At 45.2% G+C, this 106,249-nt stretch overlaps 3 protein-coding genes across 6 annotated transcripts; 1 reads left to right on the forward strand and 2 right to left on the reverse strand.

Annotated features, from left to right (window-relative positions):
- Positions 1 to 5,585: 5,585 nt before the first annotated feature.
- Positions 5,586 to 19,848, reverse strand: TMEM128 (transmembrane protein 128). Of its 4 annotated transcripts, XM_082389546.1 has the most exons (5): positions 19,706 to 19,847; positions 17,912 to 18,053; positions 14,552 to 14,710; positions 12,358 to 12,466; positions 10,437 to 11,088 (listed from the first exon to the last, which is right to left on the reverse strand). In XM_082389546.1, exons 1-4 carry the CDS (start codon positions 19,800 to 19,802, stop codon positions 12,367 to 12,369), a joined length of 498 nt encoding a protein of 165 aa, XP_082245672.1. In that variant the 5' UTR covers positions 19,803 to 19,847; the 3' UTR covers positions 10,437 to 11,088; positions 12,358 to 12,366. The 4 variants fall into 4 exon arrangements, with proteins under 4 accessions (XP_082245674.1, XP_082245672.1, XP_082245673.1 ...); XM_082389548.1 differs by lacking the exons at positions 10,437 to 11,088; positions 12,358 to 12,466 and adding an exon at positions 5,586 to 5,604 and having other exon boundaries at positions 19,706 to 19,848; XM_082389547.1 differs by lacking the exon at positions 12,358 to 12,466 and having other exon boundaries at positions 19,706 to 19,848.
- A 20,184-nt stretch (positions 19,849 to 40,032) lies between these two features.
- On the reverse strand, positions 40,033 to 58,908 carry LYAR (Ly1 antibody reactive). Its single transcript, XM_082389944.1, has 9 exons — positions 58,751 to 58,908; positions 53,438 to 53,612; positions 51,933 to 52,047; positions 48,754 to 48,861; positions 48,553 to 48,636; positions 44,956 to 45,355; positions 44,160 to 44,246; positions 40,847 to 40,932; positions 40,033 to 40,349 (listed from the first exon to the last, which is right to left on the reverse strand). Exons 2-9 carry the CDS (start codon positions 53,557 to 53,559, stop codon positions 40,215 to 40,217), a joined length of 1,137 nt encoding a protein of 378 aa, XP_082246070.1. The 5' UTR covers positions 53,560 to 53,612; positions 58,751 to 58,908; the 3' UTR covers positions 40,033 to 40,214.
- A 176-nt stretch (positions 58,909 to 59,084) lies between these two features.
- ZBTB49 (zinc finger and BTB domain containing 49) lies at positions 59,085 to 82,705 on the forward strand. Its single transcript, XM_082389943.1, is given in 9 exon segments — positions 59,085 to 59,214; positions 64,553 to 64,723; positions 66,633 to 66,636; positions 66,638 to 67,754; positions 70,706 to 70,752; positions 76,820 to 76,893; positions 78,370 to 78,452; positions 78,544 to 78,705; positions 81,637 to 82,705. Coding segments are annotated over 9 exon segments (2,364 nt in total). The 5' UTR covers positions 59,085 to 59,173; the 3' UTR covers positions 82,302 to 82,705.
- Positions 82,706 to 106,249: the final 23,544 nt, after the last annotated feature.

The following is a 106,249-nucleotide window of genomic DNA, read 5'->3' on the forward strand; positions in this document are numbered from 1 at the left end:
CGTTCACCTCTGGAGCACGTTACCCCACCCACATTCCACGGTGAGAGCTGGTCGCAGGGCTCACCTAGTTGTAAGGGGCTGGGAATGCCTTGACCAGGCAGCTGCTCTCCTGTGACAATTCGGCGCCTCTTGGATGATGCTGAGAAATGCTGCCCTGAAACAGGGGCTCCCCAATTTCAATGAGGATGACAGAATCCCCAGAGGGGCAGAGGCCAACCAGACGTGCTTAACTGCCACAGATAACACGGGCACAGTTACTCTGATAGGCAACAGGACCCGAGTGCCAATTAGCAGATTTTGCCCCACTTATGTTTGCCGGTGGCTACGTAATCCCAGAGTTCCTAAGAATAAGAGAGGTGAGCAGTGTATTAGCTTCCTAGGGCGCTGTAGCAAAGTACCACCAAGTGGGTTCCTTAACAGAAATTTCTTGGCTCACAGTTCTGGAGCCTGGAATTTGGAAATCAAGGTGTCGGCAGGGACAGGCTCTCTCTGAGGGTTCTAGGGAGGAGCCTTCCCTGCCTATTCTAGCTTCTGGTGGCTGCCGGCGATCCTCGGCGTTCCTTTGCCTACAGTTGCATAACTCCAATCTATTATCTCTGTCATCACATGGCCATCTTCCCTCTGTCTGCGTCTGCCTCTTCTCCTCTTTTATAAGGACACCAGTCATATTGGATTAAGGGCCAACCCTCCTCCAGTATGATCTCGTCTTAACTTACATGGTAATTACATCTGCAAAGACCTTATTTCCAAATAAGGTCACATTCAGAGATATCAGGGGTTAGGACTACAACATAACTTTCGGGAGGCATAATTCAACCTACAACAGGCAGCCTACTAAAGCATTATTGGATCTATATAACTGGAAAATCTCTAGAGAAGGTAAATAGAGACCTATCTTGAATCATTATGCAAGAGAGTCAAAAAAACTCTCAATTCCCACACCTGAGCCAGTTCACAGACCTGGAACCCTTGAATGAAGAGGGGGCTGGTCTCCTCGAGAAAAAGCTCTGGAACGCTGGCACAAATATACTGGGGATCTTCCTCCAAGGCTCCCCAAAAGGACATATAGCATTACACTAAGGTGATCATTCACTGGGGAGAGGTCCAAACCAGGTCTCCTTTTCTTAACCTTTTCTTTTGAAATAATATTAGATTTACAGAAGAGTTGCAAAGATAGTGTAGACTTTCCTATTTACCCTTCCCCCAGCTTCCCCTAATATCTTACACATCATGGTACCCTTGTCAAAATGAAGAAATTAACACTGATGTAAAACCATTAACGAAACTACAGGCTTTATTCGAACTTAGCTACTTTTCCCACTAATGTCATTTTTTCCTACACAGATCTTTTGGAAAACACTAGATATGGGCTCTGAGTGGATGCTAAGTCCTGAGGATTGGTGGAGTCCATGGTCATTTCTTTTGCTGGGAAATAAATTCCTTGATCAGAAGCCAAGAACACCCTGACAATTTTATATGAATCTCCCTGAGTGTACGGATGGGAAAGCTAGCAGAAGCACCATGGGAAGGAAAGGCAAATACATCTTCAGGATGTGTGTCTCATCCAGGAAGGACAAGTCTCCACCCCCTCCACGACGGAAGGGGCGCCATACAACTAAACACCCACCAGGCAGGTCTCCCCAGGGAAAGGGGCCACATCGGCAGCTCGGCATTGACCTCTGCTCCTGGCATCTGTTCCAATGTGACATACTAAACCACCCAACTTAGTAGTAAATAACCACCATCATTTTGTTGCATTTTGTGGGTCAGAATTTGCAGAGGACACACAGCAGGAATTGTTTTTTCTCTGGTCTACAATGTCTAGGTCCCTCCCTGGGAAGACCTGAACAGCTGGGGGTGACTCAATGGCCAGGGCTGGAATCATTTAAAGGTTTCCTCACTCACATTCTGGTGCTTGGAATAGGATAACCCGAAGGCTGGGCTCAGCTGGGACTCTCGACCAGAGCACCTCCACGTGGCTTCTTTATGTGTGGCTTGAACCTCTCACAGCGTTGCATCTGGGTTTTGAAAGGGAGCATACCAGGAGGGAACATCTGGCAAGCAAGCATTCCAAGAGAACTAGCAAAAGCTGTATGGCCTTTACGACCTAGCCTGAGAAGCCACATAGCATCATTTATGGCATCCTATGTTGGTGAAAGCTGTCATAAGCCCACCCAGATTCAAGGGAAGGGGATAAAGATTCCCCCTCTCAATGGAAGACGTTTCCAAAATTTTATTTTTTCAGATCATCACAGCAGGTTCTGCACTCAGCACTCTGTTAACCACATCAGCCTTGGAGAGGAGATTTCTGTGTTGCTGAGCACATGCACGGCCTCCATTCCTGCCACCGTGTACCTTGTACATGGGCCCGTAGAGCAAGCACTGGGGTGGCTAGGCAACGAGGCTGACGGACTCCCACAGAGCAGCCATTTCATCCCGCTGCTCTGTAGGGGACGCCGCTGGTGAGCATTCACATGAGATGCAAATCTTCATACCCTGAATCCATTCTGAGAGGTCCATCCACACACTTTTCCCCAAAACCTCCTCGTAACCAATCTTCAGATTTTATTTCCAAGTCACTGAATATCTAGACAAACCGGTAGCCTGTCAGCAACCATCCATGAGTTCATGTATATTTGTACTCTGGACGTCTCTCAATCCAGACAAAGTGAACAACCCTATGTACCACTCAACATTCTGCCCACTGGGAAGACTTTCCTTTACCACCCTTCCCTTCAGGGATCCCTTTGGGTGGGGCTGTAATGCTGCAGCTGTCCACGTGGTTGGACATCATATCATGATGGTTGGTGTTGTCATATCACATAGAGCCACCCGTAAGCTAAGCCTGAGCTTTTTCTCATCAGTCATGAAAAAAACCCCATGAGACCATAGGTGTGAATTAAAGGAAAGGAGACAATGCAGGAGGAGTGGTTTCAAAGGAACCTGAGCCACCTGTGCATGCAACTTATTCATGGTTTTCAACCCTGCTCAAGTTCAAGTCTTCTACATCATTCCTACTCAACAACATATCACTGCTGGGCATGCCCAACCTTGTGGTCAGACGACTCCAGTCCATGCCATAGATGGACGTTCAGTCTCTACCAGGGCTTAGTAGCAAGTGAGAAGTTATTTCTCAAAAGGGAGATAATAATCTACAGAAGAAGGTATGGATTTGCTCTAAAATCCTTGTGGTCTGTGCTGTGACCCTCCTAGTGGTTTGTGCTAGAGTCTCCAACATAAGATCACTATTTGCCACAAACACTTCAAGTGCCATTGGCTTTGTTGGGTTATAAGATCCAAGTGGGAGAACGTGTGCACTACAGCCTGGAGATGCTTCCGAGCCTTCTCTTGCTCCAACACCCACTCAAAATGGGCAGCCTCGTGAGTTCCTCAGTAAATAGGTCAAAGTAACACACTTAGATGTAGTCTATGTTGCCTCCAACGTCTAGAAATCCCCGTAAGTATTTGCCTCTTTTTTAATGGGAGGAAGAACAAGGAGCAGCATCTTGTCTTTCATCTTGGAGGTGATAGGCCAACACGTTCAAGATCACTGAACCCCCAGAGACTTCACCAAAGTTATAGCCTCCTGAATTTCAGTAGGTTTTCTCGTCCACCCTGTTTCAGATAAGACATCTAATGTACTGGCTGCTTCCTGCTCATCAGATCCGATGACTGTAGATCATCAGTGTAGTGGACCAGTACGATGCTGTGTAGAATGTCAGATAATCCAGTTCTGTATTATGGGAGATAACAAGAGTCAGGTAGCTCTGAGGCAAGGCTGTGAAGGTGCACTGTTAGACCTGCCTGGGAAAAGCAAAAATGGCGCAGCCTCCACTATTATGGGATCCTATCATTCCAACTGCTGCCAGGGAGACCAGTTCTATAACAGCATTCCTGCCTCAGCATGGCCTACAGAGGACAGTCACTGTTGACCAACTCAATGATGCCTGTCCCTTCTTACTGGCATATTTCTTATCTCCATGATAAATGGAGAGCCTTTGGGGTCCTCCAAAGATCAGCTGGTAGGTTTTCCAATCTTACGTGGTGGACCCATTTGAGCACGCCCACTTCCCTGAGTCCGTTGATCCCTTCCCCTACAATGTGTCATGGCGATCCTGGCATCTCTACTTTGTTTAATGTGGGCCATGACTTTTTCCAAGTCTCCAAGAACCATAACAGCAGTGGATTAGAACCACCTCTTCAAGCCCTTGCCAGGGTGTTAAATCCTGTTTCAAAAGGGAGCAACCACACTGACAAACTCTCCCTTAACCAATGTTATAGTCTGCTTTTAATAAAGCACCACCATGATTTACTCCCAGGCACAGGCTCCTGAAGTATTTGTCAGTATATGTCATTCAGGTCCTGAAGCACCTTTGCCATATGATCCCTCTCTCTACTTAGCAGGCCAGCACATCCCCAGTAAGGCTATGCAAGCATTTGATCCAGAATAATGGATGGGTGGCCAGGAGGGACATGGGGACAATTCTGGAGGTGACCAAGCATTGCTTTGTAAGGTTCCTACCGCCTCTGGGGCCTCAGCATGGTCTTCAAGCAAGGAGTGGCTCTATCACCCAGTAAGGGAGAGGTGGCCCTTCTGTAGGTCCAGAAGGTTCTGAGGAATCTAGGAGTGCAAGGTTCTCAAGTGCATTTCACCAGTTATCCCCTTCCCAATTCTCAAATTCCTGCTCCTTCCCTATCAGGGCTCTGACTCTGGTGGATGATATTTTCCTAGACTGAGAATTCAGCCTTCTCTGCTACTCTGCCACTCTCACAATTCAGTTCTGTGCTGATCCCTAGCTATGTCTACCCTCCAGCTGCAGGAGGTAAAGATTTCTTTAAATGCTACCAAGAAGCTCTTCTGGGACTTCCCTGGTGGTCCACTGGTTAAGAATCTGCCTTCTAATGCAGGGGATGCAGGTTCGATCCCTGGTCGGGGAACTAAGATCCCACACGTCATGGGGCAACTAAGCCCACACACCGCAACTACTGAGCCCGGGCGCTACAACTAGAGAGCCCATGCGCCTCAACAAAGAGCCCGCGTGCCGCAACGGAAGATCCCTCGTGCCACAACTAAGACCCGACACAGCCATAAATAAATAAATAAACAAAATATTTTTTTAAAAAAAGCAGCAGCAGCAGCAGCTCTTCTACTTCTCACTCTTTGAGACTTGTTCTAGTGGAAGAACCACCGGCTTCCACTAAAAAAAGGATGACACAGAGGGCAGAAGAGAGCCCAGAGGGTAGAGCCTAAAGCTCTGCACAGTCCTAGGAAGCAGCACTGGTCCCTAATCAAGAGAGGGAGACATACGCCCAGCTGGCTTTCAGAATTTTTAGGGAACAGAGGCCACGTGCCTTGTTACCCCTCTTTGAACGGGAATGTTATTGCGAGCACCCTATGTCTATCTCACCCCTGTATGTTTGGTGTGTAATTGGCAGGTAACTTACCTTTAAAGGTGTGCAGATTGAGAGGACCTTGCACCTGATGAGGCCCCTTTTATTGATTTAGACGATGAGATCCGGGAGCTCAAGCCTGAACCTGATGCTGTAATGGGATGAAACTTCAGTGATTCCTGAGGATAAATGACTTTTGCATGTGGAAGGAATCTAGAGAATTTATGAACAGAGATTAGACTGTGGCAATTTTCAGTTTTCTTTTTTTTTTTTATTGAAATATAGTTGACTTACAATGTGTTAGTTTCTGTTGTACAGCAAAGTGAATCTCATATATATATATAAAATTCTTTTTCATATTCTTTTCCATTATGGTTTATACAAGATATTGAATATAGTTCCTTGTGCTATACAATAGGACTTTGTTGTTTATCTATTTTACATATAGTAGTGTGTACCTGTTAATCCCAAACTCCTAATTTATTCCTCCCCCATCCCCATTCCCCTTTGGTAACCGTATGTTTCTTTTCTATGTCTGCGTCTGTTTCTGTTTTGTAAATAAGTTCATTTGTATCATATTTTAGATTCCACACATAAGTGATATCATATGACATTGATATTTGTCTTTTTCTGTCTGACTTACTTCACTTAGTATGATAATCTCTAGGTCCATCCATGTTGCTGCAAACAGCATTATCTCATTCTTTTTTTATGGCTGAGTAGTATTCCATTGTATTTATACACATCTTCTTCATCCATTCATCTGTTGATGGACATTTAGGTTGCTTCCATGACTTGGCTGTTGTGAATAGTGCTGCTATGAGCACTGGGGTGCATGTATCTTTTAGAATTCAAGTTTTCTCAGGATATACGCCCAGGAGTGGGATTGCTGGATCATATGGCAACTTTTTTTTAGTTTTTTAAGGAAATTCCCTACTGCTCTCCACAGTGGCTGCTAGACTATGGCAATTTTAAAACACGACCTCCAAATTTTTTGGTACTCCTCCTTGAGGATGGGGCAAAGCCATGTCCCCTCCCCTTAAATAGGGGATCTGTGACTGCTTGACCAGTAGCATAGGATGGAAGTGACACTCTCAGCTTCTGAGCCCACGCTTTAAGCAGTAGCTTCCATTTCCTGTCTCTAGGAACACCGTGGTAGGTGGAGTAATGGCCCCAAAGACGTCCACACCCTACTCCCTGGAACCTATAAATATGTTGTGTTACCTGGCAAAAGGAACACTGAAATGAAGTAAGGATTTTAAAACACGGAGATGATGTTGGGTGACCCAGGTGGGTGGGCCCAATGTATTCACACGGACCCTTAGGAGTGAAGGAGGCAGCAGAAGAGTGGGTCAGAGCAATGTGGCAATGGAAGAAGAGGCAGGAGCATTTCAAAGTATAAGAGGGATGTGTTGACCCACTGTCCTAGGCTTTGAAGATGGAGGAAGAAGGCTACACAAGCAAGAAATGCACGTGGCTGGTGTCTCCAAGCTGAGAACGGCCCTCAGCTGCCAGCCAGCTGGGAAATGGGGATCTCAGGCCTTCAGCTTCAAGGGACTGAATTCTGCCAACGGCCTGAAAGAACAAGGACGTGGACTCTCCCCTAAGAGCCTCCAGAAAGGGATGTAGCCCTGCCAAGACCCATATTAGACTTCTAACCAAGGAACCGTGAGATAATCCATTTCTGTCATTTTTAGCGCTATTGGTGGCAATCTGTTACAGCAGCAACAGAAAACTAACGTAAAAGCTCACCCTTGAATCCCAGCTACTATGCCATGAGGAAACCCAAGCGGCCCATGAAGAGGTCCAGGCGGAGTGAAATTGGCGGCCAGCACCATCTCGCCAACCACGAGGGAACCACCTTGGAAGTGGACCGTCCAGTCCCAGTTGAGTCACCCCATGCATAACAAGCTGTTCCTATCAATTCCTGCTCAAATTTCAGATTCCTGAGCAAAATAAAGGGTGGTGGTTGTCCTAAGGCACTTCGTTTTGGCGTGGTTTGTTATGCAGTGATAGGTGATAACCGGAACATACAGACAGATGCACGTGGAAGTCAGCCCAGGGTATGAGAAGGAATCCCAGGTTTTGTGGTGGCACCATGACAGGGGTGGAGGGATTACGAGGAGTCCTGCTGGTCCTGAGAGAGAGTGGGGATCAGGCTGAGGGCTGGGCGTGCGGGAGCAAGGGAAGCAGTGAGCTGAATGAACTCCAGGGTCCACTCCTATTCCTGAGTGTGGGCTGGGGAGGGGCCAAGTTCCTGACATCCTTTTGGACTCTATTTTTATACATAAAGGAACATTATACACACTCTTCTGCGTCCATACGTCATAATACAATTTTTTTTAATGAGGAACACAATTGGATATCATGAGCCTAGAGAATTCTTCGGTGGAGTTTTGCTGTAAAGGGGACCCAAAAAGTGGTTAATAACTGGAGAAGCATGAGGGAGCCCTATCTTGGGTGTTTGTTTGAAGATGGTAAATAGCACAACACATTTGTATGTGGATAGGAATGATGCATCTCAAGGCATCATGAATATACCCAAAGTGAGGTATAATAAGGTTTGCCAAAGCTACAGCTCTACTAAAAGCTAGGTGCTCACATTGCTTTAGAAATAAAATAGCTACACATTACATTTCTGCCGAATTGGGAAAATCCCATTCCTCAACTTCAGAATTGAATCTGAGAGACTTAGAAGAGATCTTTGTGGCCTTTTTAGGAATAATTCACTCTTCTGTTCAACTCCCAATCTTCCCTTGACCGAGCCTGCAATTTGGCTTCTTTCAAATTAGTCCTTAGTGTATGCGAAATATTCCTGATTGTTATTTATTTTTATGAATTCTATGTAAACATTTCTTAAAATCTACCAAGCTCTTTCCCACCTCAAGAAACACTGAGCTGAATCAAAGTCTTTAAAATATTTTTAAGTGAAGGGCAGTTATCCTAACTGTGGCCACAGAAGAGGGCATCTAATAACCCCTATTACCTAGGACCACCCCGCCCCACCTCCCCAAATGATTCTACTTACAAAGATTTGGCTCTTAGCTTTTCCCTCGATTCCTTTCCAATGTGTTTCTCTTTTGCTTAAGCATAGCCAGAGACCTTTTCTTGTTGTTGTTGTATAAAACCAAAGAACCCTGAGACAGCCAGCATGTTAAATGCTATTAAGTCTCCTAGAAAGACCATTGCCTCCCAAGCTAGGTCCCAGACACAGATTTGGAGGGAGCCTCAATCTGGTTTTTACCCTAGGGAGCTAAGTTCGATTCTGCTATCTCTGTGTTCCCTGACAATTCGAACATTCTAGCTTCTGCAGAGATGTCTCTGCCCAAAGTGATTGGAACAGGATAGTTCTGGAACAAGCCTGCACATCAGAATCACCTGGAGGACTCTTCACAAGACAGCCTTGTCACCAGCTGCAATGGGAACCTCTGAGCAGCAGGCCTGAGGCAACCAGTGTGCAACCCGGGTGGAAGACTCGGTCTTGACACTTGGGATTGTCAGTCAGGGACATTTTTAAGAGCACACACTTGCTTCTACCATATCCCTGACCTTCACGATAAACATTCACAACTGTTAATTCCGTTATTCATTACTATTCTGAGTGGATGCTCCTCCCACAGGCTTGTTTAGAAGCAGCAACAACACTGCTTGACACAGTTTTTATTTAATAATTATAACAAGGGCTTCCCTGGTGGCGCAATGGTTGAGAATCTGCCTGCCAATGCAGGGGACACGGGTTCGAGCCCTGGTCTGGGAAGATCCCACATGCCGCGGAGCAACTGGGCCCGTGAGCCACAACTACTGAGCCTGCGCATCTGGAGCCTGTGCTCCGCAACAAGAGAGGCCGCGACAGTGAGAGGCCCGCGCACCGCGATGAAGAGTGGCCCCCGCTCGCCGCAACTGGAGAAAGCCCTCGCACAGAAACGAAGACCCAACACAGCCAAAAATAAATAAATAAATTTTAAAAAATAATAATAATTATAACAATAGGAAAAGACCCACAAATAGTCTGCACAGCACTTATTTAATGGGCACAGGGACCAGGCATGGTCCTGTTTAAACAAATTTATTCAGATGTCTCTTTGTAACAGAATCATCTCCTTACCACCCTAGCTATACCACAGTATCAGCACTTGGCTAACTGGATTCTAATGACTGTATTACACAGAAAATCCCAGCCTTAGGTTTCTATCCAAGTATCAACAGTAAAACTACTTTTCAAGAAAAGAAAAATGGAAGGAAGGGAGGGAGGGAAGGAAGGATTTCTTGTAGAATCTGCCCAAAGACTCTGTGGGAGTTGTCACAGGGGTACGTCCCTTGGCCCCCCACAAGTTCCCTCCGGAGGGTCTGAATCAGTGCTCTAATCCTACTTCCTGGGTTTGCAACCTCAGCCTTGCACTGGATCCTCACGTCACTGACTGACTTGGCCACCTGATTCTGACCTTCGCCAGACTTTGCTCCTTACTTTAAATGACTCTCTCCACACACCCTCACATGCATATGTACACAAACTGGGCTTGATTCTGTTTACCGATCATGCCTGCCTCTTCCCATTCCTGCTCTTTGATCTACTTTGTCTTTCATTCCCTCTCCATAACCATTTATTGAGTGAGCACCTACTGTGTGCCAGGCACTGTAGTAGGTGTTTCATAAACATTATTCTTATCACCCGCAACCCAACAACACAGATATTGTTCCTGCCTCACAGCTGGAGAAAGATTAACTGCTACTCAAGGTCAAGATTAACTACTACTGCAGGGTGTGATCCCAGCCAGACACAAGTGCTGACTGAAACATATCGTCACCTGAAGCCCCTTGGGGGTGGGGAGCGCAGAAACCAACATAAGGTACTTAAAATGTCACAATGCTTACGATGTTTAGGTTTAATGTAAACATATTTGCATTTGAAAGTGCAAATACTGTCTTCCATTGGTCTTTGAAAAGCAGAGTAGCCTTCTCTAAAAAGAAGCCTTATTTCTATAGTGAAAGTGCTAATAGCTGAAGACAGAAACAATTCCAAAGTCTGTATTAACAAAACCCACAAGAAAGTTATAGAAATACTTTATTTAAATATTAAGAAAAAAATTACACGTACTTAAGATGATTAAAAGTTCGTATGTTAAACAAGTGCTAAAAACCCAGTAATTTACACAGTGATAAAATCTTAAGTGATGGGAAAACACAAAATCCTTTCAACTGGTCATCCTCCTAACAAAACTATTATAAAAATGGTATTATATAGGAATTGCTGAAGTTGGGTTAAAGGCACATGACACTATCATTCCTTATACACAGCCAGTCATCTCATACACTGAACTGCCCCCCCTTAAATGGAAGAGTGAACAACATCTCTACACTATCCGGAGTACATTATGCATCTCTAATGAAAATTCATTTAAATTTTTACACCAGCAGTTTCTCCAATGATCCAAACAGATTAACACTGCAAATTAGTTATTTCTGTCTTGAATAGAATATTTCTACTTTGAATCTGAAAAATTCGATAATGAGTTTAGGAATATGCAAATGAAATATAATTTATTCTGATTTCAACTACAGAGCTATAAAGTTACAATTCTTCCAAGGAAACCATTCACTTCATAGATGCAAAACACACTGTAGCTTTTCCATTATGTCTGCGGTGCTTTCAGCTAGCAGGATGTTAATCATTCACTTTAAACTGACATGCCCTTACACCTGAAAGAAAACCCAAGCGAGACATTCTATCTCAGGCTGTTGGATTTAATACTGAAAAGCACAGTTCAATCTCCCTGCCTACAACACTCTCTGGCTCTCTGTTAGCAATTATAAGTTGATGTCGGCAATAAGTCAAAAGCTCCTGAACATGTGGAAAAACTCAATACCGAACAGCCAGAAATTCAAAGGGGACAGGGTCAGATGAGGGAATGTTCTTGTGGCGACAGGTCAACAGGGACAGAGGACATACTGTGAGAGTCCAAACGGTCCTAGACACAGCACAATGTGTGGAGGGGCCTCTGCACATCAGCATGTGTGTGCTAGCAGCTATTTTCAGACTAGCAACAATGAGAGGACATCCATTTCTTCTTTAGCTGGTTATAGGGACTTTCCTTTAAAACTCCAAAGGGAGAACATGCTGTCTGCGAGCTGAAATGTCAGTTTTCTTTTGCACCCCAATAATTGAGTGCATTAACTTTTTCTTCTCTAGGCCTCAGTTTTCCAAGTTTACTTCTCTGGGTCTTAGTTTTCAAGTTTACTCCTCTGGGTCTCAGTTTTCAAGTTTACAGGTAAGTAAACTGACATATGGAGTAGATTTTCTCCAAGTTCTAACATAAGCAACATGAAGAGAGGGACCGTCTGTCTTTTTCACCATGTCCCTAAGCATATACAGTGAGTACTCTGAACACATACTTATTCAATAAATGAGTTATCTGACAATTAGCAAATAGACCCCATTGTGAAGGCAGCAGGCCCAGGGACACAGTGGTCTCTGGGGAAGCAGAAATTCTATAAATAACATGGAAGGAAAAGGCTGATGTGCCATCCATCAGATTTTTATGAGGCAGCCAGGACAGTTAGAAAACAGACTTTTCTTCTCAACTGGGTAAAATTGCCCATTCTTCCCATATTCCCATTAACTAAGAACGATCTAGCCAATAGTCATCTGTATAGAAGTAGATGGAAGTCTACTGCAATAGAAAATGGATCAATGTGTGAACTTATCCATATTGGAAGGTGCAAATACTCTCTTCATGAGATCTAGGAAGGTCAGGGTGCCTTCTCGAAAAAGTAGTCCCTTAGAACTAAATTATGCAAATGGGAAGGGATCACAGTCCCTTCTACCTCAGAGTTCAATGGATGAACAGCTCTCGTGTAAACATGACTGAAATAATTTACTAGTCTGCTATTGCTATGTCCACTGAAAATTATCATGAAAGACTTTTTCAAATGCATTCATTATTAGAAATACCATTCCAGAAATCTTACCTTTAGAAATCATCCAAGGAGTGAGATCAACATTACAACCCCCATAAACTGGGTAAACAACAGCAGTGGAGTGAAAAATGACCACACATGCCATAAAGCAACATTGAAGCTGAAAAGAAAAGGACAAAACAGCCACACAGTTCACAACTATAGCTATACTCTATACAACTATATTCTACTGTAGAATCTAGATTTAAAGGACTCACTTTTACCCGGTTTGGGAAAGTTCATTCAGCCAGTAACTTTCTATATATAAATCATGTTTCTCAGATATGTGATTTAGCCAATATTGGAAATATCACAATTTCTTCACAAAGTACTCAGAACTGGAATCACTAAAGCTCCTCTAACGAGAGCTGGCCTGGCTTAACAGAGACTTCAGTCTCTTAACATTAGTATCTGTAAAGGAACACGAAATAAAATGACTACAGCCTGCTTTTACGATCTCACACACTACCAAACTATAATGGTAAAAAAAAAAAAAAAAAAAAAAAAAAATAGACGGTTAAAGTATTTTTCTGTTAGAAACAGAATGAAAAAGTAATCATTTATAAGCTGCTATTAAACTTTCCATTGAGAAAAACACTATTCCTGTCACCAAGGTAAGAATAACACACTTTCTAAGTGCAATGATTTTTATGAACTGAATTTTTAAGAGCAGAATAAAGGAAAATTATAGTCAATCAAATAAATGTTTCAGATAGTTAATGACTAACATAATATTTTGAGAAGTAGAAATTTAAATAGCTATAATCCTACTGTTCTTAAAAATACAATAACATTTCTGGGGGTGACATTAGCCTTATAAGAAATTGTAAAATAAGACAACTGTCTACACTCATCACCAAAGGGTTAATAAAAAACCGCATCACAATGTAACATATGTCAAACACCCATAAACTTCAACTACAGAAAATATATAATAGAAAAAATACATTTAAACTGAATATGTACAAAGGTGTGTGGTTTTCCCCAAATTAAAATGCAATTAATATAAAGAGAGGAAAAAAACCTAAAAGGCCATACACAATATTCAGTGTAGTTTTCTCTCTGGTTGGCAGGATCATGGGATTTACTTCCTTTGTGTTTTTCTGTAATTTACAGATTTTTCTTTAATGAGCAAGTTATAAAATACTTTTAAAAACATAAAAAAAACTTTTCACTGAGAACCTCTTAGCTTATGAAAAATGATGTTAATTGTGGCATTATCTATAACAGCGAAAGAATAAAAAAAACAGGGAGCTGGTTAAATAAATCATGATATGTCCATGCAGTGATAATGATGTAACTGTTAAAAAGAATGAGACACATCTATATGTACTGGTATGGAAGAATTCCAAACTCAATTTAAAAAAAAAAAAAAAGATCACTCTGGAAAACAGTTTGGCACTATTTACTAGAGTTGGAGGTATGCATACCCGATGAGCCAACGATTTCCCTTCTAGAGATATGTATATATGTATGCATGTACATATACATCCAACAGAAACACACACAGGCACACAAGACATACACAAGAATGTTCTTAACAGCATCACTCATAATAACCCCAAACTGGAAACAATCCAAATGCTATCAACAGCAGAACAGATAAACTGGGACTTGGTTATAAGACGGAATGCTGAACAGCAATGAAAACGAGCACCTGTTATGCACAATATGGATGAATCATACATAATGTTGCATGTAAACAGTCAAATGTAAAAGAATACATACTATATGAACCCATTTCTATAAGAGATGCAAAAGAAAGCAATTACCATGAAGGTGGGGACAGTGTTTACCTGCGGGCAGGAATGAAGGTAGAGTGACTGGGAGGGGGCATGGAAGGGGTCAGAGGGGGCATGGAAGGGGTTAGAGGTGGCTAGAACAGATCTTTCTCTTGACCTCGTTAGGGTTTACACCAAGGCTCACTGCATGATAATTCAGCTGTACATCTTAGATTCTTCCACTTTTCTGTCTGTATTATACTTCACAATGAAAATGATTTAAAAAGCAAAATGCAATATACATATATAGCATGTCACCATTTGTATTTTAAATAACTAAATATATAAGTAAAGAAAGATACTACTGAAAAGGGAATCAAGGAGACTGTTTTCCCATTATTCCCTTTTTTTTTTTCCCCTCTTGAATTTTGTACCATGTACATCATTACCTGATCAAAAAAATTTTCATTCCAAAGGTAACTTACCAAACTCCTGCTACAATAAAAGTAGCAGTTGTAATAGGTATCAGCGTTGGATACTTGATATCATAATCTTCAATTCCACAATACCATTCCAGATAGACTATGCAGTAAAATGCAATCGATAAGCTAACAAGCAACAAGGCACCACCAAACAGAAACCAACTGTAGAGACAAAAATAATACCCTTCTATTATCCTCTTTTACATCCTCTGCAGCCTAATAGTAAATAATCTTTTTTGACACATCTTAAATGTGACATAGGCTCATATCGTTGCTGGCTTACCATATCAATAGCAGTGACCCCACTTTTGACAGTGCATGTATCTGACAAAAGTTTTGTAAGTTTACCCTTGAATACAGGTGATTTGAATTTTGAGTCCTGTCCCATAACACAGGGCCTACCAGCCAGGTATGACTCAGCCCTGCTACTAGAGAAAGGAAGCATCTTAACTTACTGAATCAGAATTTCTATGCCTATCTTTAGAAAGATGTTATTTGCAATTTTGCTACAGACTGTGTGCAGCATACCTTGGGTCTAGACAATATAAACTACTTATAAAGGCTCTTCAGATCCCTGAAGCTGACTAGAAATTCAGTGACTGTTAAGCAAACATGTACACAAAAATAAAGTGGTTTAAAAAAGAAGTGCTAATTGACAGCACTTAACAAATCAGATATCTTAAAAGTTTTCATTAATAGACTAAATATCTATTTCTAAGAAGAATATCAACTGGGGAAGGGGCAGAGGGACGCACAGTTACTCAATCCCAGCTTGCAGAAAGTCTAGATCTAATAGGAGATGGGTAGGTAAGGATGAGAGTGAGACACATGAAAGGATGAAAAAGTAAGACTTTAAACACACATGCGCGCGCGCGCACACACACACACACACACACACACACACACACACTTTCATAAACTAACCGACAAAAAAATGACGTTTTCTTTAAACATACAGGAAAGCTAGCAGCTTTCTGGTTGTTTCTGAAGTTTTGAGTGTGAGAGTAATAAAGATTTCAACAGATACCATCAACTCCTCCAAGTTCAGCAGGGTTTCTTGAAATACTGAAAATTAATTTGGAAGGAGTTAATTCATACTGCCTCTCGTAAAAGATTTCTAAATGACACCCTTCCGTTCCTAGAATATCTCCAGTCCTCCCCCAAGGGACAATGGCTTTTTGCTCCTTCCAACTCCACACAAGACCTGGCTCAGTGTGTGTGAGAAAAAGCTCATCAGTCCCTTCCTTCCAGCCCCTGCTGGTCATGGGAGGAGGCCAGATTTGGAAAATCAGAGGAATGAACCCTTTTCGAGAAAGCAGAAGGCAGCCTGCACGTACTGTCTGTGGGTAGCGCTCTCCCGCCACAGCCGCCCCAACTCCCCGCTGCTTAGCGAGGCCTCAGCAAGAATGCAACACTACTCTACTCAAAATCCTCAGCCTTCGACCATGCGTTTCTGTCTCGTTTCCTCTAAGCTGACACTTCTTTGAGGACAGGCCTATGACTCCCACTTTCTTTTCATGCCCCCCAGTCCTGGTCCAGAGGCTGAGTCCAGGCTCTGTCACACACCACCGGTGGGCTACTGGGTGCCACTACTCCTGTGGGCGCCCCCAAACACCTTACAGTGTAGTGAGCTATTCCTTACCTCACCATCTCCTTTAACTACTAAGAATACTTAGTATTCTCATATACAAGGATACATAGGACACAAATGGAAAAACCCTCTCATCTCTCCTGAAACCTCAGAAAGGCCTACCTCCTGAGGTTGGCTGGACTGGTGCCCCTTCTAGGTGCACCCACGGTATCCCGCACATACACTCGTACACGCAAACAGTACGCACCACATGACTTACTCATCTATCACAGCCTAAAATGAGCTGGTGGAGGGTGAGAAATGTGCCTTGTTCATCACTGTCACCATAACTGGGTACCTCTCAGGCTCTCATGAGATATTTCATGAACGAAGCAGCAGGTGCTACTGATGGTGCCTGAAACATCCATCCCTTCTTTTCCCAGCCCAAGTTCTAGACCAAGTGAAAGACACAAAGGAACCAGACTGATAAAGACCAACTGTCAGCTTTTTTACTGATGGAGCTACAAAAAGAAGACAGCTTTGGTGAATGGTGACAACGTTCTTCCTCACACTGAGACCCAGAAACAGACAGACTTACCCACTGGGTTTCAAGTCACAGTGAAAACCTAGAGACCTTCTCATGTCAGGGTCGCCCCATAAAACAACGGTGCAGAAAAACAGCCCAGAATCTGTGCTTCCCATGGGCAGCTGGCTCCCAAGAGGAAGAAGGTGCTGAGCTACACGTCTGGTTCTTCATCCCAAACCCTATCAGGAGGTCTAGCACCTCCCAGGGAAGGAGCCAGTGAGGGGAAGGGCCAGAAGATGGCAGTGTTTAGGGAAAGCTCCTGCTTGTGGAAGTAAGGAACGGAAACAAGCTCTCTCCCTCCCATAGTTTACATAACATCCCCACCCCCGTCCCCCACCTGCTTTCCCCGGACCACCTGCTCCCTTACTCTCCTCAGGCACCCCTCCAGCAGTCACTGCTCTTCCTGAGGGCCTCTGCGGGAGAGACTGTGTGTCCCCCAATCCCCAACGATATCACCGGATCAAACAGTCCCGTCTGCACCTTTCTAGCCCCGCTGGTACTTCCAAACAATTACACTTGCACTTTAAGCAAACCACCCCTCTCGATGCCAGCTCCAATGCTCACCAACACCTCTCCCTCTTTTTCTGTTACCTAGGGGCCTCCAGAACACTCTCCAATGTTCAGTGAGGACTCAGGAGTGTGATGAACAACCTTCCCCTCCATGTCAACTCCTGGATTATACTACAGAGATTTCAAGCCTCATGAACGAAGGACTATTTGACATCCTGCCTTAAAGCTCCTGACTCCTCCCACCAGTGACCTCAACTCTAATTCAATCACAGCCTGTACATGTAATTACCTTGTTGGCTGTAACTATTCTCTGAAAACGAGCTCTGAGACCCAATTCCCACCCACCACACAATTCTCATTCCCTCCTCCCAGTGCTCGTGTACTTGACCTTCTTAAAGACCTTCAGTCATTCTCTCTGCATGGTTTACAAATGGATTAGGTCCTTCTTAAATTCACTACCGTCCTCATCCAGAAAACACCTGTGCTGTAAAAGCCCAATGAAATAATTTCCAGCCTCACCCACTCTGCGGTATGTGCCCAGAATACACACTCTCTTTTTCAACTCTGCGTCACCAGCACCTCCAACACCATGCCCGGCAGAAAGTAGGTGCCTACTAAGCGTTTGAAGAATTCGGCTCACAAAATGTGAAAAATAAAACACACGTGTTTAACTTACGAAGCAATAAAGTTTTCTTACCTATTGGTGTGAAAGTTTTCTTTAACGGCTTGAAAGAAATCAACATAATAGGTCACAGCAATGGATGCCAAAATCCAGAATCCAGAATGGATATTAAGTCTTGGAAGAGGTTTCTCCTTTTTCTCAACAGGTGTAGAGGTTTCTGCAAATAACGGAGAGTTCAACTTATGAAGTAACCATTAACTTCACAGGAAAAATTATGCCTTTTTTTTTTTTTGGCCACGCCGTGCCGCTTACAGGATTTTAGTTCCCCAACCGGGGGCTGAACCTGCTCCCTCGGCAGTGAAAGCGCGGAGTCCTAACTACTGGACTGCCAGGGAATTCCCCCTTTTTTTCTTTTTTTTTAAATTACACCTATTTTAAGTCAAATAAAATAACTTCCTAGAGCTTTCTAAGAACCACATTCTCTCCCATTACAGTACCAATTTCTTCTGTAAAACCACCAAAATAGGTTTATATTTTTAGAAATAATTAATAGGAGCCTGCCATAAAACCTGTCCAATATAGTCAACTTTTTTGCCACTAAATGAGTTTTGCAACCAAATTTATTTACATAGTCTTTTGGAAAGAATAATGTCATCTGGTAGTATAGGAATTTTAATGCTATGCTTCATATATAGTCTAGGAAAGTGATTAGTCCTGTTAATTAAGAAAAATGCAAGTGGCAAACATTAGAACACAAAATGGACTTGATTTTCCAAAAACACTACTTAAACTACATATTTTAATTTTTTAAACAAACACAACCTTCTGGGGCAGCTCAAAAGTGGAAAGGGCACACTGGAGGTCCAGTCCCAACATGGTACTGTCTTAGACAGGTGATGGACAAGTCAAATTCCTTCCATTCGGGACCCAATCTGAAAGAATGGGTCAAATGGGGTCTAACAAGTTCCCCATGTGACTGACATGCCCTCTCTCTCAGTTCATGTGAGAACCACTAGTATGTAGCCAAGGTTCCCGAGCTTTTAGCTGACCATCAGAATTCCTGGGAAGCTTATTCATAATACAAATTCTGCGAGACACCCTCAAAATTTAGAAACCAGCATGCCTGCGCATGATGCTTTCTGCGTTTACTTTTTAAAAATAATAAATACACAAGATTTACAACATACAGGACAAAAAGATCTAAGGTGAAACCTCTCTCTTTATCCTTAACCCCAGTTCCCCAGCCCCAAAGCAGCTACCAGTAATAACGTCTACTGAATTCTTGCATATTCTATGCATCTACAGGTAAACACACACAGCATGTTATCTGGTTTGAACACAAATGGTGGCATACCATACGTTGTTCTGCGCCTCCCTCTGAAAAGCATCCACATTGGTACATAAAAGTCTGCCTGCTGTGTCACGTATAAACAGCCAAGTGTATTTAACCAGCTCCCTGCTGACGGACAATTAGATGTTTCCAGTCGTTCGCTATTACAAGCAAAGCTGAGATGAAAGACTTTGCACACACGCCCTTGTGTACTGCTACGAGTACGCTCCTCTGTTAGGTTCTTACAAATGCAATCTGTGGATATTTTTTATTTTAATGGATGTTCCCAAACAGGTGTTAAACCAGCTCTCCTAGGAATCCTGAAGACCAAGATGCGCAGGGCTACCTGATCTCTAAGGGTCTTTTACGATAGTAAATACCCGACTTGCAAAACTACTTGGTAAGCCTTGGAAAAACGAAACCCGGTCCCTCCTGACTGGGTAGGGCTGCGGGAGGCCCGCGGGGCCGGCCGTGTCCGGCGCCTCGGCTCCGGGAACCTCGGCGCGACTCGGAGCGCGCCAGGGCGGGGGGTGCCTCACCCGGCCCGGCGTAGCCCTCGCGGTCCAGCTGAACCTCCACGTCCCGCGGGAACAGGTATCTCCGCCGGAGTCGCTCCCGAGCCTGTAGAGCGTCCATCTTAGCACCTCCCAGAAACTGGGCGGTAGTGACGTCAAGCCCACCGGAACTTCCGGCATCGGTTCGCCGGCGGAGGGAGGGATTTCCTTTTGTGAAGGGGAGAGACTGTGTTGTCTTCGCTGTTTTAGTTCGTGAGAACGTACGGAGGGTTTGGCTTTGCTATCTCAGTGCTCAAATCCGCAAACATGATTTGAATTTCAAAATATTTATCCTTCCCCACCTAAAGATATCCAGTTTTGTTCCGAACTACGGAAGCCCAGAAGGATCAAGCTTACCGATGCCGGCGAATGGCGCGGGCGGGTGTGCGGGGCCCTAAGGGGGCACTTCGTTGCCTTTATGCTCTGCATCCTGAACCCCGTGGCTCCTGTATGCCCAAAGCATCTCAGCCCCCAGCTTCTTTCCTCCTCTTCCTCCTCCTCCTCCTCAGGAGTCGCCCAGCAAACTTGAAAGAGTTAGAGGCCACCCAGGAGGAGGAAAGGACCGCTGGGCCGGGCCCGGGAACCTGCGGTGGAGTCTGGGCCTGGCGCTGACCGCTCGGGTGGGCTCAGGCAAGAAATAAACCTTTCTGGGCCTGTTTCCTCTTCTGTACAACGGGGATTATACCTGCCTCATGGATTTGTTCTGGAGTTATAAATGTGAAGCACCCGTATGTGGTTCGTGTTAGCCCTTTTCTTACGGCTTGTGAGAAATTGCCCCCAGCCAGAAACGTGAAAGCTAAATTTGTACTTTCCCAGAAATCCGTCGGTTCCCATCACTCACGCTCATAAACTGAAAAAGACCGTGTCACTAATTCACAAGTTTTCCTCCATCAGTAATCCTGTTTGCTACTCTCCTGCCTCCTTCCTACCGTGTCATATGTTGAGAAATTTTGTGCTTAACCCTTCAAACTTTTGCTGAGCACCTACTGTCTGCTAGGAACTGTTAGGCACCATGCGAGGCAATGGAGATAAGATAAGACATGACGTTGCCCTTGAGGAGTTCCTGGGCCAAAAATGACCACAGAGACCTAGTACAGTAGAAAGCAGTATTTATAAATGTATGGAAGCGTTTCATTAATTCAGTCAACAAACAATTTCTGAGCAGCTACATCTGCTAAAATGCTGAGGACAGGGGTAAGTTAGAATCTAGTGGTGGAGACGATTTCCATCCAATGCCATAACAGAGATACTGCATATGGGGTTATGGGAACACCGAATAAAGGGCAGCCCTTCATTCTGCTGTGGTACGTGGGGACCAGGGAGAGTGGCTTGAGGTAGGTTGAATACAGGGATGGATAGTCCAGAAAGCCACCCAGGAAGTAAAATCTGAATTAGTAGGCACTCTTTAATATCTCTATGTGTTGTGAGTGTTTGCAGAAGAAATGCAATAAATATTCAAGAAAAGAATGTCAAGTTTCTACAGGTGTATTTCTATCATTTCTTCAGCCCTTGTAGCAAACCCTTTGGAGCAAAGGATTTAACAACTGGGTGGATCATATGGCCTTTGTACACAATACCTCCTTTTTCCCGTTTTGTTTTTTTCTTTTTCTTTTCAGACTCCTAAAGAACCAGGGTTTATCTCTTCAAAGCCAACTGGGGTCTTTGCCCTCCCTTCTCCTTTTGCTTGTACAGGGTTAGAAGCCTTGTTAACAGGAAGTGAATTCCTCTTATCAAATACAGTCTTCTGTTGATTGTCTCCTTGTAAAAAGGTCAGTGCTGGGTCTCCCTTGTAATTGAATATTCCCGAGAGCATCGTAACCATTCCAGGGTTTCCATATGTAGTATGTTCGGGTCAGATCAGTTTCCCCTTTGGTGGTTTCAGGGCCTTTGTATTTGGATCCGAATGCCTTTCAGCTTTTTTTTCCCCCCTGATATTTTAAATGCACTTCTTGCAGACCGTATTGATGATACTTAAAAGCAGGTTGGAAAATATCCGGTATTTAATGACCACATCTTCATTGCTAGGGCCCATTAAATAAGTTCTTCAATGTGTGTGTTGTGCACCGAAATGATAGATGTATGATATCAGATTGCTACCAACCAAGAAATTTCATTTTGACTGTGGATTACTTTTGGGGAAAAAATAAATTTGACTGTGACCTTTGCTGGCCTTCCCTTAGCAATGTGGTTAAATCCATGGTGTTTATAGACTATTGAATCCTGGCTCCATCAATCTGGATTCCTTGGGCAAGTTATTTCATTGTTCTAAGTATCAGTTTCCTCATATGTGACACAGTGGGTACCAGAGTGAAGATAAGTGTATACCAGTTGTTTAGGCTAGTGCCTCGCACATTCAAGCAGTGGTAGTTATTAATTGGCCTTGCCAGGCTTTCTGGATTTGGTTCCTGCTTACCTCCTCATCAATTATTCCCTTCTCCTTGGGCTCCAGTTACTCTGTGTTACAATTTTCCTTTTGCCTGTGCTCTCCCAGTTGACGGGGGGCTACAACCATGTCATAGTTGCTCCCCAATGCCTTGCAAACACCTGGCACATAGCAGGTGATAAAAGAAATTTTTACATATTGAGATATAGGGAAATCATTCTGGCTTCTACATGAGTTAACTTGAATTTTATGCTAACTAAAATAGCCTGTTTGTGGCCTATCAAACCTACTTTGTACATCTGTTTTATTTTTTTTAATTAAATTATTTATTTATTTATTTTTGGCTGCATTGGGTCTTCGTTGCTGCGCGCGGGCATTCTTTAGTTGCGCCGAGCGGGGGCTTCTCTTCGTTGTGGTGTGTGGGCTTCTCATTGCGGTGCCTTCTCGTTGCGGAACACAGGCTCTAGGTGCGGGGGCTTCAGTAGTTGTGGCACGCAGGCTCAGTAGTTGTGGCTCGTGGGCCCTAGAGCGCAGGCTCAGTAGCTGTAGCGCACAGGCTTTGTTGCTCCGCGGCATGTGGAATCTTCCCGGACCAGGGCTTGAACCCGTGTCCCCTGCATTGGCAGACGGATTCTTAACCACTGTGCCACCAGGGAAACCCTGTACATCTGCTTTAATTATTAAAGAAAAGGGCACATTGACCAGATGTAAAGAATGTCCATTTTAAAAATAAAGATTAAATGCCCCTCTTCCTGGAACGCCAATGCTGGTCCTCCTTTGATGATAAGACTCCCTTCCCAGGTGCCAAGGCCATTACTGTATGTGCTGTATGTGTATGCATTGGTGTTTTTTTGAAACCTTGAAGAAATGTATCCCTGACTTGTTTAATGTTCTTTGTTCTGACAAGATATAAAACTGTGCTGAAAACCTGCTTCTCCAGAGCAGTTTCTTAGAGTAATCTGGGAACCAGGCTTCCGGGCTAGTCCTCAGTTTGGCGCAATTAAAACTCTTTTCTAATTATTGATTGTTTGTTGATTATTTTCGTCGACATAGGAATTCCATTACCCGGTTTTAACTTTGACCCTTGGTCACAATTAACTCTGGTCTTTGGTGTAGACATCCCTTCCTCTGAGAAAACACTTTTCTCCCTTCTGTAGTACTCCTGCAGTGTTCTCAAGAGGCTGACCCTGCCCTAGGAGAGGGCACATGACCCAGACCAGACCTGTCAGTCCCCAGGACTTAGGCTAGAGCTGTTGGGAAGACCTCTCTGAGGTCAGTGTGGGCTTGTCACCATGGAGACACACAGAGGAGCCCACCTTAGGAAGGAAGCTCTGAGATGCAGGCCAAGCCAAGCAGTCTCATAGCACTGTTTCAACCCCTGAATCCAGCCAAACCCTACTTAAGCTAGTTAAGAACATGAACTCTGGAGCCAGCTGCCTGGCCAGCTGTCATTACTGGTTCTGTCATTACTGGCTGTTTCAACCTTGGGCAAGACACAGATCCTCTCTTTTGTCTACAAGATTGGGTAAAGATTAAAACTACTAATACATGCAGGGGTTGGTTCAAGATGGCAGAATAGAAGGACGTGCACTCACTTCTTCTTGCGAGAGCACCAGAATGACAACTAACTGCTGAATAATCATCGACAGGAAGACACTGGAACTCACCAAAAAAGATACCCCACATCCAAGGACAAAGGAGAAGCTGCAGTGAGACAGTAGGAGGGGCGCCATCACAATAAAATCAAATCCCATAACCACTGGGTGGGTGACTCACAAACTGGAGAACAGTTATACCACTGAAGTCCGCCCACTGGAGTAAAGGTTCTGAGCCCCATGTCAGGCTTCCCAACCTGGCGGTCCAGCGATGGGAGGAGGAATTCCCAGAGAATCAGACTTTGAAGGCTAACAGGATTTGATTGCAGGACTTCGACAGGACTAGGGGAAACGGAGACTCCACTCATGGAGGGCACACACAAAGTAGTGTGTGCATTAGGACCCGGGGAAAGGAGTAGTGACCCCATAGGAGACTGAACTAGACCTACCTGCTAGTGTTGGAGGGTCTCCTACAGAGGCAGGGGGCGGCTGTGACTCACTGCAGGAACAAGGACACTGGCAGCAGAAGTTCTGGGAAGTACTCCTTGGCATGAGCCCTCCTGGAGTCCGCTGTTAGTGCAACCAAAAAGCCTGTAGCCTCCAGTGCTGGGTCCCCTCAGGCCAACCAACAGGGAGGGAACTCAACCCCACCCATCAGCAGACAAGCAGATTAAAGTTTTACTGAGCTCTACCCACCAGAGCAACACCCAGCTTACCCACGACCAGTCCCTCCCATCAGGAAGCTTGCACAAGGCTCTTAGATAACCTCATCCACCAGAGGGCAGACAGCAGAAGCAAGAAGAACTACAATCCTGCAGCCTGTGGAACAAAAACCACATTCACAGAAAGGTAGACAAGATGAAAAGGCAGAGGAATATGTACCAGATGAACGAATAAGATAAAACCTCAGAAAAACAATTAAATGAAGTGGAGGTAGGCAACCTTCCAGAAAAAGAATTGAGAATAATGTTAGTGAAGATGGTCCAGGACTTGGGAAAAAAAATGGAGACAAAGATCGAGAAGAGGCAAGAAATGTTTAAAAAAGACCTTGAAGAATTAAAGAACAAACACCTAGAAGAATTAAAGAACAAACAAACAGATGAACAATACAATAAATGAAATGAAAAATACACTAGAAGGAATCAATAGCAGAATAACTGAGGCAGAAGAACGGATAAGTGACCTGGAAGACAGAATGGTGGAATTCATTGCCACAGAACAGAATAAAGAAGAAAGAATGAAAAGAAATGAAGACAGCATAAGAGACCTCTGGGACAACATTAACACACCAACATTCACATTATAGGGGTCCCAGAAGGAGAAGAGAGAGAGAAAGGACCTGAGAAGATATTTGAAGAGATTATATTCAAAAACTTCCCTAACATGGAAAAGGAAATAGCCACCCAAGTCCAGGAAGCACAGAGAGTCCCACACAGGATAAACCCAAGGAGAGACACGCTGAGACATATAGTAATCAAACTCACAAGAATTAAAGACAAAGAAAAATTATTAAAAGCAACAGGGGAAAAACAACAAATAAAATATAAGGGAACTCCCATGAGGTAGGCAGCTGATTTCTCAGCAGAAACTCTACAAGCCAGAAGGGAGTGGCACAATATATTTAAAGTGATGAAAGAGAAGAACCAAGATTACCTGGCAAGGATCTCATTCAGATTCAACGGAGAAATCAAAAGCTTTAGAGACAAGCAAAAGCTAAGAGAATTCAGCACCACCAAACCAGCTCTACAACAATGCTAAAAGAACTCCTCTAGGCGGGAAACACAATAGAAAAAATGACCTACAAAAACAAACCCAAAGCAATTAAGAAAATGGTAATAGGAACATACATATCGATAATTACCTTAAATGTGAATGGATTAAATGCTCCAACCAAAAGACACAGGCTTGCTGAGTGGATACAGAAACAAGACCCATATATATGCTGTCTACAAGAGACCCACTTCAGACCTAGGGACACATACAGACTGAAAGTGAGGGAATGGAAAAAGATATTCCATGCAAATGGATATCTAAAGAAAGCTGGAGTATCAATACTCATATCAGACAAAATAAACTTTAAAATAAAGGATGTTACAAGAGACAAGCAAGGACACTACATAATGATCAAGGGATCAATCCAAGAGGAAGATATAAAAATTCTAAATAAATATGCACCCAACATAGGAGCACCTCAATACACAAGGCAAATGCCAACAGCTATAAAAGAGGAAATTGACAATAACACAATAATAGTGGGGGACTTTAACAATTCATTTACACCAATGGACAGATCATCCAAACAGAAAATTAATAACGAAACACAAGCTTTAAATGACACAATAGACCAGACAGACTTAATTGATATTTATAGGACACTCCATCCAAAAACAACAGATTACACTTTCTTCTCAAGTGCACATGGAACATTCTCCACGATAGATAACATCTTGGGTCAACAAATCAAGCCTCAGTAAATTTAAGAAAATTGAAATCACATCAAGCATCTTTTCCGACCACAATGCTATGAGATTAGAAATCAATTACAGGGAAAAAAAAACACAAACACATGGAGGCTAAACAAAACGTTACTAAATAACCAAGAGATCACTGAAGAAATCAAAGAGGAAATCAAAAAATACCTAGAGACAAATGACAATGAAAACACGATGATCCAAAACCTATGGGATGCAGCAAAAACAGTTCTAAGAGGGCAGTTTATAGCAATACAAGCCTACCTCAAGAAACAAGAAAAATCTCAAATAGACAATCTAACCTTACAGCTAAAGGAACTACAGAAAGAAGAACAAACAAAACCCAAAGTTAGTAGAAGGAAAGAAATCATAAAGATCCGAGTAGAAATAAATGAAATAGAAACAAAGAAAACAATAGCAAAGATCAATAAAACTAAAAGCTGGTTCTTTGAGGAAAACAATAGCAAAGATAAATAAAACGAAAAGCTAGTTCTTTGAGAAGATAAACAAAATTTATAAACTTTTAGCCAGACTCATCAAGAAAAAGAGGAAGAGGACTCAAATCAATAAAATTAGAAATGAAAAAGGAGAAGTTACAATGGACACCGCAGAAATACAAAGCATCATAAGAGACTACTACAAGCAACTCTATGCCAACAAAATGGACAACCTGGAAGAAATGGAGAAGTTCTTAGAAAGGTATAACCTTCCAAGACTGAACCAGGAAGAAATAGAAAATATGAACAGACCAATCACAAGTAATGAAATTGAAACTGTGATTAAAAATCTTCCAACAAACAAAGTCAAGGACCAGATGGCTTCACAGGTGATTTCTATCAAACATTTAGAGAAGAGCTAACATCCATCCTTCTCAAACTCTTCCAAAAATTGCAGAGGAAGGATCACTCCCAAACTCATTCTATGAGGCCACCATCACCCTGATACCAAAACCAGACAAAGATACTACAAAAAAAGAAAATTACAGACCAATATCACTGATGAATATAGATGCAAAAATCCTCAACAAAATACTAGCAAACAGAATCCAACAACACATTAAAAGGATCATACACCATGATCAAGTGGGATTTATCCCAGGGATGCAAGGATTCTTCAATATACGCAAATCAATCAATGTGATACACCATATTAACAAATTGAAGAATGAAAACCATACGATCAACTCAATAGATGCAGAAAAAGCTTTTGACAAAATTCAACACGCATATGATAAAAACTCTCCAGAAAGTGGGCATAGAGGGAACCTACCTCAACATAATAAAGGCCATATATGGCAACCCCACAGCAAACATCATTCTCAATGGTGAAAAACTGAAAGCATTTCCTCTAAGATCAGGAACAAGACAAGGATGTCCACTCTCTCCACTGTTATTCAATATAGTTTTGGAAGTCCTAGCAATGGCAACCAGAGAAGAAAAAGAAATAAAAGGAATCCAAATGGAAAAGACGAAGTAAAACTGGCACCGTTTGCAGATGACATGATACGATACAAAGATAATCCTAAAGATGCCACCAGAAAACTACTAGAGCTCATCAATGAATTTGGTAAAGTTGCAGGATACAAAATTAATGCACAGAAATCTCTTGCATTCCTGTACACTAACAATGAAAAATCAGAAAGAGAAATTAAGGAAACAATTCCATTCACCATTACAACAAAAAGAATAAAATACCTAGGAATAAACCTACCTAAGGAGACAAAAGACCTGTATGCAGAAAACTATAAGACACTGATGAAAGAAATCAAAGATGACACAAACAGATGGAGAGATATACCATGTTCTTGGATTGGAAGAATCAATATTGTGAAAATGACTATACTACCCAAAGCAATCTACAGAGTCAATGCAATCACTATATAATTACCAATGGCATTTTTACAGAACTGGAGCAAAAAATCTTAAAATTTGTATGGAGACACAAAAGCCCCCGAATAGCCAAAGCAATCTTGAGGGAAAAGAAAAAACCAGAGGAATCAGACTCCCTGACTTCAGAGCATACTAAAAAGCTACAGTAATCAAGACAATATGGTACTGGCACAGAAACAGAAATATAGATCAATGGAACAGGATAGAAAGCCCAGAGATAAACCCATGCACCTGTGGTCAACTAATCTATGACAAAGGAGGCAAGTATATAAAATGGAGAAAAGACAGTCTCTTCCATAAGTGGTGCTGGGAAAACTGGACAGCTACATGTAAAAGAATGAAATTAGAACACTCCCTAACACCATACACAAAAATAAACTCAAAATCGATCAAAAAGACCTAAATGTAAGAACAGACACTATAAAACTCATAGAGGAAAACATAGGAAGAACACTCTATGACATAAATCACAGCAAGGTCCTTTTTGACCCACCTCCTAGAGAAATGGAAATAAAAACAAAAATAAAGAAATGGGACCTAATGAAACTTCAAAGCTTTTGCACAGGAAAGGAAACTATAAACAAGACGAAAAGACAACCCTCAGAATGGGAGAAAATATTTGCAAATGAATCAATGGACAAAGGATTAATCTCCAAAATATATAAACAGCTCATGCAGCTCAATATTAAAAAAACAAACAACCCAATCCAAAAATGGGCAGAAGACCTAAATAGACATTTCTCCAAAGAAGACATACAGATGGCCAAGAGGCACATGAAAAGCTGCTCAACATCACTAATTATTAGAGAAATGCAAATCAAAACTACAGTGAGGTATTACCTCACACTGGTTAGAATGGGCATCATCAGAAAATCTGCAAACAACAAATGCTGGAGAGGGTGTGGAGAAAACGGAACCCTCTTGCACTGTTGGTGGGAATGTAAAGTGATACACCCACTCTGCAGAACAGTATGGAGGTTCCTTAAAAAACTAAAAATAGGACTACCATATGACCCAGCAACCCCACTACTGGGCATATACCCAGAGAAAACCATAATTCAAAAAGACACATGCACCCCAATGTTCATTGTAGCACTATTTACAATAGCCAGGTCATGGAAGCAACCTAAACGCCCATCGACAGACGAATGGATAAAGAAGATGTGGTACATATATACAATGGAATATTACTCAGCCATAAAAAGGAACAAAATTGGGTCATTTGTAGAGATGTGGATGGATCTAGAGACTGTCATACAGAGTGAAGTAAGTCAGAAAGAGGAAAACAAATATCATATGTTAACGCATATATGTGGGATCTAGAAAAATGGTACAGATGAACCAGTTTGCAAGGCAGAAATAGAGACACAGATGTAGAGAATGAACATATGGACATCAAGGGGGGAAAGCGGGGGGGTAGGGTGGTGGTGGTGGGATGAATTGGGAGATTGGGATTGACATATATACACTAATATGTATAAAATAGATAACTAATAAGAACCTGCTGTATAAAAAATAAATTTAATTTAATTTAAAAATACATGCAAAGCGCTTAGTACAGTGCCTGGCCCATAGAAAGCTCTCAATAAGTCTTTTTAAGTGAAGTATAGTTGATTTACAATGTTGTGTGTGTTTCTGGTGTACAGCAAAGTGATTCAGTTATACATATATATATTGTGTGTATATATACATATATTCTTTTTCAAATTCTCATCCATTATGGTTTATTACAGAATATTGAATATAGTTTCCCCAATAAGTCTTAGCTGTTGTGCTTATCCATCACTGAGACTTCACAGATTTCTGAGCCAAAAAAAAAGGATTTTTTTTTTCAAACGAATGCTAATTTGAGTGGGTTTCTGTTACTCGCAACACTGAGGCCCGACCAATACCACCCTATTCTCCCGCTGTACCATGTACCTGCCCCCATTAGTCCCTAGCTGGACTGCAAGTGCCTCCAAGAGTGACTTCACACATGTGAAGCCCTTAGAAAAGCGCCTGACATGTGAAAAATGCTCAGTAGATGTTAATATATATCACTTGGGATACTGTAACCAAAAGTGGGGTCCAGCGGCTCGCTGCTCAAAAGCCAATAAAGAGGCAAGGTTGGTGGAAAGGAAAGCTTGCTTTATGTCAGATGCCGGCAACCGGGGGAGGGGATGGGGCAGACGGCTGTCCACAGGCCGACTGCCCCCCACGCACACAGTCAGGGGGCAAGAACTTTTATAGGTGGAGGGAGGGGGCTACGTGCAGAAACGGCACAGTCAGCTCCGACAGTCATCTGGAAACTGGTCACGCAGTGGTCTGATCAGCGTCATCTTGATTGTTTTAAGTACAGTTGATCTTCAGTTCCAGGGTCGGTTTGTTCCCATTTATTGGAGGCCAATTCTTGGAACTATAGGCAGGCTGAGGACATGGGGCAGCTTATGTCATGGCTACAGTCTGGTCATCATGTAGTTAACGTCTACCTGGTAGGGGTTTCAGGATCTACAAAACAGCTCGCAGGATATGGCTCAGAATATTATCCATAGCCCTTGAGGAGGAACTAAATGTCCTCAATAAAGCAAGTCTTCCGGGGAGCAGTTCAGTGTTCAGCCTCTCAACACCGGCCAGGATGCACGAGATAGGTCAACATCAAGAAGCGTTTATTCAGCATGTATTGGTATGTGGTGCTAGGTTCCGTTCAGATCAAAGAGAACAATCTAGACATGGCCCTTTCCTAGCAGTACCTTGCAACACACACAGAATGATAATGATCCCCGTCAGTGCTATGGGCCTCTTTGGTTTACAAAGACCTTTCAGCAACTCAGTGAATTAGGTAGGGAAGGTATGAAAATTATTTCCATTTTAGAGGTGAAGGAACCTCAGAGAGGTTAAGTGTCTTGCCCAAGGTCACACAGCTCGTAAGGGTCAAAGATCCATTTCAGAGCAGGAATCGCACACTCAAAGGGGTAAATGAAGAAGGTTCAATGAAAGGATTCTTTAACAAGCTAGGGGCAGGGCTAAGGGAACTGACAGTGGACTAGGAAGCAACCCTGAGTGTTATGGGTTGAACTGTGTCCCTCAAAGATGCTTTGTTGAAGCCCTAGCCACCAGTACCTCAGAATGTGACCTTATTTGGAAATAGGGTCATTGCAGATGTAATTAGCAAAGATGAGATTATCCTGGAGAAGGGTGGGCTTAATCCAAAGTGACTGTTGTCGTTATATGAAGAAGAAAGACACAGAGAGGCAAGGGGACAATGCCCTGTGACCAGGAAGGCAGAGACTGAAGTGCTGCATACACTGTGAGCTGAGGAGTGCAGAGGAGCTCGGAGGAGCGCCAGGATTGCCAACCAGCCGCCAGAAGCCAGGAGGGAAGAATGGATTCTCCTCCACAGGCTTCAGAGGGAGCTCCGCCCTGCCATCACTTTAATTTTGAACTTCTAGCCTCCAGAACTGTGGGAGAATGCATCTCTATTGTTTTAAAAAATAAATAAATAAAGCGAGTCACATGAATTCTCTGGTTTCCTGGTGCATCTAAAAGTTATGTTTACACTATGCTGTAGTCTATTAAGTGTGCAATAGCATTATGTCTAAAAAAAGCAATGTATATACCTGAATTTTAAAATGCAAGACAAAAAATTACAATAGTAACATGAAAGATCACCAATCACAATAACAAATATAATAATAATGAAAAAGTTTGAACTATGGCGAGAATTACCAAAATGTGACACAGTGACACAAAGTGAGCAAATGCTCTTGGAAGAATGGCACCGATAGACTTGCTTGATGCAGGGTTGCCACAAACCTTCAATTTGTAAAAAATGAAAGTGTCTGCAAATTACAATCAAACGAGGTTTGAGTGTAAGTGACTGAACTACCCGTTTGGCAGTTTAATTGTAATTGCTGAGTAAATACCTAGTTTCCTAGAGTGTAAAGGTCTCTGCCAAGGCTCACAGCTAGCAAAGTGGAGCTGGGATTTGAACCCACGGAGGTTTAGGCTCTCAGCCTAAGCGCTGAGCTGCCGTGCTAATGACTCAGAGCTTCTCAGAACAGAAGGTGTGGAAAAGTCAGAGTGCCGGAGGGCTCATTCTTGCCGAATGCTGGCTCCCTGGTGCCAGACTCCCTCATCCTGTTAGAAACCCAGAAGGCAACCTGTGGTGACCTGGTTGCCCCTTTCCTACCCAACCCATGGCAGGCATTGCTAATAGAAAAAAGCATTTCTTCCCCTTCCTAAGAGAGGGATAAGGCCTCAAAATCCTCAAGAACACCAGAAAACCACCACCAATTAACTGGAGTTGATAGGTCAGATACAATCTATTTGCTGTTATTAGCTTGAGGGCTTGGGACATGCCAGACAACAGTACAGAATGCTAGCTGGAGACTGCTTTTATATCAGTAAGAATCTTCATGTCATTCCCTAAAAGACCCACTTCACTCATCTAGATGAACTGAAAATCACTAAAGTAAATATGCAAACATACATATATTAAACAGAATCCATAGGGAGACCCCTCTGCCAACCTTAGGAAAATCAAGGTGTTTCAAGGTCGTATTGGTGGGAAAATCCTGATCACAGAGGGTCAGCTGGGCTCTGTGACCTCCCCTTGGGCATCACCTCCACCAGCACGGCCACAACTCCTGAGGAACCTGCAGGCCCTCAGGTTAAGGAAACTGAACAAGGGGGAGAAAACACCAGCCTGGCAACGGAGAGGGGGGTGGGGGAGGGATAAATTAGGAGATTGGGATTAACATATACACACTACTAGATATAAAATAGATAACCAACAAGAACCTACTGTATAGCACACGGAACTATACTCAATATTTTGTAATAACCTATATATACAGGTTATTAACATATATATACATATAAAACTGAATCACTGTGCTGTACACCTGAAACTAACACGATATTGTAAATCAACTTAAAAAAAAAAAAAAAAAAGAAGACTGGCAACGGAGAGCAGAACCGGCTGCAAGGGAAGGGTGGCCACACCATGAAACCCAGCATCAGGCTGGATGAAACTGGAAGACGGATATTAGGGACCTACACGCAGTACCTGCCACCACGACAATGCTTTGGAACCACCGCCTCTCCTTCCAGACCCACTATTCTCAAACATCCTCAAACAGTAGAGCACCAAACACTTTTGGGGTGCTATAAAAGTTTATGCCAGCTTTCACAGCATCTAAACTAGAATCAAGTGGTGACAAGGGCCAAGAAGCTTAAGAAATTTTATGCAGGGACACCTTAAAATTGAGAAAATGCTATTACCTTAAACTTTTTCTAAAACTGAGAGATTGCCGTTTCAATTTTAGCTGTAAAATACCTCTCTGTTCAGGATAAAATTGGTTGGAGCAGAGCCATCATATTGCGTTACTATTAGTATCCCGATGTAAACTTGACGCCAGATCCCAAGAGCAACGCTGTTCTAACTACCCAGTAGGACTGAGTCTTTTACCTACCTTTGATCTACAATGGAGAAATCTAATACATGGACAACCACAGGCCTCCAACAGAAGTTGGACTGAGGTCACCAGAAGGCACAGCAGCACAGGTCATATTTCAGCAGCTCACAATACTGGCTCTGTGGCCAAACAATGGCCTGACCTTCCCAGCGATGTCTGACCTTTCAACTCTGACAAACACATGTATTTACTCAGCAATTACAATTTAAGCTACTAAAAGGGCAGTTTAATCACTTATATCAAAGGGAATAAATTAAAGCTTCCCTGGATCCCAGAAGAAAAAAAAGCTACATTAGCCTTTGACCTCTAAAACAAAGAAACTTCTCTTTTTCACCAGGGCATACAGTGGTTTCTCCGAAATCCTCATTGTCTGTAACCAAGACAGACAGAAGGAAGGTTCAGCCCCAAATTGCAAGTTGAAAAATCTAAAATCTAAAAGCACAGTCGTAGAGTATCTAAGTGGTTGTCATTTTTTAAGCTGAGGGAAATTGCTATTCTGATCTATTTTTAACATCATGCGAGACTGAAATCTGAAAACTTGGAGATGACATTTTCCAGTTTTATAATCTAGTGGTAACCCCCAGGGATTATACTTGACAGCACTGAATTTAACAGCTATTTAGAGGAGTTGGATACAGAGATAGAAGTTTGAGAAATATTCAATTTCAGCGCATTTTGGGGCAAAATAAACACATATCCCCTCACATACTGAGGGTGGCAATGTAAACTGGGAAAAGCAGCCTGGAAAACAACTTGGCTCTTATCTATTACAGCTGAAATCCACCTGATGACTCAGCAATTCCACTCCAAGGCAGGTCCTCAGCAGAAATGAGAAAGTGTATGTACCAGTATATGTGTAGATGTTGACTTCCTTAGACATTCAGCTGCCCTCCCCCACCCCCACCCCACAGGAAAAGCTGAACATCTCATTGACAGTAGAATGGAGAAATACTGTACAGCAATAAAGACAGCATAAACTCCTGTTACAAAGCAACATGGATGAATCTCATGGAATCTTTTTTTTTTTTAAATATATTTATTTATTTATTTATTGGCCGTGTTGGGTCTTCCTTGCTGCGCGTGGGCTTTCTCTAGTTGCGGCGAGCGGGGGCTGCTCTTTGTTGTGGTGTGCGGGTTTCTCATTGTCGTGGCTTGTCTTGTGCACAGCACAGGCTCTAGGCACGCGGGCTCAGTAGCTGTGGCTTGCGGGCTCTAGAGCGCAGGCTCAGTAGTTGCGGCGCACGGGCTTAGTTGCTCCGTGGCAGGTGGGATCTTCCCGGGCCAGGGCTCGAACCCGTGTCCCCTGCATTAGCAGGTGGATTCTTAACCACTGCGTCACCAGGGAAGCCCTCTCATGGAATCTTAAGTGAAAGAAGCCAGACACCAAAGGGTACATGCCCTATGATTCCATTTACATAAAATTCAAAACCGGGCTAAATCAATCCATGCTGACAGAAGTAAGGATATGCTCACCCTTCGGCTAAATAGTCTATTTCTTTGATTTGGGTAGTAACGGCATTTAAGTGTGTGCACTCTGTGAAATTCTTTGAGCTGTCCATGTGCAGGTTTTTATGTTTCTGTATGTATAGACTTCAATAGAAAGCTTTTATCAAAAATACAGGTTTGTGTGACAGTCTTATGGCTGTATCTGTATCTTGAAAAATGATTATATATAACTGTAAACTAGAGTATTACTTCAGAATTAAAGTGGATTTCTACATTAAAACATGCTGCCTTACTGCCCGGTTTGGCCACTGTGGTTCTTTTTGCTTTAACAGTCCAGTCACTTGGAAAGCCATGTGCTGGAAAAAAGCAAGGTATCTAGAGGATGTGGCCTCTCCCTGGGGCCAGTGCCTCAGACAATCCATGGTAGACAGTGCAGTTTGGGCAGACTTCACACACTGGAAGATGAAATATTATCAGATACTTGCTATGTGCCGGACACCTCGTGTACAATATTCTAACTTCACTCTGTCTACCCTAGGAAGGCAGTATAATAGACAAAACCCCTGAGGTTCAGGGAGGCTGCGTAACCTGCCCTTGGCGAATAAGATGAAGTCAGATTCAATGTCAAGTCTCATTCTGGCACATGGAGCCCTGTTTAGCGTTTACCACCTCCCACTGCCTCCCTTGTGGGTGGGAATGAGAGTCAGGGTGAAAGTAGGTGATGCTGCCGAAATTCGGCCTCTGTTCACCAGTGACAAATAGAAACGCAGCCACGGTTTTGGGTGAAGTAGAAAAGAATAGCTTTATTGCTTTGCCAGGCAAAGGGGGCCACGGCAGGCTAACACCCTCAAAACTGTGTGTTCCCCACTGGAGGGTGTAGTAAGGAGTCTTACACTGTTCAAGGAGCAGGGCATGATCAGCTCATGGACATTCTTCTGATTGGTTGGTGGTGAAGTAATCAGGAATCAGCATCATCAACTTTCAGGTTCCAACAGGTTTGGGGCCTACGTGGCTTGTGGGCAGCATACAGTTAATTTCTTCCACCTGGTGAGAGTTTTAGTCTGCAAAACAGCTCAAAGGACATGGCTCAGAATATTATCTACAGTCCTTGACGAAGAACTTGACTTTGTTTAAAGGTCCTTGACTTTGTTTAATGGCTAAAGTATGATTATTTTGTCCTGCCTGTTTTCCTTTATTTCTGCATTTTCTCACTTCTCTGATTAAATTGATTCTTTGACTAAAGTTTTTCTAAAACAAAAGGCAGGTGGAGGACGTGGGTGGGGATCTCTTCCAGGAAGGCCTCACAGGGTCCTCCTTACAGTGAGGTGGCAGGAGTAAGAGAAAGATGACCCGAGACCGCAAGGAGTTAGTAAATACCTGTCAGTCAATCCAGAGGACCAGTAATAACCTAACGGCCTCCACCCCCACCCTAGGCGGAATGACTCCCTCCCCCACTGGGTGTACCTTACAACTGGTTCATCCCCAGGACTTCTTACTGTGCTTGCCTTGAGGTTGTCTGTTTCCCTCTCCCTGAAGACAGGGCAGAGCCTGGCCCAGGGTGGGCACTCTGGAATTATCTCATTAGTCCCTGTGATTTAGAATGGTTTCAACAACAAGAGGGCTTAGAGCAGAACTGCAGGCTCTAAGGGTACTAGAGGATTCAGGTCCAAACATATGTTTGTGAGGAAAGGCAAAAATCAGTGCACACAACTTCCCAACAGAATCTCCTTCATTGTGAAATCCCACTGCATGCTTATGATCAATGATTCCTCTTCCGAACCTGAAAGGGGCGAGGTTCTCACGTGTACCAATTCTTCTGCCAAAATCCAGCTTACTTGAGAGAGAATGAGGATTAACTACACAACCCACCTCCTGCCCATGTGTCATTTAGGAATCAACATAAAGTAACACTGCTGTACCTAGGAAATGAGAAATACAATACACTCTCCTTGGCCAAGGAGAAAAGAAACTTAGAAGGCCTATTCTAGCCATCTTGAAAGCTTAATTAGAAGAAGGGATAAAGGCTGAATGTACGCTGAGTTCCAGTAACCACAAAATACTGGTAAGTACATATAAAATGCCTTTTCTCTTATCTGAGTAAAATTGATCTCTAATTTCCTTCCACAAGGAAGGAGTTATAATCTTAAGAGTGCTATGGTGTCATGGTTCTATATCCAGGTACAAGTCAACAATATACAATTATCTACTTTATGCTGGAGTCCAGTTTCATCACCGAGACAGGGCAGGGGGCACCACACACACACACACACACACACACACACACACACACACACACACACACAAAACAAACAAAAAAACACCTAGGAGGATCAGTTTTCAGTGGTGGAATAAAGAACTATACATGTTTTCACCAATGGAGTTGAACTGAATAAAACTACTGATTTCTTAAAACTTTCCTTATTCAACTGCAAAAGTGCTATCTAAAAGAAAACAATCTATACCAAAGATTGCTTCTTCTCTTTCTTTTTCTCTCCAACTCCTAGAAATCTATTTCGGAAAAGAGAGGAAATTCAGGCTGCTTTGATACTGGTTTGGCCAACAAGTCTGTTCAGGGTAAGATGTTATGGAAAGACCCAAACGAACTTTTTGGCCAACCCAATACTATCAAAGTAAATTGCTTTAATAGGACCTAGTCAGCTCAAGGTTTAACCCTGAAAGAAAAATGACATGTTTAGAAGGATAATACAATAACTTTTTAAGGATATTCATAAAAATTTGCAGACCTGTTACAATGCGATTAACCTTGACTTTTATTAGTTTATTCTTATAACCACCCTGTAAGGTGGGTTTAAACAGAGAACTAAGAACAGGGTCTTTGAAAGCCTCTTTTTTCTTACTTCACACTGAGGTAACAAACCACTCGTACCTGCCTGGAGCAAGATTAACCTGGGGGAACTTGAGTGGTTTTGCAATTTTTAAACTCTCTCCACCTAAATGCCCCCTGCCTTCAGCTGCTTGAATATTTAGACTTCTGCATCAGCACAAGTCTGGCTGTCACAGCCAATCAGAAGAAAGGGCAGCCCTGGGTTCACTCCTGCTTGGCCTCCCTTTCACTGTTCTGAGCCTCAGTTTCCTCATCAGACTGCAAAATGCCTTGTGTGTCTGACATAAAGGAGGACCCCAGCCGGCAATACATCTTAATCTTTTGGTGGGCAGAATACAGCCCATCTTCTCCCAAATCCTATTTGTAAACAGCATCACAGAAAATGGCCAGTGCACACAGTTGACAAATACCAGGAATGCCAGAAAGGAAGGTGTCCAAAAAAAAATTTTTTTAAGTGTGTCAAAACGCATGCCTGGCAGGTTTGGGGAAACCCAAGTGCCAGACCCATCAGACCAGCATAGGGACAAGCGGAACATGGTAGAATTCAATCTTACACTCAACTTAGACAAAATGAAGCTGTAAAGCCCAAAACAAATGTCATTAGATTGGTTCCAAAGTCCCCAGAGTTCCAGTATCATCTGTGTTTGAGTTCAAGTCAGGCAGGCAATTGCCAAAACCAAAGGGTGGTCTCTGTGCTAAGACCTTGGGAAGGATCTGTAGATTGTGCTTTGCAGCCAGAGCCATGGGACAACTACAGGCATGGCGAGCCGTTCCTGCCACCAACTGCAGTTTCCAAAGAAGGGACCTGCCCATGACACTGACCATCAGAATCGCCACCTGCTGGCCTTGCTTCGTCCTCGCAGAGCTCAAGGGAGCTGAGTGGCTACCTCCTCCAGCCCAATGTTCTGCTAGCATTCTGGAACAGCCTTAAACGCATGACAGTAAAACTGACGGAAAAATAAAAACCAACACAAATCCTGAAATACTGTGGTGCTTGTAGCACCCACAGGGAGTGGTGCTGTAGCCCCACCCCCATCCCCGGAGGATGACGGTGCTTGCTTCAGCTCCCTGGAGAGCTGCGACAGGGACATCCTGGACTGGACTCAGGGCTCGGCTTTGTCCCGAACTATGTGTTCTGAGTCAAGCTTCACTTTCCCACTTTTTCCCCCTTGCTTCCAAAACGTCTAAAGCCTCTCGTGGCTCAGAAACTGTTCCTGCTAACAGTAGTCATGGCAATCACTGAATGGGTGTCTCTGGGCTTAGGTATGGTGTTGTGAGCTTTACACAAATTAGTCCCTTCACTCACAAGCCAAGAGGGACCTTTACTGTTCCACTGTCCAGATGAAAAGAGTGAGGTTCAGAGCAGTTACCTATGAAGGGACCAAGCCAGGGCCTGACTCCAGGCCTGATTCTAAAGCCCGGGTCCTCACTGCTCCTGACACAGTGCCACTGAGTCCCACCATGACACAGCAGCACATCCCCAAATCAGAACAGAACACAGTGCAAGTCCGGGAGGAAAGCTGGCTCATCTGGGACTCAGAGGCTCACAGCATATCTCTGTCTGCCCTGTTGCCTCCCTGCTCCTGTTAATCCCCAACCCCCCCATCCTTTTAACACTTGTTCCATGCCCCATTCGTGCTTTCACCTGTAGTAAGAGGTATTAACGATGATAGTTAACACTGGTTAAAGGAGTGAGTCTTACCACACACACCAGTTGTGAAGGGACTTGTGGGCAAAACCTACTCAAATATCAAAGAGTGGCCTGGCTCTCCTCCTGCACAATAAACTAAGATTTAGATGACCAGTTCTGAAAGCATGTCAATCCAACTGGAGCACCGAATAATGGATTCAGTTTCAAACGAGCTGGTTCCCTATACCTGGTCACAGGCCACACCCCAAAATCTAGTCACCGACAAATCTGCCATCTTTGGCCGAAGATGGACTGGGCCAGAGCGGATGGGCCAAACTGTTACAGAGAAACCCCCTCTAAAGAGCAGAACTTCTGGCTGGGCAAGGATTATGACACACAAAAGACTGTTTCGACTGTTCCTGGATGAAATACTACAATTCACATGTACATTTAAACCACGCAAAAAACTAACCCACAAAACCCTCTAATTGAAAATGTGTAGAAGTGATGTAGTTAAAACAACTGCTTCCTAGTCTGACCAAGTTATTTTTTGACCTGTCACATTTAAAAATATTTTCACTACCACAAATTTAGAACTTGGGACAAGAATATATTTTATTTTCTCATATAAGTTCTACCAAAAATATATTTTTTTCTTAACTTAAAAATACAGCTTTGGAAAGCAAAATTTGAGTTGTTATAATTCATTACATGTTTTACAAACAGTTGTGAAAGGAAGAGATCAATGGAATGGATTCGATTTTTAAATATAAAAATGTTCATTTTAAAAGCTTGACCTTGTCCTTTAATAACTTCAAGGTGGGGTTCTTGCTGATTTTCTTGTTAAAGATGACCAGGAGTTCCTCTTCAGATTTGTGATGTTCATTTGTCACTGCATAATACTGAGCTAAAACCTTCACAAAGAAAAACAACTGTCAAATGGGTGTATTTGTCCTGAAAATTGACCTACAATGTTCTTCCTCTGACCCGCAATAAGGCCGACAGTGACAAATGAAAGAACCCAGGTGCTGGTTACACAAGGGTGTCCTGCTCGTGACAATTCATGTGGCTGTACACGTGTGAGCACTTGGCTGCATGTTTCAGACACTGATAAAAAGTTACAATGAGAAAAAAACATTGTTCTGCAATAATCAAAAGATAGTAACATATCTAGAGCAGTAATTTTCATATTTAATGTAGGCACTGTTCTGGCTGAGGAAGTGTGGATGGGGTTTGGCTCCATCCCTTCCCCACAAGCCCTGAGGGGCTAAAAGGAGCAACTTGAAAGTCACTGAGACACACACATACACACTACAGTATTTCAGATTTAGAAAAACAGAACAAAACTGTACATTTTAAAATAAAGAACTGATTCTCCCCAGTTTATATATACCTGGTTCATACTTCATACCTTTTTCCTTAGCTTTTTGATTGTTATTTCGTTGTCTGGGGCCTGTTTCAGAACTGCTTTAATAGTTCCCTTCCAGTTGAATTTACCTACAATATAGAGAATTACATGTAAAACACTGTATTTTGTTGTCCTACCAAAAGGGTTAAGAAACCATTTCTGCACCATCTATTTGCTGCTACCCAGGAATGAAGAAGCCCAGAACGGACAGGATGCCACAGTACCGTGCTGCAGACACCTGACCCGTCCAATCACAGTGGCCGAGAAGTGCTGACTACCATCCACAGATCTCATTCTTAGAGTGAGCAGGTTAACTAAGTATCATTAAGTACCACCATCCTATAAATTCCTATAAAAAGATAGGACTTGTATCTAATGAACTTAAGGTTTACTAAGGATCCACTAAGATCAAGGGGCTGTCTAAGCACAGTAAGCAAGGCAAAGATGAGCAAAAGGAGCTGAACCTTGAACCAGAGAGGACAGCCACAAATAATTCCTGTCAGCAGGTTAGGACTCATCTAGGGAACCTCTGCTTCTGGGAAGATGAAGACATGTAGGCTGAAGATACATAATGCTAATGAAAGAATTCAAAGATTTAAATACACAGAAAGACATGCTATGTTCATGGCGTAGAAGACTCAACACAGTAAAGTGATCAATCCTCCCCAGATTGATATACAGGTATAATGCAATTCCTACATAAATCACAGCAAGATTTTTTGCAGATATAGGTAAGATTATTCTAAATCTTCTAATTTTGAAAAAGAATTTTGAAAAGCGAGAGGAATAAGCCTACCCAATTTAAAAACTTTGGATATAACTACTCTAGTCAAGAATGTGTGGTGGGGCTCCCCTGGTGGCGCAGTGGTTAAGAATCCACCTGCCAATGCAGGGGATACAGGTTCAATCCCTGGTCCAGGAAGATCCCACATGCCGCGGAGCAACTAAGCCCGTGCACCGTAACTACTGAGCCTGCACTCTAGAGCCCGTGATCCACAACTACTGAGCCCACGTGCCACAACTACTGAAGCCCGCGCGCCTAGAGCCCGTGCTCTGCAACAAGAGAAGCCACACAATGAGAAGCCCGCGCACCGCAACGAAGAGTAGCCCCCGCTTGCCGCAACTAGAGAAAGTCCACACACAGCAACGAAGACCCAACACAGCCAAAAATATATAAATAAATAAATATTAAAAAAAAAAAAAGAATGTGTGGTGGAGGGACGGATACACAAACCAATGAAACAGAACCCAGAACAGAACTACACAAATATGCCCAATGGATATTTGACAAAGGTGCAAAAGCAATTCACTGAGGGAAAAGACAGCCTTTTCAACAAATGGTGTGGACCAACTGGACACTGATGAGCAAAGAAATGAACCTTGAACCAAGTCTCATACCTCATAAAAATTAACTCAAAATTGACCACGGACTTGGGTGTAAAATCTAAAACTGTAAGACATTTTGGAAAAAACAGAAAAAAAGTCTTTGGCATTTAGGGCTGGCAAAGAGAGTTCTTAGATGACATCAAAAGTATCATCTCTTAAAGGAAAAACGGATAAATGAGGCTTCATCAAAATAAAAAACTTTTGCTCTACAAAAAGATACTGTTAAGAGGATAAAAAGACAAGCTACAGACTGAAAAAAACTTGCAAACCACATATCTCACAAAGGACTAGTATTTAGAATATATAAAGACCTCTCAAATCTCAACAGTTAAAAAAAAAAAATCAAACAATCCAATTAGAAAATGGGCAAAGAACAAGAACAGACAATTTAATGAAGAGATAGACAAATGGCAAATAAATACATGAAAAGATATTCAACGTCATTAGGGATATACAAATTAAAACCACTGTGAGCTATTACTACATACCCATTAAAATGGCTAAAATAAAAAATAGTAACACCAAATGTTGGCCAGGGTGTGGGGAAACTGGACCCCTCACACATTGCTGGTGGGAATATTAAATGGTACAGCCACTCTTGAGGAAGCTGGCAGTTTCTTAAAAAACTAAACATGCAACTACCGTACTAGACAGCCACTGCACTCCTGAACATTTATTCCAGAAAACATGACACATGTCCACAGGAAAAACTGTACATGAACTTTATTCATAATAACCCTGAACTGGAAATAACCTAGATGTCTGTCAACAGATGAACGGATAACCAAATTGTGGTACATTCACACCAGACCACTGCTCACAATGAAGAGGAATGGATTATTGAGATGTGCGGCAACCTGGATGAATCTCCTGAGAATAATGCTGAGTGGAAAGAGCCAGTCTCAAAAGGTTACATACTAAATGATGCCATTTATGTCACATTCTGAAACTATAAAATTATAGAAATGGAGAGGTAAACAGAGAGGTAAATGGAGGTAAACGGACAGTGTTGACCTCTGGGGTAAAGGAGGGGGTGGGGAGAGAGGAAAGTGGGTGTGGCTATAAGAGGACAGCAGGAGGGTCCTTGTGGGGATGCGAACGTTTGTCTCTTGACTGTACGAGGTCAACAGCCCAGTGGAGTTTTGTCCTACAGTTGTGTGAGGTATCAGCCTCAGAGGAAATGGGGTAAAGGCTACAGAAGGATCCGTAAGTCTGTATTATTTCTTACAACTGGACGTGAATCTACAATTATATCAAAACTGAAAATTTAACTTAAAAAAAAAAAAAAAAGAAAAGCTTCACATAATCAAAGTTACAAGCTAAGAAATCTAACCCAACTTGGGCAGTTACTGAAGTTCTGTGAATAAAGTCTCGATTCCCATCGGGTCCTCGGGCCTGTCCTTGACTGGCAGGACCCTAGGGAGTGCTCTAGGCCTGAGCAGTGGGAACAGCTCTGCGGAGGGGGCAGCATTTAAGAGGAACCTTGGAGCTGACAACTGCGCACTCTGGCTGAGGGACGGGGTGGCCGTGGGGCTCCGAGCGCAGGGACAGCAGGGACAGACCCAGAGACGGGAGGAGGAACAGCCAAGGCCGGCTGGACCTCAGGGTACTTCTCAGAGAGGATGAGAGGCAGGGACAAGGAAGCAGGGAGAGCGAACAGGGCCTTAGAACCAGGGTTTATTTTAAGCTCCAAAGATAACACATGCTTCCAATCCAGACAGCTTTACATTCTATCCTTAAAGCTGGACAGACCCTGTAAGACCAACTCACACAGCTCTCCCTCATTACTTAGCAGTCACACCCTAGAGAGCGGATTTTGCTTCAGGTTCTTCCACATGCCTCCGGAGGGCATGACCATCAGACGGGCCCAGCTCTCCTCCTCCTCCCCCAGCCTAAAGAGGGCGGAGCTTCCAAATGATGGCAGCCATACCTTTTGCAGGAGCCTCATGGTTTTCCGGTTCTCCGTTCTCAGAATGTCCCGGGAGCTTAATCTTTTTCTTCTTAGAATCTGCTTCAACTAAGTAATTAGAAAGATATAAAAAAATATTTCGCATTTATACTAGCGGCTACCATTTAATGAGAGGCCTACATGGCCAGGCCCCTCACATCCATCATCCTGCTCATTCCCCAAGCACCCCAGACCCATGGGGTTTCTCCTCCAAGGCAGATGACAAAACGGGCAGTTGCGAGGTGATGGCACCTGCCCAGACTAAGCCCAGGACGGCCTGATCCCAAACCTTATGCTCTCTGCCTTATGTGGTTCAAAAGGCAAGGTCTAACAGATTTTAGACATCCCAAACTCACAGCTTAAAAAGTATTTAACAAACCCTGGGGGGCTTCCCTGGTGGCGCAGTGATTAAGAATCCGCCTGCCAAAGCAGGGGACACGGGTTCGAGCCCTGGTCCGGGAAGATCCCACATGCCGCGGAGCAACTAAGCCCGTGCGCCACAACTACTGAGCCTGCGCTCTAGAGCCTGTGAGCCACAACTGCTGAAGCCCGAGCACCTAGAGCCCGTGCTCCGCAACAAGGGAAGCCACCACAATGAGAAGCTCGTGCACCACAACGAAGAGGAGCCCCCGCTCGCCGCAACTAGAGAAAGCCGGCGCGCAGCAACGAAGACCCAACGCAGCCAAAGATGAACAAAAATAAATAAATAAATTTATAAAAAAAACAAAAAACAAAACAAAACAAAAAACAAACCCTGGAGTATAAGCTAGCCACAAACCTTCCGAATGCTTCCGCTTTCTTTTCCCTAGACTGGTTTCTGTCTCCCCTTCCCGCTCCGCGCCTCCGTCCACCGCCCCGTCCTGGGTGCGCTCAGCCTTGCTCCTCTTCCTCTGGCTCTTCTTCCCTGCAGCCTCCTGCTCGGCCTCCTGTCCTGCTTTGCGCTTCTTAGGCTTCTGACTCTTTGAATCCTCTTGGTGGTTTTCTAATTTTTGTTCTTTCTTTTCCTTTTTTCTCTTCTTCTGCCGTTCTTCCTTCCTTTCTCTCTTATTCTTCTTCGTCTCTGCTGGCTCTTCCATGCTGTCATTTGCTTTGGAGGACGCGACCTTGGCGTTGGTCTCTGCACATGGTTTGGCCACTTGCTCCAGCGGCTGCTGATCTTGCCCCTTACTGACTGGTTCCTTATTATTAAGCAAAACCAAGAAACACATAAATACTCATTCCAGACACATATCGTCTCATGTATCTACTGAATAAATTCTTCTAAGGAAATTGTTATTATTTACCATTTTATAACTGTGACCCCCCCCAAAAAAAAAACAGTTAACATGTAGCAGTAAATATACAAAAATGGAAAAAACTACCCCCAGCCCACATTCCTCTTTGCACTTAACATTTTCATTCCACTGGAAAAGTGAAGAATCCGTATGTCACGTAAAAGCCAGACCTTTAATTCTGGCTCGCTATTTGCCTTTTAGGTAGAAGACGAGCAGGTAGGTGTGGCAGAAACCACCAGATTTATGCATCTGCAGACCTGGGTTCAAGTTCCAGCTCTGTTCATTACTAACCAGGTAACTCAGGGCAAGTTATTTATCTGCTCCAAACCTATTTCCTCATCTGTGAAAAGAAAGCTAGTGATATCTACCTGATACAGTTCATGTACGAATAAAATGAGAAAAGCGATGCTCAATAAAGCAGCCAGATGTACGGGAAGAGTTTTGTAAACTACTGAGTACTAGGCAGAGGTGCTGTTATCATCACCAGTGTTTAGATTGATGGTTACCCTTAGCGGACAGTCAGGGACACCTGGACAGAGTATAAAGTGGCGAGTAAGGAGCCATGGAAATGTGAGCTGGAATAAGATAAACTTCCCATTTACTGCACCACCTTATTCAAACCAGCACACAGATTGTTTTTAAAAATGACTTCAGCAAAGCCAGTCCCACTGCCTGCTGTCCTCTGACTATAAATATGCTGCAGTCTCTAGGCCTGCCCTTTCTCAAGAGAGGATGTGGAGCAATTCACTGAACTGCTCGGGGAGCCCTGATGCATCTGGAGGGGCAGGGCCAAGGTCAGTGCTGGCGGCTCTGGGGCTGCTGCAGGTGTGGTGGACAGTCCGAGGCCAGGGCCCACGTTCCATCCCTGTTAGTTACCGGCCAGGTGACTGGCACAAGTCACCGCAGTCCTCCTCCTTTGAGAGGCGAGGTCACAAGGGGGGAATGCTGCTCCCAAGCTGGACCAAATGAAGGCCTGGCTTTCACTGACAGACGAGAACTCTAGTGAGCTCCCGCCTCAGGCAACCCTTAATGCCCAGCCCCCGGCTCAGAGTAGCATTTAAGATATTTATACTAAAGATTAAACTAAATAGTTGGAGTTTTCTCAGCAGCAGTTCAGAGAAGTCAAGTCGTCCATGTACATGCGGGGGAGGCAGGGGATGAGTTCAGAAAGGATCTCAGGAGGAAGAGGGACACCCTGTCCTACAAGCTCCCTCCCAGGGTACAGTGTGTAGCGAGCATGATCACACCAGGGTCTGAGCGCCGCAGCCCCGAGACTGACCCGTTCAGCTAAGTCTCCAGCTGCTGCCTCGCCTCCACTTCCAAACCAATCCCCCAGCTGCTGGGAGAAGGTGGAGAGAGGGAGGGGAGAGAGCGAGGAAAGGAAGGAGGGAGGGAAACACACATTCATCCGCCCAGCAGCCACTCAATAAATGAGTGAACAAATTCACTCCCCATCTACTTCCTACTTCATTCCAGGCTCTCCTCCAACGTGGTCACCTCAGGGACGACTTCACCGACTCTCTCCTGACAGAGCGCCCTCCTTTACTCTCTGCCCCGTCTCCTGCCTCCCATTGCTTCCTGGCCCAAAGCACCATCTGACACCATAGCATCAACCCTTATACTCAGCTGTCTGTCTCCCCCACTAGAATACAGCTCTGGAGGGCAGGACTTGGGCCTGAGGATGGCTGCGTCCACAGTGACCAGGTGCGATGCGCACCAGGGTACAGAGAGTGTTGCAGCTGAGAAGAATATAAAGCCTCCAGCCCAACACCTCCGGGGCCTCTGAACTGTTTGCACCACAATCTCTAGGCACGTGCTGGGACATTTACTGTACAAAGGCAGTGCAATAACAAGCCTCATTTTACAGAGCTCAGAGTTTACCACGAGCTGCTTGCTGGTTATTTTATTTAATTCTTAGTATGTTCACGGCTTTAAAAAGGAAAGTGGAAAACACTTTTTTTTTTGAGCTCTGTAGTTAAACTAAGTAATTTTAAACTTTTGATTCTTAGTTAAAATGTAAATAACCTTTAAAAAGCAGGTGCCACATAAATGCCAATTAAATGATTGGTATTAAGGTTTCAAAGGCCTAGTTTGTATGTTTAGAGACAAACGCTAGATATACTGCCAAGAGAAAGTTTCATTTTTATCCCAATTTGTGGCCAAAACTATTCTCTCTACATAAAAAAGCAAATCAATTGCTGACAAGGTGACTAGAATAAAAGACCAGACAGATGCCACTGTTTTTTTGAAACACTAACAATGTGTCTCCAGATGGGACTTAAGCCCCAAGTAGGAGCTAAGTGCAACTGAATTAATGAGAAAAATGTTTAACAATGTAACCAAGAATGTGCCTACAAGATATCAAAGTAAGACTCTGCATGTATATTCCACATCTGGGGCCTCTCTGATCAAACCATTTTGACTGAAGGTGGTTGACTCATTCACTCCAACGACTTCTCCGTCCAGCAGAAGGAAGGAGACCAGCACTTACCAAGTGCCCCCTACCTGCTGGGCATGAGCTGGGATGCCTGTATACCCTCATTTGCCTTTTGTGACCCCTCACCCCACACCTAAAAGAACACCTAGTCACCCTCTCTGTCCTCACCCCGTTTATTTTTCTTGGTGGCATTATCACACCTGAGATATTTTCTATTTTTTGTTTGGGGCCTGACACACATCAGGTACCCAGTAAGTACTGAGTATAAATACCCACTTTTATTTAAGATAAGGAAACTTAGGCTCAGAGAGGTTAAATAACATGCTCAAGATCAAACGCTTGGCAAACAGCACAGCAGGGATTCAAACCAGATCTGTCAGAAACCCGAAGGTCCCGTTCTTTCTAACACTTCCCGCTGCCTGATTTCTAAGCGGATCAATTCATGTTAACTGGTACCATTATCAAACATTGGGATTAAATACCTTTCTCTGCACAATAAGGAAATCTTCTCTGCAGTGCACTGTTTATTCCTTCCCATTAATGAAGGCACAGAGAGGCTCTCTGAAAAAGAAGGCTGTCCTGACCTCCAAAAATAAGACATTCCCATTTCATTATTACCAATCATTTTTGCCACACTACAAGTCTAGAGTGAGATCTGACTTACATTGCTGGAAGCTTCAGAAAAGATATTCCACACCTGTTCCAGGATGGATTCATTATGAACTTTTAAACTGTTCTTCATCCAATTCTGTATGGAAAAAAAAAAGAAAAAAACCCACTTATCCCATATTTTGACAGGTATACATAAGCTGTCACCAATAGGCCCATAGCCCTTCCATTCAAGGAAGTCATATCAAATACATACCTGAAATTTCGCCCTTTTCCTGGGAACGTTGTCAAAACCACTAATTTGCCCTAAAAGTTCCCTCACTTTGGGGCCGACACTGGGTCTTTTTATTAATTCATTAATTTTCTACAAAAAAGGAAGATAAAACAAAAACAGTAAATAATTGACCAATGAGTTTCATGAAAGTCAAACTAGAGGGTTCACACTTCATGTACAGATTTTGTATTAATGTCTATGGTTACAAATTCAACATAGTACTGAAAGTCCAGAGCGATTAGGCAAGAAATAAAAAGCATCTACATTGGAAAGGAAGAAGTAAAATAATCTCTGTTCGCAGATAACATAGTCTTATATGGTGCAAACACAAAAGATTCCACAAAAAGAATCTTCAGGACCAATTAACAAGTTCAGCAGTTACAGGATACAAAATCAACACTCAGAAATCAAGTTGCATTTATATACACTAACAGTAAACAAATTGAAAAAGAAATTAAGAAAACAATTCCATTTATAATACCATCAAAAAGAATAAAATACTTAGGAACAAACTTAACCAACCAAGGGGGTGAAAGACATATACTGAAAACTATAAAACACTGCTGAGAGAAATTAAAGATACAAATAAATGGAAAGATATCCCATGTCCATGAATTGAAGACAATATTATTAAGATGTCAGTACTACCCAAAGAGAGCTACAGATTCAAATGCAATCCCTATCAAAAAATGAAAAAGTTCTGGAGATAGATGGTGGTGATGGTTGCACAACATTGTGGATGTACTTAGTTGTATATACTTTAAAATGGTAAACTATATGTCATGTATAATCTATCACAATTTTTAAAAACAAAGAAAAAAATATAAACAAACCAAAAGTGATCAAAAGAATAAGACAAAAATTGATATTCTAGGGACTAGGGAATAAATCTAACAAACAAACATGACATAGCAAGAACAGAGATGAAAAATAAATAAGTGATCTAGAGAAAGGGCTTATGGCAATCACCGTGAAGGCAGAGGAAAAAGGTAATTATTAAAGTTAGGGAGATGGCAATACATAAGAAAGATGGTCACTTATGAACCAACAAATAAAGACAAATAATGCAGCTAAACAAATATAGTGCAGGAAAGGGTCCCTGCATTAGGGAAGAACTGCAGCTACATATAAACAGACCAGAAAAAAACTGACATAGGATACAAAGAGGATAAGGCACCCAGGCAGAAAAACAAATCAAGAAAGCATGAACAAGGAAGAAGTCAGGCTAGCTCAGCACTGGCCAGAGCCGCGTGCGGAACCAGACGAGAAGCGCACCGGAGACCAAGTTTGGAGGAAAACACTGTGATCCATGCCAAATAGGGTATTTCTCCCTGACCCACTATCCACTCTCCGTGTGTAAGCACAGAGACATCTGGAAGGATGCTCGGTGAACATTAACACTGATGGGATTCCAAAATTCAATCTTTAAAAATGGAGAGTTTAAGGATTTAAGGAAAAGAATAAATACTCAAATCCATGTCTGTTGGACAGGTCGCAGCAGGACCCGTGCACTCTCCGAGCAGACCACATTCGGTCTTAGGTGTCTGCTAACAATGCCAGCTAGGGAGCTAGAGAGGGCTCAGATGGGGAGCGGACCGGTGCACCAGGACAGAATCCGGAACAAAGTCCTCAGATCTCTAATACAGTGGCACGGCTGCTGAAGCCTGACAGTTTAGAACAAGGGTGGGCAAACCTTTTTTGAAAAGATTTGAGGCTTTGCAGACCATTCAGTTTCTGTCCTAACTACTCAGTGCAGTCCTTGGAGCACTAAAGCAACCATGGACAATGTGTAAACAAATGGGTATGGCTGGGTGCCAATAAAACTTTACAAAGAGGCGGTGGGCCGGATCTGACCTGTGGGCTGTAGTTTGCTGACCTCTGCTTTAGAGGATTTCATTCAAGATGTGATGTCAACAGACACAGAACTCACACACCAGGCACCTCCAGCGCAGGGGCCTAGGAATGTCATCTGGTGCTCAGGGAGAGCAGACATAGGGCCCCAAAGTGTGGCTGATGGCCGCCAGCCCAAATACCTCAGTTAAGACAAGGGGTCTCACTAGCTTCTCAACCTGCACTGGCAGACTTTGTTAGTCCTTTGTGAACCGATTTTCCCTCCCAGGAGTTTTCTAACTCAGTAAGCTAGTCAATATCAGAAAATTCACATTTAAACTCTGTCATCAAAGAGAGTAACTATTTATTTGATTTCCAGGAAAATACAGAGTTTCCACACAGATGACATTTGTCTTTTCATTCTCCTACCTTCCTTTCTGAATCTTTCCTCCTGCTACTATTCTGTAAATGTGAATAACATACTGGAAGTTATACCTCAGTAAATTACGGATTTCGTTGCTTTTGTCACTTTTATAATGTATGTTTTCATTTTATTTTAGAAGTAGAAAATTCCTCACATTTATGAAAATGTCTCTGTTTTGCCCGACTCTGATGACAGACAACACAGCTTAACATAGTTTGAGTTATAAAAGTTGCATCATCACTAGATGCAGATACAGATTAGAAAGCTTCCGTTCGGTTTCGTAGCCAAGGGAAAGTCAGTGAGAATTAGGAAATATTTTTGCAAGAAATCTGTAAAACGTGTAAAGACAAAATACACTGCCGTTGTACTGAAAGAGAAATAAAGAGCTCTATCCTAAGACGTGATGTTTCGGGGTCTTGCCTGCACGGATGATACATTTATTCTTGGTTTCCTAGGTGTCCCAAGAAAGTAGAAGATGTCAGATGAAGCTTCTTGATGAATTAGAAAGATCTTACAGGGCTTCCCTGGTGGCGCAGTGGTTAAGAATCCGCCTGCCACGGCAGGGGACACGGGTTCGAGCCCTGGTCCGGGAAGATCCCACATGCCGCAGAGCAACTAAGCCCATGCGCCACAACTACTGAGTCCGCACGCCTAGAGCCCATGCTCTGCAACAAGAGAAGCCACCGCAATGAGAAGCCTGCACACCGCAATGAAGAGTAGCCCCCACTCTCCGCAACTAGAGAAAGCCCGCGTGCAGCAACAAAGACCCAATGCAGCCAAAAATAAATAAAAATAAAAATAAATTAAAAAACAGAACAGTTGAAGTCGTAAAAAAAAAAAAAGAGAAATAGTCCAAGTAAAATACTAATAAAAAAAAAAAAAAAAAAAAAAAAAAGAAAGACCTTACCTGAATCCATGCCTGTTGTTTAACATCACCTTTGTGGGTTTTACCTTCATACCCTTTGCCACCATACTTCTGATCTTCGCTTATGCATTTCACATGGTTTTTATAGTCATCACCCCTTAAAGTGAGAAAGTTCCACCATTAGATTGATTCTCAAATTGGAGTCTCTGTCTAAAGCTAGCACGCTGCCCCAGCCTTCTGCCAGCCACACTTACATTCACATCTGTGTTCTGCACGGCCACCCCACCTCTTTCATTTACTATGCTGGTAACCTCCTGGTCACATCACATTTTCCTTCTTCCCAACTGTTCAAAACCCACCACCAAACTTTCCACCCATTTTTATATACAAATGTCTTAAAATCAAATTGATAGGCAGCATTTTTTTTTTAAGTCATATGTGAATATATACTAAATAAAAAAGAAAAGAATTCTCTGCAACAGGGTGGCTTTATCTTAAATTACAAAACCTGTAGGACTTCCTGGTAATATAGTAGGCAATCAATAATCAGTTGTAGACTAAGTTAAAAGGTGGTGTAAAATGGTGGTATCAGGTCACAAAAAAGATCTCAGAGCCTTGGAAAAAAAGGAAACTCGATTCTGTCTCAAACGATCTTTCTGAAGCTCTATGGGGTCCTCAGGGAAACGTTGGGACAAGGTTGAGGGCAAAGTCCCCTAAGGAGAAACCACCCAATTTTCACCTGTTCTATATATCCCTCCTCCTAGGATTAGGTATGAACGAAGACTTTAGCAGTTTCCAAACTTTTTTTTTTTCTTGTTTTAAATATCACTGCTTTAGAAAGAAATTAAAAGGGACTGTCAGCAAATATCCCCCAAATGCCATAGAGGCCATTAGGGCAGATGCACCAAAAATGACCTTTTTACCTGAACCCTCTGAAGCTGAAGGGAATCAGTACGAGGCTGAGGTTGGCCAACTGCAAATGACCCTCCCGAAGAAACAGTGGACGAGCAAGATCCATCCTGCCCCCTCCCCTCAGTCCTCCCCTTTCCAGAGACCCCCCTCAGTGGAAGCACCTGACACACGGGGGGCCAGGAGCTTCACTGCCACCATCTCCGCCGATTTTCTAGGGAGGGCCGAGCCTCTTCTCCCAGATAGCTCCTCCACTGTGAATTAATAAATTCATTTCCCGGTCTATAAATCCATTTCTTCACTGTGATCAGCACACCACACCCCTGAAACCCTACTCTATGTGGTCACCTCCCTGGGTCTGGTAACGGTGCCAAGGACACAACAGCAAGTGTCACCGACTAATCAGATTATGACCGAACCCATAATTCCCTTTCCCTGAGTCTTCTCTTTAAATCACCCTTAAAAGGCAAACAGTCTTGTAAGGCACTTTTAATTTTTGTTCTTAATTTCTTTCCTCAAATTTACCTCTTGCTTATTCTTTTTTTTTTTTTTTTTTTTTTTACTGCTTTGTGGGACCAGGGGTTCCATAACTGGTCTGGACCTTTACTATGGATCTACCTGAATTCTGTGGAACTTACCAGAAGTCTTTACCGCAGTCAATGCAGGAAAGACATTCACAGTTTCTGCAAAGAGCCACATGCTTTTCTACTTGTACTTTCTTCACTGATTCACCACATGCATTGCATGTAAAAAATACCATTTTTAGCTAAATGATTAAATATTTTTTATCCAAGACAGGTTTTAAGTCTTATCCTAAAAAAAATCAAAAAGGAAAAAAAGATAATTATCATTGTAGTCTGAAACTTCTTTTCCAAATATATGATTCAGACAGCTAGCTTTTCACATGAAAACAACAACACAACAGAATCAAAGCTGATTAGCAATCTACATAAACCTCTACCACCACATAAGTAAACTTATAATCAACAATAATAATATGGCTAACATTTGTTGAGTGCTTACCATGTGCTGGGCTCTATTCTAAGAGCTTTATGCTAATGAACTTATTTAATCCTCACAGCAACCCTATGAGGTAAGGACTATTACTGTTCACAATTTACATGAGGTATTGGGACTCAGAGAGATTAAGTAATTTGCCCAAGGTCACACAGTAGCAGAACCAGGATTTAAGCTTCGCAGGCTGTCTCTAGAGATGGAGAGTTTTGGGGGCGTTAAATGAAATATCCTACCTTTCCCAATAACTTAAAGTGCATGCACGAGTTCTCTTTCTCTCTAATGCCTCTAGGTATGCGCTGCAAATTATTTCAAGTCCCCAAATACAATACGAACACAGCAAAAGGGGAACTGAGAAAGGTTTAGAAAGTGGAGAAGAGGCCTAAAAATAATTTCTGTAAGCACAGAAAGCACTCATATAGGCACAACTATGTACCCACCAGATGTTAAAAATGAGGATGTGCCTCTCAGTTTTAATGGACAGGAGTAGGTGTGGCTCCCTGTCAGATCAATAAGAAAGAAATGGGACCATATTCAGGCGTCCCAATGCTGGGTGCCGCATTACTGGAGGGTGTTCCCAAACCCAGGTGTCCCGAGCACTGCCCCATGATTAAGTGGGCCCACACCTACACATAACTACCATTTTAAAAGTTCACGGAGATGCTATTGTGCTCAAGAAAACACGAATTCACCTAAAAGTGTGACAGAAGTCATAGTAACTTTCCAGGGTTATATAATTTTTTATCACTATATTCTAAGAGTATTGTCATTTTACATTATAAGTAAGTTTCACAGCAAAAATATTGAGAACAATTGTTTAACCCAGCACTTTCTTCCTCATGGTGAAGGTAAGGATCAAGTAAAATGATACAATTTGTTTCAGGATAAGACTTCATTTGAGAATCCTTCAGCACAAATGAGTGACTCCTGGGTCGTGGAAAATTCTCATGCATGAAGTCACTGTCTCTCCTCCACTCCCACGTTCTGAGTCACTGCTGGAGAGGACATACCTAAGCAAGGATCAGGGCTATTCCCATCCATTCAACCCTGAATGGAAATGTACATCCTGGCTGCAACTCCAGGGTTTACAGAGGCCCAGCTGGTCTCTCTTGGGGGTCTCTTGCCCCGCGGAGCACTGTCCGATGTCAGTTTGCCTGATGTGCTACACACAAAACGCGGGTCCCTGACCCCAGGACCCCTTCCTCAGCTCACCACCAGGGTTACATGTGGTCAGCTACAGCCTAGCAGAGAATCCAGAGGAAAACAAACCTGACTGTTCTGGGATGCGCACCAACCAAGACCATCTTCTCATCTGATTATGGTAAAGACATGTGAAACAGTCACAAGTCCTGGGGGGCTGGCATCACTTGGACTATGACCCATTCCCCCGAAGCCAGCATTCTGCACCCAGCAGAAGGATGACGGATTACTGGCAGGCAACGGAGCAGTCACCCTGCCTCACGAGGAGAGAACAAGGCCAGAACAAAAGCCAACACCACACTGACAAATAAATAGTCTCTAGCGGCACTCTGGTCTAAGAATGAGAGTAAACCATTAATTAATCACCAAGAAACGGACTGTCATCGTACACACAAGGTAGAAGCAGCTGCGATGAGCCAAATTATCTGCTGGAAAATTTAAAAGTACTTTCATAATGAGATTCAACAATGAAAAAAATACCCCCTCAAACTGAAGCTCTGGACTGGAGCTTTCCAACCTTCATTTTTGAGGTCTATTCTGTATCTTAATCAAGGGGGAGAGGGGAGGGGAGGAGGCTCAGGCAGGCTTTGAGATCCAGCTGGGAGGTGCCGACTGCAGTGGAAGGTCAGGAATTAAAGGCCTGAAGGAGGACCGCCGGAGACAAAATTTATCAGCTCAAAGAAGCCAGTGATGTTGACAAAAAAGATGCTCGGAGTATCTGTGTAAAACATGTTTTACCTCTGGGGATTAACCATACACAGTGTAAACATCAATTTAGGAGAGGATCAGAATTTGGTCACATGTCCATCGGAAAAATACCCCTCCAAACGTTTTCATTTGGTCTTCTGTGGCATATGTTCACATTTAGAAATTTGTTGCGATTCTTTAAAAGGTAGAATGCGGGGCTTCCCTGGTGGCGCAGTGGTTGAGAATCTGCCTGCCAATGCAGGGGACACGAGTTCGAGCCCTGGTCTGGGAAGATCCCACATGCCGCGGAGCAACTAGGCTCGTGAGCCACAACTACTGAGCCTGCGCGACTGGAGCCTGTGCTCCGCAACAAGAGAGGCCGCGAAAGTGAGAGGCCCGCGCACCGCCATGAAGAGTGGCCCCCGCTTGCCACAACTAGAGAAAGCCCTCGCACAGAAACGAAGACCCAACACAGCCAAAAATAAATAAATAAATAAATAAAAATTAAAAAAAAAAAAAAGGTAGAATGCGTAGCTTGCACAGAAAGCCAGAACTCAGTCTCACAGTACCTCTGGATTTTTAGAGCCATCACTGCATTTTTATAGTTGATGAGCAATGGGGGCAGTGTGGCCACCTGCTTGCTAAGGAGATAAGGTCTGTAAGGAGCTTACCCCTTTCTTTTATGCAGTAAACACTTGCCTGTGTGCCTGTGTGGGGAGAGGAGGGAGGGGCTGCAAAACAGCAAGCTCAAAACCACCCTAACTGCACAGCCTGCCTGGCAAGTCTGAGTGCAGGGCTGACAATTTCGGAAGTGCAAACGCTACAAACTTACAAAAAGACACCCTGTGAAAATTCAGCTCCTCTAATTGAAGATAGCACTGCACTTCCTGAAACAAAAGACTCAACTCATTCAAACTTCACAAGACTAAATAAATGTGGAAGAAATTTAAATAATTCAACTTTCAAATGATGTTTTTGGTAAATTTGTCACATTTGTAGCTCAGAGGTGAGAAAGGCTAAAAACATGCTGCATTAAGACTTTCAGGACACCTGTCTACTGGGTTCAGGTGCCATATATGTCATGACCGTCCATTTAAAGGAAACCTAAGTCTTTAGCCTAAAGCCAGGCCACACTGGGCAAGGGGACCACCCTTGTCACAGCAGAGTATGATGGGTATTGGACAGTAGCGCTGAGTTGATGGGCAACAGACAGCATCAGTACGGGGCCGGGAACTTGTGAAGCAACCCAGGCACCTCAGTCTCCTCTTAGCAAGACGGTGGCCGAGTTCTGTTGACCTGGGCCTGGAGTCAGGGCCAGAGGATCTGAGCTGGAGCCCGCATCTGCCAAGTGAAAACTAAATGACCTTGAGGTACCTAAACTTCGCAGATTCTGTTTATCTGTTAAATGGGTCTATTATCTATAGTAGAGCACTGTGTGGAAAGTTAAATAACCAGATGTCAATGATGGATCCTTACCCAATGGTATAATTTCTTGTGATCTATTAATCTGCACATCAATGACATGGCTCCCAGTCCCCTCCAAACACATGCTTCTTTAAATGTAACCCTCAGTCTACCCATCCATCTTCATAAACTCTCTCTAGTCTCCTATAGCTCCCCACCCCATGGGTGTCCACGCTACTACCCTGTTCCCTGATGACATGAACTCAGGTTTGTTCTGGGATTGTATTTGGAATGATTTTTTACCTTCTTCCCTACACATTTTTGTATTGTTTATTAAAAAAAAAAAACTATTCTTAAAACATTCCTTCGCATACACACACAGACCCAAACCCCACTGCCACCATCACACACCGAAACAGCCCACCTGAGTGGCCAAGCTGTCAACAGCTCCCAGTGAGCACTGCGACCTTGAGCACTCAACCCTCAGAACTTAAATTCTCCCATCTGTGAAACAATGCATCAGGTCAACTAGGCCAGTCCTGAGCCCCCTGGGGGGTGGCAGGGAGAAGGGAGAATTCCAAGAAACGAAGGGTATGGTGAAAAGGAAGGACAGACAAGTACAAACTGTCCACCATCACACCTAAACCTCTGAATGTGGGGTGATGAGGGTCTGGATGTGCACTCAGGGAGGACCTCTCCCTTGCTCTGCAAAAACTCTAGGAGGCAGTTACACCCATCTCCACTGGACAGATGAGCCAGCTGAGGCTGGGAGAAGCTGAGCCGTGTCTCTCTGCCTCCCAGTTGCAGTCTCACACCCTCCCCACACACTACATCACCAGCACGGGTTTAAACACTGGTGTAATAACTATCTGTGCAAGCCTATCTGTTAGGCACTATGCTAGGCACTGGTGGGGAAGGCTGGGGGAGCTCTTTGAGTAAGTCCCAGATGGGCCCTCTGCAGGAAAGGCAGCCTTGCACTCACTCACACCCCACCTCATGCCCCTAATCTCTCCTCAGAGGCAGGAGTTGCAGAAGATCCTGACATTTATTGAGCATCTACTATGTGCCAAGCCCTATCATAGGCGGTTAACACGTTTGGGCTCATGTAATCCTCACAAGAATCCTCTGAGTTAGATTCTATATTATTCCCTTTTGACAGACCAGGCACGAAGTGGTTCAGGAACCTGCAGCAGGTCACACATCCAGTTAGTGGCAAACCTGTTTTCACACGCAGCTATTCTGGCCCTAAGTCCCGGGCTCTCAAACACTATGCCCTAAGGCCTCCTCCTTTGGGACCCAGCTCCCCAAGACTCAGAGAAGGCAAGCGCCTCATCCCCAACATGCCGCAAGCCTTGCAGCCCAGTCCAGCGGTGACCAACCATCCTGGATGCAACCCCCTCTGTGGGTTCCCGGCACGAGGACCTTTCCATTTTAAAACCGGGAGGAATTGGTCATCCCAAATCCGGGACTCCTTCCACTTCCCCAGAGTACGAATGGGACCTGAATGCATTTCCTCCTTCCATGCGTATAAGCCAAAGGAGAGGCTCTCTAACGGTGGAAATGCAGGCATCGGCCACAGCGCGTCCCCCTCCCCACTCTCTGAGCCCCAGCCTCCTAGGTCGGACCTCTGGGCCACCGCCCCTCACCTCTCAGCCAGCGCCCGCCAACGGTTTCAACCGGCCGCGAGGAGCACGTGGAATCGCCACCGCCCGCCCAGCAGAGCCGCCACCTCCCTCCAGAGCTTCCCACAGCAAAACTCGCTTCTGCGCCTCCCCGCGCGCCTGCGCGCCGCGGCCACACCTCCTGGCGGAAGTGACGCAACCGGAAGCCGGAGGCGGATCCTGCTGGCTGAGGGGGCGTTGTCGGGGCGGTTCGGCTGCCGGCGGAGCCCGGCGAACGGCGCTGAGGGCGGTGGCGGCGGCAGGAGAAGAGGAGGCGGCGGGGCGGGGAGCGGCCTCCGAGGGGAAGGTGGGCGCTGGGCCAGGAGGCCGGCCTCGCGAGGGCGTGCGGGTCCGGCGCGGTGGGAGCACCCCGGAACCCCGGCTGGCCTCCCGAGGGCCGGGCAGGGCATGGAACCACCGCCGCGCTCGCATCCCCGGGCACCGCGAGGGTCAGTGGAGCTGCCGGGGTCAGGCGTGTTAACCCACGGCCGCGCGGTGCTCTGGCTCAGAGATGAAGACCGGGTCCGGGGCCTCGAGCGGGGCCTTCCCCTTCGTGCAGCTCCCCCGGCATGGAAACCCCACCCGCGTCCCCTCCCGGCCTCCTCCGGCTCGTCGCTGCCGGCCGCCCGGGCACCGCCCGCGAGAAGAAGCGGGTCCCTCCCCGCCGCGGCTCGCTGCATCACGCTGTAGTTGATAATAGTGCTTAAGACTACAGAGCTCCTAGCCCCCCCAGCCCCACTGGCGTTAAGACCTCTCTGTGCCTCGGTTCCGCGTCTGTAAAACGGGTGTAATAACGGTTCCTACGTGGTGGGGTTCTTGGAGGATTTCATGAGTTGGTGAATGTAAAGCACTCAGCAGAGTGCCTGCGGCTTAATCGCTTGGCTGCTCTTCTCAGCCCTTAAGACAGGTCTCGCACACAGCGGTGGAGACTAAGTGTGTGTTGCTTCAATGAGTGAATGAAGGTTGAACGGGGTTTGAACAGAGAATTGTGAGAAGCATTAGGCCTAGGGTGGGGCTGTGTGGGTGATAAGGAGGCTTTCATTCTGGAGGTGAGCAGGGTTGGGAATGGAACAGAGGGTGTATGTGAGGGCTGCTATAACAAAATACCGCAACCTGGTGGGGGCCTTGAACAGTAGACGTTTATTTTCTCACAGTTCTGGGAACTAGAAGTCCAAGATCAAGGTGTCAGCAAGATAGTAATCTATACTATCTTGGTATAGATTTGTAGCATTTAGAACAGGAGGATACCTTAGAGATTATCGGACCCAATGGACCCCTCCACTTTCACAGATGAAAAAACTGAGGCCCAGAGTCTCCATCCATCCCGAAACCATGTACTGAGCACCTGCTGTGTCCAAGGCACTCTTCTAGGTACCAGAGATACGCTGATCAACAAGACAGAAGATTATTTTACCTTGTGACAAAGTGACTTAGCTGCAAAGATATGAGAGCCCCGTGCTCCTTGTATCACAACACAGCGCCTGTGTTGCACGTGTTCATCCTCATGTGTGCTGTGCTTTACTTTGGTGCTTATCTCTGGGGTCACCTGGACAGTCAGGTATAGGTAGTAGACTGAAGAAGGCTACTGACTTATTCCAAGGAAGGCCTTTGAGCTATTGCATGGAACTTGGAGTAGTGGTTAAGCATGTGGACTTTGGAGTCAGATTCCCTGGGTTTAAATCCCAATTCTGGGTCTTATTGATTACCTATTACTTATTAGCTGTGTTTGTCCTCTGTAACTCTGGTCAGGTTATCTATTGCTGTGTGACAAACTATCCCAAAACTTGGTGACTTAAAAACTGTTTTATTTTACCTCACGGTTTTGTGGGGCAGGAATTCAGGCAGGGCTGTGCTGGGTGGTTCTTCAGCTCCACATGGTATGGACTGGGAGTGGTGATCAGCTGGAGGGGCTGGTGTGGAGCATTCACTGTGGCTTTGCTCCCATATCTGGTACCTGGGAGGGAATGGCTGGAAGGCTGGGCTCAGCTGAGCCCTGCTCCTGCCCCATGCGCTCTCTCCAGCTGGGTGTCTTACAGTCCTGCTGTTGACGCAGGCCTTCCAGAGCCAGTGTCCAAAACATGGAAGGTGGAAGCTGTCTGCTTGTGGGGCTTGGGCCCAGAAATGGGCACAGCTTTACACCCTTCCTTTTACCTGTTCTGTTGATTAAGGTAGAGGCTGTTCAGATTCAAGGAGAGGAGACCTAGATCCCACCTCCCCTTGGGAAGAGGGTCAGAGAAGTTATGGACCTCTTTTATCCACCAAATGCCTCATCGTCCTCATCTGTATCTATTTTACAGTTATTCTGAGGATTAAATGAGTTAATATGTGTAAAGAGCTTCAAATACTGCCTGGCATAGAGGAAGCATTTGATAAATATTTGTTGTTATTATTATTGTTACTAGGTACATGATACATTATTATTCATAGCTGTTATTCATAGGGCACATAAGAAATACAAGATGCAAATTCTTTTTCTGGAGTTTTTTATAATCTTATTGGGGAGGCACAGGATTGACATCATGAAGCAATTAGAGAACTATACTAAGTAATATAGAATCGTTACAATTTTTATAGTCAAAGTAAACTGTGGAATGGTTCATAACTTTGCATGTCACTTCTCTATAGCTAGAGAATGTCTAATATAGATTCAGAATATTTGCTGTATTTTAACATTTAAGTCTTTGGAGGAAGGTTCTATGTTGTGTTTTTAATGTTCTTTTTCTCATGGGCATAAGAGCATGGGCTTCAGCGTTTAGGAACCAGGAGGTGAGATGATGGGAGGTGAGATTTGGAGATTCTGAGTTGAAGGGTCATACAGTTGGAGATGTTCAGCAGAAAGTTGGACATTTGGAACTGGTGGCTGAAGCTAGAGTTTCAAATTTAGGAATTGTCTGCTTAGAACAGGTGAAAGCTACAATAGATGTGATGGTGACGGGAAAGAGAAGGGGGCCCAGGTGCTGAATCTTAAGGGACATTAACGTGTGGGGGGCTCACAGGGGAAGAAGTGCAGCCTGGAGATGGGACAGATCAGGGACATAGAGAACCGGGAGCCTTCTGGGCAGGAGGAGTTCCACAGTGGAGGTGGGCAGGCTGCACCACCACCTGTCGTGGGAAAGCTTGGGGGGAAGGGACTGAGGGCAGGCCACTGTGGGCAGTCTTTCAGCACAGTGAGAAGGGCGGCAGGTTGTAAGGTGGAAAAAGGAGTGGTGAGAAAGTAAAGTAAGATGTGTAGATTGCTCTTTCAAACGTGTGAGAGGGGGGCCTGTGATGACTAGGTATACCCGGGGGAAAGGTTTGTTGTCCTGTTTTGTTTTGCTTTTTTCAACACGGGGCCATCTTGGTGTGTTTATAGGGACTGGTGAGCCAGTGGAGGACAGAGTGGAGCACTGAAAGGGGTGATGAAGCAGAGTCCTGGGGGGGAGGAGAAGGGAAGTTAGCTTTGGAAGGAGAAGGCGCACTTTATCCTTTGAGGTGAAGGGATTGAGGGGGGTGAGGGGGAAATTTGGAATCACAAAAAGAATTTAAAGGCACTCAGGCTATAGTAAGTTATTCATGGAATCAACCTTAGTGAAGTCAGGGTCACAGTCATTTTTATGGAAGAGGGAGACAGACGTGGTGGGAATGAAGAGAATGGAAAGGATTCAGAAGCACTACTGTAGGGAATGTAGACGGAGTTGAAAAGAAACAAATAGAAAACGTTGCTAACCATCATTAACCAGCAGCAGAGATCAGCTAGCGTGCATTTTAGTGGTTGAGTATCTGCGGTGTGCCAGGTGAAGGTGGATAAGATGGTACCTTCAGAACTCACGGCAGAGTTGGAGACACAGGTGATAGGACATAATGACAGGTTATCTTACTGAAGTATTTATGCGGTAAGATCGCACAGATGTGACCCCAAAGTCAGACTTGAGGAGGGAAAGGTGGGGAAGAAGAAACGTGGCCGGAAAGACTTCAGGAACAGATGACAGCTCAGCCAAACCCTGTTCAGAGAGTGGGCGTTACCTGGAAGGTGGGAGAGTCATTTGTAAATAAAGTACTCCCAGGACAGGAAGTATCAGAACCAGAGACTTTTGAGGAGAGAGCAAGGCAGAGGTCTGCAATCCACCTGCTTCAGAATCACCTGGATGTGTACACTGCAGATGCCTCGGCCCCAGGGCTCTGCATTTTAACTGGCTCTCTACGTGTTCCTTCTAGATAACATGAGTTGAATACTTAATACATGCCAGGGGCTATTTTAAATGTTCATGTGGGTTCTCACAATTATCTCAATAACTGTGAGATAGGATGAGGAAAGTAGGACACAGAGAAGTCATTTGCCCAGTCATATAGCTAGTGAGTAGTGGGCTAGGGGTCCAAAACTGGCCAGGAACACAGCTTGTTTGGGGGAGCTGCAGGTAGTTTATTTTGGAGGGCATACCTGGGATTAATAGGAAGTAAGCCTAATAATGATAATAATAATAACAATAATAGAAGTAGAGGCCATGTTAAAAAGATTTTGCCTTCATGGTTTAGTGACTTTTTCAGTAATGCTTATGTATTGAGAATGAAAGCAAATAAAGCAGGTAATGGCTTTTTAGTTTTTACTACCAAACTGCCATTTTAACTTCCACAGTCTCCTCTCAGTCTGACTCCATCTCTCCCCACTTTTCCTCTTCCAAAAATCATCTCTTACTAGACTGAGCTCCTCATCGTCAGAGCCCGTGTCTTAACTCATGAAGTTTCTAGCTCAGACTGTTTGGCTTCACTGTCATGTACTTTTGTGTGTGTTTCCTCCCCTAGAATGTAAGGTTCAGGAGGGTGGGGACCTGGGGTGTTTTGCTTACCGTTGTAGCCCTTGAGCCTGGCACAGAGGAGTCAGTAAGTAGATGTTGAGTGATGAAATTTTTTGTATCCATATAATGGCTTCCGTCTCATTCAGAGTCAAAGTCAAGGTTCTTAAAAGGCCCTGCAAGGCTCTACCGGGTCTGGCCCTCTGCTTGTCCTTCCCCTTCCTGCCTCTCCCCTCCCCCGGGTGTCAGGTCCTCCCTCTCCCTTGGCTTCAGCTGCCTACTCAGCTCCGGCTCAGACTTCATGATTGCCAGTGTTTCTGTTCCAGGACCCCCGGCTCATTCCCGTTCCTTCCTCAGGTCTCTGCTAAAGTAGCGCCTTGTCAGAGAGGCTGGAGGGACGAATGGATGGAGGTGCTGCTTTGCGGTACCTCTCTTATTGCCATCTTATGGTGTGTGTTCATTTATTTTGGCTTGTGTCTTATCTCCCCAAACAGGCTTGTAATTTTCCTCAACTTCTAATTCAATGCCCCGTATACACCTGCTCAATAAGTATTGATTTCATCTTATCCAGTTGGCCATTTCCCAACCTCATAAGTGTTTATATATGTGTATTTTTTCATTGAAGTAATCTAAGTAGAAATGAGAGACGTGCATGTAGTATTAGCATGGTCATATTCTAGGTTTGCACTGCCAAATATGGTGACTATTTAAGTATAAATTACATTACCCGTTCAGTTCCTCGGTCGTACTCACCACATTTCCAGTGTTCAGCGGCCATGTGTGGCTCACGGCTGCTGTATTGAGCAGTGCAGATAAGGAACACGTCCATCATTGCTGATGGTTCTGTTGGACAGCATTGGTCTAGATGCTTCAGAAGCTATGTTTTTCGCTCATTTTTTTAAACTGTTGTGACAGGGAATCATGACAGTGAAGCACAGATCAGCCACTGGGTTTGGGTGCCATTTGATTTCTGGTGATGGCATCAGGAATCACAACTTATCCATGTCCTTTGTCCTAGGTCTCCTGGATGGTGGAGCATGGACCCAGTTGCTACTCACAGCTGCCATCTCCTCCAGCAGCTGCACGAGCAGCGTATTCAAGGCCTGCTTTGTGACTGTATGTTGGTGGTGAAAGGAGTCTGCTTTAAAGCACATAAGAATGTTCTAGCAGCTTTCAGCCAGTACTTTAGGTACATATTTTAGACTTTGTTCTTCCAGTCGTACGGAGAGAAAGCTCTTCTAGAATAGAACTATTTTGACTAAATTTTTTTTCTCCTTGGATTTCACTCTCCTTATCTTTTGTAGCACATTGTGGGTTTTTTGCTTTTGTATTGAATATTTAGAGTAACCTGAGAGGGAAAGAGCCTTTGAACTAAAATATATTTGGGGCACTTGAAACTATTTTGGCACTTTGTCTTTGATTTTAATAGTTCCAATTAATGTCCGTCTTCTGTATACATTTCTTATCCTTTCAGGATAAAAAGATTGAGGAATAGAATTTCTGGTAAGAACATTTCTGTGATAAGAAATCAGAGAGCATTCTATACGCTATTTTTTTTTAATTAGAACATTTTAGTTTTTCTCATTTGACTATTCTAAGAAAACAGGTTTGAACTCAATTTACTTACCCCTGTAATCATTTTTGCCTCAGTGAAAGATTTACTTATAAATAGTAATATCAAGCAATAGTATTTCATTTATTTTTAACATTAGATTAAGTATTCTACATACATTTTCTGATTAACTAGATTTATCTCTCTTTAAGCACTAAAGCTTCTTTTTCAGTACCTTTTTTCCCCTAAAATTCATACTATTTTACTGCTCTAGTAAACAACATATGGAACAGGATTTACTCATTCCTTGATAATCCCGAATCATCAAATTAAATCCCAGCTGTCATATATGCTACAAGTTGTATTATAGTGGATTGGCTCACTGAGGTAGGCAGCACTTTTTGCCCGTGTGCAAAATGGTCCCCTACTTGGGCTTTGCCTCTTCTGTTTTCATAGAAAAGTTAGGTTTAGATGTTGTGATACATTGGCTATTTTGAGTTTTCCCCACTCTACTTCTGATATGTACTTTCCTTAAGTACATATTAGAACAGAACTGAAGGCTGTTTGGGGGATGCAGGTGATTGCATTTGATAAAACGTCTTTAACAAACTTGCAAGACCATTTACCTGACTCAACTTGGTAGTTTTACATGCGACAAATTCATTCACCTGTGAACTTGACTTGTGCCCAGAACAAAGTGCCTGGGCTTTATGGTGCCTTTTCCCCCCATTAACTTATAGGGCTCTCTCACTGCTGGTTTATGGACCATTGGGTTGCTGAGAAACATCTGACAGCCAGATAAATTACCGCTTAAAAAATGAGTATCTATCAAGTACCTAGAGTAGTCAGACTCCTAGAGACAGAAAGCAGAATGGTAGTTTCCAGGGGCTGAGGGGATGGGGATAATGGGAGTTATTGTTTCACGGGTATAGAGTTTCTGTTTGGGATGTTGAAAAGGTGCTGGAAATGGTTAGTAGTGATGGTTGTACAACAATGTGAATGTACTTAATGCCACTGAATTTATCATATGAACCATACTCAAGTGTTTGATATTATGTGTGTTTTGCCACAATTAACAAATTGAAATTTTAAAAGATGAGTGTATATCTAGGGTTGGTTTATTATAGCTATTTTTATTTTCAGATGTTTTTAAGACAGATATGGAAATATTTTTGTATGTGTTTTATGGTCTGAGATATGTACTTTGTCAGACTAAACACAAAATATTGAAAAATGTGTGTTCTTTAGTTTTCTATACTCTGCAATTAGTAATACATTTGGATAATTACATTTTGAAAAAAAGAACAATGAGTATATTTCAACATTTTATGTTGAAATTTCCTTGGAAGTTTGGATATTCAACACACTAATTCAGTGCATCCGAATTGCTTTATTGGCTGGCTTGCCAAAGCCTTTTAAAGGATTAAAGCATACTTAATTTTAAAATCTTGGCATTTATAGAAGGATAGTAATTTTGAATATTAACATGAATATTATTTATTAAAAAAAGCTATCAGAATGTATGAACTGTTAACACTGTAAGCAGATATCCTTTCTTTTATCAGGAGCCTCTTTCAGAATTCTTCAGGTCAGAAGAATGATGTTTTTCACTTGGATATTAAAAATGTAAGCGGCATCGGGCAGATCCTGGACTTCATGTACACATCGCATCTGGATCTTAACCAGGACAATATACAAGTCATGCTGGACACGGCACAGTGTTTGCAAGTTCAGAATGTTCTGAATCTGTGTCACACATTCTTAAAGTCAGCCGGTGTAGACCAGCCACCCGGTCTGTCTTGTCACAGTACATTCTCCCTGCAAAGTGCTTTGACTCCTGACGCTAATTGTGTTATCAGTGAAAACTACGCCCCTCATTTGCTGCAGGAGTGCTCAGCAGGTGTTCAGCAGAGTAGAGTTGTGGATGAATCACATTCACATGCCCCACCCTCAGTTGGTCTTCATACTTCCACAGCTGAAACCTCAAAACAAGCCCCTGATACATTAGATGGCAGCTGCACAGAACTGCCTTTCAAACAGCCAAACTATTACTACAAGCTCAGAAACTTGTACAGTAAGCAGTACTATAAACAAGCCACCTGTCCCAGTCATGAGAGAATAATCGAGCAGCCTTTCACTTTCAGCACATCCTCAGACCTTCATGCCGCGGAACACCAGCCCTGTGCTGTTGGTCCCGCCGAGTGTGTCCTGGAGTCCTCCGAGCACTTGCCTTCCAACTTCCTGGCCCAGCCTTTGAGTGAACCTACCCCAGACCCTGAGCCAGACAACGCAAGCCAACAACCTACCAGACAGATGAGGCTCAAGAAGGCCATTCACCTTAAGAAGCTAAATTTCCTAAAGTCACAGAAATCTGCAGAGCAGACATCTGAACCCAAATCAGATGACAGGTTAACCAAGAGGATAGAATCTGCCAGTGAACATAGTATAGAGAAAGTTAACAGCCAAAGTGCTGAAGAAAAAGAAAGTGAAGAACTCATCAGTTCTGAGAATTTTAATTGCATGAATGAGATGGAGAGGTCCGAAGACACTGCGGCCCTGGAAGACCAATCCCAGACACTTCAATCTCAGAGACAGTATGCGTGTGAATTGTGTGGAAAACCTTTTAAACATCCCAGCAATTTGGAGCTTCACAAACGGTCTCATACAGGTACACTGATTCGGTCCCCGCAGGCAAAAGGAAAGGAGATAATGCAGACGATCAGACACCACTGCCTGCTCCTGTTTTTGTAAGAAGTTTTGCTGTTGCTTGATGACGTCATTGATATTTACCCGAAGAAATCATTTTTTTATTTTATATTTTTGGTGATGCCTTTTAAAGAATAATCTTCAGTTCTGTAAATGCTTTCATAGAGCCAGTTTAAAAGGATGGTACACTTTTCATTTTAATTTTAATTGCGGTTGTATATGGGAAACTTTCCATCTCTAAAGTATGGCAAATTATTTTGATACACTCAGATTTTCAAATTAATTCTAAAACAGATAAGCAATATTTAGTTCTCTCTTTAGAATTAGATTGTTTATTTTTTAAAAGCATAATGTAGGTTAATTCAGACTGAAGTAATTTAGTTTGAGTAATCCTGAAAGCTTTGGAAGGTCATTTGAATATCAGATTTAAAAAATTGTGATTTGGGAGGCAGGAGGCAAACTTTTTAATAAGGATCAGCTTTAACCATTTGATATTTTCAAATGAAAATCCTTCCATCTGAACATTGGATTTTCAAAGTTTTGTTACCTTAATTCATACCTTAGTTCATGTAATTCATACCTCCCCTTTCCAAAATGTTTATTTTTTTCAAAAGCTTTAAAAAGAAGTGTTATACAGTATATATACATTATGTAATATAATACATATATATTACTTTCCTTCTTGCATTTAAGCATGATGACTCTAGTACACATTACAAATTAATGGCAATTATCTTAGGGGCATGAGAAGGAATATGTTATAGGATGCTTCTAAAGTAACTGCTTTTCAAGGTGCTTGTGTAATTGTGACCATTGATGTGATGTTCTGTTATCACTTTTGATTCCCTGTTTGCTTAGGTGTTTACTACCTCATTGCACTGTTGAGACTGAATTAATATTTATGAAAGCCCTTTATAAATTTTGGTGTATTTGAATATAAAATACTATCATTATTATTACTCCATATGAAGGCAGTATCATTGACTCAGTTTTGCCCTGTAAAAACTTAATTTAGGTCATTCTGTAATTTTCTGGAGCCTAATGATCACTATAATTTTTATTTGAGAAACTTACCTATTTAGCTTTAAAGGAAACAAGAATTGTTTATTCTGCAAGAACATCTTTGGATAATAGTAGTCATACAGTTATATGGCACAGCTGCTTCCTGGGACATAAATATATTGAGAAGGGCAGCAGTTCTCAAAGTATGATCTGGGGAACCCTTTCAGGGGGTCATTGAGGCCAAAACTCTTTGTATCATAATGTAGGATGCTCCTTGCCTTTTCCTTCTCCTTCTCCCACAAGTGTACAATGGAGTCGGCTAAAGGCTGCAGGATCTGTGATGAGGCCTTCACTCTGGTGGCCAGTGAAAAATGTCTAGTCGTGTGTTTCAAAAATCACTCCGTTTTGATTTCTGATATGGTCTGTACTGCCAAATACAGCCCATATGGGCAAGAGCTCTTTAGGGTCCTCAGTTGTTAAGAGCGTAAAGTGGTCCTGAGAACACAAAGTGTGAGAACCACTGGAGTAGGGTTGTTAACCCTGGTCACTTGAGAGTCTTAGGAACTAGTGATCTCTTTTTTTCAGACTCTCATATCTCATAGGGCGGACTTTAACGTAACATCTATTATCCCCATAACTTCAGACATAAATGTAGTCCAAAATACAGCATCTATATGATTATAATTACAGTTGACCCTTGAACAACGCAGGGCTGAGGGGCGCTGACCCTCTGAGCAGTCGAAAATCCTAGTATAACTTAGTTGGTCCTCCATGTACTGGTTCTGCCACATCTGCAGACTCAGCCAACTTCCATCATGTAGTACTGTAATATTTACTATTGAAAAAACCCATGTATGAGTGGACCTGTATAGTTAAAACCCTGTTGTTCAAGGGTCAACTGTACTTGGGGTCAAAAGCTCCCCCCTTATCCTTGAGGAAGCCATTAAACAGTTTTTAGGAAAAGATCAAAATAAAAGTACCTTAGCAGAAGCCCATAAAGCTGGCACACCCCAGCAATACAGTAGGAAGGGAAACATTTGTGTTATTTTTTTTAAAAGGCTCTTAATGAAAGCACTTGATTTGAGGGGAGTGGAAAAAATGGAAGGTTCTTGGTCTTCACAGTCTGTTTATTAGGGTTCTAGAGGTGTTAAAGGCAGTACCTGAAGTATGTTTTTAAACAGATCATTTTCTAGAGACTGTCTTCAGAACTGCTGTGGTTTATTTGTAGTAGAGTCCATTCTCTCCATCTATTCTGTACCAAAGTATAATTATTCAGAGTTGCTGAAATCAGAGGGGGCCAAGCAGTCAGCAGGGGAACATGTCTCATAATGGAATCTTCTTTTCCCCTGTCAGCATATTTCAACCAAAGCTGAAAGGCAGTGGGGAGGGGATTTTTCCCATCACACTTTCAGGAGATCCCACTCTGCTTTGGGCTTTCCCAGGTTCATACCTTGTGTGGTGTGAATGAGTCACCCTGGTTCTGTTAGGAATCGGTGGTCATTGCAGGAGTCAGGCTGAGGACGGGTGACCAGGGTCATGCTGTTCAGCCAGAAAACTCACATTTGATTTTCAACTGAAGGAGAAGTCTGTGTCCAAAGCCTAAATATGGTTTGAGTGCAGATAAATACGTTTGATTTCAACACAGGTGTAAATTTGGAGAACAATTTAATTTTTTAGAGAAAAGTAAATATAGATTTCACTTTTATCATCTCTGCCTATCATCTAAGGGCGAGAGAGATGATGAGGATGAGGATAGAGGCTCCCCATTTTCATTCTCTGATGATGAAGTATGTAATGCTGTGGTTTGAAAGGTGGGACAAAGGAGACACTTTAAACATTTTGAACAGAAAACTACCCTGCAGATGTTACTCATGGTTTTACAAGTTGTTGTTTTGTTTTGTTTTGTTTTAGGTGAGAAACCTTTTGAATGTAACATTTGTGGGAAACATTTCTCTCAGGTGGGAATACTTTTATTTATTGTTGATAATTGGAAACCTGAAACCCAGTGTTTATTTTTATTACAGATAAGACATACTTTTTGACTTGGGAGAGAAGCCTCTGATGATATCTGTAACTTAAAAGACTTCAGACTAAATCAAGAAAAAATAATTTTCAAGAAAAGAAATTTCTAGTTCATTGGGCGGAAAATACCATTTTTTATAAGTGTGTGAACTCTCACAATACCTTTTTCCCCCATTAAGGATGGGTCCATTTCTAGTATATTTCTTTTCTTCCCCAAGTGATGTAAACCATATTGAGCACCACTTGGGGGCTGCAGATTGTGCTGGGCTGGATCCAAGACAAATGTCCTTATTCCTACTGAGACACTAGATGTTAGGATGTTGGAGAAAAGACCAAACACATTCCATTCCCTGCTTTCACTACCATTACACATGTATTCTCTCACTCAGCCGGCATGTGTTGTGTCCTCCTATGGGCTCTGTACTGATCTGGGCACTAGACATAGAGAAACCTAGAGATTGAATGTTCTAGAGAAAATTTTGAACATGATAGAATGGCTGTAGGATCCTGCTTTTCCTTCTGAAATGGAAGGTAACTCTTCCCCTGCCACGTGCCGGGCATTGGCATTCCAGAAGCTTCTCGCAGGGGCCCAGTGCACAGTCCTGCAGAGGAAGCAGTCACCCCACAACTGTTTTACATACGCGTGCTAATCCTGGAGCAACAGCATGTGCAAATGCTGTCTTACTGGGGAAAGACCTTGGGGCTGGGCCTCAATGGAGGACTCGAGCCCTCGAGTCTGGAGAGGGTGGCCCCGCGGAGCACGGGAACGGCAGGAGCGCGGCCCCTGCTTTTGTCACATCCCCCACGGAGCCGCCTCTTCCAGTTTACCCTTCATCAGTCTCCCACACACCCAGACCTGCCATCTAATTACTTCTCACTCTTCCTACTGGCTGCAAGCAGTGATTCACCTCATCCTAACGTGTTCCTGTGTATTACTAGTCCAGGCAGGGTCCGTGCACCCACTGAGTGTTCAGTAAGCTTCTGCTGAACTGAGTGGAGGGGTCGTTGCTCTACCTGCCTCTCTAGTTGAGGCCTGTGCTTCTTCCTACCAGCCTCACCTGGGGGTCGGAGCTTGGCCTCTAGAGCCAGACAGTATGGATTTGGATCCAGCCTCTGGTTTACTGCTCTGACCTTGGACAAACTACCTAACCATTTGGCACTCAGCTTTCTTATCTATAGAGCAAGGGTGTGAGACCCCTGACCCCCATAGTGTGTGAGGAGTCAGTGATATCATAAGATGATTAGCATCATACCTGGCTCATAGTGAGTCCTCAGGACACGTCACTAGTCCCTCTCCTGTTGCCATCACCTCCCTTCTCTCCTCTCTCTGTCCTTTCTGCTCTTGTAGACCAGTCTTCCTAAGGTGCACTTTCTCCACCCCACATCCCACCATTTTAACCTTTCTAGTTTTGGTGTAGTGGGAAAGCGTAAAACCTGGATTAATGACCATTAATAATTAGCAATCTCTACTCTGGGCCTCATTTTTCTAATTCTTAAAAATAGGGATAATACCACCTCATGGGACTATTAGAATTAAATGAAAAAATGGACATGAAAGTCCTTTATACGTTTACATTGTGATAACATTTAGGTTCTGTCCTTTTCTTGCTTGGAACCCTTCCTTGACCTAACCAAATAAAGTGTATCCAGACATTCAATCATCGAGTCTGCCTTCAGCCTTCTCTCCTGGCGTTAATGCCGGGGCTCACCCTCAGAGATTCTGACTCTGTTGGTTGGGGCTGGGGCTTTAGTGTTGGTACTTTTTAATACAGTGGTTTGGATGGCAGCCCTGTCCACTGCTTCAGACCTTGTCCTACACTTTCCTTCTGGAGTCCCACCAAGGGCGGCCCTGTCTGATAGACGCTACAGAAATCCTCCTCTTCTGTGTTGGTGTCTGTATGTTTATCAGATTTTTATGACTGTAAAGTTATGTATAGTTATAGTTTACAGATGTATATTGCTGTTTTATTTCATAATGAAATAATGAAATTTTTGTGAATAAGCTCTGCCATGTGCTAGGGTACAAAAACAAGTAAGGCTTCAAGGAGCTTTGTGTTTAGAGGAAGAAACAGTTGTATAAACTGATAAAGCACAATGAAACGCTGCAAGTGCCGTGACACTTGTATAGGCAACAGTATGAAGAGGAGAGTAGTCATTTCTACCTGAAAGCTGGCGGGGGGCGGGGTGGGCACTGAAGACAGGGAGTCATTGATCAGCCTGGAGTCTCTGGCATTCCAGGTGGAGAGAGCAGTGGTGGTGTTTACACACGGATACTCAGTAACCTGTCCTTCATTTCCCATACGAACTGGAATACGTGTGGTTACAGTGGACTGGAAATATTTTCCTTTCTGGAAGATTTAGAAAACAGACCTACCAATAAGAATTAATCTTTTATGCTGTGTAGTATTTCGTAGTGTTAGTCTTTTTTTAAAAAAAAGGTCAGCCACAACCTTAATAATGAGTCAGCAAGCAGTTTGAGACCTCAGCTTTAAAAAGCTGTGATAAGCCTAGATTGTGACAACAAACTATGCACGTATTAATATAATTCTGGACACTGTACGGGCCTGGATCTCAGCAAGTAAGAGTCACGCAGTACTTCAGAGTATGAATGAGGCTCCATTTGGAGCCACGTGTCTCCCGTGTGGAGGAGAACCTGGGCCATTTGATGCATCCACGGGAGAAAACTAAGATAGTGACAGGTCTGGAGTGCCTGTCACATGAGAAGCAGGAAAAGGGAAACAGTGTATTTAGTTGTCTTTGGGGGAGAGGAATGGAGACAAAGCATTGTCTCTCCAAGGAGGCAGAATAGAAACACTGAGCAGCTGTTGCAGAAGGACAGGTTCTGAGAGGCTCGGTGCCCTCCCAGCAGCTCCTGTGTTGTGTCCAGGGCATGACTGACGGGATACAGCATCCCGTGGGAGGCTGCTTAGACACATTCCAGGGCACTGATGTGGCCCGATGCCAGGGGTGGCAAAGTTTCATACCATCCATGGTGAAAATGCAAAAAATAAGAATATTTTAATGACCTTTTTAAAAATTTTTAAATTTTCAACTCTGAGGCGATATTTCCCACATTTTCAGTGTTAAATGTCCTTTTATCAAGGTAATGATCATTGTTCTTTAGGTGATATCTGTATGTTAGTCTCCACATTTTTTTGGTTTTGTTTCAAAGTCTTAAAACTTCTAAACTAGATTACTTTTAAGATCTGAGTTCTCTTTCTCTATAAAGTTTTACAGTTCTCTATTTTTTATATAAACAATCAGCAGCCACTAGAAGAGTACTCTGACAGAGAGTCTCTGCTTGGTTTGATCATGTTTAAATACTGAGGTTCAGGTACCTATTAGAAGGAGTTTATTTTTTAAATTGCTCAACAAATCAGGTGTTAACTTCTTTTCTACAACAGAGTTTTTCACTTCAAAATTCTGACAGCTCCATCCTAATTTAAAATGGTATCCACTTAGAAAGGGTGGAACTTCCTTTTGTGCTAATATTTTTCAGCCCAACAGCAGCACAAGCTTTTGAGTCCACAGACAAAGCTGAATCAGAATATTCCATCCCAGCTATAGGGGCTGAGGCTGCTTCCCTCCCAGAGCCTCTGTTTATTTCCTGTAATGTGTGAATTATACTTTATGAGGACATTGTGACGACTCACTGAAACACTATTTGCAACTGCTTAGCAAAGTGTTCCATTCATAGTAAACTCTTAATAAATGAGGGCTACTAGTATTAGCACTTACTGGAGTTTTTATGGATCCAACTATAGATGATTTCTAAGATGTGTAACTAGTAATAAAGCATAGCAAAGTTTACCAAAAATAAAGACTCTTGACTAAAGGGCAAATAATCTGGGCCCCACTGTGCTGTGTAATTTGGTGTAAATTATCTGAATGCATTATTGGATTTTTTTGCCTGAATCTTTCCATTATTTAATCTACTTTTATACCATTTATCAGACTAATTTGTGCTCCTTTATTTGGGGGAATGATAATTACTTTCATTAGACATGTCCAGTATTAAATAGCTAAGGAAACATCTTAAAGTTTGTTTTACTGTACTATAATATTTACTGTACTATAATATTAAGTGGAAGATTATTCAGTTTGAAAACAAGTAATTGTTTACTTGTTTGCTTTGAAAACAAAAGTAATTGTTTACTTGTTTACTTTGAAAACAAGTAATTGTTATGCTATATTTAAAAAAGAAAGATGCAGCATTGCTAAGAATCAAATCAGAATGCATTTCAATCATAATACATAGTTTACAAAATAGCTTAAAACAAGAGGGATCTAATTTAACTGTTGAGCAGATGGTGCTATTCAAATTGTTATTTAAATGACAAGCTTTTCTGAAATTTGGAAATGACTGATTTAAAGCCCTCAGTGGTGCATTATGTCAACTCCAGTGAACTGGTTCCTGGACGGCAAAGTGACTGCTTGTCATACTGAGAATTCAGCACAAGCTAGTTTATTCACAGAAACTTGCACGCCCTCATGTAAGACAAGAGTTTAAACTCAGACAAACTAATATAAATTTCTGGCCTACCATGAGCAACTAATTTATTTATCTGAATCTCAGTTTTACACCTAGAAAATAGAGATAATAATACCAATTTCTAAGAGTAATTTAGTTATACTGTACTTGTAAAGGCCTGAGTAGACCAAATATCTATTGCTGTTGACATTTGCTGTTTTATTACTGTTATTAATAGTCATTCAGTTAAAAGCTGGGTATTTCCCAGTGTTTTGCCAAACTCTTTCTCTTTGGTTATCCAAAATAAACAAGTTTTTTTCTAAGCTATATTTTTCATATTCTGAAATGTAGTATCTAACTTAGTGTTTCCCAGAGTCTGATAGACATAAAGAATCTTCTATGTTATATAACATAAAAGCTACAGACAACATTCTTTATACCTGTCCATAGGTTCAGAACCATCTTCAAACCTATAACCATGAACTATCTTTGCATTTTGTTTAAAATATACATAGCAAATTTGCAAATTTACATTGCCAAGTTTATGAGTTGGGTATTACTGTTCATTCTCTTTTTTTGGCTAATTTTGTGCATAAGGCCTGCAACATTATTACCCTTGGATACAGTCATCCTATTCAGTGTTTTTTGTAACAAAACACTGTAAAAAATTAAGTTGGGAAATGACAGATTGAGAGTATTAAATTACAACAGTGGAAGATTGTGTTTCCAAATCCTAATTTGAAACATTTGCCAGTAGCTTTTGTAATATCTGAGGCATTTGCAGGTTTAATTTCACTGTACTTAGGCAATTTAATATTGATTTCCTATTGATTAGTACATGGAAATCTATTTTGTGATCTCCATTTAAATCAGTTATTCTTCGTAAAGCCCCGCTAGTTTCAGAGATTAGAAATGTAAAAGGCCTGTAGCTGAAGGACTATTGTGAATCTCCTGATTCGCTTTTTTGCACAAAGGTGAAAATGACCAACCTGTCAGGCAGAACAACTGTACTGCCAAGAAGAAATACTTTTTGGAAATGTCTTTCTTTATAAACAAAAGCTGTTTTTCAGGAAGAAACAATGAATACTGAAATAACCAAGTAAAGTGCTACCTTTTTTTCAAATGATGTTGCATATAGGTGGTCCAGATTTTAAAAAAATATGAAATAAAATACATCAAGAGCTGTTTACAACACAAGCTTAGCGAACCCTAAAGCAGCCTCCACAGTGTGTCGGGCCCATTTTAGAGGGGTGCGACACCGTGCACACCTGAGGTGGGCGGACCAGGGGCTGGCGTGGAGCCGAGCTGAGAGGCTCCCCTGTTCAGCTCACTGCTGGGCGGGGCTGCTGCTGACTCAGAACCAGCCCGGGCCTTGATCTCCTTGCATGTGGCTGCTTCTGAGTCGTGCATCCGGAGTCTTCGTTTGGAAGTTGGACTGGAACCTGGCTAAATCTGCCAGTTTCCCTTTTGAATTTATGTGCTCTTAAAATATTTTTCTCACTATTGGCGTTTTTTCTTTTCCTTTTTTACAGGCGGGTAACTTGCAGACTCACTTACGTCGGCATTCTGGGGAGAAACCATACATCTGCGAGATCTGCGGGAAGAGGTCAGTGCTGGGCTTGTTCATTCGCATGTCAGGAGCAGTCTCGGCATCTCTGAGCCACGTAGGGGCTCACTGTCACTCAGGAACACAGTAAAGCCAAAGCCTCTGGATTTTCTTGTGACACACATGAGAATAGCAAAAAGAAATGTTAATTAAAGGAAAGAGAATCTAGGACACAAGTCTTAGGAAATGGGATTTTACATGAAACAAAATTATCTTATGCTAAAATTTCCATTCATTCCAAAAATGTCTGTTAAAATAGATGACTGGCCCCCACGGAGGTGCCTGTCTGGTAGGGGTAATGAGACTTGCAGCCTGAATGGCTGGAATCAGGAGAGGAGGTGGTAGGAGGCACCCCAGCTGTGCACCCAGACCTGTGAAGGGCCGAGAGTTCAGCCACAGGAAGGCCTGGCAAGCCTGAGGGCTGGGGAGGCCTTGGACTTGGAAAGTGAGACTTGACTTGGTGACAGTCTCCCGCTGGAGGTGGAGAGCAGTGTGAGGAGATGGTCCCTCCTCTGGGCACACCGGCCTGCAGCGTGGACTCCCCGCCCCTCACTGGGGGTGTTTGTCGGGAGTCCACATACTCTGTGATCTATTGGTTGGTCATTCTAGGACAGCAGGCAACAACCAGGACAATACTAGTCCCACAGTGTTTTCTTCATTCGTTTAACCAGTCATTCATTCAGCATTTATTAGTCACCTACTGTGTGCTAAATGCTGTGTTGGGAACATACAAATTCTCGGCCCCTGATAAGTTTGTACTCAGGAGTTGGGGGCGGGGTGGGATGGGCATAGGACAGCTATAGTACAGTCCTCTGCTGGGATGGGACAGCACTCTTGATTCGGTTCCAGGAAGACAGTTGTCTTTGCAGATGGTAGAAAACAAAGAAGTAAAAGCTACCTAGCCTGACATGTCTCCCTTTCTGCCATAGCTGCCTGAACACTGAAGGCCAGGTTTAGTGCCCAGGTCACGTGTACTGCCTGTTTGAGGCGCCTCTTAGCATAAGCCCCCTGCTGCTTCGCTTGGGGTCCCTGTTTTGCAGGGTGTTTTAAATGTGAGCCTTCTGAGCTCCATGCATTTAAAATCATGTCTCTATGCAACACCTTCCCCCAAATGCAACCTCTTATCCTGCTATCGAGTGTGGTGGGAAGGAAAGAGCATAGAGCTTCATACTGGAGGTTGGGTTGGAATTACTCCCCAACTTAGTGATCACCTCTGAGGAAGAAATGTTAGTGAAAGTAGGTAAGAAAAAATGTTTTAGAAACAAAACACTTGGATCATTTTCTCCTTTCCTTTAAAAAGAGAAAAAAAGTAAACTTTTTTTTTTTTTTAAACCCCTCAAATGAAGTCAGGCCACTCCTCATCACACTCCGAAGTAACAGAGGGAGCAGCCCACCTCCGCCCTCAGCGACTTGCAATTAGGAAGATCTGCAGTGATGTAGAAAGGCTCTTAATTGAATTTCCAAATTGCGTTACAGGTTTGCAGCCTCTGGTGATGTCCAGCGTCACATCATTATTCACTCAGGAGAAAAACCACACTTGTGTGACATCTGTGGTCGAGGTATAGCTGAGGGTTTCCCTTTTCTTCCTTGAAGATTTCTGATTAAAATGTTCTCAGTCCTTCAATTTAACCCCTGTTGTGGTCTCTCTAGGGTTCAGTAACTTCAGTAATTTGAAGGAGCACAAAAAGACACACACGGCTGATAAAGTCTTCACCTGTGATGAGTGTGGAAAGTCTTTTAACATGCAGAGGAAGTTGGTAAAGCACAGAGTTCGGCACACGGGTGAGCGGCCTTACAGCTGCTCTGCCTGTGGTAAGTTCCCGCCCGCCGCAGACCCACGGTCACCTGGTCATCCCTGTGGGGAGGGCACAGGGGTCTGTGCCCACTCCGTCCTGGGCTGTTAGGGGTCTCAGATAAGTCGTCCCTTTTTTCATGGGTAAAACGGAAGTGATGCTGTTTCTTAACCACCTTGGTCCTCTGATTCGTCTGCATTTGTGTAGCAGACATTTACTGAGTGTCTTCAAGGTATCAGGAACTGTCCTGGGTGCTCCAGTTACACAGATGACTGATACTGAGTCCCAGGTGCCCTGTGCTCCTGGTCTGGGCCCGTGGAGGGTTGGCAGTTGGGAAAGCGGGGGAGAGCGTGGGGTGCAGCAGCAGGGGCTAGAGCACGGTGGCCTGCTGGGGCCTCGGGGGCACACGGTGGGCTCAAGAGGGAGGGCTTCTGGAGATCATATTGTGTATCATGAAGCAAAGGTCATTTCTACGGCATTTGATGCCTCAGGAAAGTCATCAGGACGGAAAGGGAAGGCTGGCAGCTCTCAGTTTCCAGGCACATCACTGCACAGATGAGGAAACTGGGATTGCAAGTTAGGTCGCCTGGTACCTGTGATAACAGAGTGTTGGAACCTCTGAAGAACTGGGAGGGCCTGTATGCATGTGTGGTGCAGGTGTGCACATGTCCACACATGTGCCCCTGACAATGTGGATTGAATTGCGGGCAGATGAGTGACTGACCATTTTTACGATTACCTGTTTAGAACAAATAGGAAAAATGCTCAGTCAGGCTGTGGGGAGCCTGGAATTGGGGCATCCTCGGAGTGGCTTGTTCTAGTTGTGGTTGGTATCTAAATTAGGGCAGGACGCGTGGGATGTAACCAAAGGGAGGCAGCTTTGTTTGTATCTCCCACTTACACTGTGTACAGATCTCCTGGACACCAATGTCGGCAGCTCCATTACTATTAAAGGATAAAACTGCATCACTTTAAATCACAATTGCAGTCTCAAATCACTAGTTTAAAATGTCAGTTCTAAATTATTATTACAGCTGTGAACTTGATTTCAGGTTCACTGTTCTCTTCCTTCCCCAGCCAGGCCTGCTGCTGGCTAAGACCCTGTAGACAAAGCAGTGCAGCAGGACCCTCTCTTCCCCCCACTTCGTTTCCACCCCTCCAGCCACTCACTGACTATGGTATCTGACCGTAACAAGGTCAGCTTTCAGGGAAAGGGGGAGAGAGAAAGGGAGCAGGAATGGCCTTACATGACAGGTTCAAAGCTTTATAACACCTTTACTGACATAAATCCCGTGCTATAAAATCTAGCCATTTAAAGTGAATGATTCAGCGGTTTGGGTGTATTCAGTGTTGTGCTACCCTCACCACCATCAATCTTTGAACCTTTTCCTCACCCTAAAAAAGAAACCCCACACCCATTAGCAGTCACTCCCCCATCCCCTCCCCCCAACCCGAGGTAACCCTTAATCTACTCTCGGTCCCTATAGATTTGCCTGTTGCAGGCATTTCATATAAATGGAATCATGTAATACGCCGTCTTTTGTAACTGACTTCATTTCACTTAGCAAATCTGCTCTGAGCATTCATGTACAAGTTTATGTGTGGATGTATGTTTTCATTTTCTTGGATTCAAAAGACAGTTTCCGTTTTAAGGTGGCTTCCCATTCTGAGCTTTGCTGAGTTTAAAGCTTGGTCCTCTCTCTGCCTCTTCCTTCCCTCCCTCCGCCGTCCCTGTCCCTCTCTCTCCAGCATTTCATGCTTCTTCTAAAGACAGCCTTCCCTTCCACTCTGTTCTCCTTCCCCAGCACTCAGCTGTACTTTTCCAAGATGGAAAGGTGCATTTTCTTTCAGCCGGACTTTTTCCTTTAGCGCTTGGTTTTGTAAAAGCAGTTTCCTCCGAGGAGACTTTCTCTGTTGGCGCCCCGTCGCCTCTCTAGGCAGTCCTCTTAGGCTCCAGGCTGGCTCACTTCCCATCTGGGGACATACTCACATTCCTTGCTCTGGGGGATTGCAGGCCCACACCTGGAGGCAAGTGCTGCCCCACCGTGACCTCCCGATGGACACACGTCGAGGCTGCCTGCCCTGTCTTGACTTGAGGGCAGAGGGGAGACACCTCCCATATCCCCTCTCTCGCTGGGAACTCTACTGTGGCTGAAGTTTATACACGCTAAGGACCCTGAAAATAGTTAACACCTTTTGCCAACTAATTCCACTACTGAGAATTTATCTTAAGGAAACAATGAAAAGAAAGATGTTAGTTGAACCTCAGGTATAGTAGCAAATAGTTGGAAGCAGCCCAGATAGCCCACTGTTGCTTGACCAGGGCTGGATAGCTGAGAATTCAAATATAATGACATAGGAATACGTGAAAAGTTCTAAAATATGTGTCCATGTAAATTGTGTAGTTTGTTTCAGTCCTTGGTAAATGTGTTATGACTTCTATAAGGTTATTTATTGGTTTTTCTCTTCCGATCTTCTAACTGACTCTCATGACGGGACTAGATCCCCTGCCTCTAGCTTATACCCAGAGAAAGGAGATAGGACCTGGAGAAGGATGTGTAAAATTATGTTAAGAGCTGAATACATAAGTACCTTCAGAAAAGATGCTTCTAAACTATAGATTGGCTGTGTTAGATTTATGAAAATCTGAACAAAACTCATGCGGTTTCCCAGTGTGGGCGTTCGGGGCAGGCGCTCAGGCCCACCCAGCGGGCGCTCCTGTGCAGGGAGACAGGGCTCCAGATCCCTCGCACGAGACGCCCAGACCAAGGCTGCAGGTTGGAGGGGCTACAGCCGGAGAAGAGTGGAAGAGTCTGGAATCAGAGTGAGCAGGTGACAGCAGGGCTCAGCTGAGTTCACGTGAAAGCAGAGTCCTTTGGGGTTTAGCAGGGGTGGAGGGGACTCCTTCCAGAATGTTCTCCTCTGAAAAGATCCCTTTTTCTTCTTCCAGGAAAATGTTTTGGAGGATCCGGCGACCTCCGCAGGCACGTCCGCACTCACACAGGGGAGAAGCCGTACACGTGTGACATCTGCAGCAAGTGCTTCACCCGCTCTGCCGTGCTGCGGCGGCACAAGAAGATGCACTGCAGGGCCGATGACCAGGGGCAGGACGCTCTGGAGGAGCTCACGCAGGCCATCGAGACCTCGGACCTGGAGAAATCTCAGAGCTCGGATTCTTTTTCTCAGGACGTGTCCTTGACTTTGATGCCCGTGTCTGTTAAAATCCCCGTCCACCCAGTGGAAGAAGACTCAGTGGCAGAATTTGACGGCCACTGTAAGTTCCGGTCCCTAGTTCAGTCTCACGGAGCGAGTGAGCAGGAGAAGCTCAGCTTGGGTCCCCTCAAGCTCGCCAAGCCTCACGTGCCGCAGGCGCAGCACCAGGCCTACAGCTACTCAGACGTGGAGGCCTCGGCTGGCACGGAGCCGCTGCAAGCCGACGGTATGGCCGCGATCCGCTCGTCCCTGGCTGCCCTGGACCACCACTGCGCCGACCCCTTGGGCAGCCGCGCGTCCGCCCCTGCGTACAGGAACTCGGAGGGACAGTTCTTCTCCAGCATGACCCTCTGGGGGCTGGCGATGAAGACGCTGCAGAATGAAAGCGAGCTGGACCAGTGAGGTCCTCTGTCAGCAGCTCAGCATCAGAGGCGGCTCTAGCCCGAGAGGCTAGACTCTGTCCCTCCCGATAGGCGATGGTCGTCGGAAGTGCCTTGAACTCAGCGTGTGGGAAGCAAGGCCTCCTGGCACATCGTGCAAGTGGACGAGGGACTGAACAAGCCTTGCGCCCCAGAAGGCTTGAGAGACCGTCTCCCAGACGTGGTGTGAACTGCGTGTAACTACTGTACATTTTGGTCGTGGTAAAGGGAAAATATATGTATATAATAATACAGATACTATTTTTGCATTTTTACATGATTGAAATTTGTAGCATTTTGTATTTTTATTTACAAAAAGATTTTATTTGTATAGGAAACTCATACTATAATTTAATTTGAATAAATAAAAGTTGCCTTTCTGTATAATATTGTGTTTCCACAAATATTTTTATTAACCCAAAGACCATAGTGGTATGAAAAGAGACATCAACAAGGGCTCTTGTTGTGCCAGGTTCAGTTCTTGTGCCGTCTTGGACAGTGGGCTTTGGGAGCCCTCAGAACAGAGCCTGAGTCCTGGCTGCCACTTCCTGGTCAGGTCATGGGCAAGCTCCTCAACCTCCCAGATTCTTCTCTGGGTTCGCTTTTCTGCAGCGTGAGATGAATAACTTTCAGCATTCTTACAAGGCTCAAATGATCTCATCCACTTGAAGATACCTGCTCAGGGTCTGGTTGCTGACAGAGCTTCTAAACGCGTCCAGTCTCTCAGCCGCCCAGCAGACCTGCCGGCCTCTGCGGGACAATGAGTCGCGTCTGTAGCGCTGTCGCGGGAAGGTCAAAGTGAGAGCAAGTGCATTGAAAGTGCAGTTACAGGTGTGGGCCGCGTAAGTCACTGGCCTATAGAACTGCTTGCACAAAGGACTAGGCTGCTTGAGGGTGCCTCCAAATACCGTCGTCATCAGCTCTGGCCCGGAAATAAAATACAACAAATGAGAGAAACACGGGTAGGTGAGGATTTTCGTGGAAAACCCGTGGTTGCACAATAGGATGTCAGCTCTGAAGTCAGATTCAGGTTCAGCTCCTGATGTTCCCAACCGTTAAGGGCGCCGCAGTCCCACAAGGCTGCCCTGAAGATGGAAGAGCCTGAGGTCGCGGGGGGTTGCAACCTGCACGAGGACATGTGGCTGGTAAAGCTGAGGCCCACGGTCTCCTTGGGGCCGTGCCTGGCTCTGAACTTGATGCCTGGTAGTCGCATATGGAAAGTCATCGCCCTCTGCCTTCCCACTTGTCCTCTTTCTCATCCCCGCCGCCTCTTTCCAGCTCCTCCCTCTAGTACTCCAGCCCCAGCAGCCCTGCATCCCCACCAGGACCTGGAGCCCATTGGTCAGCTCATCTTCTCACTGCCCCTCACCCCTCGTGTCCCTGTCTACCTCTTTCCCAGGCTGCACCCCATGGGCCAACGTGCTGTGATCCACCCGCCGGCCTCTTTATCAAGCTTCCCTGGTAAAGCCTTGCCCTCTGCCCCTGCACGTGGGGAGCTGAGCCAGGCTGGTGAGAAGCAGCCATCCTCTGGTTTCTACCACAACTCATTCCTGGTGAGCCCGGGGTCCGTGTGGCCTCCTTCCTCATTGATTGAGGGCCTGTGCCGTCCTGGACAACTCCTTCTCAGTCTTCTCGGTGTTCTCCAACCTCCCCGCTCCATCTTCCCGCCCATGAACTTGCTTCCTGTTTCTCTGAGGACTTAGAAGCAAATAGGAAGGCCTCCTCATCCTCCCCCCACACCTACCAAATCACTGTGCCTGTAGATTGTAGCCTCACCTAACTGCTGCCTCCCCCCACCCCGCCTCTCTATACCCCGGCACCCGGCTTTGTTTTTCTCATTAGGACTTTCCACTTTCTAACCTACTATAGATTTCTCTTGTTTCCCCACCAGGAAGTAAGCACCTGAGATTTTTGTCTCTTGTTCTCTGCTCTATCCCCAGTGCCCGGACAGTGCCTGGCATTTAATAGATGCTCAGTAAATAATTGTCAAAGGAATGTTCTTGGAATTCCTTTTAGTCACAATATTGGCCCGCCTGGATTGGTCCTCTAATTTCCTTTCCTCTCTGGCAGCCTGTTCAATCAGTTGACCTTTGTCCCCACTACTCCATTGGAAGGAACCCTTTCTGCCCAGGTCTCCATTGCTCACCCAGTGATCAGTTCTCAATCCCCATCTCAGTTGACTCTTGGGCAGTACTGACAGCTCAGCAGTGAATTGATCCTTCCTCCATGAGACAAGAACCAGGACTTCCTGGAGGACCAGTCGCTCTAGGTTTCCCCTTCCCTCACTGACTGCTCAGTCTCGGGCTCCTGTTCCCCTCCTCACTGGCCCACATGTAAAAGTTGGGGTGCCCCAGAGCACAGGCCTGGACCATTCCTGTCCTTCATCTCACTAGACCTTCTCCTCATGTCTAATGACCCCAAGTGCTATCCGTTTGCTCATCTCTCCCAAACTTGTGTCTGTCCTGGGCCTCTCCCCAAAACTCTAGAATCCTGTACCCAAGTGCCTACCCGTCATCTTTCTCTGAATGTCCAGTAGACATCTCAGAAAATTTTCAAAACTAAGCTCCTCATCCTCTCCCCTTCTCTTGCCCACCTCATTAAATGGCAACCCCATTCTTCCAGTGGCTCAGACTAAAAACCCGAAGAGTTACCCCACTTCCATCAGTAACATTTATGGAGCGCCTCCTATACACCTGGGTTTTGCCCAAGGCACAAAGAATAAGATTGCCTAGGCTGAGGTAAACCTTAAATAAATCTGCTTGGCAAGGACAATAATTTGTTCTTGTACAATAAAAGTATAGAAAAAAATTAAAACCAAAGCTTTAAAATTCATATTTCCTGCATCTTTCCTTTTCTCCCCTTATTACTCTGCCCAAAAGACTTAACCTAAGTAAGGAAAAACTTAGGATTAGTGAAAAGGCTTGGAAGTGTGCTAATGTGTTCTTGGACGGAAGATTATCTTGCAGTAGGCCAGGCCTTTGTGTTGTGCACATAGCATGGACCATCCTCAGCAAGAATAAGAGTGTGTGTGTGTGTGTGTGTGTGTGTGTGTGTGTGTGTGTACATGTGTACGTGTGCACACGCACATCATTGACCCCAGAGTCAGGAGACCTGGATTGTGTTCTCAGCTCCATCACCAACTGTGTGACAAATGCCCTCCTCTCTCAGGACTTCAGTATCCAGACAGTGGAATGAGGTTTTCTCAGTTTTATCGTTCTGTGAACATTCTCTAAGGACAGCCCGTGACTAGGTTCCTATAGAACCTTCCTGGGCCAAGAACTGCCTTTCATTACAGAAGTGGGGTTCAGAGGCCAAGAGATTGGGCAGGTCTCCAGAAGAACCCCAGCATCTTAGAATGTCTGAGCTGGAAGAGACCTTAGGAATTACATCCTGTTTCCATGGGTCTCCACTTTCTGTGAGCTCAAATGGAAGCCTTGTTAACAATGCAGATCTTTGGAAATTTTGATTCTGTAGGTCAGGGCCAAGGTCTAGGAGCTGCACTTTAGCAAGTTTCCCAGATGATTCTCAGGCAGGTGGTGTAAGGACAGTAGTTGAAGAAACTCTGCTCTAGTCTGAGTCCCTCATGGGGTAGATGCCCTGAGTTGGGAGGCGACTTACCCAGTCATGATAGCAGCATCGTGTTTGTCTTGTGCCAGGCACGATGGAAACACTTTACCAGTGTCAACTCGTTTAAACTCCATGACCCCCTGCAAGGTAGATCCTGTGATCGTCCCCATCTACAGATGAGGAAAGTGACCCCCGGGAGGTCATGGAACTTGCCCAGTTCCGCCCAGCCAGGAGTTTGGGTCCCAAGGTCCCTGGGTGAGTTGGTGGCCCCAAAGCCAGGATCAGATCCAGCCCAGCTTGCCTGCCCGGGTGGGTGATGCGTTTTCAGAGAACAACCTGCTGCTGTGATATTCATGAAACATGACCTCGCCTCTGCGGGAGCTTATCACACCCTCTTCTTTTTAATTTCTTTTTTCTAAGTAACATGAACAAAAGAGAAAAATCAGAAAATACAACAAGTAAAAAGGAAAAATATTTCCATCACCCAGAGGTGATGTTGATGACAAATGTGATTCTAGTCCTGACGCCAGCTTGACGCCTGCTGGGACACCCCAGCCTGGGACACCCCAGCCTCCGCACTTCCCATGCATCTTCTCATTAAGCCCCTTCAACAGCCAGGGATGTAGAACACTGTTTACATCTTGGTTTGTTTCCTCTGCAATCAGATACAAATAAATTTAGACACTTCACCTTTTTTTAAATCAGCTCGTACCATACACACATCTTGTTGCTTTTTCACAAAGCCAATTGTCATAAATATCTCTCCTTGTCAAAGAATGTGTTGACCTCACTGCTCTGATTCCCCATCTCATATCCCATCACGACCCCTGCAGTTTGAGGCTGTTTGTGAAGGTTCCAGAACAGTTCTAGGCAGATGGCAGGTGCTCCACAAAAAAAGCCCTCTTTTCCTTGAAGTTCCAAGGAAATCTACAGGCCACTCCAGCTGTTTCATGTTGTGTTTTCTTCTCGCCACCAGATGGCACTATAGCCCCTCACAGTAAGCAGAGACCATGACCGGAGGACCTCAAATGCCAAGGCTGGCCCCAGAGGCTGCTGGGGCCACTTGCGCTCACCTGAGCCCCCCACCCCACATAGAAGCCTGTTGGCAACATAACCTTCTCCTCCCTGGTTGGAAGGATGTGTCACTAGGAAGGGAAGTCACTTGCTCATTTATTTTTCAACCTTGCTGAGCGCCAACAAGTCTGAGTCCCAGACTCCTGGGTTCAAGTGGCTCTAAGAGCAGATGCCACAAAACAGCTGTGTGAACTCGCCATGGTTCTCTGGGTTCTCATGTCTCCTCTGTACGAATGGGCTTTAAAAATAGCTCCAACTCACGGTGGCCGTGAAAACCCGATGCTAAGTAAAGGAAGCCAGACATAGAAGATCACATGTGATGCATGATTCCATTTATATGAAATGCCCAGAATAGGTAAATCCATAGAGAAAGAAAGCAGATGAGCAGTTGCCAGGGGCTGGGGGAGGGCGGGATGGGAAGTGACCGCTCATGAGTTTGGGGTTCCCACTTGGGTTGATGAAAAGATGCTAGAACTAGATAGTGGTTGTTAAGGACTGAATTGTGTCTCCCTCCCCAAAAAGTGAGGCCGTAAGGCTGGGACCTGATCCCATACAACCATGTCCTTATAAGAAGGGACCCCAGAGGTGATCAGGAAGAGGGGACCGGGGCTTCCCTGGCTCCTAAGGGGTGACCTCAGTGAGTTCACCCACAGGATGCCTGGAGGGGTGAATCAGGATGGGTCTGCTCTCCTCCCTCTGGCTTCAGGACAAAAGTATCCTGTGTCCTGCGCCCAGAGCTGGTCTCACCATCTCCTGAGAACCCTCTAAACCAGCTGGGCCTGGCCCATGATGTGCTGACAGACGAGAGAAAGGAATTGTGAAAACCCTGTCTCTCTCACAGAACCCTGGCTTTCCAATCTGTTGTCTTGCTGCGGTATTTGTTCTGCATGCCAAAATCAGAATAGTACCTGGAGCTTTCTCTTTGCTTCCTCTGTGATCTTCCTGACCCCACCTCCACCCAAGGCAGATAGAAGTTTTTGGTCATCATGGGGGAAGTTCTCAGAAGCAAAAGAGAAACAAACTGAATAATTTTCCAAGCAGTACCCTTTAGAGTTAAACATACATAATGCAAAAGCATAAACGTGATTCAGCCTGGGGCCAATAGCAATGCAAAATAATTCTTGTCTACGGACAGGCAGACCCTGTCCTGTCCAGCAGAGGTTCAGCTGGCTTCTCCCCTGATGTAAAAAAATAGCCCTGCCTCCATTTCATATCATTTCAATATTCCTGACCTGAAAATGTGTCGGTTCTTTGGAGTCTCTGTTGAACCAGCTAGAACATCTGCCCAGTTCCCTCCCTGATTAACATGTTCCCTCCCTGATTAACAAATAAAATCTACAACACATATTCATTTTTATATCTATGTGAGAGGCATGATTTTTTCCTCTTTTTTTTTTGAAAATTATTTCTAACAGACTTCTGAAAGTGAAGGTTGATCCAGAATAGACAAAATTTTCTCCTGTTTATTGTTTAATTTATGCCTGTATTTGGTAGATTTCCAAACATAGAGCGTATTAGTTTGCCTGGGCTGCCAAAACAAAGTACCGCAGACTGGGTGGCTGAAACAACAGAAATTAATTTTCTTCCAGTTCTGGAGACTGGAAGCCTGAGATCAAGGTCTTGGTAGGGTTGGTTCCTTCTGAGGCCTGTCTCCTTGGCTTGTAGACCGCCATCTTTTCCCTGTGTCATCGCAAGGTCACCCCCTGTGTGTGTCTGTCTCCTAATCTCTTCTCCTAAGGACACCAGTCCTATTGGATCAGGGCCCACCCATATGACCTCATTTTACCTTAATGACCTCTTTAAAGACTCTATCCAAATACAGTCACATTCTGAGGTCCTAGAGGTTAGGACTTCAACATATGAATTTGGTGGGGGGCAGATCATAATTCATCCCGTAACATAGCGCAAGAAACAGGACGGGCTGGAGTCCCTGGCATGGAGGGGTGGCCAGGAATCCTGCTGGGTGACCTGGCAGAGGCAGCTGTGCTTGTGCCCCCAGGGGCTGCCACCAGAAGTGTGCTGAGTTACCCAGTTCATGAATCTGCCTATGATTCTGAGAGACCACAGCAGCAAGGCCAGTGACAGACAAGTCTGACTGCTAAAGGAACTTGGTCATTTTACTTTTGGTCCCTGAGATTCTCCAGTTACCAAGTGATTTTATCAGGGCCCTTGGCAGTAGACAGCCTGACCCTTCAACTGTAGGAAAAAAGAGAGAATGGACCATCGGCTTTGAGAATAGAGTCTGCTTCCTGCCGGCTGACCTGTTGGGGCTGGTTTGGCCTCAGGGTTTCCCAAGCAGTCCTGGCCATAGGATCTTTAATCCATCACATGGCAGGTGAAAGCCCAACCCACAGAGCAGAATAAACCGATTCACAGAGGATGGGCCCAGAGGCTTGTGTGCACGGCCCCTCATCCCTCTATTGCCCACCAGCCTTGACCCCGAGGAGGCTCCATGAGGCCCCCCGGGGACTCCAAGGAGAACGGCTTGCAAACTGCTGGCCTTGGGGTTACTGCTGGGAGTGTCACTGCAGTTCCTGCCACCTGGCCCCTGCATGGTTCCATTATTTTGTTCTTTATTAAGACCTGCCTTGCTCCAAGAAGACTATAAAAATATAAATAAACTTTTATATTTCTAAAGTATACAAGGAGACTGAGACAAAGAGAACACAGAGGCAGGGGTAAGGTGAAACGGGGGTGTGTATATAACATACAATGTACACTGTTCAGGGGTGTTATGGACTGAATGTTCATGTCCCCCTCCCCAATTCATATGGCGAAGCCCTGACCCCCAGTATGGCTATATTGGGGGATGGGACCTCTAATGAGATGATTAAGGTTAAGTAAGGTCACCAGGGAGGGGCCCTGACCCAATAGGATTGGTATCCTCATGAGAAGAGACACCAGAGATTTCTCTCTCCATGGAAAGGCCATGTAAGGACATAGCAAGAAGACAGCCACATCCTGCCAAAATTCTTATGCTGAAGTCCTAACCCCCAGAATCTCAGAACATGATCCTATTTGGAAATGGGGTCATTCAGATATACTCAGTCAAGTTAAATTAGATCATCCTGGAGTAGGGTGGGCCCTAATCCAATATGACTGGTATCCTTATAAAAGGAGAAATTTGGACACAGACACACAGGAAGAATGCCATGTGACGATTACAGTTCTGTTGCCACAACCAAGAAAACAGGAGAGAGATCTGGACCAGATTCCTCCTTAGCACCTTCAGATGGGCCATAGTCCTGCCATCACCTTGATTTTGACTCTAACCTCCAGACTTTTGAGGCAACAAATGTCTGTTAAGCTCCTTGGTGGTGGTACTTTGTTATGGTAGCCCTAGCAAACTCTCAGTACGCATACAGTCCTGCCAATTTACGCACGTGAGAATCGCCTTCAGCCATGAGATTCCTGGCGGCCAAGGGAAAGAGGGAATCTGTTATCGGAATCTCAGCATTTCTTATGGGCTAAGCTGGCCACCTCAAGAGAAGTGCTGGGTCCAGGGTGCCCAGCACAGTGCCTGGCACCCAGGCAGCGCTCAAAAATAAATGTTACCTGGCATTTTTATTTTTAATTTTTCTTATTTTTTATTTTTTAGCCACTGATTTCTATGAAATCATCACTTTGGGAAATGGCAGACTAAAATCTAAGTTTCCCTCCAGCTCTGTGGTTTTAAGATCTCACAGTCCTCTTGCAGGGGCTGGTGATGGTTTTCATTGCAGAGGAAGAGCTGGTATGGGAATCCGAGGGCTGTGGGCTCGGGCCAAACCACAGGACCGGGCCAGGTACTGGCGAGGAGGAGCCCTGTTCCCAGGCGTGTGCCAGGGGCCATGCCAGCATGTTTGTAGCTGCTTGCCTGCCTGCACCTGCACTGGTGGACAGATCCCAGCTCACCGAGCTCACACCGACTTCAGGGTTCCCCCAACACTGTGCTCCAGGCAAACAGGGCCAACCAGACCAGCTGCACCAAAGAGGAAGGATGAAATGATCCCCAAAGCCCCTTCAGAGTGAATGGTCTAGAATTCCATCATCTGTGTCATGGGCCTCCAGACCGTGCTTCTTTAGCCTTTATGCTTTCATTCTCACAGTCTGGAGGGTCTTTGAGTTGGTCTGAGTGTCCATCTCTCGCTAGTTCGTGCCCTCCTTGGAGTGGACGTGTAGGGGCGCCTCACAGCCCCTGACACCATCACTCACCCGCTGAGGCCTCTGCAGGGTACAGACCTTCGCAGTGACACCCAGTGCAGTGTTTACCTTCTCATCCTCCAGCCACCCGAGTGCATCCCCCTGGCACTTGGAGCATAGTAAGTTGCTTGATTTTGTCAAGTAGAAAACAAATCTGACCTTATATCCATTAGGATAGCTACTATCAAAAAAAAAAAAAGAAAATAACAAATGTTGGTAAGGATGTGAAAAAATTGAAACCCTTGTGCAGTGTGGGTGGGAATGTAAAATGGAGCAACCACTATAGAAAACAACATAGAGGCTCCTCAAAATTTTTTTTAATTTAAATTTAAAAATTAAAATTTTTTAAATTAGATTTTTAAAATTAATTTTTAAAAAATTAAAAATTGACCCAGCAAACCCACTTGTGGGTATATATCCAAAAGAATTGAAAGTAGACAAAGTATTTGCACATCCACGTTCACAGCAGCATTATTCACAAGGGCTAAGAGGTGGAAACAACCCAAGTGTCCATCAACAGAAGAATGAATCAACAAAATGTGGTCTAGATCTGTCTATTCAATGGAATATTATTCAGCCCTAAAAAGGAAGGAAATCCTGGTACATGCTACAACATGGATGGACGTTCGAGGACATTATGCTCAGTGAAATAAGCCAGCACAAAAGGACAAATACTGTAGACTTCCACTAATATGGGTACTTAGAGGAGACAAGTTCATAGAGACAGAAAGTAGAATGGTAGTTATCAGGGGCTGAGGGAGGGAAGGATGGGAAGTGGTTTAATGAGGACAGAGTTTCAGTTTTGCAAGATGAAAAAGTTCTGGAGATGGATGGTGGTTGAGGTAGCATAACGATGAACACAACTGAACCATACACTTAGAAATGGTGAAGATGGTAAATGTTATGTTATGTGTTTTTACTACAATTGAAAAAAAAGAGACAAGCACATATAAAAAACAAACAAACCAATCTGGACTTAGGTAAGGAGAGACTTTTCCAGACAGGATCTTTGCAAGAGTGGGGAGGGACACTCACATTAGGGTAAAGGCTGGGATCACGAGCTGAGCAAGCCTCCCAGGGCCAGGCAGGGGAAGGGCCCTTCCTCCACAGGGAGGTGCCAACATGACAAGGAAGAGCCTGGTGGACGGAGTGGAGGTAGAGTGATGGGCAGTAGATCAGAGGACGTCTTTCCTGCCATCAGCCAAGTGTCCTTGGGAGGCCGTTAAGAGGTGTAGTATGCTGGCCCAGGCCAAGGGCAGCCAGACTTCAGGAGCCTTGGGGGAGAGGAGAAGATTCACTAAGGTTTGGTGAAGTCAGATGACCAAACATGGGCCTGTCCAGGTTGGTCAGTGGGGACAAACAGTTCAGCTGACCTTTTTATTTTTTATTTTTTTGGCCATGCCACGCGGCATGCGGGATCTTAGTTCCCCGACCGGGGATCGAACCCATGCCCCCTGCAGTGGAAGTGCAGAGTCCTAACCACTGGACCACCAGGGAATTCCTCAGCTAATCTTTCATGAGCAAAGGATGGTAATTTGGAGGGTCTGACCTTGTCACAGGTAAACTGGGGGGGCGGCGGGGAGGATCTGTGAGTTGCAACCGAGTCACCTGGGGAAGGTTGGTGCTTTGCAGTGAGCCGTCTTTGCAGAACACAGAAGGGTGAGAGGGTTTCTAAATCTTCGCTGTTTTCCAGGGGCAGGTAAAATTCAGCATCGTCGATCTGAGTAGGGTGGAAGTGATTAGTGCTGGGGAGGACCTGTTTTTTTCTGGCACAGAGCAGACCCTCAACAGACACTCATGAACGAACGAGTGAATGAATGAATGAATGAGTTGGTAGAAGGGAGCAAGCACTATGGGCTGCGGTGGTCTGAGGGAGGCTCCCCAGAGAAGGCGGGATCTGCAGTGGGTGTGATGGACGCACAGGAGACGGGTCACCTTGAAGATCACAGCAACAAAGCAGTTGCGAGAGACAGGAAGGCAAAACCATCGTTCATTATATATTATACGTGAGGCCCTAGGCAGTTCCGTCAGGAAAACAGAAACCTCTCTAGTTATCTCAAGCAGAAAAGACAAGGAATTGACTGCTTACGAAGCCAGAGGAGCGAATGTCCGGCCCTGCTCCAAACTCTTCTAGAACCCTTTTTCTCTTTCCCACCCCGATTTTCCAGCCTTGGTTGCCACGAGGCTCTGGGGCTCAGTCTCCCTGAATACAAAGACCGAGTCCCAGTCTCTGCCTGTCGCAGCCAGAGGCCCCCTCTGCTTGCCGTTGAATGGAGCCCTCCAGTGGCCTCCTTGTATTTCCTGTGAATCCCCCAGAGGAGACACTGATGGAACCCAAGCTTTCCAAACAGACCTCCCGCCTGTACAAACAAGATCAAGGGAAGCTGGGCTCCAATCCAGCTGCACCCATCAGAGACCAGCTCCCCTCACCGGCCTGGCTACTTTTAGGGCTTGAGGGATGGAGGTGGTGGCCTGGGGCCAGCCAGAGACACTGGGCCCTTCCTGGAGACAGTGGTAGTGACCGAGACGATGCTCAGGTCTCAGAACAGGGCCCTGGCCTCTCAGCTGGTCAAGGTGATGGATGGGGGATCAAAGGAGGCTCAGGATGCACACAGGGTGTTCCCACATCGCCCCCAAGGTCCACGACGGTAGCAGGTGACTGAACAGGAAGCAGAAGCTCGTCACTCAGACTCCGCTACACCTATGCCGGGCTCCACCTGGCTCCCCACACCCAGCTCCCTCCACGCAGACAATCCCAGCAGTTGTCAACTGCTCATGGGCCACCCATGGGCCACCCATGGACTGCTCACAGACCACCCCCGGACCACCCATACTCTCATATGGCAACACCATCACCGTCGCCTCCTGCGCAGGCATCCCTGCCTTCCTCCCCTCCTCTCTGCTTCCCCTCAGCTCCTACCCCACAATTCAGCTCCTGCAATAAACCTTCCCCATCCCTACCCAGCGGACAGTTGCCTATGAGACAGCACAGTATAGCAGTCATGGGTGTGACCACTTGTCCACTCAAGTCCGTATCCCAGTCACCTCCATCCTCGCTGGGTGGTCAGGGGCAAGTTCCTCCCGGCTTCAGTTTCCTCGTTCATACCCTGGGTACGTCATACACCTACCTCATGGGGCAGGTACAAAGCGGGTGTGGGATGGTCATTCACAAGCTCACCTGATCCAGGTATGCAGATGTGCTGTTATCACTCCTGGCGCCCTTCCCTCCATCAGGGACTGTGCTCCCTGGTTTTCGTGCCTATCTCACCCACCATAGCAGGGGCTGAGACCGTCCACTGTTACAGCTGCCCTTGGCTCTGTGCCTGGCACCTGTTCATCCCTGTTCACGGTGATGGATATGAATGTGCCGAGACACGTGGGCTCCAGAATGTGGCAGGCAGAGGAAATTAGTCTCTGTTTCCCCGACATCTTGCACAAAGGCAGTGTGAAAAGGATGGTTGGGGTCTAGAAAGACCTCCAGCAGAGGCCCAAGCTTCTAGGTCAAAATACCAAGAGCCTTCTAGAAACGAACACATTCGCCCAAGGTCCAGCTGTTTGAGCAGCACATTCATTGCTGGTGGCACAAGTAGACCCTCCTGTGTACAAGACTCATTGTGATAAACGTTGTGAGGATCAGTCCCCTTGCTGCTGTCGTTCATTAGAGCAGATTTTCAAAGCACAGCTTGCTTGTAGTGGAAGCCCAGGCTGGAAAGGAAGATTCCTCAGGATTTCTCACTCCTTTATGGGGCTTGGTGCTGTCCTACCAGGTTTTCTTAAAGCGAGGCCACCTGAGCCCTCCCAGGAGGGAGGATGACAGCGAAACTAGTTTATTGAACAAGAGGCTCCGCGAAGGGCAATGGAAGCGGAAGAGTGTTTGCTTTCTCGTGTCTGCCCCTTTCAGCCTGGTCCCCAGAAGAGATCCTGGCAGATCCCGCAGTTTCCCCAGTCGCTCTTGGAGGATGCTCCATGTGCCGTTATCCAGCTGTTAAAGGGCCAGTCCCGTCGGCTCTCAAGGCTTCAATCTGACATCTAATTTACAAATTCTCTGCCCAGGTTCTCGGGTGCGGAGCCGTGCCCCCCGGCTCTCCCACCGTTCCTCTCCCCGCTTGCAGGCTTCTGCGTCCTGGGAGCTGTGTCCGGCTCCCCCGGCACGTGTGTCGGGGCTGCTGAAGAGAAGGCAGGACAGTCTCCCGTAGCTGGTGGAGCTGGAGCTCACTCTCAGCTGTGAAGTGACCTTGTCCGTGGCAGACACAGGCCTGCAGTCATTCTGTGCCCACCTGTGTGGTCTCTTTGGAGCCTGCCCATCCCCACTGCCCGAGTCACTGGAGCCGATAGCTGCTGACAACACCCTGTCGGGCCCTGGCTTCCAGAAGGCCCCCCTGCACAGATGCCATCTGTGAAGCCCTGGGGTCAGCTCAACCATGCCCCCAAGATCTCCAGGTCCTCACCCCCGGACCCTGTAAATGCCACGTTATACAGCAGAAGGGACTTTGCAGGTTGATTGAAGTTATGGATCTTGAGACAGGGAGTTTATCCTGGATTATCTGGCTGGGTCCTAAGCGTCATCACAAGGGTCTTTATAAGAAGGAGGCAGAGGGAGATTTGACACAAAAGAAGGAGGCGACGTGACGGCAGAACCAAAGAGAGATTTGAAGTGGCCAGACACTGCAGACCCAGCCTGGTGACCAAGACGTGGACCTCCTGGAGGTTACGTTATAGTGGAAGGAGGCAAGTAGGCAAACAGCTAGCAAGGTATTTTCAGAGAACGGTAAATGCTACGAAGGTCATACGACGGGGTGGCCCATTACCCACCCTGGAGAGGGCCGTGTGGGGAGGAAGGTGCTTGAATGAGATGCCAGGTTTCCCCGCTACTGAGTCTCTGTGTGTGTTGGGTCCTCAAGTACATGTGAACTAAAATTCAGGTATGAAATGCAGGCAGGAGGACAAAGTGCAGCCTTGCCCCGGGGCCCCAGAACACTCTTGCAAAACTCCTGAGTGGTTTCCTTTCTTTTCCAGTGTGTTGGTGCTACCTGCTCATTCATTCATTCATTCATTCACCTAACAGTTATCTTTTGAACACTCCTTACTCCAATTGTGTGCTACGCATTTTGCCATCTGTCCCCTCATTCGAGCTTTGTAGGCCTCACCCCAGGCCACTGGGCCCACCAACCCCAGGACCAGTGGGCTCAGCAAATGCCTGCCTCCCCTTCCCGAGTCAGGCTGTCCAGCTCCCCCGTCAGGAGAGCCCCACCTGCTCAGGTGGGGGCCCCCCCCATCGCCAGGAAAGGTTAGTTGCAAGGCATTTCCCAGGTCTGCCCCCGCAAGAGTCGGAATCCCCTGGTCCAGGATGAGGGTCTGGGAACGTGCAGTCACAGCCCATTTCTGGGGTGCAAGTTTGGGAAACACTGCGTTTCAGTCAAGCTTCTCACACTTTGCTGTGCAGGCAGCTCCCTGGGGCTGGTTAAGTGAGATTCTGGTTCAGCAGCAACTCGGGGAGGGCCAGAGTCTGCCTTTCTAACCAGCTCCCCGATGGTGCCCATACCGCTGGATCTTGGACCAGCACTGAGGAGAGAGGAGTTACCAGACTATAGTGCTTCACCATATAGCCCTTCCTATGCATGAATGACAGCTGCTTTCTGCGGAGCCCTTCCTGGGAGCCCGGGAACATGCTAAGGGCTTTGCATGCAACCCCTCATTTGATCTAGTAATAGCCCCCTTTTACAGATGAGGAAACTGAGGCGTAGGAAGTTAGGGACTTGCCAAGTCATGGAGCTGAGGATGTGGCGAGCTGGAGTCTGAACCCAGGCGGTCTGATGCCGGGACCAAGGCTTAAAGCAGCAAAGGAGGAAAAGGGATAACATTTTCTGGGCAACTGCGTGTGTCAGGCCGGTGTTGTTTAGTTCATCATCGCCTCTAATCCTTACAATCGTCCTGCGGTGGACTTGTGAGTGTCCTCAATTTACAGAGGAGGAAACTGAGCAGCGGAGTGGCTCCGTAACCAGCCCAGAGTTAGTCAACGCCGAGTGGCAGGGCTGGCACTGAGCCCAGCTCCCTGACGTCCACGCTGGGACCTCTCCGGCCATCCACCTGGGCGCAGCCTCTGAGCAGAGCACAGAGCTGGTGCCGCTCAGTGACCTGGCCCACGGCCCGCCTGTCACCCTGCCAGCTGTCCCTGTCCCGCCATAAGCCCTGTGTTACTTTCCTGCAGCTCCTGGAACAAATTACCACCACTGGCTGGCTTGAAACAACAGAGCTGTATTCTCTTACAGTCCTGGAGGTCAGAAGTCTGAGGTCAAGGTGTTGCAGAGTCTCTTCCAGCTTCCGGTGGCTCCTTGGCTGTGGCCGTGTCCCTCTAATCCCGCCTCCGTCATCACATGGCTTCTCCTCTGTGTCTGAGTCTATGTCTCTTCTCCTTTCATAAGATATGGGATTAGGGCCCATCCTACTCAGCATCATCTCATCCTAACTAATGACATCACAAAGACCCTATTTCCAAATAAGGTCACATTCTGAGGATCCGAGTAGACGGGAATTTGGGGGGATGCTACTCAATCCAGTACAAGCCCACCATCGGCTCTCGACCCCAGGCTGTAGCACAGAACAAGAAGACAGGAGAGGCTGGGGGAGCCACTGGCAGTCCCCACACTGCCCAGAGCTCTGTCACATATGGGGCCAGCTGTGCAATTCCATCCTAACAAAACAGGGACTTTTGCTCTGATTTGGTTCATTGTCCTTTCTAGAATTTCCCCTCCACGACTCTTGCCCCTGCCTGTGGCTGGGAGCTGCCAGGCTGCTGCTGTGCTTATAAGAGGTCAGAAGCAAAGAGTATGAACAGGCAACGGCGGGGGGGGGGGGGGGGGGGGCGGAAATGTCACCCACAGGAGGACATGTCGCTAGTTAACAAGCCTGGAAATGTGTTCATCCCTCCGGTGGTCAGACAAATACAAACAGACACAGAATACCATTTCTTGTCCTTCAAATTAGTGAAAGATTTTTGGTTTTGTTTTTTAGTGGTAATTGTCAATGCTGGCAATGAGGTTGGAACAGTCACTTTCATACAATGCTTATGGCCCCTTTTGGAAAGTAATATGATAGTGTTTCCCAAGAGCTGCCAAAAGACGCATGCCATTCCATTCAGTGATTCAACTTCTAAACATCCCTCCTAAGGAAATAATCAGAGAAGTGGTCGAATTTTTTGTTCAAAGATGTTATTACAGCATTTAAAAAAATCATGGTAAAAAATAAATTGGAGATAGCTTAAATGTCTAACCATAGGGGATTGATTGAGTAAACAATGGCATATCAGCTTGATAGAAAAATGTTTACAGAGTTTGTACTAACTTGGAAGAATGCGATGCTAAGTGAAAGAGGATACACAATTGTATATCCAGCAGGACCGCAAATGTGTACAAAATTGTGCAGAAAGAAAGGACTTGACGTGCTTGTGATAATGAACCTCTTCAGGGAGACTGCATCTCCCTGGAAGAGAAAAAAACCCAAGTTGGCAAGGGGACTGTCTCTGGGACAGAGGTGGGACCTGGGAGGTCACAGCCTAAAAATTATCCCCCAAGACGAGGAGCGCATGGATGGATGTGAGATTTTGAAGTGTTTCGGGCAGGTACCATGGCCACACTGGCCCCCACCTCCCTTCCCCACTGGTCTCCTGGTCTCCCCCATCACTTCCCTCCATCCTCCACCCCGCAGGCAGAGTGATTTTCCAAAACACAAAGCCGGTCATCTCACTCCCATGCCACAAACCCTTCAATAGCCCCCCACTGACGACAGGATAAATCCAGGCCCAAGGTGGAAGACCAGGTGCTTCCCAGTCAGCTCACCTGTCTCCCCAGCCTCACCCTTCTTGCCTCCAACCATAAGCCATTCTCTTCCATTCCTCTGTGCCTTTGCTCATGCTCTTCCCTCTACCCAAAATCCACTTCTCTTTCATTTCCTCCTAGTAAACTCCTACACATCCTTCAAAACCCAAATCAGTTACCACCTCCTCTCTGATCTTTTCTCTGACTGTCCCCAAGTGAGTTGGAGTTTCCCTCCTCTGCCCGCACAATCTCTTATGCCCCCCATCCCCATCCCAGCTCTCACCTGCTCTTACACTGTAATGATTTATTTGGCATCCTGTCTCCTTCTCCAGGCTGTGAATTCCTGAAGGGCAAGGTCATTTCTTCACCTAGAATCTTCAGAGCCCAGTATTGGAGCCAGCCCACAATAAAAACCCATTGAATGGGCTTCCCTGGTGGCATAGTGGTTAAGAATCTGCCTGCCAATGCAGGGGACACAGATTCGAGCCCTGGTCCGGGAAGATCCCACATGCCATGGGGCAACTAATCCCGTGTGCCACAATTAGTGAGCCTGCACTCTAGAACCCGTGAGCCACAACTACTGAAGCCCGCAGGCTTACAGCCCGGGCTCCGCAACAAGAGAAGCCACTGCAATGAGAAACCCGCACACTGCAATGAAGACCCAATGCAGCCAAAAATAAATAAATTTTTAAAAAAAACAAACAAAAAAACCCATTGAACGTTTGTTGAATAGTGATTACATGTCATGGCTGACCAAGAAGTTCCATGAATTTACTCATGGGAATGACTGTCAGAAATAGGAATTTAGGATCCTCATTTAATACCCAGGGAAACTAAGACTTACAGTGCTTAAGGAATCTGGCCAAGACAGCAAGAGGCAGAGCAGGTGTTGTCTGAATCCAAATACCTCGTGTTCTTTCTACCACACCTGTATTAGTTTTCCTGGGGCTGCCATAACAAAGTACCACAAACCGGGTGGCTTAAAACAACCAAAATTTGTTCTCTCACAGTTTCAGAGACCAGGAGTCCAAAGTCAAGGTGCCAGCAGGGCCAAACTCCCTCCAAAGCTCAGGTGCTTCTTGGCTTGTGGCTGCATCACTCCAGTCTCTGCCGCCATCCGCATGGCCTTGCCGCTGTCTCTCCTCTGAGTGTCTCTTATAAGGATGCTGTCATTGGGTTTAGGGCCCACCCAGATAATTCCATCTGCAAAGACCCTTTTCCCAAATAAAGTCACATTCTCAAGTTCTGGGGGTTAGTTGGGAAGTGGAAATTTGGGGAGGGGGAGTCAACTTTCACTAATTACATACACCTATGAGTGTATTTATGACCTGTTTTAATTAGTTTCATTTCTATTCAGTGGGTTTCATTTTAATCCAGTCGATGTTGGTTGTACAGCTGCCATGGACCAGGCCTGACAAATTCCAGAGATGAAGGATGTGGGCCCCTCCTCATAAAGGGTCCCCGCTCCAATGAAGGGGTGAATAGTTGGGGTGTAACTCTCCACACATAGGCCTGGGGTGGGGTTGCCAGAAAAGGAAACACTTGAGCCCAGTTGGGTGGTTATTCAGGAACAGCCAAGGGACCAGCCTGTCAAGAGCACAACATCGCGAGGGACCTGGGACGGTCAGCCCTGGAGTGGGCGGGGGCGGGGGGGGGCTTGTCCAGCCAGCCTGCAGTGGAGGATGCTGGGAGAGCTGCCAGGCAACAGGCTGGAGACTTGGGTCAGCCCTGGTCATGGAGGGGCCCCAGGGCTGGGGGAGCTGGACTCCGTGAACTGGATGTATCCTCCCCAGGGCCTCAGAGGTCCTGGCCAACCCCTCCCATCCTCACCCTCTGAGCGCTCCCTGGGCCCCAGTGCTCTGCGGGGCTCGGCTTTCCTTTCTCTTGACCTAACAGATGCCCTCGGCTGTGGCTGTTTGGTGACATCCTTGGGGCCTCCCCAGGAATATGATGCCGGGTGCCCCTGGGCTCCTTCTTTACAATAAAGAAAACTGGCCACCCAGCCCCCTACCAGGGGTGGGTAGGAGGTGGGACGGGAGGGGTGAAATGGGGGGGGCGATAAATGCCTGCCCCCAATGGCCTTCTTTAATACTTGAGCTATTGTGAAGGTCTTCTCCATTCTTCCCCCACCAGCCCTCCCTCCCTGAGCTTTGTGAATCAGAAAAGACAATCCGATGACATGAAGGGCAAACACATAAATATCCCTCCCTGCCTTTGGGTGAATCCTAAACGTGTTCCCTGCGTGTATGTTGGGTCCTTTCCACAAGAGCCAAGTTCCTTCGGCCCCTCCCTCCCACCCATTTTGATCTACCCTGAGCTCCTGGGGTCTCGGTTGTCGAGACTGCACTGTGAGTTGTTGGGAAGCAGGACCTCTGTCTCCCGCTCTGTGTGCCTTTTGACTCTGTCCCTCTCCCCACTCCCCCTCCTTCCCCAGGCTCCTCCTCCTCCTCAGACCTGCAGGGATCTTTCTAACTGGGATGGGTGTTCTCTGCAGGGCGCTGTGCTCTGACTCTGCCCCTTCCCTTCTGTGCCTCCACTTGCTCATCTGTAAAATGGGGATAGTAGTCACTTTTACTCCACTGGTTTTTAAAATTGAGATAAAATATATACAACGTCGAATTTGCCATTTTAAGTGGCGTGAAGTACATTCACATTGTTGTACAATCATCACTGCCATCCATCTCCAGAATTCTTTCATCTTCCCAAACTGAAACTCAATCCCCATTAAACACTCACTCTCCACACTCCCTCCCCCAGCCCCTGGGACCACCATTCTGCTTTTCTGTCTCTGTGAACTCGTCTCCTCCAGGAACCTCATATAAATGGAATCATACAGGATTTGTCCTTTGTGACTGGCTTATTTTATTTCACAAAACATCTTTAAGGTTCATCCATGTTGTAGCTTGTGTCTTATTTTCCTTCTTTTTTTTTTTTAAATAAATTTATTTATTTATTTTTGGCCGTGTTGGGTCTTTGCTGCTGCGCGCAGACTTTCTCTAGTGGCGTCGAACAGGGGCTACTCTTTGTTGCGGTGTGCGGGCTTCTCATTGCGGTGGCTTCTCTTGTTGTGGAGCACAGGCTCTAGGCACGCAGGCCTCAGTAGTTGTGACTTGCGGGCTTCAGTAGTGGCTCGTGGGCCCTAGAGCGCAGACTCAGTAGTTGTGGCACACGGGCTTGTTGCTCCGCGACATGTGGGATCTTCCCGGACCAGGGCTCTAACCCGTGTCCCCTGCATTGGCAGGCAGATTTTTAACCACTGCACCACCAGGGAAGTCCCGATTTTCCTTCTTTTTTAAGGCCAAACACTATTCCATTGCACAGATAGACCATTTTGTAATGCCACCTTTCTCTGCCTCCGGGAAAAAAAGTCACAAAGTGAGAAGGCAGTTTAGCAAAAGTTTAGAGCAGGGACCCTGAGGCCAGGCTGCCTGGGTCCCTGTGTGGCCACTTATAATCTTAGGCAAATAACTTCTGTGTGCCTGCCTCAGTTTCTTCTCAGTAAAATGGGTTGATAATGGCCCCTCCTCGCAGGATCAAATGAGCTAAGTTTTGTAAAGCACACAGGATAGAGCCTTGCTGAAGGAAGAGCCATCAGAGTGGTGTCAAATAAACTAGCAGGAGGCCATCCTCTGTGCTGCCTGCTGAACCTACCTCGCCCACACCCTTCCTTCCTGGTCCTTTCTTGTCCAGGGTTTGGAATTGTCTACCCGGCTCTGCCTTTCCGTCTGCAAGGGGGGAAAGACCTCGGTTACCCATAACGGAGGACCTTTGTTTCGCAGCTGGAGTCCAGATGCCGATTTTACGGTTAAGGCATCCTTTACTGTCCGCAAGGCCTGAACACCGTGGGTAGCACACAGGGTGGAGGATGGGGACCGCAGGACTTGAAGCTGATGCGAGACCCCAGCCTCAGCCAGGCCAGCCCACTATGCAGAATTCACAGGATCCTCCTCCAGGAGTGTGGATGTTGAGCAGCTTCGAGGTAAACTCCTAATACGGGCTGCACCCCAGCCCACATGCCCCAAGCAGTCTGAATCTTCTAGCTCTGTACAGTTGTCACCTTCTCCATGCCAGTTTTTCCAGACCTCTGTCCACTCCTCTTCCGTTCCCCCCAACATAGAGAAAAGAATCAAAGGCATATGGGTTCAAAAACCACTTTCACTGCTTGCTGCTGTGTGACCTTGACCAAGTTGCTTACCTTCTCTGGACGACTTTCTTCTTCCTCAAAGTGGGGATAATACATAATACTTTCTGCAGAGGAGCACCGAGGGAATTCAGTGAGGTCAGGAAGGAAACAGCGCTGGTCCTTTCTCTGGTTTGCCGCCTCGAACCTCTGTCTCTCTCGCTGAGCTGGCCACCTCTGCCTCAGATCGAGGTTGATTTCGTGGGAGCCGTGCACCCCGCCTCACAAGGGAGGTCCCCACGTCAGGATTCAGTGGCCTCCCCTTCGTGTCCCACACACCCAGCTGTGCCCGGGAACTGCTTGCCTCAAGTATGTGCCGCCCAGAGACTCACACACCTGTCAACGTGGATCCTCCCACGCGTGGTTTTTAGAATTCTTTGACAAGAAGCAGTGAATGTTTATCTTTTGGTTTGTTTTTGAAAAATGACAGGAGTAAGAAAAACCTCCAAAGTGCCTGGGACCCTGTGGAGGGAGCCAGGGGAGAGACACTCAGCAGAGTGACGGGTGGCTGTCAGATGATGCGGGTCTGGGTCTGGGACCGCAGCCAAGCCACATATAGGGGCTGAGCGGCTGCTCCGTGAGCACAGCTGGAGCCGGTGGAGAAGTGGTGCCAGAGCGGGTTCTAACCCAGCACCAGTGTCTGGCTGGGAGCGCAGGTACAGGCATCCCACGCCCGATGACACCACTTGTGAGCACGTCGTGGGCTGAATGGTGGCCCCGAAAACATGTCCTAATCCCTGGAACGTCTGAATGCTACCTTATTTGGCCAGAGGGCCTTTGTAGGTGTGATTAGGTTAAGGCTCTCCAGATGAGGTAGCCCCAGATTACCCAGGTGGAGCCTAAATCCCACAAGTGTCCTTATAGGAGGGAGATTTGAGACAGAAGTAAAAGCCATGTGAGGATGAAGCAGAGATTGGAGTGATGAAGCCACAAGCCGAGGAAGCCGAGGGCTGCTGACGCCCCACAAGCTGGAAGAGGCAGGAAGGGCTCTCTCCTAAGGCCTTCGGAGGGAGCCCAGCCTGCCAACACCCTGATTTCGGACTTCTGGCCTCCAGAATTTATTCTCCAGAGAGAATAAATTCTGCTGTGTGAAACCACCCAGTTTGCTGTATGTGTTCCGGCAGCCTTAGGAAACGAATACGTGAGCTTCGTGACTTTGCAGGAATTTATCTTCTAAGCTTCAGCTTCCTCACTTGCAAATAGCACCTAATTTATACAGTTTGTAAAGGATTACCCAAAGTATTTAGGTTGAATCGTGTTAAACTGACGTTTTTGCAAGTCAGAAATAATTGGATATTGGCAGTTTCATTTGAGTCAACCCAGTGATCTATGCAAGGCACTTAGAATAGCATCTGGCCCGCAGTAAGTGTGCAGCAAATGTGGAGATGCACTCCTAGGGCCAGGAGAGATGACTCCTCAAATGGGACTGATAGCTTGGGGTGGAGTGGCATTCATACTGGGCTCTGAGGGATGCGTAGGAGCTTGTGTGGCAGAAAATGGGGATGCTGGGGGCTGGGGGAACACCTCAAGGAATGGGTCAGGGAGGGAAAAGGTGGCTTTGGTAGGTGCTGGTAGGGGACTGAGAGAGCTTCCCTGGGGAGCGGGTGCAGGGGTGATGTAAGCACCTACTGAATACAGAACCCTCCATGCCTGCCCAGCCACCAAAGGGGAATCTCCTCCATCCTGTAATGGTGTGATTTTCCCAAGACACTTGAATGTGTCACTCTTCACTGGCGTATGCGACCCTGGGGAAGAAAGCTAAGCTCTCTTTAGCCCATGTAGGAGATTCCTGTGGCCGCTGAAACAAAATACCCAAAACTGCGTAGCTTAAAATAACAGAAATTAATTTTCCTACAATTCTGGAGGTCAGAAGTCCAAAATCAGTCTCACTGGGCCAAAATCAAGGTGTCAGCAGGGCCACATCCCATCTAGAGGTCTCCTTGCCTTTTCCAGCTTCCAGAGCTGGTATTCCTTGCATTTTTTTTTTGGCTGGTGACCCCTTCCTCCATCTTCAAAGCCAACAACGTAGCATCTTACTTCCTTGTTACATGGCCTTCTTATGTGTCAAATCTCCCTCAGCCTCCCTCTTCAAAGGACACCTGTGATTACATTTAAGGTCTGCCTGTATAATTGAGGATAATCTCCCCATCTCAAGATTGTCAATGTAATCAAATTTGCAAAGTCCCTTTGCCATATAAAGCGACATGCAGAGGTTCCAGGGATTAGGAGCCGGATGCCCCTGGGGGCCATTGTTCAGCTGGCCCAGCTGGCATTAAAGGCCCCTCCGGTTGGGCCTCTGCCCCCCTCCCTCAGCAGCATTGGCTCCTCCCCTTCTCACCTGCTCCACCAATCCCTGCTCAGATGTGCCAAGGACCCGCTTCTTCTGGAATGCTCTCCCTGCCCCTGCACGGGGTTCCTCTGTCCGGAGACCTCAGAGTGACACCCCGGGGCACTTCCTTAGCTGCCCTCTCCCGGTGCCCCCAGAGCAGCGCATCTGTACCCCTCTCTTGCAGCATTGGAATCCCAGGCCAGTTCTGGCCTCACCATGGGAGGGTCACATCACAAACAAGCATGTGTCCAGGTGGGACCTGCACTCGACCTTGCAGAAAGGGACAGGTCAGGTGAGAGCAATCGGGGGTGCTGAGAATGCCCAGAACAGAGACACGTCAGGGGCAGAGGAAGTGCACCTTCTCATGGGTCAGTACAATGAACACTTAGAGCTGACATCAACTGGGCTCTTACTACATCCCTGCCATGCGACGATTCTAACTTAACCCTCGAAACATCTCCACAAGGGAGAAACTCTCATCAGGTCCATTTTGTAGATGAGGAAGCTGGGGCACAGAGAGTTTCAGTAACTTCCACAAGGTCACACAGCTGGAACCTTGATCTTGAACTCTAGCTTCCAGAACTGTGAGAAAATACAATTTTGTTGTTTAATCCCCTCAGTCTATGGTATTCTTGCTACGGCAGCCCAAGCTGATGCAGACAGTCTATGCTTCCATTTATATGACCTTCTGGAAAAAACAAAGCTGTGGGGATGGAGAACAGAGCAGTAACTGCCAAGGGGTTAAAGACAGGAGGATTTCACTACAAAGGGACAAATAGAGGGAA

This window comes from Balaenoptera borealis (assembly GCF_965194805.1).
Source record: "Balaenoptera borealis genome assembly, chromosome: 4".
Classification (NCBI taxonomy): domain Eukaryota; kingdom Metazoa; phylum Chordata; class Mammalia; order Artiodactyla; family Balaenopteridae; genus Balaenoptera; species Balaenoptera borealis.

What these genes read in the sequence shown, in the direction of transcription:
- TMEM128 (XM_082389546.1), bottom strand. Translation starts at nt 19,802, where the DNA reads ATGGACGCTCTACAGGCTCGGGAGCGACTCCGGCGGAGATACCTGTTC. An exon ending in CGAGGGCTACGCCGGGCCGG is followed by an intron (nt 18,054 to 19,705) that starts GTGAGGCACCCC and finishes CGTTATTTGCAG; the next exon opens with AAACCTCTACACCTGTTGAG. An exon ending in GAAAACTTTCACACCAATAG is followed by an intron (nt 14,711 to 17,911) that starts GTAAGAAAACTT and finishes TTGTCTCTACAG; the next exon opens with TTGGTTTCTGTTTGGTGGTG.
- LYAR (XM_082389944.1), bottom strand. Translation starts at nt 53,559, where the DNA reads ATGGTATTTTTTACATGCAATGCATGTGGTGAATCAGTGAAGAAAGTA. An exon ending in GACTGCGGTAAAGACTTCTG is followed by an intron (nt 52,048 to 53,437) that starts GTAAGTTCCACA and finishes TCTCACTTTAAG; the next exon opens with GGGTGATGACTATAAAAACC. An exon ending in AAAGCGGAAGCATTCGGAAG is followed by an intron (nt 44,247 to 44,955) that starts GTTTGTGGCTAG and finishes CTAATTACTTAG; the next exon opens with TTGAAGCAGATTCTAAGAAG.